The sequence below is a fragment of the Oncorhynchus tshawytscha genome, linkage group LG05 (assembly GCF_018296145.1).
Source record: "Oncorhynchus tshawytscha isolate Ot180627B linkage group LG05, Otsh_v2.0, whole genome shotgun sequence".
Taxonomy (NCBI): domain Eukaryota; kingdom Metazoa; phylum Chordata; class Actinopteri; order Salmoniformes; family Salmonidae; genus Oncorhynchus; species Oncorhynchus tshawytscha.
The window spans coordinates 49,893,842-50,025,053 of NC_056433.1; the positions used below are offsets into that span (position 1 = coordinate 49,893,842).

At 43.1% G+C, this 131,212-nt stretch overlaps 4 protein-coding genes, 1 long non-coding RNA gene and 1 pseudogene across 9 annotated transcripts; all 6 read left to right on the top strand.

Moving 5' to 3' along the window:
• Window positions 1-8,059: 8,059 nt before the first annotated feature.
• LOC112250756 lies at window positions 8,060-9,316 on the top strand. The gene is made up of 3 exons (XR_002953572.2): window positions 8,060-8,230; window positions 8,816-8,868; window positions 9,092-9,316. It is a non-coding gene; the product is annotated as an uncharacterized LOC112250756 (long non-coding RNA).
• A 94-nt stretch (window positions 9,317-9,410) lies between these two features.
• On the top strand, window positions 9,411-17,355 carry LOC112251548 (annotated as a pseudogene).
• An 8,896-nt stretch (window positions 17,356-26,251) lies between these two features.
• Window positions 26,252-48,096, top strand: LOC112250757 (KN motif and ankyrin repeat domain-containing protein 3). 2 transcript variants are annotated; one of them, XM_024421163.2, is made up of 12 exons: window positions 26,252-26,452; window positions 39,122-39,240; window positions 40,254-40,342; window positions 40,469-42,340; window positions 43,988-44,090; window positions 44,227-44,451; window positions 44,845-44,935; window positions 45,287-45,506; window positions 45,729-45,871; window positions 45,974-46,174; window positions 47,196-47,294; window positions 47,623-48,096. In XM_024421163.2, the coding sequence occupies exons 3-12, from the start codon at window positions 40,306-40,308 to the stop codon at window positions 47,680-47,682; spliced, it is 3,051 nt and encodes a 1,016-aa protein (XP_024276931.1). In that variant the 5' UTR covers window positions 26,252-26,452; window positions 39,122-39,240; window positions 40,254-40,305; the 3' UTR covers window positions 47,683-48,096. The 2 variants fall into 2 exon arrangements, with proteins under 2 accessions (XP_024276931.1, XP_024276932.1); XM_024421164.2 differs by lacking the exon at window positions 26,252-26,452 and adding an exon at window positions 36,452-36,600.
• A 487-nt stretch (window positions 48,097-48,583) lies between these two features.
• ndufa7 (NADH:ubiquinone oxidoreductase subunit A7) lies at window positions 48,584-52,198 on the top strand. The gene is made up of 4 exons (XM_024421165.2): window positions 48,584-48,739; window positions 48,986-49,035; window positions 49,227-49,361; window positions 51,976-52,198. Exons 1-4 carry the CDS (start codon window positions 48,689-48,691, stop codon window positions 52,064-52,066), a joined length of 327 nt encoding a protein of 108 aa, XP_024276933.1. The 5' UTR covers window positions 48,584-48,688; the 3' UTR covers window positions 52,067-52,198.
• A 9,609-nt stretch (window positions 52,199-61,807) lies between these two features.
• LOC112250759 (low-density lipoprotein receptor-related protein 8) lies at window positions 61,808-94,823 on the top strand. Of its 4 annotated transcripts, none has more exons than XM_024421167.2 (15): window positions 61,808-62,028; window positions 62,881-63,012; window positions 63,457-63,573; window positions 64,534-64,905; window positions 65,693-65,812; window positions 66,120-66,245; window positions 76,534-76,705; window positions 76,844-77,059; window positions 77,495-77,613; window positions 85,776-85,915; window positions 87,503-87,644; window positions 87,770-87,904; window positions 91,983-92,030; window positions 93,123-93,280; window positions 94,133-94,823. In XM_024421167.2, exons 1-15 carry the CDS (start codon window positions 61,968-61,970, stop codon window positions 94,166-94,168), a joined length of 2,094 nt encoding a protein of 697 aa, XP_024276935.1. In that variant the 5' UTR covers window positions 61,808-61,967; the 3' UTR covers window positions 94,169-94,823. The 4 variants fall into 4 exon arrangements, with proteins under 4 accessions (XP_024276935.1, XP_042177972.1, XP_024276934.1 ...); XM_042322038.1 differs by having other exon boundaries at window positions 87,770-87,898; window positions 91,962-92,030; XM_024421166.2 differs by having other exon boundaries at window positions 61,810-62,028; window positions 91,962-92,030.
• A 19,334-nt stretch (window positions 94,824-114,157) lies between these two features.
• b3gnt3.4 (UDP-GlcNAc:betaGal beta-1,3-N-acetylglucosaminyltransferase 3, tandem duplicate 4) lies at window positions 114,158-121,511 on the top strand. Its single transcript, XM_024421169.2, has 2 exons — window positions 114,158-114,253; window positions 118,947-121,511. Exon 2 carries the CDS (start codon window positions 118,957-118,959, stop codon window positions 120,115-120,117), a length of 1,161 nt encoding a protein of 386 aa, XP_024276937.1. The 5' UTR covers window positions 114,158-114,253; window positions 118,947-118,956; the 3' UTR covers window positions 120,118-121,511.
• Window positions 121,512-131,212: the final 9,701 nt, after the last annotated feature.

Sequence of the window (131,212 nt, forward strand, 5' to 3'; positions counted from 1 at the left end):
GGCCACTTGCCAGGTTGGGCAGAGATGCAGAGTTTTTATTTTTTATTTTTTTTTATAGGTAGGGCATACTGTTTTTAGGCAAAATAACTCAATCAAAACAGAAAGCCCAGGCCTATTGGGCCAAAATCAATTATGGCCTATTGTATAGACATTATAACAAAAATGAACGAAACGTTTAAGAGATAAGAGTTTTGGTTCATAAATACTTTGCTACAATGGCACACTTAGTTATCTACCCACCTCGTTCCTTTCTTTTAGCATGTAAGCATGTAAGTACAGCATCATGCTTTTGGGATACATGATTTTTCAGATTCCACAATTATTCTTTAGTTGTGGACATTACATCACCGCAGTCCCTCTCTTGGGCCTCATCTTTGTAAGTCACCTTGATTTAGCACCTGTGTGTTCTATCAGTTTCTTTATGAAAATATTTAGCGAAATCCATGACAGTAGCTAAAGCAAGTGGCTATAGCAGCACACAAGTAGACTACAAATCCATGCTCGGCCAGGCATGCCCTGAGCTAGTGAAGTGAGTGCTAATGAAGCGAAATTGGAGCGGTTGAGAAGGCCGACGCTCCAGTTTATCGAATCTCGCTCCACAATCCAGTCAATTTGGGCACGCTCCGCTCCGCTCACATACTCTGGTGGACAGGGATTTTTATAGAGAGAGCACCCCGAATTATCTTGGCTATGTGTGAAATAAAATTATAGTTGCGTTCTGCGACCCCCAGCACTTAATACTGTAGTGACCCGGACAGACGGCAGCTGTGTGTTATGTGTTATGCTGTTAGTTGGTTGTGTTGTACTTACCAGTACCCAGTTCTAGTGGGGTCTGACATGCCAATCAACCTGCTATCTGCCAATCACGGGAATGCCTGGAATGTTCTGATGCACCATCCTGGTGGTTGGTGGAGTGGCGTGGAGATGCAGATAGCCTTGGAGATGGCTTTGGAGAGGGAGCTCGTATGGGTTGGGGCTTCAGCTGGGGCTTCGGTGGGGGTGCAGGGAGACAGACTTTTCCCCAGCCCCTCTGTCACCTCCGGCTGTGTGTTATATTTCCCCAGCCCCTCTGTCACCTACGGCTGTGTGTTATATTCCCCCAGCTACCTCCATGACACATCCCTCCGTAAGCACCGGCCACAGCCCCGAGCCCAGCTAACCCAGATGGGAGAGGAGAGGACACTGTCTGCAGTGAGGGAGATATGGGGGAGGAACTGTGCTGGTCTTGACACCGAGCAGCAGGAAAGGTTGTGGCAGTTGCTGTTTGAATTCAGAGACAGCTTTGCGCTTAGTGAGGAAGAGGTGGGTCAGACTCATCTGGTGCAGCATGAGATCGACACAGGTGATGCTTCAAGATGGGTCCCCGCCATATCCCGCTGGTACGCCAGGAGGCAGCAGACAAGGCTGTGTTGGAGATGCAGCAGGCAGACTTAATCGAGCCATGAGACAGCCCCTGGGCGGCGCCAGTCGTCATGGTTCCTAAGAAGGGGGGCAAGCTGAGTTTCGCGGACTACAGGCGGCTGAATGAGATACTCATACCCCATACCACGTACCTTGATTTAGCACGTGTCTTCTATCAGTTTCTTTATGAAAATATTTAGCGAAATCCATGACAGTAGCTAAAGCAAGGGGCTATAGCAGCACACAAGTATACAACTGCAGCTGGTTGATGACGTGCTACAGAGGGCATGGAAGGAGTCTGCTACGAGAGAGGAGAGGTGGCAGGTAGTGGTCCCAAAAGCACTGCGGGAGGCTGTGCTCCAGAGTACTAATGGGAGGGTGGAGGGTGGACACTATGGGATCACAAAAACACTCAGCCACCTCCGTCAGGGCTTTTACTGGGGCAGTACAAGAGGGATGTGGAGTACTTTTGCTACAGCTGTGAACTGCCCAGCGGGAAAGGGCCCTCCAGGCCGCTCTCATGCTCAGCTCCAACAGTTCCCGGTTGGGGCTCCCATGGAGAGGGTGGAGGTGGATGTAGTTGGGCCGTTCCCCACCACAGACAGTTGAAACCGCTGGGTGCTCACGGCCATGGACTATTTCACAAAATGGCCGAGGCCTATGCTCTGCCTGACCAGGAGGCAGAGACCATCGTCGACGCCCTGACAGCGGGGATGTTCAGCAGGTTTGAAGCTGTGGAGTCCATCCACAGCGACCAAGGCAGAAAATTGGAGTCACTTGTGTTCACCACCATGTGTGAGAGGCTGGGTATGCACAAGACCCGCACTACTCCTCTCCATTCTCAAAGTGATGGCCTTGTGGAGCGCTTCAACAAAACGCTTGGACAGCAGCTGGCCATCGTCTCTGCCAAACACCAGCGTGACTGGGACAAGCACCCGCCTATGGTGCTCATGGCATGCCGCTCCGCTGTCCAAGACTCTACCTCCTGCATGCCTGCCCTCCTCATGCTGGGGAGACAGATCCGCACCCCTGCGGAGATAGCCCTCCCGTTCCCCCGGGACCGGAATATGCCCGGAGACTCCAGGACCGCCTGGAAACAGCCCACACCTGTGAGGCAGAAGAGGAACTATGACGTGCACACCCGGGGAAGGCACTTTGTGGCTGGGGAGCTGATCTGGATCTACAGCCCCCTGAGAAAGAAAGACAGATGCCCCAAGTTGGACAACCACTGGGTGGGGCCCTACAGCGTCCTGGAGAGGGTAGGGGAGGTTGTTTACCGGGTGCAAATTTCTCCCAGGGGAAGAAAGGTGACACTGCACTGGGACACGTTAGCCCCATACAGAGGGGCCTCTCTCCCCAAACCCCAGGGACCCCCACAATTCCCCTCTCTGGCAATGATAGTAAAGTGATTATGTGTAGCCTTGATAAAATAATTGATATGTTTAAAGATAATGATTAAATAATTATACACTGAAACGTAACCATTAGGGAGTATAGTTTATGTAGCATGTATAAGGAATAATTAAACATATTAAACATAAGTCCAATTAGGTTGGACTGGGAGAGAGAGAAATGTGTGTGTGCCTAAGAAAATACAGAATAACAATTAAACTGTGTTTGAACAGACCTGGCTAGGACTCTGAGAAACTTATGAGGACAGGGAGTACTTCTCAAGGTTCCCCTAATCTCGGAGGAATGGAACTGTCGGCTGGGTAGTGATACACAGTGGTGAGAACTATGGAGAAGGATAAAACTCACCTACTGTTTGTATGTATGTATGTATGTACAGTGGGGCAAACAAGTATTTAGTCAGCCACCAATTGTGCAAGTTCTCCCACTTAAAAAGATGAGAGAGGCCTGTAATTTTCATCATAGGTACACTTCAACTATGACAAATAAAATGAGAAAAAAAATCCAGAAAATTGTAGGATTTTTAATTAATTTATTTGCAAATTATGTTGGAAAATAAGTATTTTGTCAATAACAAAAGTTTATCTCAATACTTTGTTATATACCCTTTGTTGGCAATGACAGAGGTCAAATGTTTTCTGTAAGTCTTCACAAGGTTTTCACACACTGTTGCTGGTATTTTGGCCCATTCCTCCATGCAGATCTCCTCTAGAGCAGTGATGTTTTGGGGCTGTTGCTGGGCAACAGAGACTTTCAACTCCCTCCAAATATTTTCTATGGGGTTGAGATCTGGAGACTGGCTAGGCCACTCCAGGACCTTGAAATGCTTCTTACGAAGCCACTCCTTCGTTACCCGGGCGGTGTGTTTGGGATCATTGACATGCTGAAAGACCCAGCCACGTTTCATCTTCAATGCCCTTGCTGATGGAAGGAGGTTTTCACTCAAAATCTCACGAGGCATGGCCCCATTCATTCTTTCCTTTACACGGATCAGTCGTCCTGGTCACTTTGCAGAAAACAGCCCCAAAGCATGATGTTTCCACCCCCATGCTTCACAGTAGGTATGGTGTTCTTTGGATGCAACTCAGCATTCTTTGTCCTCCAAACACGACGAGTTGAGTTTTTACCAAAAAGTTCTATTTTGGTTTCATCTGACCATATGACATTCTCCCAATCTTCTTCTGGATCATCCAAATGCTCTCTAGCAAACGTTAGACGGGCCTGGACATGTACTGGCTTAAGCAGGGGGACACGTCTGGCACTGCAGCATTTGAGTCCCTGGCGGCGTAGTGTTACTGATGGTAGGCGTTGTTACTTTGGTCCCAGCTCTCTGCAGGTCATTCACTAGGTCCACCCGTGCGGTTCTGGGATTTTTGCTCACCGTTCTTGTGATCATTTTGACCCCACGGGCTGAGATCTTGCGTGGAGCCCCAGATCGAGGGAGATTATCAGTGGTTTTATATGTCTTCCATTTCCTAATAATTGCTCCCACAGTTGATTTCTTCAAACCAAGCTGTTTACCTATTGCAGATTCAGTCTTCCCAGCCTGGTGCAGGTCTACAATTTTGTTTCTGGTGTCCTTTGACAGCTCTTTGGTCTTGGCCATAGTGGAGTTTGGAGTGTGACTGTTTGAGGTTGTGGACAGGTGTCTTTTATACTGATAACAAGTTCAAACAGGTGCCATTAATACAGGTAACGAGTGGAGGACAGAGGAGCCTTTTAAAGAAGTTACAGGTCTGTGAGAGTCAGAAATCTTGCTTGTTTGTAGGTGACCAAATACTTATTTTCCACCATAATTTGCAAATAAATTAATTAAAAATCTTACAATGTGATTTCTGGATTTTTTTTCTCATTTTGTCTGTCATAGTTGAAGTGTACCTATGATTACAGGCCTCTCTCATCTTTTTAAGTGAGAGAACTTGCACAACTGGTGGCTGACTAAATACTTTTTTGCCCCACTGTATGTATGTATGTATGTATGTATGTATGTATGTATGTATGTATGTATGTATGTATGTATGTATGTATGTATGTAGGTATGTATGTATGTACCCCTTCAAACATTCAACCTCCAGCTGCGTACCCCCTCTAGCACCAGGGTCAGCGCACTCTCAAATGTTGTTTTTTGCCTTCTTTGTAAGCCTGCCACACACACACTATACGATACATTTATTAAACATAAGAATGAGTGTGAGTTGTCGTCACAACCCGGCTCGTGGGAAGTGACAAAGAGCTCTTATAGGATCAGGACACAAATAATACTATAATAATAATCAATAATTTAGCTCTTTATTTAGCCATCTTACATATAAAACTTGACTTGTTCGTCGAAAATTGTGAATAACTTACCACAGGTTAATGAGAAGGGTGTGCTTGAAAGATACACATGACTCTGTAATGTTGGGTTGTATTGGAGAGAGTCTGAGTCTTAAATCATTTCCCAAACAGTCTGTCTCTGTATTTAGTTTTCATGCTAGTGAGGGCCGAGAATCCACTCTCTCATAGGTACATGGTTGCAAAGGGCATCAGTGTCTTAACAGCGCGATTCGCCAAGGCAGGATAATCTGAGCTCAGCCCATTCCAGAAATCTGGCAGAGGATTCTGATTCAATTAAATTTTCACAGAACCGCTTATTGCAATTTCGATGAGGATCTCTTGTTCAGATATCGATAAGTGGACTGGAGGTAGGGCATGAAAGGGATAATGAATCCAATTGTTTGTGTCACCTGTTTCTGGAAAGTACCTGCGTAACTGCGCACCCAACTCACTCAGGTGCTTCGCTATATCACTTTTGACATTGTTCGTAAGCTTGAGTTCATTTGCACACAAAAAATCTAACAATGATGGAAAGACCTGTGTGTTGTGCTAATGCAGACAGAGAAGAGCTCCAACTTCTTAATCATCGCCTCAATTTTGTCCCTGTAATCCTAGATTCAGATCATTCAGGCGAGAAAAAACATCCCCCAGATAGGCCAGTCGTGTGAGTAACTCGTCATCATACAAGCGGTCAGACAAGTGAAAATGATGGTCAGTAAAGAAAACTTGAAGCTCGTCTCTCAATTTTAAAAAACGTGTCAATACTTTTCCCCTTGTTAACCAGCGCACTTCTGTATGTTGTAAAGCGTTACATAGTCGCTGCCCACATCGTTGCATAGTGCAGAAAATACACGAGAGTTGAGGGGCCTTGCTTTAACAAAGTTAACCATTTTCACTGTAGTGTCCAAAACGTCTTTCAAGCTGTCAGGCATTCCCTTGGCAGCAAGAGCCTCTCGGTGGATGTTGCAGTGCACTCAAGTGGCATCGGGAGGAACTGCTTGCACTCGCGTTACCACTCCACTATGTCTCCCTGTCATGGCTTTTGCGCTATCAGTACAGAAAGCAGTAATTGTTTTAAAACATCTCCTGACATGTCACTGATGTGTCGTGAAGCGGTGTTGTTTGATGAACGCATTGTCTGTATAGTTTTTTCCCCTTTTCCCAGACATTGTTCCAGCCATATCTGCGGCAGCAGGAAGAATGAAGTCCTCCACAATAGTATGGGGCTTGCCTGTCTTAGCCACTCGGTATCTCACCATATAAGACGCTTCTAGCCCCTTCTTATTAATGGTATCTTTTGCTTTTATACATGTCTTACTACTCGAAAGTCATATTAATTCTCGCTCAAAAAACTCCTGTGGCTTATTTTTCAAATTGGCACGTTTTGTTTCCAAATGTCTGCGCAAGAGTGAAAGTTTCATTGAGTTGTGAGATAGTTCTTTTGCACATATAACACACTGTGGCTGAGGACAGGCACTACTCCCAATATAAGAGAACCTTAAATCAATGTAGTTCTTATCATATTTGTGCCTCTTCGATGGCCCAACGTCCCTGTCTGTTGTTCGGTGCTTTCCTGGGTAAGGGGGCAATAGCTCTTCGGCTGCATCATATTCACAACTGTCAGTGTCCATGCTAGCTGGGCTAATAACAAATGTAGAATTACTGATGCTAGCATTGGATGTGCTAGTGGAAGCAGAGCAACTTGTGTCGTCGACAGGTGCAAGTGTAGTACTGCTGGTAGTAGCAGTACTACCCGTAAAGCTGGTATGTGTCTCTATGGACGCGGCCCTTACTTTTTCTTAATCATTTATCAATTTTCGAGCAAACGGAATGAGCAGCAGCTACGTTTGGCTACATATGGACTGTTAGTGGAATTCCCGCAAGAAAATAATGGTTAATGTGATTGGATGTTAATTATTTGACTAGGGTACCTGTATTTGACATTGTGTTGTTATTTCGCTGAAAACTAGATGGTTTAATTTGATTTTTGGCAGTGAAACAAGGCTACTGTCATGGCTGTTGAAGGAACTGGACCAATGTGCAACGTGGTGAGCGTACATTTTCTCTCTATTAACTCAAAATGACGCAGACAAAACTATAAACAAAACAATACAAACCGTGACGCTTCAGGCTATGTGCCATCAAACAACGTTAACTTCCCACAAACACAGGTGGGAAAAAGGGTGCCTAAGTATGGTTCCCAATCAGAGACAACGATAGACAGCTGTCCCTGATTGAGAACCATACCTGGCCAAAACATAGAAATAGAAAATCATAGAAGCACAAAACATAAAATGCCCACCCCAACTCGCGCCCTGACCAAACCAAAATAAAGACATAAAAAGGATCTCTAAGGTCAGGGCGTGACAGCTACTCAGGCGAGACAAAAAAACTCACCCAAATGTATAGCCCCATTGGAAAATATAAATGGACTGTTTGAAAATGTGAAGACATTTAAAAAAAAAGAGATATATATTTTTTTGTTTAAATGGGAATTACATTTTTATTTGGCGTACCCCCGACGGCATTGTGCGTACCTCCAGTTTGGGAATACCTGGTCTAGGCTATAGATTTTATTTTTGGTCTTCAATGTTTTTTTAAAACTTCTGTCATGGTAGGGTTCTTGCTTTTGTTTCACTTTAAAAGTTCATTCTTTGATATGCCTTGAGATTATGTACTTGGTTTATCAGGACTTTATCAAAGCAATCCAATGTCTCCATTTTAGGTGTTCGGAACTTGTACATTGTGAAAATTAAGAAGTGTACAGAGCACTTTGTGCATTGTTAAAGGAAAGAACTGTACAAAGTGAAGAAGTGTACTAAGTGCTCACCAACAAGTGTTTGTGCTAGAAAATACTGGTAGGCACTCTGCTAACAAACCGAACTGTAGCATTGTAAGTCTTAATCCCTGAAAGTCTGTGTGGTGTTTAGCAGGTGTCCTCCATGAAACCTGTAGAGATTAAGACCCAATGCTCAGGCACTCGCATGGAACCCAAGATCTCCTCCAGGGAACCCCCCCTTCTTGGCCTTTATCAACAACAGTCACCTGTGGGTGGTCAGCATTGAGACCGGGGAGGAGAGGAGACTCACCTACTGCCATAAAGGTTGGTGTAACAGTATTGCTTCCATCCCTCTCCCCGCCCCTACCTGTGATTGAACCAGGGACCTTCTGCACACATCAACAATTGCCTCCCGCGAAGCATCGTTACCTATTGCTCCACAAATGCGGACCAAGGAAAACAACTACATGAAGGTCTCAACGCGAGTGACGTCACCGATTGAAACGCTATTAGGGCGCACCCCGCTAACGGTACTAACACAAAAAACAATTTTGAGACGGATGCTAATTCACTTTCAGAGTTCTGTTATTTATCAATTTGATTGATTTCTGTTAAATGAAAGGTCTACAACTTATCTGAAAGGGTGCTCTTTTAGGTTAATACCGAGAATACACACAGGCCTGCATTTCATTTGCATTTCATTTTCATCAGATATCGCTGTGCGAATATACTAACAAGAGTGTTCTTTAAAAAGTATGATGTAGTGTTGATGACCAATATATATATATATATATTTTTTAATCAAGTTGATTCTTGTAAGGTCAAACAAAAGGGCAGCATCATTTTTTAACATAAAGTTGACAGCAGGGGGCAGTCTTCTGACAGTGCATACGTTTCTACCTTTCTTAGGGCTTAGTTTGACTGCTTCACGGGCTACTGATGGTCGCCAGCTGCTCCTGAAGGTGACTATCTTTATTTTTCTGGGATGCGTGTCCTTATTCTGCTTTGTTTCCCTCTACCAGAGATATATCTTTTGACTGAACAGGATCTTTATTATTGAAGACCAAGTCCACTAGGTTAGGCCATTCTACAATCCACTGTAACACAAAGCACGTTGGCTTTCGGGCACATATTTGCTGTTGAATAAAACGGCCAACTCAATAGGTTCGTCTCGTTCTCTTTCAGACCCAGGTGGGGGGGAGACCCTGCAGTTACTGTACGAGGAGGTGGATGAGTCAGAGGTAGAGATAATTCATGTTCTCTCCCCAGCCCTGCAGGAGCGCAAGGCGGACGTTTACAGATACCCCCGCACAGGTCCGCTGTCTCACCCCTATCCCAAATGGCCTTGTTTTTTGGTACTGATTCATAACTTTTTCTTGAACTGTATTAGTTACAATCTACATTTTCATGTGGGGGATATTGAGGCTAGGCAGAGTTGTACCTTGCGTCGTCCTGCTCTCAATTTTCCTTCTTAAGGAGTAAGAATGCTCAAATTACCCTCAAAATGGCAGAAATCCAAACCAAACATCTTGGCAGAGTAAACGCATCTTCATAAGTTGTCATGGTTTTGAACTGTGTTCGTATGTTTGTCTATTCATATTCTGTATGTCTACCTGTGTATTCTGTATGTCGCTTTCTGTTTATATATTTTTGGTCTATGTATTCTGTATGTCCCTCAATGCCTATCTGCCTGTGTATTTTCATGAGTCCTTGTTATTCACCAGATTGTGAGCACCCAGGACAAGGAGCTGGTCCTGCCGGTCACCACCCTGTTCCCCGGGGTCGAGTACATTGCCCGCGCCGGCTGGACAAGACGGCAAATAGTTAGTTCTAAAGACTGGAACAGACACAACTAACCAAACCTATCTATGCCATGGAACGGATTGTATCTGTAATGTAAAGGTGTAATTATTCCTATTTATAAACCATTGAGTAAATTGCTTGTAAAGATTAAAAAGGCGCCAAGCCTTGTGGTTTCATTTGCTAGATTTTTGTTTATTTATTGTAGCTTTATTTAAACATGTGAGTTATTAAGGAATGCATATTTACAATGATAGCCTGATCATGTGACTTAGGCCAGCACCACCTGGAGTTCCATTCCATCCCACACTCACCAGCAATCTGGACTAGTCCTCACACAATTGTGCTACCCGCAGGGCTGAAATGGCAAGTTACCCACTCCTGGTGGGCGACAGTTGTCTTGAGGTCTGTGCCAAGGCAAATGACACCGCAACCAGAAACCAACAGCCAATCAAGCTCCTCTCCTCTACATGTTTTATTCCATCATGTGTGGGTCGGTTATCTGTTGAACCGCACCCATTTCTTCTCTCCAGAAGGGTAGCCTATGTCACGGAGCATGATCAATAAGCTAAGTCGACTTACTTTGATTTTTTAGAAATGATTAAAAGTAGCTCTTTCAATTTCAAGACAATCTTTCTCTACGAATTAGGAAATATGGAATTGTTTTAGGATATTTAGAAACGTTAGCCAGCTAATTATTTGATACGGACTTGTAACATATCTCATTGCTCCTCTGTCCAGTGCATGGGCAGTGCTGCTGTACAGGAGTCAGCAGAGGCTCCAGCTGGTCCTGCTGCCCCCGGGCCTATTCATCCCTGTAACTCAGGACCAGGCCCAGAGGGAGGAGAGTGTGGAGGCTGTGCTTGAGGGGGCCCACCCCTTCATCATCTGTGAGGAGATCACTGACATCTGGATCAATGTGAGTTAAAGTAACTCCGGCTTTGGCTCCAAGGCCTAGATTCTGACTTGAGATCTGAGCATGGAACTCAGTATGTAAAATAAATCATCCTGACTGCTTCCAGTGCCCTGATTAGCACAAAGTTGTAGTTACTTGCCTGTATCGGAAATGGCTGTTACTTGTAGTTTTTTGTTGGTTAGTTTGTTGTCACATGAATGTTAAGTTACCTACCTCTCTTCCAGTTATACGTGCTGAAATGAAACGCTTTTGTTGTCTTGAACTTTGAAACCAACAAAGGCTCTTTCTTTAAGGGCTCATATTATGTTGGTTCTTTGTTTGTTTCAGGTCTATGACATCTTTTATCTTTTTGTTCAAACAAGCTATGAGGAGATCACCTTCCTCAGGGTGAATGAGTCCAAAACTGGCTTCTGCCATTTGTACAAGGTTACAACAGGGCTGTGACCAGTGGGCCAGAGACTACACTCAGACAACAGGCAGGAGAATACACTGTTAGATTTTCTTTCTGGATTCTATTTCTGGCTTAATGGTAAAGATGTGAATAAGGATGCACCTTCCAAAATCTTTTTTTGATAATGGGTAGGTCAACTCATTTAATCTACTCGTTGTTCCCTGCAGATGACTTTAAGTGCCCGATTTAAGGAGGCGGTTACGTTCACTTTTCTACCGGCTTTTAACCCTCACCACAAAAACATGAATGTATCAATGCACAAGATGTTAACATGAATAAGCACACACTTACCTCACAAATTGAGACATCGGAATGGCGCTGCAAATTCAATGTTGCTTCTTCATCGTTTTTGAACGAGCCACTCCAAGGGCAGCTACATATATAACATCAACAGTACCTGCTGTCGCTATTGTGCCCTAAGGGCAAACAAGATCAATAGTATCTGCCCTTACTATACAGACTTCCTAAGAACAACAACATAAATACTATCTGCCCCTTCTGCTCTAGTAACTACCCCAAGAGCAGTACCATGAACAGTGATATGCATTTGACATCATATTGATGTTGTTTTCTTCTCAGGGTGCCAAGGAGATTACATTCTACCAGAGACTTTTAATTTCTCAGGGAAGTCAAGGTTCCCGCTTTACGGCATGTTGCGTAAACCACACAACTTGGTATCTGGCAGAGAGCACCACACCATCCCATTTGTGTGTTGAGGGCCCCAGGTTTGTTCAATTAAAATGTTATTATCCTGTAATGTAGTCTGTTTGTGAGAGTTGGGATTTTATATATCTTATTTTATTATTGAACCTTTATTTAACTAGGCAAGCCAGTCAAGAACAAATTGTTATTTATTTAATGACGGCCTACCCCGGCCAAACCCTAACTCGGACGACGCTGGGACAATTGTGCGCTGCCCTAAGGGACTCCCAATCACTGCCGGTTGTGATACAGCCTGGAATCGAGTATAGAACAAGAAGGTCCGCACAACGTTAAAGCTCCCAGTTCACCGCTTTATTGACAACGTTTCCATCCGAAACGGATCTTCGTCGGGTCAAACACACTGAGTGTTCACATCCCAAAATATACACATTTCTGTCACACCCTGACCATAGTTTGCTTTGTATGTTTCTATGTTTTGGTTGGTCAGGGTGTGAGCTGAGTGGGCATTCTATGTTACATGTCTAGTTTGTCTAGTTCTATGTATGGCCTGATATGGTTCTCAATCAGAGGCAGGTGTTTGTCATTGTCTCTGATTGGGAACCATATTTAGGTAGCCTGTTTGGTGTTGGGTTTTGTGGGTGATTGTCCTTGTTTCTGTCGCTGTGATACTTTGCACCAGTATTAGGCTCTTTCGGTTTACGTTTTTGTAATTGATCGTGTTTACTTTGTCTCATTAAACATGGATCGCAATAGCCACACCGCATTTTGGTCTGACTCTCTTTCACCTAAGGAAAACCGTTACAATTTCACCTCACATGACCATTGCGGACATGACGCATGGTGGGTGCAACAAACGTTTGTGTATCTCTAATAATTAAATAACAATGCGAAATAATATGTATTTACAAAATGACCAATTGGGTAACATGGACAGCAAGACAAATCAAAGTAAATCAGGGCAGGGTCTGTAGTCGTGTCACCTCTAGCACTGAGATGCAGTGCCTTAGACTGCTGCGCCACTCGGCAACCCCAAAATGTATAAAAATAAAGATCATGTTAAAGGTTTTCTTATGTATGTTTTTAATGTTGAGCGGGTGTTTTTGTTTGTGCTCCAGGTGCAGTTAGTAAATAACTCGCACAAAGGAGTGAAGTACTTGAGGCTGAACACGCTAGCGTCACTAGGCTACTCCGTCGTTGTCATCGATGGAAGAGGGCTCAAGTTCGAGGCTCTGAAAAACAAAATGGTAGCACAGTTTAATATCTCTACTGACATCATTGTTGTAGGTATTGACAAAATATGTGATTTCTCTATTGCCAGTTTATCAATCTGTATTAGCAGGGTTGTGTTCAGGAAGGCACAATGTGGCAACATCAAAAAGGACGTTCTTATTGGACAAGCCCAGATAGTACGTTCCCATTTCACTGTATTTCAACAAAGTTTTCTCCTATTTCGTGCCCTCTGAACAAGACCCAGTCCATGCGAGTCTTAACATTCCTTTCACACTTTCTGTGGGTCTCAGGGCCAGGTGGAGGGGCTGCAGTACTTGGCCGACAAGTACAAGTTTGTTGACCTAAGTCGCGTGGCTATCCACGGCTGGTCCGACAGCGGCTTCCTCTCCCTCATGGGCCTTGTCTACAGGCCCAACATCTTCAAGGTGAGGTGAAAGTTCAAAGTCTCCACTGAAGAACTTTAGGGGACTATTCTTTGGACTAGGTCACAATTTCAGGCTGGCAGGCTGTGCAGTTCTATAACCTCGTACCATGAAAGGGTAGTAATGTGGCCCAGCCCTGGTAAAATCAACAAGCCCAAAATATTGACTCTAAAACTGAATTTAACACTACAAGGTCTTGACTGGTTGTAGCTATGATTACTCCTCACTCTTAACCAGTTAACATTGTAGACTCACAATCTCAAGTGATTTAAGCCTGCTTGACTTGAGCTGTCCTCCAGGTGGCCATAGAGGGCGCCCCTGTGACTGTGTGGATGGCTTACGACACGGGTTACACAGAGCGCTACATAGACCTGCCTGAGAACAACCAGCAGGGCTGCGAGACCGGCTCGGTCGACCCTGCCCATAGACAATCTGCCCAGCGAGTGAGTCATCACGTTTCATTACCATTGACTGTCGATCTCAGGGTGCTTAACAGGCAGTAAGTAAAAGCAGCAGTAAGCACTCTCCAAAGTGCAGCTGTGCAGCACTGTCCTGCAGCACTGTCCTGCAGCACTGTCCTGCAGCACTGTCCTGCAGCACTGTCCTGCAGCACTGTCCTGCAGCACTGTCCTGCAGCACTGTCCTGCAGCACTGTCCTGCAGCACTGTCCTGCAGCACTGTCCTGCAGCACTGTCCTGCAGCACTGTTCATCCCTTGTGTTGGTATAGTCCTGATGGGATAGACTTGCTTGGAATGCATTTCAATTAGCTTAGTCCTAGATTTGTTTGTGCTGTAGAGCCCACTCTTATGACAATAACCATAGGAGTTGGCTATACTTCATTAACAGATCAAGGATCAGGCTAATTTTCGATTCGAGTGGAAATACTTTTTCTTTAATATTTTGTTTTCCTACCCAGGCCTAACCGGTTACATATTTTACACGGATTCCTTGATGAGACGGTGTGGGAAAAGTGCACAAACTTCCTGGGTTCTTAACTGATCCGCTGGGAAGCCTTATCTGCTACAGGTAGGAGGGTATTGGGTTTAGTTGTTCACATGTACAAGCCCATGTACGATGGGACACAACACACATTATAGTGTTTATTTGCGTGTGAGGCTTGCCTTCAGGGTAGAAAATGAAGAGCGATTGATAAGAGAATTGAGTATGTGCGGTGGAACCGTTTCACAGGCTTTAGCTGAAATGTTGGCGAAAACAAACACACTATGAAGAAGAAACGAGTATGACTCATTTATTTTTCAAAATAATCTTTTCATAGCATATAAACAGGGCATAGGGCAGTGCAACAGCATAGAAACATCATCTTTGAAATGAGGAAGGTCGATGCATCCTTGCCGGGGCTTTCTCTTTCCTCCATATCTGATCCTTTGTCTCTATCTCTTCAGATCTACCCCGACGAGAGACACAGCATCCGCTGCCCAAAGTCTGGAGAGCACTATGAGATTATGCTGCTGCACTTCCTCCAGCAGTACCTCTGATGAGGGCTGCAGTTGAACGGAAAGAGCCCACCTCTCCTCCCCCCATTGCCCAATGTCACCATTCCCCTCCACATACACACACTTTGTGCCCCATCACCTACCGCCATTTGCATCCGTTTATTTATGAATAGTGTCAATGTAGCAACTCATGCTTCTTTAGCTTTGAAACCTTTCACTGGCACCCCGTCGGTACCCCGTTCACAAAAATGGATAGCTCCTACAGACAGTGAGTCACGTGGCCGTGGCTTGCTATTTAAAGTAGGCAGACGGGCATCGAGGCATTCAGTTACCGTTCGATTGAACATTAGAATGGGAAAAAACAGTGACCTAAGCGACATTGAGCGTGGTATGATGGTCAGTGCCAGGCACGCCATCTCAGAAACGGCCTCCCTCCTGGGCTTTCGCGCACGACCGTGTCTAGGGTTTACAGAGAATTGTGCGACAAACAGAAATGATCCAGTCAGCGGCGGTCCTGGGGCAAAAACATCTCGTTGATGAGAGGTTGAAGGAGAATGAGAGGTTGAAGAAAAATTGTGCAAGATAACAGGCGAGCCACAAACAGACAAATAACGGCTCAGTACATCAGTGGGACGCACGACTCGTCGATCCTTGTCACGGATGATCTATTGCAGCAGACGACACACCGGGTTCCACTCCTATCAGCTAAAAACAAGGAAAAAACGACTCCATTGGGAATGCGATCACCAACACTGGAGAATTGAGTGGAAAAGCATTGCCTGCTCCGATGAATCTCGGTTCTTGTTGCGTCAAGCTGATGGCAGACTTAGGATTTGGTGAAAGCATGATCGACCCATCCTACCTTGTGTCGATGATACAGGCTGGTGGCTGTGATGTACTGCTGTCCAATCTGAAGCAACTGTGTGATGCCATCGTGTCAGCACCCAATTTGTAGAATCCACACCCCGAAGAATTCAGGCTGTTCTGGATGCTAAGGAGAGTCCGACCCGGTACTAGATGGGTGTACCTAATAAACTGTCCGGTGAGTGTAGTTGTATATTATCAATTATTTCACTAGGGGGAGCTGTATGTTTGTTTATGATACTGTATTATGCCCTTCTCAGTGCAACCACAGAGTACAACTATATGAACCTGCAGCATCCAGACAAAATAAGTATTTTCTAAGGACTTTCTAAGGCCCAATTTCACCCAAACAATCAACCATTTCAAATACAACTCGCACTGATATTTTATTTAAGATATTTAGTTTGCGTTATACATTCAAAGCATATATTACTATTGAAGGTATAGATGACGATATGACATTCAGTAACTCACATTTTTACCACAGACTAAACAGTTGGACCCTTTCAAAGGGTGTAAGTGGTATAACACATCAGTCAGTTTGACTGAAAGAGTACCACTAAAACAGTGAAATATGACATTGATCCTTAGTGAAAGGGATGTTCCTGCAGGATCGCTACACAAAAGGCAAATGTTATTATGAATAATAAGATGTATGATAATTCTGCTAACAAATTGGCAAATTAAGTTCTGAATTTGACCTCACAACCTCAATATTGTTTGTACAATATTGTAAAAAAAAGTTGAATATTCTTATACTGAAGGTCTAATGAACCTTGATCCACCTATGACTTGACCACCAGGCAATTTGACAGCATCTTTGGTTGTGCAGTTGTATGATCTTAATTTGATCACTTTGTTTTTTGCAAAAAAAATAGTTTGTTTCAAAGACAAATAATCCAAACTAGATATATAAGGTAGTTACAACATTTCTAGCAGAGTAATAACAACTATTGTTACTGTTTTTCAATTGCAGGTCAGTGTGTGAAAGGTAAAGGTGATATCACGTGCCAGAAGTCTTTCATCATGCACAGCTGGAGTGCTGTACAACTAGTTAGGTCCGATGGCTAAACCCACAATAACAGGTTTTGATGTGTATTCGCATTTACCCTTGGCCATAATGGCCGTAGGATGGAGTAGATTAGGATTTTTGATTAATGTACAAAAACAGGGTGATCAAATTAAGATCGTACAACCGAAGATGCTGTCAAATTGCCTGCTGCCATTCACTGACATATTGGATTTTTAAGCATAATAGGCCATTGCCATGAGCAACTACATAAATCTATATTTCAATATGTTTCAATAACCTTGTCATTACATTATTTCAAGTAAAATGTTTAGTCAAAAGTGCCATTGATGGAACAGAACAGCATAAAACTATAGATCGGAACAAATAAACATCCTCTCACATTTTTTACATACTAGGCTCATCAAAACAAACCCATAAGTATCGAATGCGTGTCAAAAGCTGTCACCACTTGTTTTGAAAAATGCATCTTGCTCAAAATACCACAATTGTCTGAGCTTGAACTTTACCCTACTTCTCGCACTGCCACTGCTTGTACCACCAGTTTCCAGCTGTGCTAACATAATTGCAAAAGGGTTTGCTAATGATCAATTATCCTTTTAAAATGATCAACTTGGATTAGGCAACACCACGTACCATTGGAACACAGGAGTAATGGTTGCTGATAATGGGCCTCTGTACGCCTACAGTATGTAGATATTCCATTAAAGGTCAGCCGTTTCCAGCTACAATAGTCATTTGCAACATTAACAATGTCTACACTGTATTTCTGTTCAATTTTATGTTATTTTAATGGACAAAAAATGTTTTTAAAAAACAAAGACATTTCTAAGTGACCCCGAACTTTTGAACAGTAGTGTACATTAACATTGTTTGTTTTGGTTTTAAGGGATCATTCACTATCTTAAAAACAAAAAGTTGCACAAGTTGTTATGCAGCTGAAGAATAGAAGACTGTAGATATACCATTACTATATACACACCATTCCATGAAACATATGTTTACACTTAATTACTTCACGGAGTGTTGTGGGAGAATTGGGATTTCTGCTAGAACCATACAGCTGTTATTTTCAATGCAGGGGCTAAAAGTCTATTCGCCTCCATCATATTGACCCTTTACCCAGATTCCAAATGTATAGCATCTGTATTCTGCATGTTTTTTCGTTGCTTTCCATAGGCCTTATATCAACTGTATCGTGGATGATCTACTCGAGTCTTTTCAATGTAGAATCCATTTTGTGACCTGACCAAATGTCACAAAAATGTCATGAGCCATGAGATACATGGACTTCCACAAGTCAATGAACACCCCAAATAAAATGTAGATGTGATAGGAAATGCCTCATACCTCAATAATGGATTCAACTGGAATTGTCATACTTCTAAAAGATACACATTATGAGAGCAATGTCTGCTGGAACAAACGTTGTAATCATCTTGGCTATACACATGTTTTCAAATCTTGCTCAGTTAATCAAATAGATCATTTTCCCATGATGTTGAAACTGTTGGATTTCTGTGGAATGACATGCAAATACTTTCCTAGTTTCTGCTCTATTTCAGTCACTTTAACCCATTCACCAATTACCTCCAGTGCATTCAACTTTAGTTCACAGCAGCACAGTCCAGCCATCTATTTTCTAGGTAAAGTGAATTGATTTATGGTCCTTCCCCACTGCTCATTGTCTGGTTGGCCAAGCGATGTGCATGCAACTGTCATTTTACTTTTCATTAATCTTTTCCCCAATTATAATAAACATACAGTAAACATAAACCAACATGTAAAGTGTTGGTTGCATGTTTCGTGGGATGAAATAAAAGATCCCAGTAATGTTCCAAAGCTTATTTCTCAAAAATGTTGTGAACAACTTTGTTCACATCCCTGTCAGTGAGCATTTCTCCTTTGCCAAGAAAATCCATCCACTTGCTCATTTCTCTACCATAAGTCACCTCCAATGTCATTTTAGAGAATTTGGCAATACGTCCCACCAGCCTCACAAACTCAGACTACGTGTAACCATGCCAGCCCAGGACCTCCATATCCGTCTTCTTCACCTGCGGGATCGTCTGAGACCAGCCACCTGGACAGCTGATGAAACTGTGGGTTTGCACAATCGAAGAATCTCTGCACAAACTGTCAAAAACTGTTTTGGTGCCCTGGCTACCACACTGTGAATCGCTTGCAGCAAACCCGTGCACATTACATGCTCTTATCCAGAGCAATTAGCTTGCTCAGGGCACATCAACAGATTTTTCACTTAGTCGGCTCAGTGATTCAAACCAGCTACGTTTCAGTTACTGGCCCAACGCTCTTAACCGCTAGGCTACCTGCCAAACACAGGCACAGATACTGTGTGTGACGGTGTGAGAGCGAAGTCTTGCATCTCGCTCATCTCAATATCTGCTGCTCGTTGCAGTGTCATTTCACTGAGCCGAAATGAAAAAATATTTGTACAAATTTAAGGGGTCTATTTGTGATATTTATTTTTCTACTTTTCAATATCAAATAATACATTTACATTGACATCTAGCACAATGAAATGCATTTTAGAGCACATGATGAGGTTTCAAATGTCATCAAGATTAAGTTCTTGCCACATATAGATCAAGAGTTATGATGTCTTGCAATGCTCCTGAGGGCCAACGTAATTAATGTGCCAACTTTGATGAATTATTTCGCAAATATGCTTTTAGATACAGAGTATATTGTTGACATTTGTATCAACAATCCTTCCTCCAAAGGAACATTCTATGGATAATATTTTGTGACAACCCAAAAAATGACGGCCCTTTTTTGTTCTAGTTTTTGGAGGAATCACCCTATCCGCCATGGTCATTTCAACCCGGGGGTCACCCTCTGACCTGGAGAAAAAGCCAAAACACTCATACTGGCCTCGTTTTCTGGCATCCTCCACTCCATCACAGAGGTTGATGGGACTAAGATCTGGGAGATAAGTATTGTGTAAGTATTTTTGCACTGGAAACATTTAGTATTTCACTCAGAACATAGATATCCTGTGCATATGTAAGAATATAGAGTTATGGACTTCTAATATCTATCGCTCATAATGTAACTTTCAAGCGCAACTAAATGAAATTGCTTGACAGAAGGAACCCTGGAAATAAAAAACCTTAGAACACTAGTCAGAGTGGCCTTTGACACCTAACCTACATGAATTTGATTACTCAACTGACAGACATACAATAACGAACTGTGAATAACCATGGAAGGGACATTTTAAAATGAGATGAGGGAAACTGTAGATGGTGTAGTAGCCATTCTCTGACGGCTCCTCATGCTCTGCCAGTGGTTGTTGATGTTACATTGTGTCAGTGTCATGTTGCCATTTAATTTTTGATGGTACTGGGTGTATAGACTGTCGGTGTTGGGCCAAGGAAGTGCGGTAACAGTCCAATGGGTAACAGTTACCCACTGGACCCATAACAAGGAAGGGACACACTAACCTAGAATTGGAACAATAAAAACATCTCTCCCTCCTCTTCCTCCTCAGGATGTTGACACAACAGGACATCCCCGGGGGATTTTGATCAGCTTATTTTGTTATATCAATATGAATCAAAATTTGTTTGACCCAGCCCCACTTCCTGTCCTTTTTAGTACGGCTAATGAACCATCGCTGATTAACTTTACAGGTCACTCGGTCACTTCTCACATGCAGAAAACAATGCTGTCTTTCAACTGAAAAAAACAAAACTATTAGGACACTTTGAAAGATTCAGTGCACTGGTCAGCATACACAGCTAGAGGAAAATCTATATGGCTCAACATAATGACTCAACAATAATGTTCAACATACTTAATAGCAACAGTGAGGATGGGCATTTAACCTATCTCCCTTAAGTGTCACTCGCTCTATTTATCCCCAATAAATCACAGAGAAAGAGTACTGTGTGCTCACCCTAGTATCCCCTTTCTCCCACTTTTAGCCCTGGCCTCGGCCTTGCGTGCCTTTTGGCAAACTCCAAGCGGGCAAGCATATTTTGGCCCCTTCAGATTATTTCCGCTGTACAAACCCTAATAGATAATAGCGGTCATGTTTAAGATCGACAAATCACTTTGCATCCTAAAATAACTATTATTTGTCGATCAGTGAATGTCTCTCTTACTTAAAAGACACATTCTGCTGATTCATCAAAGCAAAGCTGGTTTCAATCAATGTGCATGACAGACCACGGAAGCCATTACAAAACTTTGCTCAGCTATGTGTGACAGTTATGGTCAGCTTTATGTGTGGTTAGACAAGGAGAGTTCCCTCCTTCATGTGCTTGTAAAATTGAACATTTTCTTCAGTGACCAGATTTATCTTAACTCTACCCTTGTAAGAGGTTTTACTGGTCAGTCAGTAGTGCCGTTGTCAAATCTAACTGAGAAATGCAGCAACTGTAATGAAATAGGGCCCTCCACTGTTTGGCAATATGGTTGCAGCTAGGTCAACAGGGGATATTGTGTTGACATGATGAGTGAAGGAATTGAAGTTTACCCTCCTCCCACTGTGCAAAACTTAGACTTCATTCTTTATAGATTATAGTTTAGCGTACATTTCTTTGAACAAATACTGGCAGACTGCAATTTTATCCGAAAATTCCCCGTTCTCAATTAGTTTTTAAAAGACTAACAGCTGTCTGGAAAACATAACATCTGTCGTTCTTGTTTGTGAAACTGCTATTCAGCAGAATGGAACAGCTACAAGCTCAAGAAGGATGCTCATAAAAAAGCTGTTGTTTCCCATGTCCCGCTGGCTGCTGCTGTAAACAAAAATAAAACAATCACATACACACACCACAGTAAGCAAAATTATGTCAAAGAAACGTCTTTTAGACGTATTTTCCAGACGTTGACATCACGTGCATTCAGGTGCTGAATGAAAGGTTAGAAGATATATTTTTTGAACGTTGAAAAGACGTGTTATACGGATGTCAAAAAATACATATTTTACGGACGTTGAAAATATGATACAGCATTATTCTAAAATGGATTAAATAAAACATTTTCCTCATCAATCTACACACAATACCCCATAATGACAAAGTGAAAGCAGGTTCTTAGAAATGTTTGCAAATGTATATATAAAAAAAAAAAAAACAGAAGTACCTGATTTACAGAAGTATTCAGACCCTTTGCTATGAGACTTGAAATTGTGCTCAGGTGCATCCTGTTTCCATTGATCATCCTTGAGATGTTTCTACAACTTGATTGGAGTCCACCTGCGGTAAATTCAATTAATTGGATATGATTTGGAAAGGCACCCACCTGTCTATATAAGGTCTCACAGTTGACAGTGCATGTCAGAGCAAAAACCAAGCCATGCGGTTGAAGGAATTGTCAGTAGAGCTCCCAGAAAGGATTGTGTCGAGGCACAGATCTGGGGAAGGGTACCAAAACATTTCTGCAGCATAGAAGGTTCTCAAGAACACAGTGACCTCCATCATTCTTAAATGAAGAAGTTTGGAACCACCAAGACTCTTCCTAGAGCTGGGCACCTGGCCAAAGTGATCAATTGGGGGAGAAGGGCCTTGGGGAGGGAGCTGATCAAAAACCAGATGGTCACTCTGACAGAGCTCCAGAATTCCTCTGTGGAGATGGGAGAACCTTCCAGAAGGACAACCATCTCTGCAGCACTCCACCAATCAGGCCTTTATGGTAGAGTGGCCAGACGGAAGCCACACTAAAAGACACATGACAGCCTCCTTGGAGTTTGCCAAAAGGCACCTAAAGGACTCTCAGATCATGAGACACAAGATTCTCTGGTCTGATGAAACCAAGATTGAACTCTTTGGCCTGAATGCCAAGCGTCACATCTGGAGAAAACCTGGCATCATGGTTTGAAGCATGATGGTGGCAGCATCATGCTGTGGGGATGTTTTTCAGCGGCAGGGACTGGGAGACGAGTCAGGATTGAGGGAAAGATGAACAGAGCAAAGTACAGAGAAATCCTTGATGAAAACTTGCTCCAGAGCGCTCAGGACCTCAGACTGGGCCGAAGGTTCGCCTTTCAACAGGACAATGACTCTAAGCACACAGCCAAGACAACGCAGGAGTGGCTTTGGGACAAGTCTCTGAATGTCCTTGAGTGGCACAGCCAGAGCCGGGACTTGAACTCGATCAAACATCTCTGGAGAGACCTGAAAATATCTGTGCAGATACGCTCTCCATCCAACTTGACAGAGCTTGAGAGGATCTGCAGAGAAGATTAGGAGAAACTCCCCAAATATAGGTGAGCCAAACTTGTAGCATCATACCCAAGAAGACTTGAGGCTGTAATCACTGCCAAAGGTGTTTCAACAAAATACTGAGTAAAGGGTCTGAATACTTAAGTAAGCGAGATATTTTCATTTTTGATATGTAATACATTAGCAAACATTTCTAAAGAACTTATTTGCTTTGTCAGTATGGGATATTGTGTGTAGATAAACAATTTCATACATTTTGGAATGAAGCTGTAATGTAACAAAGAAAACGAAAAGTCAAGGTGTCTGAAAACTTTTCGAATGCACTGTACACTCTCAATTAAGTTAGCATCATATTACAATAATGCCTTCTCATGCCTCTTAATAGGAAAGAGGAGCCGGCAGAAGATTGCAACATAATATGTGTTATTGCTCCCATCTATCACATCCACTTATGTTAGCTTTTTCAAAAGCTTTAAAACTGGCAGCGATGATGTTCAAAGTCGTCCAACATACAGTATAAACCAACAGACCACTTCAACTCAACTAAAATGTTAGTTAAGTAAGTAAGAATTGTTATTTTCTTGCTATGACTGTAATTCAGACAGTTCCTTCAGAAAGTATTTACACCCCTTGACTTCTTCCACAGTTTGTTGTGTTACAAAGCGGGATTACATGGATTTAATTGTCATTTTGTGTCAATGATCTACACACAATACTCTGTAATGTGAAAGTGGATGAATTGTCTTTTTTTAAATAAACACTAATATATCTTGATAAGATAAGTATTCAACCCCCTGAGTCAATACATGTTAGAATCATATTTGGCAGTGATTACAGCTGTCAGTCTTTCTGGGGCAGTCTCTAAGAGCTTTCCAAATGCAGATTTTCCAACATTATTATTTTAAACATTCTTCAAGCTCTGTCAAATTGGTTGTTGATCATTGCTAGACAACCATTTTCAGGTCTTAACATAGATTTTCAAGCAGATTTAAGTCAGCCACTCAGGTGCATTTACTGTCTTCTTGATAAGCAACTCCTGTGTAGATCTGGACTTGTGTTTTAGGTTACTGTCCTGCTGAAAGGTGATTTCATCTCCCAGTGTCTGGTGGAATGCAGACTGAACCAGATTTTCCTCTAGGATTCTGCATGTGCTTAGCTCTATTACATTTATTTTTTTATCCTGAAAAACTAGCCAGTCCTTAATGATTACAAGCATATTCATAACATAATGCAGCCACCACTATGCTTAAAAGTATGTGGAGTGGTACTCAGTAATGTGTTGTATTGGATTTGCCCAAACATAACAATTTTTTTGCAGTATTACTTTAGTGCCATGTTGCCAACAAGATGCATGTTTTGGAATATTTTTATTCTGTACAGGCTTCATTCTTTTCACTCTGTCAATTAGGTTTCCTTCCTCTCCGGCAACTGAGTTATGAAGGACGCATGTATCTTTGTAGTGACTGGGTGTATTGATACACCATCCAAAGTGTAATTAATAACTTCAACATGCTCAAAGGGATATTCAATGTCTGCTTTTAAAATGTTTACCCATCTACCAATAGATGCCATTTTTCATTTTCAATAATTTGTAAACACTTAAACATTTTCCACTTTGACGTTATATGGTATTGTAGGCCTGTGTCCCCCCAAAAATATGATGTAATCCATTTTAAATTCCGGCTGTAACACAGCAAAATATGTAAATATGGATGTGAATATTTTCTGAAGTCACTGCATTTAGTTGTTTATCTACCTTAGTTGAATGCACTGACTGTATGTCACTCTGCATAAGAGTGTCTGCTGAATGACCAAAATTGAAATGTAAAAATAAACCATTGCAAAGCATGATGGGTATTATTCTGATGACCTCCACCCCTAAACAAGTACAAATTTGGTAGGTGCAGACCAGATCCAAATCTGTACAAATCATATATCTCTAGGCTATGTTTCACAAGTTTGAATATCACAGTACAGTATAGCACAGTTTAGAACAGTACAACACAGTAGGACACAGAAGAGTTCAGTACAGTACAATACAGTAAAATACAGCACATATGGTTGGATATAGTAGTTTTATTCAGTAGAGTACATCACAGTACAGTAAGGTATAGTACAGCAGAGTTTAATTCAGTAGAGTAGAGTACATTAGAGTAAAGTAGGGTACAATACAGTACACTATACTTTACTTTTCTTTACTGTACTCTGTTCTCTACTGTATTGTACTGCACTGTACTATACTCTACTTGTATTTACTGTAATGTACTGTACTCTGTTGTGCTCTACTGTAGTGTACTGTGCTGCACTGTGCTGTCCAAACTTGGAAAACATAGTTTAGTATGAATGTATTGTGTGAATGGTGGTTTCTACAGTGTTATTTTGTATTTCTGTACTGATGTTAATGTCGGTCTGTATTGATGTTTTTGTTCTGTGCTTACACACCAAGATACATTTATAGTAAAGTTTTTTGCAGGGCAGTAGAGTTTCCCGATTCGGATTCAATGTCCTATTTCAGTCACCATGAAATGACTTGTAATAGAGCAGATATCCTTTGAACGCTTTGAGGTTAACGCTATTGAATCACATGGAATAAAAACATCATGCAAAAGTAATTCAGAGCAACAAAACCTTACTGTTCAGTGATTTATTCTTTATTATGGAGGCATGATTGTTCTAAATACCATATAGCTATTGAACAGAACATATAAGACATCAGGACATCCTTTTCATGGAAAATCAAGGCAATATCCTTTCCTATGCAGGCTGTCCAATTTGTTCTGATATACACTAAATTGGTATTTGACCAGATAAGTGTATATTATTCATACTTTTTTACATACCATTATCACAAGCTAACTTAATACCTAAACATTCCACTATGCATCAAATAGCTTGAAGGGAAATGATGAATACCTCTTTTTTCAAATAAATAAAGTATATTTTACACTTCATAGACTAACGTTACATTTAGTAATTCAAGTGGTAGTGAAACTTTCAAAAATGTTTATGAAAAATGTATAAAGAAGATCTGTTGTCAAAACAATAATAGTTTATGTTCTTATTTTTCTAAATAATAACATATGTTTCTACATTGACATCTGACAATAGACTAGGCCAACGTGAATTTTTTTTTCTTCTCAATTCTGACTCTAAATAAGTATTTTTAGATGTGTTTATAATATATGCAGATATGCAAGTGTATTTCTATTTTGTGTTAAGAAACATAATCAAAAGGGCTTTATATTATGACTATGGACATGAGACGGTATAAGTAGGAAGTCTGCCACTAGTCACTTCCAACCCGTTCTGTCTCCTACTACTTTTATTGGTCACACATTGGTCACACATCCCCTAGCACCGATTGGATGATTCCCCTGTCTATCATTGATTCAGCCCTTTTGAAGAGTGAGAAAACGTAAGGGTGGCATGTTTTCCTGTCTTCCTAAGTTTATTAACTTATCCCGGGAATGCCATCAGAAGTTAGATTGAACGTTGAAAGAAAGCCATAGAACGTCTGAAAGGTAAGAAACTCATTTCCTTGATACATATTACTTACATGCACGACTTATTACTCGAATAATAGTCTATCAAGGAGATCAACATTTGCGTAAAGCAAATGGTAGCCTACAGGTAATGTTGCCGCTGTATCAACCGTATTGAACCATGCCTTGATTGATTTCGATCTCGTCTATTACATAGTAACATATTGTGTACAACTTTGATTTAGTGTTTTGAAACTATTCCGCAGAAAATATACTTTTGGGTGTTCCCAACCCATACGAACTCATCATATCCCTGCGACAAGTGTTTCTGTAACCAACTGTATTCTGAAAAAGCTGTAGCCGAACTATATGACACGCAAAGACCCAAACGGCGTTCCATATCTGTCAGAGTTAAAACATCAACTACATACTGTTGTATTTATGTACGTCATAACGTTGTGCATTTATTTTGCTCACTGTTCAGAGACCGCACATGGACAGACATAATTTATATAATATTTGCGCATAAAGACTGTAGCCTATCATAATGTCTGCCAATAGCCCCATTTGAACAAAACTGGGCTAGTCCAACAACAGCTGTTTTGAATTGAACTAAAATTAATTATACATCGTTTTCAGAGTTAGTTTAGTCCTTAGATGAGAAGAATTGACACACCCCATGCAAGATGACTGTTCAATTAGATATTCCTTTGAGATTTATAGGCTACTGAATGCATAGCATGGATTTATGAAGGTGCTATGTGGATATCTGTTGATTAGTGACATTGGATTTAGACAAGAAGAACACTTGAGATTCTAATCCACTCAGGATAACAAAATCCTTATTTTCCCAAGAAAAAAATATTTGGAGTGTTAGCGAAACATAGTCATCATCAAACAATAGGACATGACATCATATGAAAATACCCCATTGTCAGTGGAATACTCCTTAACCCTGTTCATATCACCCCATTAAGAAGTCTGTGGTACTGTCAGCAGCTTTTCTTCACTCTATGGAGGACAAGGAAGTAGTGTTCTGCCTCAATAACACACATAATCATATTATGGTATGGGGATGACTAAAGCCCTATTTATACTTGGTGCTAACATGTGGTTGCCACCATCCGATTAAGATGATCCAATCGGATCAAGAGTTTCATGACTAAACTTGGCATTAAAATGTGTCTTTAACTGTGTTGGCATTGTGACCAGATGTTGTGGTCCCTCTGTATGCAAACTATTTGACAGATTTTGTTTCAAAATAATATATGAATTGAATTGATTTATTTGAAGACTATTGGTTAATGGTGCCACCTGTCAATGACTTTAGAGGGCAGGATACTGATGCTTTAAATGGTGTGACCGCCCAACTCCGTCTACACTTGTGAGATATCCAGACCAGTGTCGGTCAGTGCCATTTACGATGGCACTGACAATTGTTTTTCATGAGCGTGGCCTTATTTCTATTACAGCTTATTGGATGACTGTCATTCATATTCCATTCACCCAGTTCAATGTAACAGCGATAGGTTTAAGCTACTACATGATACTCAATTTTCCCTATACCCATCATGAGGTTGCTACAACCTAGCCTATGAATGAAAGTGTACAATGTAGGTGCGGGTCGAGAGACACATTTGAGGTGACACATGGACAGACCGTGACATTCAATACCTCCTTGCACACTCTTGCCTGCATCTAGCTGATTAGTATGTAATCATTAGTCCAACAGTTGTAAAGGAGAGTTTCTATTGGACAAATTCAAGTATGTTTATCCCCGTTTTGTTCCTTTTGCTTACATTTTAATAAACGTTTTTTAACAGAACTGGGCGTAATTAATCCCCCCCCCATCACGCATAAATACACAGCCATGTTGTATTCCTTTTGTGCACTCTCCTCCTCCCTTCGCTTGTGGACTTCAATGTACAACACATCAGCTGTATGTGACCAGTTTAAAAAAAACTACACACAGCCTACATCGTTACTTTAGATAATATGCTGACAACGTCATAGTCAGCATAGCTAACAGAACTAACACGTTAGTGAACCCGCTACAATCATACAGTAATGTTACAGTGTACAGTAAGTAGGCAGTTACACTGGTGCGCCCGGTGGCAATACATTTGTAAAACCAAAAGTTTACCTTGACTTGGAAGAGTTCCAGTGTTGTGTTGGATTGTCATAGCCAGCTAGCTAACATGGCATCCCTCTGTTTGAGCAGGGTGTTTAAGTAGGCTAAACTAGCTAGCTGCATTTGCTAAGTAAGTGAAACTGAAAAGAAAATGACATTCTCTCTCTACATATATTTCTCTTTCTTCTCCTTCATTTTGGAAGAGATTAATTTGTTCAAAACTGTTCAACTATTGTCTTTCTCTCTCTTTGAGTCAACTACTCACCACATTTTATGCACTGCAATGCTAGCTAGCTGTAGTTTATGCTTTCAGTACTAGATTAATTCTCTGATCCTTTGATTGGGTGGACAACATGTCAGTTCATGCTACCAGAGCTTTGATAGGTTGGAGGAAGTCCCCCGGAAGTTGTCATAATTGCTGTGTAAGTCTATGGAAGATTGAGAGAACCATGAGCCTCCTAGATTTTGTATTGAAGTCAATGTCCCCAGAGGAGGACGGACGCTAGCTCTCCTCCGGCTACACCATGGTGCTACCCTACAGAGTGCTGTTGAGGCTACTGTCGACCTGCTTTGCAAAGTAGTCTGTTTAATCAATTATTTGGTGACGTGATTATATTTAGTACAGTTTTATCTAAAAAGGATAACTTTTAAAATGTTTTACCATTTAAAAAAAAGAAAGAAATTCACTGAGGAGGATGGTCCTCCCCTTCCTCTGAGGACTAGACTCCGCTGATCCAGACACAATACGTGCCTGACAACCTCCGTAGGCAGTCAGGAAGATCTGCTCACAATCAGAAAATGATGTGTCTTTTGATCATCTACACATCATCTACACCCCCTAAAGTGGGCACAATCGGGATGGGGACAACATCTACGCATGTTAGCACCAGGGATTAACAGGGTTTATATGACTACAGCTTTGTGGAATTGGCTTGTTGTGATAACAATTGATTCTCATATGGTGGATTGAGTTGTGCTCTAGACATGGCTGGTCCAGACTGTAATTCATCCACTTGATTGCTAACCATCCCCAAGTTGTCTGTCATGTGATTCTATGCTTTAAGCTGGCTTATTGCCAGTCGGATTCCCCAGTCCATTCTATCTCACTTGACAGCCACGGAATCATTGTTTTGCAACGTCCATAGGAGTTCATCTTGAGTTCACAGGTTGAGAACTATCACTATGCAGGCTGGTCTCATAGACTAGACTCAACATAGTAAATTAAAATCTGGGCCACTCAAATTAGTATGATATGTTACACTTTTGGTATGGTTACATAAGACAATGTCTAGCAACCCAAAGCTTGTGTTTTCGAATCTAATGAACAACTTCAGCATTTTAGTCAATTAGCAACTTTTCAACTACTTAGCATCTTAGCTAACAGTTGCCTTAACCCTTTAACCTATCTAACGTTAGCCACCTAGCTAACGTTAGCATTAGCCATGTAGTTAAGTTTAGCAAAAACAAATTGGAATCTGTATCATATATATTGTAAATTTGTAATATTGTACGAATTGCAATTCGTAGCATACAAATGGGAATTCGTAAAATATCATAAGACATGGATGATGGACGTCCACACATTAATACATACCAATCGGAGGGCCTGTTGTCCGGACCTCTGGCAGTCTCTATGGGGGTGCCACAGGGTTCAATTCTCGGGCTGACTCTTTTCTCTGTATATATTAATGATGTTGCTCTTGCTGCGGGTGATTCTTTGATCCACCTCTACGCAGACGACACCATTCTGTGTATATATCTGGCCCCTCTTTGGACATTGTGTTAACAAATCTCCAAACGAGCTTCAACGCCATACAACACTCCTTCCGTGGCCTCTAACGGCTCTTAAATGCTAGTGAAACGAAATGCATGCTCTTCAACCGATCGCTGCCCGCACCCGCATGCCCGACTAGCATCCCTACTCTGGACGGTTCTGACTTAGACTATGTGGACAACTATAAATACCTAGGTGTCTGGTTAGACTGTAAACTCTCCTTCCAGACTCACATTAAGCATCTCCAATCCAAAATTAAATCTAGAATCGGCTTCCTATTTCACAACAAAGCCTCCTTCACTCATGCTGCCAAAATTGCCCTTTTTAAAACTGACTATCCTACCGATCCTTGACTTCGGCAATGTCATTTACAAATTAGCCTCCAACACTCTACTCAGACTGCATCCAGTTTGCTATCACAGTGCTATCTGTTTTTGTTACCAAAACCCCATATGCTACCCACCACTGCAACTGGTATGCTCTCGTTGGCTGGTCCTCGCTACATATTCCTCGCCAAACCCACTGGCTCCAGGTCATCTATACTTCTTTGTAGTTATAGCTCTGCCTTATCTCAGCTCACTAGTCACCATAGCAACACTCACCCGGGGCACGCGTTCCAGAAGGTATATTTCACTGGTGATCCCCAAAGCCAACACCTGCTTTGGCCGCCTTTCCTTCTAGTTCTCTTCTGCCAATGACTGGAACGAATTGCAAAAATCACTGAAGTTGGAGACCTATATCTCCCTCACTAACTTTAAGAGTCAACTGTCAGCAGCTTACCGTTCGCTGTACCCAGCCCATCTGTAATTAGCCCATCCAACTACCTACCTCATCCCCATATGTTTTTGTTTTTCTGCTCTTTTGCACACCAGTATTTCTACTTGCACATCCTCATCTGCACATATCACACCAGTGTAAATTGCTAAATTGTAATTACTTTGCCACTATTGGCCTATTTATTTCCTTACCTCCTTACTTCATTTGCACACACTGTTTACAGATTTTCCTATTGTGTTGACTGTACTTTTGTTTAACCTATGTATAACTCTGTGTTGTATGTGTTGCACTGCTTTGCTTTATCTTGGCCAGGTCGCAGTTGTAAATGAGAATTTGTTCTCAACTGGCCTACCTGGTTAAATAAAGGTAAAAAGTAAAAATACCAAACGTTACCTATCATACTAATTTGAGTCTCCCAGATTTTTATTTACTCTGTTAGGGCAACCTGCAGTCGTTGGTAGACCTAACAATCAGGCTTTCTTAAAAATAAAAAAAACGCTTTGGTGGAATTTTCACGTGTGTATGTGGTACATTTTCACAACCCCTATTACAAAACTCAAAACAGATCATCAAAAAGTCAAAACTATAAGCACATTTTCAATTGACTAAGTACAGCACACAAAATCATAGCCACTTTTTCACCAACCTTAAAACAAAAATCCCCCCCAAACCACTAATTCTTATCATTTACAGTGTTAAATAACATGAATATGTGGGAACAATATTTTTTGTGAACAAATGTTGAATTTTGTCATTATAAAAAGGTTGGTAACTACATGTGAAAAATCGTGTTGGAAATCTGTTGCAGCTCAAGTCTGCTACAAAACCCACAATGCAATGCTTTCTCTATGGGTTGGCTGGCTAGCTAGCAAACATAGCTACACACAATAATACCAAAGTCAATATCAGGATATGAAGTAGCTAGTTTGCTGTAAAATTGCCTAAATCAATTTAGGAGTCTAATCTCACCATGTTCAACCTGCAGATCTTGTGCCGCATAGAGTGGAGTTTGCTATAGAACCCCTCAGTGGACGTGTCATAATACCCATAAAACCTAGTGGTCAAACAAGGAAATGGTTCCAGTCGTTTTTTTTTACCATACATTCTTCCCATAGGGGATTTTAGAAACACTTAAAATAAGGTCTGTGTTTCGTGTAGGCTTACCCTGGCATGACGTTTTGATAACCATGTAAATCTCTCTCGGACATTATTAAAAAATGTATTGAACTTATTAGAAAATGAATTACATTTGCCCACTTTAATCATGAACAAAATACATCAGTGATTCATATTTTCCTGCAACTTTCTAAAACGGCACAGGAATGCCTCAAATCAAATGTTATTTGTCACATGCGCCGACGGTGTAGACCTTATAGTGAAAAGATTACTTACAAGCCCTTAACCAACAATGCAGTTTTAAGATAGGTGTTAAGAAAGTATTTACTAAATAAACTGAAGAAAAAATATTATAATAATTAAAGAGCAACATTAAAATAACAGCAACAAGGCTATATACAGGTACCAGTACCGAGTCAATGTGCAGGGGTGTATGTCTCGTCTACACGTTGTGTAGCCGTTAACGATAATGCTAATGATAACCGTCTGCTGGTAGATGGAAAGGTTTTCCCCAAATCCCTTGATTTGAATTGACAATTTTAAGATGCATAAAGAAACCACAACCAGGCAACCAATATGTGTTTCAAAATTGCACAAGATTATATTGACTTTTTGTCTAAGACCATTAATGTCCTCTATTGGTAGGCAAGTGGCTGCAGTGCAAAACAAGTGACATGGGCACTCTGTGTCATACATACAATGTCCACATATTTAGATGTATACAAACAAAAAGCTAAATATACATATCTAACTAATTACTCCACTAGCGCAGAGTAGCTTTACACTTGGCCAGGAGGCTATCTCAACATTAACCAAGCCTTGCAGAAGTGTTTGAACTTAAAAACAATTTCTGCCAGTCTTAAGTTCAAACACTTCTGCCAGTCTTATCTCAGCTGGGAGTTTGCTCCACTCTACCACTGCCATATCTGAAAATGTGTTCTGGCCAGTACCGACATAGCACAAAATCTTGTGGCGTAGGAATGAGAGAGCTCTTTAGATACTGAGGGGACTGTACCATACATGTTTTTCTGGCCCAATCCCAGCTTCAGCTGAATGACTCTTTTTATCAACTGATAGCCACTGTATTTCACAGAGTTGAAAGGCCAACAGGGCTAAGATTCAGAATGACCCTTGACATTTTATTCTGAGCTGTCTGTAGCTTGTTCTTGATGAAGTTAGGGGAGCTACTGTATGAGGTAGCGCATGCATGGTCAGTGAGTCTGCACTAACCCTGCTGCAAGTGTTTTCAAGGTCCCTTTATCTAGAAATGTGGCTTTTCTGAACAGAAATGTCACTTCCTGGTTGACCTTGGCAATTACTTTCTGCCCCATGCTCTCCCCTGTCAGAAAACAGTCCAGTTCACAGCCAAAGTATCATAACACAGTTCTTGGTTGTAACTACTGTCACCAACCGTGGCTCTAAAGCCTGGTGATCTACAGTTGAAGTCGGAAGTTTACATATACCTTAGCCAAATACATTTAAACTCAGTTTTTCACTATTCCTGACATTTAATCTTAGTAAAAATTCCCTGTCTTAGGTCAGTTAGGATCACCACTTTATTTTAAGAATGTGAAATGTCAGCATAATAGTGATTTATTTCCGCTTTTATTTCTTTCATCATATTCCCAGTGGGTCAGAAGTTTACATACTAATTGAGTGTATTTGGTAGCATTGCCTTTAAATCGTTTAACTTGTGTCAAATCTTTCAGGTAGCCTTCCACAAGCTTCCCACAATAAGTTAAAGTTTGGCCCATTCCTCCTTACAGAGCTGGTGTAACTGAGTCAAGTTTGTAGGCCTCCTTGCTCGCACATGCTTTTTCACATTTTCACATGCTCTGACCCACTGGAATTGTGATACAGTGAAATAATGTCTCTAAACAATTGTTGGAAAAATTACTTGTCATGCACAAAGTAGATGTCCTAACAGATTTACCAAAACTATATATTTTTTTTAACAAGAAATTGTGGAGTGGTTGAAAAACTAGTTTTAATGGCTCCAACCTAAGTGTATGTAAACCTCCGACTTCAACTGTAAATGGCTAATTTCTCTTAAAAAGTTCTAGCATTTCTCAAGTCAGCAATTAGTGTTAAGTGTGTAACCTAACAGTAGAGGCCTTCAACCATAAGTAGCATGCACCCCTACTTAGAAAATGGAAATTGCCACTTTCAATATCCAGCCATTCTTTCTGATTGGAGTCGGTTTTTTCATTTGCACCTCCTACAGAAAGAATTTGATTGTAAGTTAAATTTAAAGTTTGAAGAAACATGCAGGCTAACATTTGTACACTTCCTTCAGTTGCATTTGGCCAACTTGGAGATTGACACAGCATCTCAAAAAGGACTTGTCCTGGAGAGAAGATTTGATTGATACGAGTAGGAACATACTGCTTAATGGGCTTTCGTTACACAGGAACTCTATTCAATTGAATCCATCTTGGATATAAGATTGAGTTCCTACTACACTTTCTACAGAGAAATGCTGAATGAAAAATGTGCTAAAAATACCCAATTCTCTAACAAGGTCTGAGGGAGAGAGGCTATTTACTAATTGAATCCAGTGCCTTGAGATGGTGTTTATTCCCCCTCAAAGTATAATCAGCTGCTTCTCACAGGAAGACACAATTTAGCCAAGGCCACTTTTGGAGACACTTAATGCATGTCATTATGCTGTTGTCGCTGAAGTCCTTAGCTTCATTCATTTACGTTTATCACAGTGAAAGGCTTCCGGGGCCTTTGCACTCCACCTAAGGAAAAAGACAAGGAGAAATACTGTTCTCACTAAAGCCATTTACTTGTATTCAATGTGACCGACTGCTATAGGCATCAGACCTGGAACATACTGCTATGGTGACCAATGGAAAAGTTGTATAATTGGGGAAAAAATAGATTCATAAGAACTGTTTCTGTGTGAGACAGTTGCATCATTTATTGGACCATTCCAAGTCCATTCCAAGTCTTGTTGACAATATAACAGTTTGAAAATATACAGTTTGAAAAAGTAAAATAGTTCATGTCAGACTGGGTTTTGTATTTGGCCTCCCAAACACCAACCAAAGCCACAGACTTCCCCAATGCCTGATTGAATTCACTTTTGACATTTTGAACCCAGTAGGGAGTGAGGGGGAAGGGGACTGGGATGTTGAACAAGGAGACCTCAGAAAACAGCATCACCACTGACATGGCATAATGCCTCATTGTGGGGCTTGAATGTGACTGTTTGGATGAGAATCAAGGGGTGTTATGGGATGCATGTGATGTTTGAGACCAAAGTTGATAGTTAAAAGATAGGGTTCTAGTCTAGATGCATATTCAAGATTGATAGATTTAATATCTAATGTTAGAGCTGAAGCATAACTTGGGATTGCATTGTGTTTATGTGCATCTCGAAATCCCCTCATTGACATCAATGCATGACTTACGAGACAGAGTTATGGGTAAGCGTGCAGCCCAAAGTGCCTAGGGAAACATCTGCATATTTCCAGGTATTTGGGGGTTATTTCCTTAAACTTCCCATGCTCTTGCCTTCATGCTGTTTACACATGTTATATATCCCTGGCTCTAATCGCATGTTGTCCAAGTGTTGCATGATGTGTCATGTGATAGGATGCTTGTACTCCAGGAAAAGGACAGGACCTGTAGTGGATGTGTGTTTTGCGTTTCTGTGTGTTGGTCTTTTGTTATTGTGTCGCAACGAGGTAGATGACGTTGTGTGTTTGTTCAGCTCCTCTTTTTACTTGTTTTTTTTTACCTGACTTTTTCCTCTGGCCTCACAGGAAGCAGCTTTTTGGCCTTAGCGATGGGCTTCCTGGCAGGAGCAGAGCGGCCCTGAGTTCCTGCTGCGAGACAATAGGTCTCCCCGGGGCCGGGGGCTGTTCTCAGACCTGATTCTCTTCAGGAAACAGCAGATTTATCCCAGCAGCTGAACTGAGCCATACAGAGACAGGGAGTGGGGGAGTGTGGCCCTACCCTATGAGTGTCTCTTTTCTGAATGGGACTTTTCTTATGTTAAGTAGTGTGATGATAAAGATGAGCCTGTGGTTGTGGTGGGGTGGGCTGGAAGGATGAAAGAATTAGTCTTGGCCCTGCCCAAGAAGTCCCAATCTGGGTTAATATGTGTGGGCTGAACTGGAGTGACTATCATGTATCTGTTGAGTTAGATGCCTTGCTTTTTCTATTGTCAGCTGGACTTGTTGTAGACCCTCCCCTTCCTTTTGAGGGGAAAAGGGAGGTGGTGGCAGGGATGAGGTTACTTTTCCAAATCATGGCTCATGCGATGTAGCCAGCAGCCCTCGACCAGAACATTTCCTGTTGAAAAGCAGTGCTGAAAAAGTCGACTTCAGTGTTAGATTTATGGTGAATGCTGGGGAAACGGCTGCCTCATTGATGACGGTAATAGTAGAGAATCATTATTTAAAAAATGTTAGACAAATATTTACAGAAATCCTCAACACCTATTTGAAATATGTGCAGTTAATTGCATTTCTTAGCTTAAAGTAACTAGGCCTCAATTTGTAGAGTAATCCAGTGTGTCTGTTAACAGTGGGACAGGTTTACAAACTGAAGACCTAGGCCTGCTATTAGTTGTTCCTCACAATGAAATCGGGGAGGGGACTGTGGATGTGTCGCCCTCTGTACGTTCATCACACGTGATATCTCAGACAGCACTGGCACGATTTTGATTAAACTTGGGTGGATGATGTGTCTTACCAGAGAGATCCGGCATTTACAAAATGACACTGATGGGCCCAATGCGGGAGCTATAGTAATTAACAGAAATGTGTTAGTCACACGCAATATCTCATTTGTCCCAAGGGGTGGGGGGGATGGGACATGTTTACTGTTGCCTTGTTTTGACTTACAGCCATAGGCATTAGTTAAGGTCGTTTATGGGATCATAGTCTACAAGATCGCTACCACAACAGAACGGTGTGTATGTAACAGGCAATTTGTGTGTGTGTGTGTGTGTGCTCACTCCTGCTGGTGTGTGTGTGTGACATGGCTGTGGCTCACTACTGGTGAGGATGAGGGGCGCAGCAGAATGTGGTTTCTCCTTCTGAGTGTGTGGGTTGCCCTGTAATTTGTTGCCTGTCATCAGGACCTGGAAAAAACATATTGAACTGGCCTATTTATGCTGAGTGGGAGCTGGAGGCACTAAGTGAGGAGTAGTGAGGGTGGGATGGGGACTACGTGTTTATGTTACACTCCTCTGATCTGAGGAGCTGGCATCTGGAGCAAATCTGAGGCACTTGGAATTTGGCACGTCCAGTGGGATACTGTATTTCAAGAAGCCCAAACACAGACAGATTCTTTCTGCAACCTAGAACTGAAACCTTGTCCACAAGAAGTTATACAACAGCTATTTTGAGTAAATATTCCAAAACAAATCAATGTTTTCCAGTTTACTCAGTATAACTAATGGACTCTAGATAACCACTTGTTGATTTTATTGTTCTTAACTGGTGGCTGTGCAGCTGTAGTTTCCGCATGTTTTCAGCTAACCTGCGCAGCACCTTGACTAATTAGACAATGTTGTGTTCACTCCATTGTGCTAGGGCAAGCGTTCTGCAAACAGCTGGTTTGTATTTTCTTAGCAAGTTGTGGCTAAGTCGTATTAGCCGCTAATCGCTAGTTATCTGGCTAATAAATGTACAGAGTCAGAGCAAACGTAGCTAGCTATACAGCCTAATACCATTGATGGTGTAGGCCTAAATGAGCATGTTTGTGCAACAGTATCCTCTAAATCAAAGAGGAATAGGTGAAGCTTGAATAACATTTAATGTAGCCAATGATTATAGGGTCCCTAAGGAAACACGGACCAACACTTTGGTTCCAACCCTATCACAATAACTTCTCCCTGGCATTTTCATTTGTTGTCATGTCAAAAAACACTGCATTCAAAGTGCCCACTACTATCTTATAACTGTAGAATTAGGAATTTATGAAAATGTAGAAAATTATTTTTGTTTGAAGTTTAATTGAACAGTATAAAAAAAAAATCAGAATGGAGAGAGACCCATGAAATCACTTAGGATGTATGTGATGCCACCCTAGGGTCACGCACTACTCATAAAGCAAATGTAGAACTTTTATTATTAAAAAACATAAAATACTGTCATAAATTTAAAAAATACCGTGATTTGATTTTTTTGGGCCATAGCGCCCAGCTATGGCAAGGCCTAGGAGTATTTCCATACCAGTACTTGAAATCCTGTCCCTAGTCAAGTTATAAGCTATAACTAGAGCCCAGAGTTGTACCTAGTCAGGAAAATCTCTGCTCTATAGCCCTAGAACCCTGTGTAGGAGGGACAGGGTCTTTCCTCTGGCTGGGGGAACGAAGCAGCGACAGCAGGCATGTCCGGCTGGCTGAAGCTAACCAGAGTCCACTTGATGTCTCACGCTAATGACCAGTGTCTGTGGATGCCATTCTCTTGTGATAAGCTTGCTTTGGTGAGGCGGAGGGCTGGATGGACTATCCGCTGCAATCATTTTAATTTGACACCTTGCTTTGTGAAATATTAACGTAGGCTACGCTGAGCTTTGCTGTCACAGTATCAACAGCTTCTCTTTGAATGGCAATGAGAGATGTCAGAAAATCCTTGTTTTTGGAGATGTAATTACATAGGATAAATAAAAAAACAACTACCTTGTAGCCCTCCTCAAGTATCTGAACATGTCCCAGCCTGGTCCATGCTAGCAGGATGTGAGAGGGAATTGTGTGGTGGAATGTGCTTAAGGCTATATGGAAACAGATGTGTGGGGTGCTCTGACCCTTTGTCGATCTCTCTTTCTTAGTCGAGCCGTGTATGGAAATGTGTCCCACAACTGTGAACTCTGTACATGTGTGTGTGCCTCTGCATGCATGTGTGTTTCTGCTCTGACCCTGATGTCTATCCATCACTCTCCCTGTCAGTGGAGCTAAGGAGCGGTGACCCAGAACTGGATTGACAGCCAGGAAGACCAACCCAAAGTGAACCCCCTGGCCCAGTGTCAAGACACCTTTATGATTGTTCCACAGACTGTATGACTGAGGTAATTTAACTTCAATACAACTCATTTGTCGATCAGAAATACTACACTAGCAACACTCCAACAGTTTTGAAACATGATGACAGCTGACATAATGGAAGTTTATTACTAAGTAAACCTGTTTGAACAACGTGTTAATTTAACCGTTGGCAAATTCTGTGATTGAGAGCAATAGTTTGGGTTTCTGATCCTAATGTAATATCTGGCTTGTCTGTATTGGCTTCTGTTCATCGTTGTTGTTGCTTTTGTTCTTGGGCCACTTAACTTCGCTTTTATCTGGGCTTTCAGACATAATGCTTGGAGGTATAGGTGATGTCATGGTTAATCCCCTTCTTGACTTCAACACCTCCGACCAAGAAAAAAACTAACCATAGGATTAACCCCTTGTTACCTACAGTGCCTCTTTCTTTCTAATGGGACATTGGGGAGTGGGTTTCCCAGAGAGTTCGTAGCTAAAGCGCAACGTAATTTCTCTCCACAACCCAGCTGCACAGCCACGAGAGAGTACCAATTATAACATCGATGTTTGTTTGTCTTGTATGTGTGAATTAGCATCATTCGTAAAAATGAACCACTTTGCTCTTCTACTAGAGGTGTGATTCTGGGCTGGTGTGAGAATTAACATACTATTTTAGCGTGAAGGCTTTGAAAAACCCACCCCAGACCAATGTGGGAAATTGCCCTTCAACAAGGGGTGTATTCAAAAACATTGCTAAATAGAGTCTATAGAGGTCTTCAGGTGTCCTTACAGTAAGTGTTTTATGGGTAGTTTATAAAAAGGTTTTGTCTTGAATGAGAAAGATTTGCTACAGCTAATTTCGCTATCAAGCGAAGAGTGTCAAACTATGACATCCTGAATAATGTAATTTTAGACTACAAGCCTCCTTACTTAACCAAATGTCATGCTCTCTTCACCTCTGGGTAACACATGAGAAATTCATACATGTGTACACTAGCCTCAGTAAAGCACCTACAGTGCACAGGTATCCGAGTCAGTGTTTCCCTTCTCTTATCAGGTTGTGCGTAGACTCTCTGGGGGCTTCTGCTGAAAGGTCTCAGTCCACAACCATGACTCAGTCTGTGCAGGTCAACCCCAAGTTGCCTGGTAAGCATTTCAGTTCCAGCTGGTATTTATCAAGTCAATATGTGGTAACAATGGATAATGTCTGGGACTTGAAAAACTTAACCAGATTTGATAACTGTTGTTGTAATGTTTTCCTGTGGACTGCAGATCTGGGCGCACCGTTTCTATTCTCCAGTCAGGAAGAGGCGGATCAACAGGGCTCTTATTCGGTCCAAACTCCGTATGGCTTCCAGCTGGACCTGGACTTCCTCAAGTATGTGGAGGAGATAGAAAGCGGCCACCACGTCCGCCGGGCACCCGTCAACTCTCGCAGGTCATCCCGTGGGGTCAAAGTCTCCCAGCGGAGCCCGAATGTGGGGGGAAGAGCCAGCGGCTGGACCTCAACAGAGTCCCTCTCCTCACCCGCCAGCGAAGATGGTCGTGCGCCCCCTCCTCCACCCCCACGGAATCGCATCGGCTCCTCTCCCAGTGAGGGGCAACCCCTGTCCCCACTATCTGTCCTTAGCCTCCCCCTCTCTGCTGGCGCCAAAGTGCCACCACCACCTCCGCTACGTAACCCCAGGGTAGAGAGGACCCTCCTGGAGACCAGCCTGCGACTGCAGCAGGAGCAGAGCCACCAGCACCAAAATGGCACCTGTTTCCAGCTCTCTGACCCACCAAAGCAAAGCCCCAGGGCTGTGACTACTCATGTTACCCCAGCTAGTGCAGCAGCCACAGTAGATGACCAGCCCTTGCATCTCTTCTCTGCCGCCCCCAGCCCATCTCAGAGTAGTCTGACCAGACCCAGTCCCCACTCCTCCGGTAGGAGCACTCCGGCCTCTAGCACTGGAATGGCTACTCTGCCTCCCAGCCAGTTGCAGACTGTGAGAGAGCAGATGGCCACTGCCCTGAGGCAACTGAAGGAGATGGAGGAGAGAGTGAAGGGCGTCCCAGTGCTGGAGAGGGAGGTGGCCAAGCTACGGGCTGAGAAAGACATGCTCCTACTGGCACTGCAGGAGAAGAAAACCTTGGCGGCCCAACAACAGGCTGCAACAGTAGTGAGCAGTACTACCACCACAACGGTGGACACAGGCACACAGAGTCAGGAACGTCCTCCTTTTTCCCCCAAGAGTCCCAGAAGTCCCAAGAGTCCAAGCAAAATAGGGGACCTCAGAAAGCTGACTGAGAAGTTTGAAGGCAAGTCTGGGAAAGATGGAGCACGTTCTGAGAAGGTTGTGGAGAAGAGGTCTGTGGCCGTCGGGGATGACATGTTGCTGGACGCTGGGGTCTTCTACTACAGCCAAGGTGCCAAGGATGCCTCAGAGGGCACGCCTCAGGTGGACGTCTGCGAGAAAGGTGTGGCCACGGAGGCACCGGCCTTCCGTGAGGAGTGGGTGCAGGCTGGGGTGGAGACAGAAGAGGCCTCGGTTTGGGTGATGGAATCCCAGCTGGGGCTGAGCAGTGAGGTCCAGAGGGAGATTGACACCCTACAGGACACCATCAAGTTCCAGCAGGAGTCCATCTTGGCTCTGGAGGGGCGAGTCTGCCAGGCTGACGAGGACCTGGCGGTGCTCAAAGCCCAGGAGGATGAGAGGAAATCCAAAACAACGTCCGAGAAGGCGGTCCTTGCCAAACCAGACTCAGCCCATGCCCAAGTGGGGACCGAAGCCTCTACAACATCCACGCCAGCTTCACAGCATGTCGCAGTCTCCTGTTGTCCTGAGGTGGTTGACGCTTGTGTAGGTGAGGATTTGAGAGCCATACATTACGACCAGAGCACTCAGACGGACTCTGTGGAGAGCCCTGCAGAAGAAGAACCAACCCCAGTAGCACTGGTCAGCACTGGGAGTCAATGGGAGAATCTGTACGAGGATGAGACTATAGAGCAGAAAGCTCCAGTCACTGCGCTGAAGAAGAGACAGATGACCATTGCAGAGTACAAGGTCACTCCTGAGGAGACGGTCAGTTTAGACGAAGGGAAGGGAGGGAAAGAGGAGGAAACGGCGCCCAGGATACACACTACTCCAACAATGGTGGAAAGTGAGTGCCAAGTGTATTTATTCTTATACAATAGTTCATATAGAAGATAAATGATTCCTCTACACTAATAAAGCAGGTGTAAATGTAATATACAGGGCCTTTGGAAAGTTTTTAGACCCCTTTTTCCACATTTTGTTACTTTACAGCCTTATTCTAAAATGTATTAAATTAATAAAAATCCTCAGCAAGCTACACACAATACCCCATAATGACAAAGTGAAAAAAGGTTTTTTGAAATGTTACATAAGTATTAAGACCCTTTTCTATAAGACACGAAATTGAGCTCCGGTGCATCCTTTTCCATTGATCATCCTTGAGATGTTTCTACAACTTTAGTCCACCTATGGCAAATGCAATTTGATTGGACATGATTTGGAAAGGCACACACCTGTCTATATGAGGTCTCACAGTTGACAGTGCATGTCAGAGCAAAAACCAAGCCATGAGGTCGAAGGAATTTTCCGTAGAGCTCCGAGACAAGGTTGTGTCGAGGCAGAGATCTGGGCAAGGGGACCAACACATTTCTGCAGCATTGAAGGTCCCCAAGAACACAGTGGCCTCCATCATTCTTAAATGGAAGAAGTTTTGAACCACCGAAACTCTTCCTAGAGCTGGTCATCTGGCCAAAGTGATTAATTGGGGGAGAAGGGCCTTGGTCAGTGAGGTGATCAAGAACCAGATGGTCACTCTGACAGAGCTCTAGAGTTCTTCTGTGGAGATGGGAGAACCTTCCAGAAGGGCAACCATCTCTGCAGCACTCCACCAATCAGGCCTTTATGGTAGAGTGGCAAGATGGAGTTTGCCAAAAGGCACCTAAAGACTCTCAGACCATGAGAAAGCAGATTGTCTGGTCTGATGAAACCAAGATTGAACTCTGGCCTGAATGCCAAGCGTCATGTCTGGAGGAAACCTGGTACCATCCCTACGGTGAAGCATGGGGGTGGCAGCATCATGCTGTGGGGATGTTTTTCTGCGGCAGGGACTGGGAGACTAGTCAGGATCGAGGGAAAGATGAACAGAAGTACAGAGAGATCCTTGATGAAAACTTGCTCCAGAGCGCTCAGGACCTCAGACTGGGGTGACGGTTCACATTCCAACAGGACAGCAATCCTGAGCACACAGCGAAGACGATGCAGCAGTGACTTCGGGACAAGTCTCTGAATATCCTTGAGTGTCCCAGCCAGAGCCCGGACTTGAACCCGATCAAACATTTCTGGAGAGACCTGAAAATAGCTGTGCAGCAAAGCTCCCCATCCAACCTGACAGAGCTTGAGAGGATCTGCAGAGAAGAATGGGAGAAACTCCCCAAATAGATGTGCCAAGCTTGTAGCGTTATACCCAAGAAGACTCGAGGCTGTAAATGCTGCCAAGGGTACTGACTAAAGGGTCTGAATATTTATGTAAATGTGTCATTTCTGTTTTAAATTTGTAATAAATTAGCAAAAAAACTGTTTTTGCTTTGTCATTATGGGGTATTACGTGTAGATTGATGAGGAAAAATGATAATTTCATAGATTTTTTTAGAATAAGGCTGTAACCTAACAAAATGTGGATAAAGTCAAGGGGCCTGAATACTTTCCAAAGGCACTGTAGAATTCAATGAAGTAGCAGATTAGTTGGGTCACTCACCGAGTATTGTGGCCACAGGTATGCTGAAGTCCATCATGAAGAAGAAGGATGGGAGTAGTTACGGTGAAGCACGTAGCAGCGGCAAGAAGAGCTTGCAGTTTGTTGGCATTCTCAATGGGGGGTAAGTGGTGCCTTGTCATCAATGAATGAGCAAAAATCTGCACATATTACCATCACACTGATAATACACAGGGCATATTAGAAGAGAAGGATGACCAATGTTAAAGGTAACTAACTAGACATGTACTTCTGTTCAGGTATGAGTCGACATCTAGTGAGGAGGAGGAAGAGGGGAGTTCCTCGGGTGGCAGTGAAGTGGATGATTGCTCGGACAGTAGTGATGGCGAAGATGGAGAGGCAGCTCTGGAGGAGACCTCCGATGAAGAGAGGAACATTAATATGGATGACACCGATAGTGATGATATGGCCTTAGAAGCAGGGACTGAAGCCACTGAGGACAGTCCAGATGCAGTGAAAGAGAAGTATGCTTGATTACAACTACAGCTCATAGAACTGTCATTGTTGGCAGATAACAATTTTAAAGGGATAGTCAACACAATTTTCAGAATTTGTTGAAAGTTTGCTTCCCTTGAAAGAAGTCTGTTGGTAGTAAAATTTGAATCTTCTATTTTGGTTTGTAGCCTTTAGGTGCCCTGAATTCAATTACCGCAGCCAAAGTTATTTCGCAACATTATCATCTGTGAAGCTATGCATGTGTATATTATTGACATGGAATTATAGCCAGGATGTTTGCACCAAAAAATGGTTGAATACGTTATATAGGAGTCTCATCTTACGTTGCACAAGTGTTCGATCCCAGTCGGTCACTACCATAGATTTCGTCCATGTCTAATTGCAGTAATCCCTTGTCCTAGATTTGAGCTGAGTGCAAAAATGCATGAGGCTTCTCTCATTCTGAAGAACCACCTGAATGATGATGTCAAAACACTGAAGAGTAAAGAAGTGGTATGTTTCAGCATGCCTCTTTAATTCCTCTGTTTTATTATATCCTGGAAATCTTGCATTTCCTTTTCAAAATTAGCTCATACCTGATTTTTGTAAACAAATACCCTGTTAGTTTTTTTTTTTCAATCCACACATAATCTCTCAAGTGTATTTTGAAGTTCCATGACTTGAAGAAGAGGTTGCACGGACATGGTCTCCTTAGTCCAATTCATGCCACACTAAATACGATTATAAACATTTAATACATCACCAAGACTTCTGTTCCAAGTGTTTATAATCATATTAGTATGATAACCTTGTATGTAGCTGTATTCCATCAGTGATCCTATCCCACATCCTCCCTCCATGTAGCTCTCCAGCATTCATACTGTGCAGCTGGAATGGTTCCGCATCTCTAGTGCAAAGATGGCCCAGCCGCCCCGTGTCTCAGACTACCTGATGGCCTTCACTGAGGTCTCCTCTGCCCTGCTGGCCCACGTCATCAACATGACCGATGGCAATGGTAACACGGCCTTGCACTACAGCGTCTCCCACTCCAATTTCACAGTGGTGGGGCTACTACTGGACACAGGTTAGTTGGAGTGAGGAGTGTTCACTTATCTCTGGGAAGTTCTGTTAGGGTCGGGGCTTATGACCTTAGTGAAGAGATCCTGATAATCATAATGAATCATCAGAAGTTTGGTATTCATGGTTTAACTACAGGCATAAAATCACATTAGTTATACCATGTATTTATCGTCAGGAAGTTTCCATGCCCCGGGGTTTCACCATGGGGTGGGTGTGCTCTGTGCAGGCATGTGTTGTGTGGATAAGCAGAACAAGGCAGGCTACACTGCTATCATGCTGGCGGCCCTCTCATCTGTGAAAGAGGAGGATGACATGGTGGTGGTCAGGAAGCTCTTCAGTCAGGGCAACGTCAATGCCAAGGCCAGCCAGGCAAGTCCTTCTCTAATCACTTAAATCCAGTCTATCCCCCTCAGTCAGTGTTGCTTGTGTGTGCTTGCTAACACCATGCTAACTGTGCTATATTGTGTTTAGGCTGGCCAGACAGCGCTGATGTTAGCCGTTAGCCATGGACGGCAGGAGATGGTGCGGGCGCTATTGGACTGCGGGGCTGAAGTGAACGTGAAGGATGACGAGGGCTCCACGGCACTCATGTGCGCCAGCGAGCACGGCCGCGCCGAGATTGTCTCGCTGCTCCTGGATCAGCCGGGCTGTGACATCTCCATCGTGGACAATGTGAGTTCCTTGGCTGTCTGTTTACCCTGTACACTCTGTGTCTTTACACGCTTACCTGGCTTCCTCTTTCTGTCCACTTCATCTTCTACCTCTTTTCCATTTCACGCTGAATTGAAAGAACTAGGCAGGTCAAAGCAAGTACTCGGATAGGCTTTTGCCATATTGTTTTATATGTCCTGTCTTAACATCAGTGCTGCAGATGAAGGAGAGGAGAGCAGGGGAGGAAGCCACTAGATTATTGCGACGCAGCCAAGAAGTGAATACAAAAACATATTACATTTATTTTATAAATCCTTGTTTGTTTCTTTTTTAAATGAATGCTAATTTTTAAATTAGCAATAAGACAGAATCTTTTTATAATCTGTACACCAGTGTTTTTCTACAGTATGACTTTACAGTGGATTTTTCTCAGACTAGTTTGAACCTCCAGTCCAGACTGATATTTCTAAGAGAGCACATCTGGGGCAAAATGAGTTAGGCATGCAGCACATGGATTGAGTTTCAGTACGATACAGCTAGACTGAGAGGGGCTGGGAAAGTATTTAGGTACATGTTTTTTTCAACCTTGTGACAATTGGATACAGCTAATTCTTCAGGATTGTGAGGCAGACAGAGATGTGGGTTAACCCTTTGCTGGTTTGAAGACCTAGACCAGGGGTGGGCAACCTTAAGGGCCACTGTGGGTGCAGGGTTTTATTTCAGCCAACCCGGAACACAACTGATTAATCTACCCGATTTAATCCAATCAAAATTTTGATAAACTACGATTAGTTGGTGTGTTGCTTGGCTGCCTGGAAGAAAAGCCTGTACCCACACCGGCCCTTGCAGTGTAAGATAGCCCACGCCTCACCTTGACTGTATACAGTAAAGACACAGTTCTATATTGCATGAATGGCATATAGCTTCTTATTCTTTCTAAACTGTGTGATGAGGCTGTGAATGGGCAGGAATCTTATCGGTGTCCCACCTCAAAGGGTTTATCGCAAAGCCTGCTGTCCCTTTTGTCTTCCTACCTCTCTAGGACGGCAGTAATGCGCTTTCCATCGCCCTGGAGGCCTCTCACAATGACACAGCTGTGCTACTCTACGCCCACATGAACTACACCAAAGCCCAGGCAGCTGTGAGTTCCCCAGACGCTGGTCTTGAGGCCGAGAGACCTGCCTGGTTTTTATATGACAAACAGCCAGTTTGGCCTTGAATCCAGTATAGGTCACATTCACAACATATCCGTATCATGTGCAATTTCAAGTGTGTAATATTAGCGCCTCGGCTATACTCCAATGTTGGGGTGTGGTATGTTGGCCTAGTTGAAAGATCTTGTCTTGGCATGTGTAGCAGTAGTGACCCCTAGAGCATATTCTTTACAGCTATGTATTTTTTACTGTATATTGTAGTTTTTGCCCTGTTTTACTACTATCACTCTGAAAACATTGGTATATTTCTTTCAGGGGACAAACAAGTCTCGAAGCCCCACTAGTCCTCAAAAGACATGGCCTGCTGCGGAGTGATTTACCACCAAGATAGAAAAACAAACATTACTGGACATAAGCGTTGAAAAAGCTCCACTGGAATATTGCAGCTGTCTACATAAATATATGTATTTATATCATGGCATACGTTATTCATTTGTATTGTTAATATAAGATTGTTATTTTTCCGTAAATGTCATTATTATATACGATACTAATCTGCATTTGCAACATTTCTAATTCAAGGTCTGCAGCATTTAGTTTTCTATGATACAGTAAAGCAGACCTCACATTTATTTGCACTCATTTACTGTGTTGAGTTTTAGTTCCCCTCCCTCTTTAACTACCTTCTCAATCTTCATGCCAATGTCATTCAAGTCTGCACTAACTGTCTATGCCTTGTATATTCATGTATTGATTTTCATGTAAAAAAATAAACATATATTTACATAACATTTGACACTGCACTAAGCAGATATAGCAGAAGAGGTCCAGATGACTTAAATGTTTTTTTTTTTTTTTTTTTTTTTAAAGGTTCATGTTATGATGCGTAGCATATTCTAATGTCAAACATGATCAAGCTATAATGGTGAGCTTTTGTTTGAATAGTATTTCAAGCAATAACCATCCTGTCAGACATTATCAAGCCAACTTTTAATACAAATTAATGTAATAAGATGACATTGTTAAATAGAGATAAATACATAAATACAATATGTATGTAACTTGTTAGCAGTACAGCTCTATAGTAGCACATTCTGAAACTCTTTTCATGCCACACAGCTACGACCGGAAGTTACTTTTTCTTAGCAGGTTAGGAGACCGGTTAAGAAAAGGCTTATTGTTAGCGGAAATGCTCCCCTAGCCTGCTACGAAAATCACTTCCGGTAATATCTGTATCTAAGTGGCATGAAAAGAGTGTGTCCCGATTTCACAAACCGGTACTTGATGTATCACTCCAGAACGGTAGGTGTCAGTAATCTAACAACATGGACTGCCTGTCGTGAAAAGGAAAATAAGAAGTATTTTGCCCTTGACAACAACAATGGCGACTGCTACAAGAATTATCCAAAGGCTCAGAAATATTTTATCCGGGGTAAGCCATATATCTCTTCACATTGTGTATTTGGTGCAAGTTGTTATTAATGTAACGTTAGCTAACTTATTTCTAGGTCCCCAGCGTTACACGTTTGAAGAGTTTATTAAAGCCTGTCTAACTTGCTGAGGACGTTATCTAGCTTGTTAGCTACTTTAGTTGGCTAACGAACATTGCATGTTGGCAATATAAGACTCTTTGAAAAGCAAGTTGTTACTTTTAATTTACCTGATCAAATGTACACAGCATGATCTGCAAGCAAAGCTCCAGTTGCGCTATGGTGAGATTGCGAAGAGGTAAGTGGCAAGTCATGCAGGTCTTGAATGTTTGCTAACTAAGAATCCATTTAGGCAGGAAGTTTTCTGCAGGTTTTGCATGACAAGTACGGATGGTGTTTGCACTGTACTGTTTGTACTCATTTATATATAAAGGAATAGGCCTACACTTTGTAAATGCCACACAATCTTCGTTTCAATCTTTTGTGCAGGACCCAACCACCCCCCAAACTTCCAGTTGGTCCCAGTCACAAGTTTGCCTTCAATTACTATAATGGCAGAGATGGGCGTAGAGAGTCTGCACCAGCCACCGTCGTGATGTCCAGTCAAAAAGCCCTCGCTGCTGGGTGAGTGGGACATAAAGTCTGACAGAGTCTATGGCTTAAAGGCTGAGTGGGACAAAGGCTATGGCAGTACCTTAAATTTTGGGATTCCATCCTCCTCTGGCTAGTCGGGTGGAGGTTGAGAGTGTATATGACTGCTTTACTGTTTGTCCTCAGGTGACTGCCCTTGCCCTTAGTCTGCCTCCTGTCCCTCCTATTGCCATAGGTACACCTTCCTGAAAACAATGGCACAATACTTTGAAACCTCTGCCAGTTCATGTTCTTAGACACACTCCAGTCTCCTTTTCATTTGATTTACTTAACAAAAGGCACATCTCAATAGGTGGTCCAGGTATGACATGGGACAAGGGGCCTTTCCTCTATTGTTCCCACAAGCAAGTGGGGAGGCAGATGAGAGTAAACCCATCAGACCAACTCCTTGAAACTTCAAGAGTTGGCCATTCTAGTTGTGTCAACAAAATAAATAAAACTTTTCAACATTTTTTTACACTAAAATTATTAGTAATGCCGGGCATACACAATACGATTTTGCCACGAATTCGCCAAGTTTTTGCTGTCACAGACACATTTTTGGGGTGAAATCCTATGAACTTGGGCCATGATCAGTACATCGGGACTCATGTAGTTTGAGCGGGTGAAGGACGCACTGATGGCTGTTCTGTTCTCCAGACCCCAGTTGCATGTCTTGATAATTTTGTGAAATTTTGGTTGTGCATCTTGTAGTATGACCAGTGCTACGACGCGTTTGGGCAAGGACTACTGCCAATAGTCATTGAGCACTCAGCATGTGAGACCAAAACAATATTGGCGAAGAGGAAAGCAACAACAACAAGCACCATGTGGACCGAGGTGATGGTAGACACATTGGTGGAGAGAATGCAGTTGCCTTTTCAATATTAAAAGTTTTATATTACCTCCAATTCCCTTTGTCGAATAGAAAGTTCATATTGTCCACATCTGCCCAACCATTTGCGGGTCCATATTCTGCCCCTCTGTCTCTTTTTTGATGTTTTTGCACATAAATAATGTACACACTAATTAAGCAGCTCGCTGTTTGATTGTCAGCATTTTTTTCCTACGACAACAAGAGAAACGCAGGGCAGGATCAACTAGGGAATCATCAACCTGGGGTTGAGGATGGATGGAATGAAAGATTTGGGACAAGGAAATCTGGAAATGTGAGCTAGTCCAAGTTGTTAAAGGCATAATCCACCCCCAGGAATAGAAATCGTCAAGTTGGTGAAAGCCTATGTTCCATCTGTGGGTAAAATAGAAGTTAAGTCATGGTGACCTTTTTTTAAGTGGTCCGTCTGAAATCAGGTAATCGTGTAGGAAGGCATCATAGCTATAGTGTGTTATACCCCATCACATTTCATAACGCTTTTAAACCAATGACTTGCACTCCAAATCATCAAATCAGCCAATAGATGGTATGGGCATACATCCGTCTATATTTTCGTGACAAAGTAAATATTTTTGTCCAAATGTTCTAAAAGTACAGTCAGATCCTTCAAACGCCTCTCGTCTCCTTGCTAGCAGACTCTCAGGCCAATTGCCATAGCAACCACACTGACTCAAACTATTGAGCTAGAAATGCGATCTCTGCCAACTTCAACTTGGTGTAACTCCTAAATTGATAGTGCAGTTTGTTTTGAGTTATTTTACACATAGCTACCTACTTCACATGCTGATATTGACTTTGGTTTTAGTTTTTGTAGAGCCCTGCACAGGCATGATTTTTTTTTGCCCAAGCCCTACCCATGCTGATTGCTTCTGCCAAATTTAAGGCTTGGTCCTACCAGAAATCAGAAATAACATTTAGTATATCCATTAGCTACTCCTGTCTGTCGCGTGCTCTGCGTAGCCATAGCACCGGCTCTGCTTGGGCTGCTCTGCTCAATGAAGACATATGAGAAAGCAGTTACTTTTCGTAACTCAAGGAACATTATTATTGTCCGTGAAATATATTTTGCAAGGTTGAAGCTCCAAGTGTCTGCAGGCAGCCAGGTGTTCTAGATAGCTACCTTGCGAACCAGCTTGTCTGTCTGTAGGGAGAGCTTTGCATTGTGGGTTTTGTCGTCGATTTGAGCTAAAATATTTCCATAATTTTCACATGTTGCTTCCTACATGATTATTATAACGAAATGCACAAAAACACAACAATATTATATTACAATATTATAACGAAATGCACACAAACACAACATATTATTCTCACATATTTGCATTATATAACTGTAAATCATAAGAATTTCTGGTTTTGAGTGGATTATCGCTTTAGATTTTAGAAGTTTTTAGATTTTTGGTGTAGTGTATGCCCAGTAGAGGTCTGCAATGGACTGATTTTATTCATCCGGCCATTCGCACCCGCAGCTTTTCATACCGCACCCGCCCACACCCGCTACCTTTCTGCCCGACTTCCACCCTCTACCGCAAGAACTGGTCCCGTAATCGCAGTCCCGTAATGTTATTTTAGAAGTATGTGGCTCAGCGCTTTAAAATGTTTTAAACTGGTTTGGCGTGTATTTGTTTTGTGAGGGCTGCAATATATTTATTTTACCATCTTCTAAATAATGTACCAACATAGTCATTAACTTATGCTTTCATTTTCTTACAGCCAAGCTCTTGAGATGCCAGCAAAGCGTCCTGTCACACCTGGTAATGTTCCCAGGGAGCTCACACTGTCTACAGACCAGCCATACCTCTGAACAACATCAACTAATCATTTTTCTCCTGACTTACTTTAGGCCTGACATTAGAGCACAATGTTGCTCTCCCTATTGTTCAAAACCTGTAAAATAGTGTGTCGGTGTTAATAAATAAATAATGTAATGTTTGAAGAAATGTTTTATTACCAATTATTCATAGAATTAGCATATTTTGTTTGCCAGTCAATCATAGTTTTGGGTACCTGATTAATATCCCCAAAGTAGTTCATCAACCAAGCCCCACTGCTTCTTGACACAATGCCCACTTAACCTGGAAGCCAGCCGCACCAATGTGTCGGAGGAAACAATGTGCACCTGGCGACCATGTCACTGTGACGGCCCACCACAAGAGTCGCTAGCGCGTGATGAGACCAGGACATCCCTGCCTGCCAAACCCTCCCCTAACCCGGATGACGCTGGGCCAATTGTGCGCCGCCCCATGGGCCTCCTGGTCGCAGCCAGCTGTGACAGCCTGGACTCAAACCCAGAATCTCGAGTCGCACAGCTAGCACTGCGATGCAGTGCCTTAGACCACTGCACCACTTGGAAGCCCATCACAAAGTGCTTCTATAGAAACCCAGCCCAAAACCCCAAAAAGAAAGCAATGCAAATGTAGAATGCAATGCTTAATTTTCATATTTAGTTTCCTCATTACTCCTCGTGTTTTCGATGTCAAACACGGTGGGCGGGGTTTTGATAACGTGAGGCAGAAGAGGTTGCCTGATCTTGCTAGCTACGCTCAGACAGAAATACCGGTACTGTTCATTGCATCCACATTAATGTAAAAGTGTTTAGAAAACATTATATTCTTATTTACAATAAAATGACGTGTACATAGTGTCCCCCCCTTTTTGTACAAAGTGCTGTAATTTCTAAATGGTTCACCTGATATGAATGAAAGTACTGCACTTTAACATCAATCATTGTTTGATTTCAAATCCAAACTTTTGGAGTATATGCTTCTGTCACAATAATTGCGGTGGGCACTGTATATATTTTTTGACACAGTGACTGTGAGAGAAAGGACCAGTTTAGCCATTAGTCTTTGAGTTAGTGGGACAGTATTTACAAAAACTGATTGTCATATATGCAGTGGTAGTTAAGTGTTTGGCCAGTAACCGAAAGGGCGTTAGATTGCTCAGGGATTCGAACCATGTGAAAAATCCTCCTGTGCCCAAACTGCTCCTTTAAGTCACTCTAGATAAGAGCATCTGCTGAAATGTAAAAGTAACTAAGTGAAAATACTTAAGTACTAAAGTAGTTTTTTGGGGTATCTGTACTTTACTAAACTCAGCAAAAAAAAAGAAACATCCCTTTTTCAGGACCCGGTCTTTCAAAGATAATTGGTAAAAATCCAAATAACTTCACAGCTCTTCATTGTAAAGGGTTTTAACATTGTTTCCCATGCTTGTTCAATGACCCATAAACAATTAATGAACCTGTGGGAAGGTCGTTAAGACAATAAGTATACAGACGGTAGGCAATTAAGGTCACATTTATGAAAACTTAGGACACTAAAGAGGACTTTCTACTGACTCTGGAAAAACACCAAAAGAAAGATGCCCAGGGTCCCTGCTCATCTGTGTGAATGTGCCTTAGGCATGCTACAAGGAGGCATGAGAACTGCAGATGTGGCCAGGGCAATAAATTGCAATGTCCGTACAGTGAGACGCCTAAGACAGCGCTATAGGGAGACAGGACAGACAGCTGATCGTCCTTGCAGTGGCAGACCACGTGTAACAACACCTGCACAGGATCGGTATATCCGAACATCACACCTGTGGGACAAGTACAGGATGCGAACAACAACCGCCCGAGTTACACGAGTCGCAGTTTTGTCTCACATGGGGGTGATGGTCGGATTTGCGTTTATCGTCGAAGGAATGAACGTTACACAGAGGCCTGTACTCTGGAGCGGGATCGATTTGGAGGTGGAGGTTCTGTCATGGTCTGGGGAGGTGTGTCCCAGAATCATCGGACTGAGCTTGTTGTCATTGCAGGCAATCTTAACGCTTTGCGTTACAGGGAAGACCTCCTCCCTCATGTGGTACCCTTCCTGCAGGCTCATCCTGACATGACCCTCCAGCATGGCAATACCACCAACCATACTGCTCGTTCTGTGCGTGATTTCCTGCAGGACAGGAATGTCAGTGTTCTGCCATGGCCAGCAAAGAGCCCAGATCTCAATCCCATTGAGCACACCTGTGACCTGTTGGATCGGAGGGTGAGGGCTAGGGCCATTCCCCCCCAGAAATGTCCAGGAACTTACAGGTGCCTTGGTGGAAGAGTGGGGTAACATCTCACAGCAAGAACTGGCAAATCTGGTGCAGTCCATGAGGAGGAGATGCACTGCAGTACTTAATGCAGCTGGTGGTCACATCAGACACTGACTGTTACTTTTGACTTTGACCCCCCCCCTTTGTTCAGGGACACATTATTCCATTTCTGTTAGTCACGTCTGTGGAACTTGCTCAGTTTGTCTCAGTTGTTGAATCTTATGTTCATACAAATATTTACACATGTTAAGTTTGCTGAAAATAAACGCAGTTGACAGTGAGAGGACATTTCTTTTTTTTGACCACTTTTACTCAACTACATTCCTAAACAAAATATGTACGTTTTACTCCCATACATTTTCCCTGACACCCAAAAGTACTCGTTACATTTCAAATGCGAAGCAGGACCGCAATATGGTCTAATTCACACACCTAACAATATAATTGTATTTTCATCACTACTGTCTTTGATCTGACGGACGTTACTTTTTGAGCCGAGTTCGCCATGGGCTTTGAACGGGGCACCCGGCTCACACCTGGGAGGCAGCCCAGTTATCAAAACAATCACTTTTCACTCACTGTAATCGCCACCCACCCGAGCCAGCTTAATCGAATCCCCTCATTGTAATATCGCTGTAACCCTCAGCGACAGGAATAGGCGTATAGCTGGTTGAGAGAGCACTTGAGGACTGCATCCCATTTCTCCACCCTTCTCTTATGGTGTGCACTTGCAAACTCCTCCATCATGGAAGTATGCACGTGCACACGTCAGGAGAAGGGAGGAGAATCGGGACACCGCTCGGCAACATGACAGTAACTCTGCAAGTCCAACTCATTTGAGTACTGCCTATGACAGGGATCAACTAGATTCAGCCGCGGTCAGCGGGCCGGAACATACACTGAGCAAAAATATAAAAGCAACATGCAACAGTTTCAGCAATTTTTTTTTTATCAGTCAATTTAAATAAATTAATTGGGCCCTAATCTATGGATTTCACATGACTACAAAGGGGCGCAGCCATGGGTGGGCCTGAGAAGGCACAGACCCACCCACTGGAGAGCCAGGCCCAGCCAATCAGAATGAGGATTTCCCCACAAAAGGGCTTTATTACAGACAAATACTCCTCAGTTTCATCAGCTGTCTAGGAGGCTGGTCACAGATGATCCCGCAGGTGAAGAAGCCGGATGTGGAGGTCCTGGGCTGGCGTGGTTACACTTGGTCTGCGGTTGTGAGGTTGGTTGAACGTACTGCCAAATTATCAAAAATGACGTTTCTTGATATGCCACACCTGTCTGGTGGATGGATTATCTTGGCAAAGTAGAAATGCTCACTAACAGGGATGTAAACACATTTGTGTACAACATTTGACAGAAATAAGCTTTTTGTGCATATGGAACATTTCTGGGAACTTTTATTTAATCTCATGAAACATGGGACCAACAGTTTACATGTTACGTTTATATTTTTGTTAATTATAAAAACTAAATTATTCTACCTACTGTACTGGAGTGTGAGGCCAGTCATGGCCTAACTACAATACATTCTCCATTACTCCTGTTCCTCTAAGAAAGTGAAATAGAGCCCTAGACACCACTTCCCTCCATTTACCTCCCCCACTACACCACCCAAACCCCAACCCCGTCCAGCCTCTCTAACCCTTTCACACAATCTCTCCCTATCTACGCCATACAGTTCACAATATATCAACACATGCTCCACCGTTTCCTCCATTAAATATTCATCACACAGACCTGTTTCATGTCTCCCGGTCATCCACAATGTGGCATCCAACCACCTTCTGCTTGATTGTCCACCCGTACGCCTTCTGCTTACCCCCTCCTCGCTCCCAGCCTCCCCCAGTTGCCGTGACCACAGGAGGTCCTTCTGAACTCCCTTTTATCCTTGCCCAGTGCGCTAATGCAAGTTTGTCCCGCCTTGTCCTCAGTGGCAGTTCCACACTATCCACCTGCAATGCCTCAACAGGTGTCATCTTGAAGGCACCCACACACAATCTCAGGGCCCTTGACTGTATCCACCTCAGGCACTGTAGTGCAGTTTTGGCTGCCGATCCATTTATAAAGCACCCATAATCCAAAAATGACCTGATCAATGCCTGGTACATACAGCATACAACGTTTGTCTATCTGACCCCCAATCATATCCTGCCACTGCCCTCATGAGGGTCAGCACCTCCCTACACTTAATTTCAATATACTCAACATGTCTCTTCCACATAAGCCTCTCATCAAACCACATACCTTTTTTTGTTCTTGAATGACTTAAATAAATAAAAATAATATTTAAAGTCATGAACTCACTAAATATTTAAACTCACTACCTATATCCTGGCAGTATTGGAAGCCTAACATCTTTAACCTTCCTCCTAGAAAACACCATGAAGCAGGACTTGGCCCCAGACATCCTAAACCCCCATGTTAGAGACCAATCTTCCACAACTCCCACAGCTTCTTGAATCTTCCTCATCGCATATTTCACATTCCCACCTCTCTTCCATACAGCCTCATCATCGTCATACAAGGCCACACCCACTCCCTGTCCCACCTCCTTAAATACTGTATATCATCAGGGTGAACAATACGGGACTAACCACACTTCCCTGAGGAGTAGCATTGTCCACTTCAAACTGCTTTGATAATTCTGATCTAACAAGAAGTACATGATCCAGATATACAGACATCCCACAATGCACTCAACTTGATCAACAAACCTTCCCTCCATGTGGTATAGTAAGCTTTATCAATGTCAAAATACACAACACTCATCACATATTTGATTGTCAGGGCCCAGTACCTCCCCAGATTTCATTATGGGAATTAAAACCACCACACAATATTACCTTCTTTACCCCTACACGTGCTATCAAGATTTGCAGGGGTTATAGAAATGAACTAAAACAATGTTACCTCTGTTCCTACATATTTCTATTCCCACACATTCCAATTCCTGTATCTCCAATACTCTGTACCCCATTCCATCTTTAACGAACATAGCACAATACCCACCCCGAACCCTCCATTCTATATCACCGTACCGAACTGAAACCTGGAATCAGCTCCAGTTGAGGTTTGAGCCATGACTCTTAGACACACACAACATCTGGCACTACATCCATGTCATATACAAACTTCTTAAATTCCTGCCTGATAGCTATTAAGCTTCTAGTGTTCCATTGAAGGGCGGCAGAAAAACCCCATACTAAATATGATGTTCTAATACTTCATTGAATAATCCCTACTGTTGACTGACCAATCACCAACGAAGGGGCATAGACTTCTGTTCCGAATTTCGGCTTGCCTCACAAAAACAAATGTGTGCCCGACCAGCCGGAAAACCCCTCACCGAAGTCTTAAACGAAAAAAAAATATGTCGTAATATACAATGTATGCACAAACTCTGTCAAACTGTTTAGGCTGGGAAGTATGCGGACCCTTTAGACAGAGAAAATATGCCCAACGCGGCGGGAATATCTGTCTCCCCCCAGAAGGTGACGTTTTTTTGTTGTTATTTTGCGCACCAAGCATGGCGTTTTTGTATGGAGGTCAATGAGAGTGTCGAATTTGGTCAACAAAATAATAAATTACTTATTTACTATTTGAGGTTTATTTGATTTAATAGAAGTTTCGTAATGCTTAAGTTGTTACGAGTGTACTGATATAATTAGGACACATGACATTCCGGCAACTTTGAGAAAACAGTTTTTGTATCGGAGTTGTCCCGAAATGTCTGCATATTCACGCCATTAGGCTAGTAGCATAGCATCTCTCTCCATTGAATACAGCTGTTGACGTCAACAACCGTCATCGAATATTCAAAATGGATTACAATAACAATAGAACACCACATGCACTGGGGTAGAGAATAATCAACAGTGTTGCTGTGGACACTGGATAATCTAACACACACACACACACACACACACACCTGTTTGACCTTGCTGTGATACTGTAGGCCTATTTGTTACTTTCTGAGTCAATTCAGGTAGCATCCAATGTCCTGTGTTTGTGTTAACCATGGCAGCCAGCATTGTAGATCATCAGTGTCTGTGGATCCTTTCCCCTTAAATGCATTTTTAATGTCAGCCATGCCCAACTTTTCAAAGAAACACCATTTATTTAAATGTCAGTTGTCCAACTGAACGTATTCAACTGAAATGTGTCTTCCGCATTTAACACAACCCCGCTGAACCAGGGGTGTAATAACGAATGTGTGTTACCATGCTTGTTACAAGTTAGTGTCAGCATCACAACACATGATATTTCAGCCTGCACAAACCACGTAATAGGTGTTAGCCAATTGAAAACCGACCACCTCATTGACACATCTGCAATAAATATCTGGAGTCTGATGCCCAGGCCCAATGGCACAAACAGTTCACATAAAAAAATACTTTAAATTGTTCAATCATTTAACAATGCATTTGACAATGGGTCAATTACTTTAACCATCAATGAAACATGTTTCTACACATTAATAAGCAATTATAGTCAAAATTGTGAGAGTCATTTGTGCTTGTGAAATTGTAAGCCTTATTAAGCTTGGTTGAATAATGGTTGATAAATGCACTTAAAATGGTCATAAAACAAACTATTCCATCATGTAACCTTGCAAGGGTTTCACTGTTGAGGAAGATTCTCACTTTTGGATGGGATGCTTTGGTGCAATTATTTATTTATCCAAGGAATTAAGGCATCATGTCAAGATCTCCCCATCTACACAATACGCTTGAAATAACGATGATGTGCAAAATCCATAAAAGATTGCCTTGAAAGAAACAAAGTGTTGTAGGTCAAAGACGTCAGCATAGGATAGAGAAAGTACGATTTATATACAATTGTTTTTCTTTTTTGGAATCATGAATTCTGCTGGACGATTTAGCATAGGTAGTTAACTAGCCTAGTGTTGGTTAGCTAGCTAACTGTAGCTAGCTAGCAAACGTTAACTGGTGTTTTTGTTGGGTCTACCAACTAGGCTAGCTACCTAGCTAGTGAACATCTACATAATAGGCTTTCCATGCAATATGAGTTTTTGGGGAATAGTTAGCACGCTAGCTAGCTACCTAAAGCTGGCAAATGATGAGCTAGCCTATAGGGAGGAGGTCAGAGACCTGGTCGTGTGGTGCCAGGACAGCAACCTCTTGCTCAACGTGATCAAGACAAAATAGATGATTGTGGGCTACAAGGAAAGGAGGACCGAGCATGCCTCCATTCTCATCGTGCTACGGGTGGGTGCTGCTATGGTGACCAGTGAGCTGAGATAAGGTGGGGCTTTACCTAGCAAAGACTTATAGATGACCTGTAGCCAGTGGGTTTGGCGACGAATATGAAGCGAGGGCCAGTCAACGAGAGCATACAGATCGCAGTGGTGGGTAGTATATGGGACTTTGGTGATAAAACGGATGGCACTGTGATAGACTGCATCCAATTTTTTGAGTAGAGTGTTGGAGGCTATTTTGTAAATGACATCGCCGAAGTCAAGGATTGGTAGGATAGTCAGTTTTACGAGGGTATGTTTGGCAGCGTGAGTGAAGGATGCTTTGTTGTGAAATAGGAAGCCTTCTACATTTAATTTTGGATTGGTCCAAACACACTAAGACAGTCGTGAAGAGGGCACGACAAAACATATTCCCCCTCGGGAGACTGAAAAGATTTGGCATGGGTTCTCAGATCCTCAAAAGGTTCTACAGCTGCCCCATCGAGAGCATCTGACTGGTTACATCACTGCCTGGTATGGCAACTGCTCGGCCTCCGACCGCAAGGCACAACAGAGGGTAGTGTGTATGGCCCAGTACATCACTGGGGCCAAGCTTCCTGCCATCCAGGAGCTCTGTACCAGGCGGTGTCAGAGGAAGACCCTAAAAACTGTCAAAGACTCCAGCCACCCTAGTCATAGAGTGTTCTCTCTGCTACCGCACGGCAAGTGGTACGGAGCACCAAGTCGAACTCCAAAAGGCTTCTTAACAGCTTCTACCCCCAAGCCATAAGACTCCTGAACAGCTAATCAAAGGGCTACCCAGACCCCTATTTTACGCTGCTGCTACTCTCTGTTTACGCTGCTGCTACTCTCTCGGATGACACCCATATGGTAAACCCCAGTCAGGGAGGTAAATTTAGTGGAAACTTGCCCATTTGTTACACCTCTAATAAGACTGCAATTACCACCAGTTACATGTTATTACACTGTAACTGAGTTATTACATCTAACTACTTGTTAGTTAATTACACTGTAATAAGGACCCCTTTAAATTAAATGTTACCGAAAATCCTAACAAATCAGGTAAAGAGCACCATGTGATGCAGAAACATATGTGGGAACTCCTTCAAGAGTGTTGGAAAAGCATTCCAGGTGAAGCTGGCTGAGAGAATGCCAAGAGTGTGCAAAGCTGTCATCAAAGCAAAGGGTGGCTACTTTGAAGAATATAAAATATATTTTGATTTGTTTAACGCTTTTTTTGGTTACGACATGATTCCAAGTGTTATTTCATAGTTTTGATGTCTTCACTATTATTATACAATGTAGAAAATGGTAAAAATAAAGAAAAACCCTTGAATGAGGAGGTGTGTCCAAACTTTTGACTGGTACTGTATATACATATATTTTTGTTGTTGCTTAACAGGTGGGGCTCAAAACAGGAACGACAGGTCTGTTTTGTCAACTAAATCAATGTATTCCAAACACGGGTTGCAACCATGATCTCAATGATTTAGGTAGCCTAGTAAATTATTCACCCTTCTGGTATGTTCTATTGCGAACTACATGGGACTCGTTGTTAACCTACTGACAATTATTATTATTATTTTTTTTTACTTATTAGGTCGAAATTAATTGCAATACAATTGCAATACAAAGCCTGAAATATATTAGCATAACTAGCCTACAAAGAACCACGGTGGACCCAAGGTAAATTGAGAGGCTTTTTCTTCATAATAAAACGTGTCCCACCCAGTGCAACATGCCCACCTCTGCTCACTGGGGCGTGGTTTACGGAGCGCTCTCTGAAATAAACGCTCGTAACGCCGTATTCCAACAGATTGAGTGATCTGCACATAACCTGCACTATCCCGACTCACTAGATCCGCATTTAAAGTGGCAAATGCGCAATTAAAGGGGAATAACACTCAAGTCAAAATGTGTTTGTTTTCTTCCACACCTAAACATGTTTTTCCTCTGATATGATTTACGCATTGACATGGACTCAGAACCTCAAATTTCGTTGTTTCTCTATTAACAACTATTTTAAAACCAGGGTAAATGAAACTGAGAACATAACGTGGGAAAACATAAAAAATAATTTGGGGAGAAAATTCACAGATTTATGTCAAGGACAGTTTCATAAACTGCGTTATTCTCCCTGAAGCAGGTCCTTGCTCCTTCACTGACCATTATATCTTGGCTGGCTACATTCGGCAATGCATGGCAGTGGCAAGCTATTTACGTTACTGCATGCGACTCAACACCAAGAAAGGGTTTCAGCTTCACAGACGTGTTCAGTTCAGATTTCGAACACATCGCAACACAACCGTTTTTAACGCTGCTCGTCTTATTATCTCCCGCAACATTACGTCATTCGCATGCGCCTCTGCCTGCAGACAACGAAGGACAGAGCATGGGATATCTTAGTAGAATACTTCTTCTTACTCAGTTGCTAACCTTACATCATATTTGGGGTAAGATAAACGTGCCAGTTACATATTTGCACGTGTTTCATTGGTATTTGTTATTTTGGATTTGCGGCGCGTGTAACGTTTCCTCGGCTTGTGTAAAGAGATGCACAATATTTCCATCGCCTGATTCGCAGCTGTTTTATGACGTGTAGCCCACATTTCTTACATATCTGCACTTGATAGCGCATGTTATGAAAATACTTGCTGTAAAATGTTTATTGAGTTGCTACTGCACCTTTGGGACTACCCCAAATCGAAGTAATTAATTCAAAGTTTCTGTAGACACTTTTCACATCTCTCTTGCTGTAAGAGTGGGTATAGCCAAAGCTCTCGAAAAACCCTGCATAGAGAAGGTTTTCAGCAGTTAGCTTCGCCCAAGGCTGGCTCCGTGTGAACTACAATTAAGAAACTCTTAAGGATCGGCCCCTTTTTTAAATGTACATTTTCGTCTAAAATGACATACCCAAATATAACTGCCTGTAGCTCAGGCCCTGAAGCAAGGATAATATGCATTTTCTTTGTACCATTTGAAAGGAAACACTCTGACGTTTGTGGAAATGTGAAAGCAATGTAGGAGAATATAACACATTAGATCTGGTAAAAGATAATAGAAAGACAAAACCAACCGCTTTTTTGTACCATCTTTGAAATGCAAGAGAAAGTCCATAATGCATTATTCCAGCCAACATGCAATTTAGATATTGGCCACTAGATGACAGCAGTGTATGTGCAATGTTTTAGTCTGATCCAATGAACCATTGTATTTCTGTTCAAAATGTTGTAAATGTAGTTATCGTCTATGAATGGGCTTGGGTAGTTTATAAGAAAATTCCAAATTCATCTCTCCATTTGTAGGCATTATAGGGAACACCCTGCCGACCTGTGAACAGTCCCAGTTCAAGTGCAGAAATGGGAAGTGCATTCCCGGCCTCTGGGTGTGTGACAGAGACAGAGACTGTGAGGATGGCAGTGATGAACTCCGCTGCAGTGAGTGACAGTGGAGGGGTTTTCCCTGGTCAAAGTCCAGTGGATCATAGAGAGGCTGAATTCCCCAGTACAGAGGGATGTACCTGTACTAACTTGAGAGTATCTAGTAGCAGGGATGTCAGAGTCCAAAGTCTTGGATTTTGCTGATTTTCATACTTGGCCATATCAGTTGTGAAATTGGATCTGTTTGACCATACTGTAGTATGTACATCTGTGTTATCATTGTGTACTCTGGGTTGTGTTCACTAGACACCAAATATAAGAAAAGTATCAAACGGGGAGCGACTGCTTGAACATGTCCTATAAGAAATGCTGTTTTTGCTACAGTGCACTATGAATATGATCCAGATCACATGTACGTAAAATGTATTGATATAATGGATTAATTGCATATAACAATTTTGTCATTTGTGAAAAGAGAATTTCATTTTGGCTGTGTTTCAGGGGAGCAGACCTGCCCAGGGTTTCTGTGTAAAGATGGAGGCTGCGTTGCCCAGAGTGTTCTCTGTGACAACACTCCGGACTGCCGTGACGGCTCTGACGAGTTAGAAGACACCTGTGGTAAGAGCTATGGGAAAGATGATACCTGCCATGTGGGTTGGGCTCAAGTAACACATGGAACAAATTGCTCTGAACGTCAGTGTGTGAAGTGCAAATTTCTTTATCCATCCGATTTCCTAACAGCCTCTATCATAATCCTAAACACAATGGGCCACATTCACTAAGCCTTTGCACAAATGCAAACTTTGCTTAAAGCAGCAATCAGCAGTTGAAGAAATAACAAATTTAACTCCCCACCCGTTTCTGTAAAAAGTTGAGGGATAGAGCTGGAGAAATGTAACCACTTTCAACTTCTATGGATGCAAGGATTGACCATCCAGGATTTAAAATATATCGTTTTAACCATGTTTTGAGGCTATATAGGGTTTGTTTACATCTACTTTGTTTACAAACATTGGAGTGAATCTAGCTTATATTTTGGTGTACGACAGTTGAACAAAGCTCAGGAGGCATTTAAGTTATATTCTTCAATAACCAATGGGTACATTTCTTTAATTCAGTAGTCCAACAATGGATGAAGCAACTGCAGATTGCCCCTTTACATTCCAGAGGGATTAAAGCATAACAGTAACCAGCAAATCCAGGTTTACAGAATAAAAAGACCTAAACAGCAATAAGTAAAGCTGAGCTGTGTTTGTACACCAATGACCGAATGTGTAAGGGCAGTGTGCAATATGTATGTGGTCGTACGAGACGTGTAGAATATGTATGACTCAGGTAACGTACAATGTATGCATTATGTTATTGACTGTGTAATGTACAGTCTTTTTTTTCTTAGACAATTTCCCCCTTTAGGACATTTTTAAGGTTCATTCTATCCTAGTTTACTATAATAATAATAATAATAATAATAATAATAATAATAGGTGCAAACTTTGCATTTAAAAGCTTAGGAATTATACCCCTTTATTGAAGGTACATGACCACTAATTCCTCTCTATGGGCTCTCATCTTTCCCAGGTTTGCGCCACTGTAAGAAGGATGAGTTTGCCTGCAGCAGTAGCCGATGTGTATCCCTCCGCTTCCGTTGTGATGGCACTGACGACTGTGGCGACGGCAGTGACGAGGCCTCCTGTCAGAACTGTACAGCCGACTTCTTCCTCTGTGAGAGGACAGGGAGCTGCGTTGCCAGGGCCAAGCTGTGCGACGGTCGGCCCGATTGCCCTGACGGGCAGGACGAGGGCTCTGGCACTTGTCCCTCCGGCCAGCACCCTGCCCCTCACACCTGCTCAATCTCTGAGTTCAGTTGTGGGGACGGCCAGTGTATGCCTCACTCCTGGAGATGTGACCACTCGCCTGACTGTGCTGACGCGAGGGATGAGGATGACTGTGGTGAGAGAGAACGTTTGTCACTTTTTCACATTACATGTAGATCTTTAGGCAGAAAATGGAAGAGTATGGACTGAAACGCAGACCACTTGGACTTGTCTAATTTGAACACAACCATGCACGGCTGTTCTCATCTTTATAGACGAGCAGAGGGCAAAATAGCTTAACCTCTCAAGTTGTAGCCTACTTTAGGGCCCTATAAACTCTGTGATGCGGACAGAATCACAGAATCCAAACAGAATTCAACTATATTGAAAAATGTATTGGCCCTAAGAATGTAATGCTATTGATATTCTATAACTAAGTCTAGCACTCGACTGAAAAGCACTTTCAATTTTCTACTGAACATGCTTTTTAGTCCAGGAGTAGGCTTAATGTTGCTCCAAGAAACTGGCAAAATATTCTGGAATTTTATATAATATATTTTGGATCTGTGCACTAAAACTAGCTTTGTTTCGTATCCTGTAATTGATTCCCTGATAGCCTATATAGTGTCACATTGTTTGGATAGGTAATGTCCCTTATCACAATGATATCTTTGTGTCTATGCCTTCTGTTTTGTTTGGCATGGTACACCATGTTTGGCTAAAATATTGACATTTTAAAGGCACACAGTATTGGTTGACTTATTTGAATGATGCAGGCACATTACGTAAGAAATGACAATGGGCAAATGTTCTCCAACTTGTTTCCGACTATGCTACAGAATGATTATGCAATGTTCCATTGAACTGTCTTGGTCCTGTATTCACTCTTCCCTGTCACTGACCCTGTATCTCTCTCTGTGTAGATCAGGATGAGTGTCTGGTGAACAATGGTGGCTGTTCTCACCTGTGTGTGGACCAGCCGATGGGCTTCCTCTGTGACTGCCCTGCTGGTATGAGGCTGGTGCATGACTCCCAGTGTGAGGGTGAGTGGCCTCTTTTGAGAGACATTGATAGGGCCAAGATTTTTATGGACCGTGTCATGCGAGTCCAACAGTCGGTCCCAGGTCATGGGGTCAGGAAAACTAATAGCCCAAGTCTTTGGTCACACCAGCACACTACAATGAATCTGTGGTAATTGGTTGATTTGATGACTCAAATTACATTTCTGGTAGATTCCAATTAAGAGTATGTGACAGAACACCAATGAAACGCAATGAGAGTGAAAAGTGAATGTTTTCCAGTCAGAAATATCCCCTTGAAATAATGAAGAAATACCCCTTTTTTCCTCAGAAATTGACATGTGTCTCGACTCTGACGTCTGCAATCAGCTATGTGTACATGTCAACGGGACTTTCTCCTGCGACTGCCATGAGGGCTACCTGATGAGCCCAAGGACAGGGGAGTGTAAGGCTAAAGGTGAGGGCAAAATACAACAAGTTACTGATAGCATATGTTTGCTCACAACGTTTGGAATTTTGTTCACACTGATATGATAAGTTCTGAGATAGTTGAAACGTCAAATGCTTAGGGCAGATAACATTTTTGACAAAATGGCACTGTTTTTGTTGTAAAATGTATTGTAAGAATATGAATAACAGAGTACACACACACACACAATGGTATGCTTTTTTTTCACCAGGATTTAGGTACATTAAATGTTCAAATATTTTCCTGTCACAATGTAAGCCAGCGCAATTCTTTATCAACCCACCCGCCCAAGGTGGGGGAATTTGCACCACTTGACAGCTGGCTTTACCTGACAGGATTTTCTATGAATGTCAATGATTTACTACAAGTATCTCAACACAAACCTGACCTTCTAAATGTGTGCGGGATAGAGGCTTGAACAAGTTTTTTTTTGAGCGAACAGCATTTTATTTTTGTGATCATCAGAGTAATTAATTAATGATAGAGCTTTCTGTTGCTCTAATCTAGTGAATAGGGAGAATAATTACATATTTACAGCCAGTATTCGAATCCAAATGTATTCATGGGAAGGTTGCACCTCCGTCACTCGGCCGCATCACGCCATTGTTATGAACGTTCTAAAGACATCTCAGCCATAGTGACTCCCGAAAGTCGTGCCCAGTCATAACGGGGGCTGCTGATTGCTCTGTGTAAATTACACTATATTGTCTTGGTAATCTGATGATGTTGCTAAAGTAGGCAGATCATTTGTAGGAAGCAACTTTGTCATCATCATTATGATGTTGTCAAATTTACTTTAGACAGATAACAATGTCGCCATCCCTACTGCCCGACGTGTGGAATTTGCACCACTTGACAGTTTCTATACAGGATTTTATATGAATGTCAATGACTTACAAGTATCTCAACACATACCTGACCTGCTGAATGTGTTCGGGACAGAGGGCTTGAGCAAACAGCTTTTTTGTTGTTGTGATCATCAGAGTAATTAATGATGGATCTTTTCATTGCTCTAGTGCAGTGGTTCCCAAACTTTTATAGTCCCGTACCCCTTCAAACATTCAACCTCCAGCTGCGTACCCCCTCTAGCACCAGGGTCAGTGCACTCTCAAATGTTGTTTTTTTGCCATCATTATAAGCCTGCCACACACAGACTATACGCTACATGTATTAAACATAAGAATGAGTGTGAGTTTTTGTCACAACCCGGCTCGTGGAAAGTAACAAAGAGCTCTTATAGGACAAGGGCACAAATAATAATAATCTATAATTGTCCTCTTTATTTAGTTATTTTACATATAAAACATTATTTGGTCATCGAAAATAAATTGTGAATAACTCACCAGAGGTTAATGAAAGGATGCACATAACTCTGCAACGTCGGGTTGTATTGGAGAGAGTCTGTCTTAAATAATTTTCCACACACAGTCTGTGCCTGTATTTAGTTTTCATGCTAGTGAGGGCAGAGAATCCACTCGCACATAGGTACGTGGTTTCAAAGGGCAATAGTGTCTTAACAGCACGATTTGCCAAGGCAGGATACTTTGAGCGCAGCCCAATCCAGAAATTTGTCAGTGGCTTCTGATTAAATAAAATTTTCACTGAACGTCTTGTTGCAATTCCAATGAGGCTCTCTTGTTCAGATATCGGTAAGTGGACTGGAGGCAGGGCAGGAAAGGGATAATGAATCCAGTTGTTTGTGTCATTTGTTTCGGGAAAGTACCTGTGTAATTGCGCACCCAACTCACTCAGGCGCTTCACTATATCACAAGTTCATTTGCACACAAAAAATCATACAATGATGGAAAAACCTGTGTGTTGTCCTTGTTAATGCAGACAGAGAAGAGTTCCAACTTCTTAATCCTAGCCTAAATTTTGTACTGTAAATTGAATATAGTTGCAGAGAGTCCCTGTAATCCTAGATTCAGATCATTCAGGCGAGGAAAATATCACCCAGATAGGCCAGTCGTGTGAGAAACTCGTCATCATGCAAGCGGTCAGACAAGTGAAAATGATGGTCATTAAAGAACTTTAAGCTCGTCTCTCAATTTAAAAAGTCTCAATACTTTGCTCCTTGATAACCAGCACACTTCTGTATGTTTTAAAAGCGTTACATGGTCGCTGCCCATATCATTACAGAGTGCAGAAACACACGAGAGTTCAGGGGCCTTGCTTTAACAAAGTTAAACATTTTCACTGTAGTGTCCAAAACGTCTTTCAAGCTGTCAGGCTTTCCCTTGGCAGCAAGAGTTTCTTGCACGCGCGTTACTACTCCACTCTCTCCCTGTCATGGCTTTTGCACCATCAGTACAGATACCAACAGCAGCTACGTTTGTCCACATACGGACCGTTAGTGGAATTCAAATCAAATCAAACTTTATTCGTCACATGCGCCGAATACAACAAGTGTAGACTTTACCTTGAAATGCTTACATACAAGCCCTTAACCAACAGTGCAGTTCAAGAATAAGAAAATATTTACCAAGTAGACTAAAATAAAAAGTAGTAATAAAAAGTAACACAATAAGAATAACGAGGCTATATACTGGGGGCACTGGTACTGAGTCAGTGTGCGGGGGTACAGGCTAGTTGAGGTAATCTGTACATGTAGGTGGGGGTGAAGTGACAAACAGCGAGTAGCAGCAGTGTACAAAAGGGAGGGGGGGTCAATGTAAATGATCCGGTGGCGATTTTTATTAATTGTTTAGCAGTCTTATAGCTTGGGGGTAGAAGCTGTCGAGAAGCATTTTTGTCCTAGACTTGGCGTTCCGGCACCACTTGCCGTGCGGTAGCAGAGAAAACAGTCTATAACCTTGGTGACTGGAGTCTCTGAAAATGTTATGGGCTTTCCTCTGACACTGCCTATTATATAGGTCCTGGATGGCAGGAAGCTTGGCCCCAGTGATGTACTGGGCCGTTCGCACTACCCTCTGTAGCGCATTACGGTCAGATGCCGAGCAGTTGCCTTACCAGATGGTGATGCAACCGGTCAGGATGCTTTCGATTGTGCAGCTGTTGAACCTTTTGAGGATCTGGGGACCCATTCCAAATCTTTTCAGTCTCCTGAGAGGAAAAGGTTTTGTCGTGCCCTCTTCACGACTGTCTTGGTATGTTTGGACCATGATAGTTCGTTGGTGATGTGGACACCAAGGAACTTGAAACTCTCGACCTGCTCCACTACAGCCCAGTCGATGTTAATGGGGGCTTGTTCGGCCTGCCTTTTCCCATCGTTCACGATCGGCTCCTTTGTCTTGCTCACATTGTGGGAGAGGTTGTTGTCCTGACACCACACTGCCAGTTCTGACCTCCTCCCTATGGGCTGTTTCATCCTTGTCGGCCTACCACTGTTGTGTTGTCAGCAAACTTAATGATGGTGTTGGAGTCGTGTTTGGCCACGCAGTCGTGGGTGAACAGGGAATACAGGAAGGGACTAAGTACACACCTCTGAGGGGTTCCAGTGTTAAGGATCAGCGTGGCAGACATATTTTTGCCTACTCTTACCACCTGGGGGCAGCCCGTCAGGAAGTCCAGAATCCTGTTGCAGAGGGAAGTGTTTAGTCCCAGAGTCCTTAGCTTGGTGATGAGCTTTGTGGGCACTATGGTGTTGAATGCTCAGCTGTAGTCAATGAACAGCATTCTGTTCATTCTTACATAGGTGTTCCTTTTGTCCAGGTGGGAAAGGGCAGTATGGAGTGCGAATTGAGATTGGATCTGTTGGGGCGTTATGCGAATTGGAGTGGGTCTAGGGTGTCCTGTAGGATGCTGTTGATGTGAGCCATGACCAGCCTTTCAAAGCACTTCTTGGCTACCAACGTGAGTGCCACGGGGCGGTAATCATTTCGGCAGGTTACCTTCACTTCCCTGGGCACAGGGACTATGGTGGTCTGCTTGAAACATGTAGGTATTACAGACTAGGTCAGGGAGAGGTTGAAAATGTCAGTGAAGACACTTGACAGTTGGTCCGTGCATGCTTTGAGTACACGTCCTGGTAATCCGTCTGGCCCAGTGGTTTTGTGAATGTTGGCCTGTTTAATAACCTCTTGATTCTAGCCATCCCGGATCCGGGATTGTGAATACAGCCTCAAGCTCATTACCATAACGCAACGTTAACTATTCATGAAAATAGCAAATTAAATGAAATAAATATGCTAGCTCTCAAGCTTAGAGTTTTGTTAACACTGTCATCTCAGATTTTCAAAATATGCTTTTCAACCATAGCAAAACAAGCATTTGTGTAACAGTATTGATAGCTAGCGTAGCATTTAGCGTTAGCATTGAGCAGGCAACATTTTCACAAAAACAAGAAAAGCATTCAAATAAAATCATTTACCTTTGAAGAACTTCGGATGTTTTCAATGAGGAGACTCTCAGTTAGATAGCAAATGTTCAGTTGTCCAAAAAGATTCTTTGTGTAGGAGAAATCGCTCCGTTTTGTACATCACGTTTGGCTACCAAAAAACCCCGAAAATTCAGTCATCAAAACGCCAAACTTTTTTCCAAATTAACTCCATAATATCGACTGAAACATGGTAAACGTTGTTTAGAATCAATCCTCAAGGTGTTTTTCACATATCTCTTCGATGATATATCGTTCGTGGAAGTCTCCTCTCTCCCCTCAATCACATGGATCAATGCGTGCAGCTTGGAGATTACGCACCAATTTAGACAAAGGACACCGGGCGGACCCCTGGTAAATGTAGTCTCCTATGGCCAATCTTCCATGATATGCCTACAAATACGTCACAATGCTGCAGACAACTTGGGGAAACGACAGAAAGGGCAGGCTCATTCCTGGCGCACTCACAGCCATATAAGGAAACAATGGAAAACAGAGCCTCAAAAATTCTGCTCATTTCCTGTTTGAAGTTTCATCTTGGTTTCGCCTGTAGCATGAGTTCTGTGGCACTCACAGATAATATCTTTGTAGTTTTGGAAACGTTAGGTGTTTTCTTTCCAAAGCTGTCAATTATATGCATAGTCGAGTGCATCTTTTCGTGACAAAATATTGCGCTTAAAACGGGCACGTTTTTTTATCCATAAATTAAAAGAGCGCCCCCTATATCCAAGAAGTTAAAGGTTTTGTTCACATCGGCTACCGAGAGCATTATCACACAGTCATCCAGAACAGCTGTTGCTCTCGTGCATGCTTCAGTGTTGCTTGACTCGAAGCAAGCATAAAAGGCATTTAGCTCGTCTGGTAGGCTCGCATCACTGGGCAGCTCGCTAGTTTTCAAGCCCTGCCACATCCGTTGAGCGTCAGAGCCGGTGTAGTAGGATTCAATCTTAATCCTGTATTGACACTTTGCTTGTTTGATGTTTCGGGGATAGCGGGAATTATGTTCAGATTTGCCAAATGGAGGGTGGGGGAGAGCTTTGTATGCACCTCTGTGTGTGGTGTAAAGGTGGTCTAGGATTTTTTTTTTGTGTAAAACTGATTTAAGTTTGCCTGCATTAATGTTCCCGGCCACTAGGAGCGCCGCTTCTTGGTGAGCATTTTCTTCTTTGCATATGGCCTTGTAGAGTTGGTTAAGAACGGTCTTAGTGCCAGCTTTGTTTTGTGGTGGTAAATAGACGGCTACGAATAATAGAGATGAGAACTCTCTTGGTAGATAGTGTGGTCTACAGCTTATCATAAGGTACACTACCTCAGGCGAGCAATACCTCGAGACTTCTTTAAAATTAGACATCGCGCACCAGCTGTTATTGACAAAAAGACACACACCCCCACCCCTCAGCTTACCAGAGGTAGAGTCTCTGTTCCCCCCGGTGCATGGAAAGTCCCGCTAGCTCTATATTGTCTGTATTGTCGTTCAGCCACGTCTCGGTGAAACATAAGATGTTACAGTTTTTAATGTCCTGTTGCAAGGATAATCTTATTGGTAGGTCATCAATTTTATTTTCCAATGATTGCACGTTAGCAAGAAGATGGAAGGCAGTGGGAGTTTACTCTCTCGCCTCCGGATTCTCAGAAGGATGCCCGATCTGAGGCCCCTTTTCCGGCGTCTTTTTTTCACGCAAAAAGCGTGGATCTGGGCCTGTTCCAGTGAAAGCAGGATATCCTTCTCGTCGGACTCGTTAAAGGAAAAATCTTCTTCCAGTCCGTGGTGAGTAATCGCTTTTCTGATGTCCAGAAATGATTTTCGGTCATAAGAGACGGTAGCAGCAACATTATATACGCAATAAATAAAAAAATAAGTTACACAAAATGCAAAAAAAAATTATAAAATAGCACAACTGGTTGGGAGAATGTAAAACGTCAGCCATGTTCTTCGGCACCATCTTCCCACGAGAGAGTAACGGTTAATGTGATTGGATGTTAATTATTTGACTAGGCTACCTGTATTTGACATTTTGTTGTTATTTCGCTGAACACTAGATTATTTTATTTTATTTTTGGCAGGGAAATGAGGCCTCGTTGGAAAATATAAATGGCCTGTTTGAAAATGTGAAGGAAAAAAAACTGTAAAAAATGTTTTATATATATAAAAAAATGTGAATCACATTTTTATATGGCGTACCCCCGGTGGCATTGCGCATACCCCTGGGGGTTAATTACATCAGCCAGTATTAAAAACCAAATGTATTGTTGTTTTCCAACACCAGACCATGCAAGTCTGTTCAGAACAACCCAGGCTATGATGCCATATCATCTTATAACTACATCAAACAGTGATCATAAACGTTAGAACTGTACACTGAAAATATCAAACATTAGGAACACCTTCCTAATATTGAGTTGCACCCCCCGCCGTCGTTGAAATTTCCTGTATTACCAAATCTTGCTAGAGCTGAGATGAGCTCCATCACAACCCTGTGACTCTCAGATCAATTCCGTGTCTATAAATGAATTCTCTGAGAGTGCTTACATATTGGCAACTGAGATCCTTTATAGCAAAGACACACATAGCCAGACAGCATTGGCTATAAATTATCATTCAGTTTGGTCTCCTAAACTAAGTTCTTACCTCGCTCTTGGTACCACTTCGGACCAAAAACATTACCTCATCCAATGGCATATATCAAATACACCCCCTCCTGGACAAGATCACAGAGAGACAGTGAGCCTCCTAGGCCATATACTAAATCAAGATAAGGGCAACCTCAGAGGGGACATGAAAATAGTTAGACACATTCCCATAAGAAGACAAGCCTAACCTCTCCCCAATGGGAAAAGTAGGGAGTGACTGGCACACAGACATTGTGGAGCCAAGAGATAATTGGTTCCCCCTCAATCATCCCTTCACATGGTTTAAAAGATACTTTTACATATGAAAATTAATAAAACATCTTATTTATAAATGTTACCTAAAGGTTTCTGATTCTGCCACGACACCCCCCCCCCTTTGCCCTCAGAACAGCCTCAATTCATCGGAGCATGGACTCTACAAGGTGTCAAGCGTTCCACAGGGATACTGGTTCATTTTGACTCCAGTGCGTCCCACAGTTGTGTCAGGTTGGATGGATGAGCTCTGATGTCATGTACAGTGCATCATGTTACTGTACAACCACTGAGTTCCAATTTAGGTGTTTATCAGTGCTGCCATATCTGCCATTTTCAACCTGTTTACTAGTGTGAACATTTAAACGGGCGGCATGGTAGCGTAGTGGTTAGAGCGTTGGACTAGTAACCGGAAGGTTACTAGTCCAACAGGCTTCAGTGACCCACTTGGCTTCAGCTATGGCCTCCTCTTTGCCAGGCCTCTCACAATGGGCAGACAGGGGTCCTGGGATGGACAGCTCAAACAGCTTCCCCACATACGGTGTTGGGTCAAGGGTGACCTCGTTGAAGAGGAGATCCAGGAGCCTGTCTATGTAGACTGTAATTCTTTTGAAAAGGGTCATGTTTGTTAAATGAGTTTGGGTTTGTTGATGTAGTGATCTACTCTTTCTACAATGTGTTTTCTAGTGTTTTTGAAGTACTCAATTTGAAATATGCAATATTTGGTTGTGCACTTTTTGTGAAATTTTTTAAATGTTTGTATTAGGACTTTTTGTGTGCCTGAAATGCTCAATTGATTTGAAATGAATAATATGTTGATGTCTGTCTTCACATGCTTCACAACATATCCCTCCTTTGCCTTGGGAAAGCTGATTTTGTGTCACCGCATTCCTGCGGAGTGATTGCCTTGGAAGCTGTGTAGACAGAGTAGATATTTCATTTTCTAAAATGTCTACCATTACAGCTTGATGATAGTGGAAAGGAGTTGGAAAGTGAAATTATAATACCGCTACCCCAGGGGTAAATTACAAATATTATACACACTAGGGTTGAATATTGCCCTTTGGTAAACTCTAAGCAGGCTGTCATGTGCATTTTACTGAGGAGTGGCTACCGTCTGGCCACTCTACCATAAAGGCCAGATTGGTGGAGTGTTGCAGAGACCGTTGTCCTTCTGGAAGGTTCTCCCATCTCTACAGAGGAACTCTGGAGCTCTGTCAGTGACCATCTGGTTCTTCGTCACCTCCCTGACCAAGGCCCTTCTCACCCGATTGCTCACTTTGGCCGGGCGGCCAAGTCTAGGAAGAGTCTTGGTGGTTCCAAACTTTTTCCATTTAAGAATGATGGAGGCCATTGTGTTCTTGGGGACCTTCAATGCTGTATAATCTTTTTTGTACCCTTCCCCCAGATCTGTGCCTCGACACAATCCTGTCTCGAAGCTCTACGGACAATTCCTTCGACCTCATTGTTTAGTTTTTGCTTTGCTGTCACTGCTCTCATTCTACATAAAATAGTGTTAAATTAACACAATGTTAAATTCACACAATGGCATCCAGTAACAACAGTGTTCTTTTTCTACACAGATGAAAAGGGGTTAGTTGCCAGTATTGTTCTACCACATTCTGCTTGAGCTGTCTTATGGTTTGCCAATAGTGTGCAACTGCAGCCTGTAATTCGGGGACTTCCTACATGTGGGTACGTCCCCGTCCTGTGAAGTCATCTTTGCTAGCTACTGGTAGATAGTGTCCTTCGCTCCCGCCTGCCGAACAACTGCCCTCACCATTGTTAACAGCACTGCGGGAAATCCGTGCCCGACAGGCAGGGGCGAAGCACACTGTATACAGGTCGATCATGCTACTACAGCAGGCGGAAGGCTGGAGCAACACTGTGTGCTAACTAGTTGGTTGCCTTGCTTGTTAGCGACACCGTGTGCTAGCTTGCTAGTTAGCTAACTAGCACACGGTGTCGCCTCTCCTCCCACCTGCTGTATACCGGAATGGTTTATCGCTCCTGAGTGGCGCACCGGTCTAAGGCACTACAGCTCAGTGCTTGAGGCATCACTACAGACACGGCCTGAATTCAAACAAGGGTATCACATCTGGCCACGATTGGGAGTCCCATAGGGCGGCGCACAATTGGCCCAACATCGTCCAGGTTTGGCCGGTCTAGGCTGTCATTTTAAAATAATTTGTTCTTAACTGACTTGCCTAGTTAAATAATGCTGAAATAAAATAAAATCAGCAGTTGGCATCCAACATTATGGTGCATTACTGCCATATACTGTATTGGAGCACCCCTGCCTCCTGCCTATGGACTGGAGTCATAGCTTTAAAATGTACCAACAGAACTATAAAGGGGGGTTCCTGCAGATGCCAGAATACCCACATGCAGGAACACCACAAATTGCGGGCTGCAGTTGCACCTTTCTTCGGTTTGTAAACAAAGCCATATGATACGCACGTGATGACTGTTTTAAGGCGTTACTTATTTAAATGAGTTAAGATTCTATGATGCTACGATTGGTGTATAACATTTCCAGCTTTACCTGACGTTGCATAAAGCTAGAAATAATGCCTGCCTCCTGAATCCAAACATTTGACTAGGGCGAGGGGACCAGTAACTTTATGATCAACTTTGTCAATGTACCAGCTACAGTCATTTTTCATACTTGGGTCACTGTTCGATACCTTTTTAAACAGAAGCAAACGAAACAGGGAGGGACCTATCTGAATTTGTCCAATATAAATATTGTTGCAAAACATTCGGTTTGGGCTAATGATTACATCCCTCTTTCTCTTTGCTAATGATGCCAGTGTGCGTTCAGTCTTCAGTCTGTTGCATGTAGAGTAACCTAACCTTAGGCCCTGCATTACTGAAGGTGTGACATTGGAAATTCAAATTGATTAAGCTAATAAACAAAAGTGATATTGGAAAGGGCAGGATACATTTTTTCATTTGATGTGCATATCTGTCTACTATTGCCCTTTCTGTCATTGTGCTTGTTGATGTATTTTTGTTAGTCCTGAGTGTCTGGGACTGATTTGAGTATACTCGCAGGAGACGTGGCTCAGCTGGTGTTGAGCAGTTCTGAGGGGGTGCGCCGGGTCAACACTGCCGGTATGGAGTACAGGGAGATGGCTGCTCACTTACTGGGACCAGGGCCAATGGCTGCCCTGACTGCAAACCGCACTGTCTACTGGGCAAGGCCAGGACAAGGCTCCATCTACAGGTACACATCTCAGAGTTAAACACTTTCTGAATCTGGCCCTTGTTAATATCAATATGAATGTTGACCACAGTTCTTTTGCTCTGAAATGGTACTAGATGTTAGTTCCCATACATTTGATCTGTCCTGCGTGCCCTTTAGGATCTCCATGGATGGGAAGCCCCTGGAGCCTGTCCTGCTGTTGAAAGGCCATGGTGCTGTCCTGGGTCTGGCTGTGGACTGGATCCATGAGCTTCTCTACTGGACCAACGCTGATACTCACTCCATCGATGTGGCCCGTCTGGACGTCTCTGCACAACGCCTCCTGATTGGAGGGCTGGCCATGCCCACTGGAGTGGCTGTGGAACCCTTGTTGGGGTAGGCTGGATTGGAAGTTCTCAATATTAGTCGTGGAGACCTATTGTATGCACCCAGGTCATTGTGCTTAAATAAAAAATATTTTAAAAACTCAACTACATAATCAAATTCTAAATATTAGATATATATATTTGTTTTTACTATGAAGAAATATGTTTTTTTAAGATGTATTCTCAATTTCAATAAGGGTTTTCGATCTCAAACATGGCCTCCTATTAAAAAAATTATAATAAAAATGAAATCAGTTCACTGTACCCAAAATGTAAATTAGTAGGCCTTTGAGCGCAAATTACAGTCTCCAGCTTGCACAGAGTTTCATAGGGTTTAGATCAACACTAATTTAGATGGTTCAAAGTCTGTCTTGAATGCCCCCAGGAGAGATGTGGATGTCAAAGCCGGATCCAATGTAGTCATGGAGAGCTCCTGTTTCCCCAGGTTCTTGTTCTGGGCAGAAGGTGGCAGCTCCCCCAGGATCGAGCGTGCTGGCCTGGATGGAGAAGGCAGGCTGCCACTAATCACCTCAGCCATATGGAACCCAGTCGCCATCTCTCTGGGTATGTTTGGCTGTTCTTCTATACATGTGTATTACACCAAACTGGTTTTATATTTCTTGGAATGTAAGTGTTTTTAATTTTTTTATTTTACCTTTATTTAACCAGGTAGGCTAGTTGAGAACAGGTTCTCATTTACAACTGTGACCTGGCCAAAATAAAGCATAGCAGTGTGAACAGACAACAACACAGAGTTACACATTGAGTAAACAATAAACAAGTCAATAACACAGTAGAAAAAAAGGGGAAAAAAGAGTCTATATACATTGTGTGCAAAAGGCATGAGGTAGGCGAATAATTACAATTTAGCAGATTAACACTGGAATGATAAATGATCAGATGGTCATGTGCAGGTAGAGATACTGGTGTGCAAAAGAGCATAAAAGTAAATAAAATAAAAACAGTATGGGGATGAGGTAGGTAGATTGGGTGGGCTATTTACAGATGGACTATGTACAGCTGCAGCGATCGGTTAGCTGCTCAGATAGCAGATGTTTAAAGTTGGTGAGGGAGATAAGTCTCCAACTTCAGTGATTTTTGCAATTCGTTCCAGTCACAGGCAGCAGAGAACTGGAAGGAAAGGCTGCCAAATGAGGTGTTTGCTTTAGGGATGATCAGTGAGATACACCTGCTGGAGCGCGTGCTACGGGTGGGTGTTGCCATCGTGACCTGTGAACTGAGATAAGGCAGAGCTTTACCTAGCATGGACTTGTAGATGACCTGGAGCCAGTGGGTCTGGCGCCGAATATGTAGCGAGGGTCAGCTGACTAGAGCATACAGGTCGCAGTGGTGGGTGGTATAAGGTGTTTTAGTAACACAACGGATGGCACTGTGATAAACTGCATCAAGTTTGCTGAGTAGAGTATTGGAAGCTATTTTGTAGATAACATCGCCGAAGTCGAGGATCGGTAGGATAGTCAGTTTTACTAGGGTAAGTTTGGCGGCGTGAGTGAAGGATGCTTTGTTGCGAAATAGAAAGCCGACTCTAGATTTGATTTTAGATTGGAGATGTTTGATATGAGTCTGGAAGGAGAGTTTACAGTCTAGCCAGACACCTAGGTACTTATAGATGTCCACATATTCTAGGTCGGAACCATCCAGGGTGGTGATGCTAGTCGGGCATGCGGGTGCAGGCAGTGAATGGTTGAAAAGCATGCATTTGGTTTTACTAGCGTTTAAGAGCAGTTGGAGGCCACGGAAGGAGTGTTGTATGGCATTGAAGCTCGTTTGGAGGTTAGATAGAACAGTGTCCAAGGAAGGGCCAGAAGTATACAGAATGGTGTTGTCTGCATAGAGGTGGATCAGGGAATCGCCCGCAGCAAGAGCAACATCATTGATATATATAGAGAAAAGAGTCGGCCCGAGAATTGAACCCTGTGGCACCCCCATAGAGACTGCCAGAGGACCGGACAACATGCCCTCTGATTTGACACACTGAACTCTGTCTGCAAAGTAGTTGGTGAACCAGGCAAGGCAGTCATTAGAAAAACCGAGGCTATTGAGTCTGCCGATAAGAACATGGTGATTGACAGTCGAAAGCCTTGGCCAGGTCGATGAAGATGGCTGCACAGTACGGTTATGATATCGTTTAGTACCTTGAGCGTGGCTGAGGGGCACCCGTGACCAGCTCGGAAACCAGATTGCACAGCGGAGAAGGTACGGTGGGATTCGAGATGGTCAGTGATCTGTTTGTTGACTTGGCTTTCGAAGACCTTAGATAGGCAGGGCAGGATGGATATAGATCTGTAACAGTTTGAGTCCAGGGTGTCTCCCCCTTTGAAGAGGGGTGATGACCGCGGAACTTTCCAATCCTTGGGGATCTCAGACGATATGAAAGAGAGGTTTAACAGGCTGGTAATGGGGGTTGCGACAATGGCGACGGATAGTTTCAGAAATAGAGGGTCCAGATTGTCAAGCCCAGCTGATTTGTATGGGTCCAGGTTTTGCAGCTCTTTCAGAACATCTGCTATCGGATTTGGGTAAAGGAGAAGCTGGGGAGGCTTGGGCGAGTAGCTGCGGGGGGGGTGGGTCTCAGTACAGTGGGCAGCTGGGAGGAGGTGCTCTTGTTCTCCATGGACTTTACAGTGTCCCAGAACTTTTTGGAGTTAGAGCTACAGGATGCAAATTTCTGCTTGAAAAAGCTGGCCTTTGCTTTCCTGACTGACTCCGTGTATTGGTTCCTGACTTCCCTGAACAGTTTCATATCGCGGGGACTATTCGATGCTATTGCAGTCCACCACAGGATGTTTTTGTGCTGGTCGAGGGCAGTCAGGTCTGGAGTGAACCAAGGGCTATATCTGTTCTTAGTTCTGCATTTTTTGAAGGAGCATGCTTATCTAAGATGGTGAGGAAGTTACTTTTTTTTTTGATCCCGTCAGTTGAGGCAATATCCTTCCAGGATACCCGGGCCAGGTCGATTAGAAAGGCCTGCTCGCAGAAGTGTTTTAGGGAGCGTTTGACAGTAATGAGGGGTGGTCGTTTGACCGCGGACCCGTAGCTGATACAGGCAATGAGGCAGTGATCGCTGAGATCCTGATTGAAGACAGCGGAGGTGTATTTGGAGGGCCAGTTGGTCAGGATAACGTCTATGAGGGTGCCCATGTTTACAGATTTAGGGTTGTACCTGGTGGGTTCCTTGATGATTTGGGTGAGATTGAGGGCATCTAGCTTAGATTGTAGGACTACCGGGGTGTTAAGCATATCCCAGTTTAGGTCACCTAACAGAACAAACTCTGAAGCTAGATGGGGGGCGATCAATTCACAGATGGTGTCCAGGGCACAGCTGGGAGCTGAGGGGGGTTGGTGGCAGGCGGCAACAGTGAGAGACTTATTTCTGGAAAGATTCATTTTTAAAATTAGAAGTTTGAACTGTTTGGGTATGGACCTGGAAAGTATGACATTACTTTACAGGCTATCTCTGCAGTTGACTGCAACTCTTCCCTCTTTGGCAGTTCTATCGTGACGGAAAATATTATAGTTGGGTATGGAAATCTCTGAATTTTTGGTGGCCTTCCTAAGCCAGGATTCAGACACAGCAAGGACATCAGGGTTGGCAGAGTGTGCTAAAGCAGTGAGTAAAACAAACTTAGGGAGGAGGCTTCTGATGTTGACATGCATGAAACCAAGGCTTTTTTGATCACAGAAGTCAACAAATGAGGGTGCCTGGGGACATGCAGCTGTGTGCTAGCTGTGAGCTAACTGCAAGCTACCTAGCTGCAGCTAGCTGCGAGCTAGCTGCGAGCTAGCTGTGAAGATCAGAAGTAGTGGTCCAGGGTATTACGGCAGGAATCCGGCGTTGTTGTGTAGAGACAGTCCGATACTGGTAGACTAGCGAGTATTATCCAGGCTAAAAACAGGGCTGGTATCTGTGCAGAAGGTAAAAGCCGCAAGCAGTGGCTAACAATGACTAAATAGCTTGTAGCTAATTAGCTGGTTAGCTTCTGGAGGTTCTTGAATGTGTTCTAAAATTAAAAATAATAGCGATTCCGCATCACATTGGGTGAGGCAGGTTACCGGAAGGTATAATCGAATTAAAAATCTAAAAGAGATTGAAAATAAAATTGAAATATATATTACGAAAAATACAAAAGTACACGAGAGGAAAAAACACAATCTTCACTGCTACGCCATCTTTGGCTTACTAGTTGGCCAAATGTAGTTTTCATTTCGGATTTACAACAACTCTAGGTTATTTTCATAACCCAGGTTATCTGTAATTATGAGTGAGATATCTCAGAGTGGGATTCATCAGTATCTATCAAAGTTTGAAGAACCAAACACACATCTGTCGGAGACAGACAAGTCCAGTGGTGAATGAGGTGAGCTCCTCCCCTCATAAGGAGCCACTCCCCTGCCCTCTGGTCATTCTCGAGCATGCCTCTTATTCCTTAGGGACGGAAATCCATTAGGGACGGAAAAAGACAATACAAACTCAAAATTTAATTGATGTTCGACAACTGACTCGCGACGCAGGTGGCAAAGGACTATAGACTATCACAGACTACAAATGCAAATCCAGCATTATATTTGCATATCACTGGGACTGTGCTCCCACTCACCCAGGACATTACCTGAAGCGGTACCTGAGGAAGGCCGCAGCATCTTCAAGGGCCCCACACACCCCAGCCACGAGTTGTTCTCTCCCTTACCGTCGGTTAGACGTATAGGAGCATGAGGTCTGATACCAACATGTTCAGAGACCGTTTCTATCTACAATCCATCAGACTGTTGAACACTTGAACTGGACTGACCACCTGCACTGATTCACCACACCTTAACACACATGCACTCACGCACACACCCACCCAGATATACATACACACACACACCGCAGGTGTCTGACTGACATGTCGTGATACCACCGCCTGACAAACATCTGCGTGACGCCTGTGTCTTAAAAAATAGCATTGAGCTACAGTATAATGTTCATCTGCAGGCTATTATAATACGGTCAGCCTCTCAATTACGGGAGGGTCTACTCATACAATTTTGATTTTCTTTACATTAGGTTCAAAAGAAGCGTGTCTTCCTCTTACATGGTACTGCTGGCAACTGTAGCCTATATTCAGTGCTTGACTTGGGCAGGAGCTTACCAGAGCTGAGTACCGACACCTTAAATGTTATGCTGCTTGAGTTCCTGCACCTCTTATAGAATATTAGCTGAAATGTTTTTTTGGAGCTCCTGCACCTAAATATAAACAGTACCGGCACCTATTCCAGTCCAAGTCTAACACTGCCTATATTCTACATTTTGTTTCGTTTTTTTGGCGCTGTTGTGTTTGATGTAAACACCATGGCAATTATGCACGCCAATAGTAATTATATGCCACATGCATCAATCCACTACAGGCCTATCTAACAATGCATGATCATCTAGCCCAGGGTTTTCCAAACTCAGTCCTGGGGACCCCAAGGGGTGCACGTTTTGGTTGCTGCACTAGCACTACACAGCTGATTCAAATAATCAAAACTTGATTTCCTCATTCCTCATGAAGCTGGTTGAGAGAATATGCCAAGAGTGTGCAAAGCTGTCATCAAGGCAAAGGGTGGCAACTTTGAAGAATCTAAAATATATTTTGATTTGTTTAACACTTTTTTGGTTACTACATGATTGCAAAATAGTACAAATAAATAAAAACCATTGAATGAGTAGATGTGTCCAAACTTTTGACTGGTAGGGTATATATTCCGGATTCTGATCTGGACATCTGAATTTTCTTAATTTTTTAAAACTTTCTGGATTATGTGCGTATTGTTTTGTATTGCTAGGTATTATTACTGCACTGTTGGAGCTAGAAACACCAGCATTTTACTTCACCTGCGATAATATCTGCAAATATGTGTACGTGACTAATAAACTTTGATTTGATTTGAATTAGTCTATGATCAACCCCTGATAACTGGGACGTGAAAAACACAAGGCAGGAGCAGAAATATGTTATTTATTCCCGCATTTACACGCATGTCAAAGTTCACGCGTTAAAAAACGCATCTGAACGTCAACATACGTGTGAACGAACATGTCGTTTGACATGTGAACTCGTAAGAAAACAACTTTTTGCCATTGACAGTCCATGTTAATTTAAGACTGTTCCATAGGCACTCAGTTACGCGTTAGGTGACTCGGTGAGAGTCTACATATCAGTAGCTTCGTTAAGCTCAATTTAGTCCCCTAATCACTAGGGCTGTGAATTTCCAGGGACCTCACGATATGATATTATTATGATACTTAAGTGCCGATATGTTGTGTATTGTGATTCTCACAATTCTATATGGATTGCGATTCTATACTGTTATTTTATTGCGATTCCATTGTCCAAACATATTTCTCACTATATGTCTGCTACAGAGGGACAAGAGAGCCATGAGAAAACGAGTTTGATCAGACTTGGAACTAAGTGCTGAAAAAAAATTGGCTTCCTATTTAAAAAGAAGATGGAAAATAAGCTATTAACACTTCCTCTTTGCCTATGTAGAACCATTCTTTATCAGACAGCATATAACTTCTGTTAGTTATAATTCTATGCCAAATGTATGCATTATTTGGTCATTATTGATAAAAATTCTTCAACACCTCCCCTTGTAGGGAGGTGCCAATGACAGAGTTGGTCGCACTTGCACAAAGCTCTCGTTCTATTCAAGTATATGTGCAACGCGTGTACTGGACAAAGACGGTGGATATGCTCTTCCTCCGTAGACGTGAAGGGCGCTGGGTGGAAAGCCACAAGCTTCAAGACGAGACAATTGTAATTGTCGCTGACCTTAGGCATGAAGGCGGAGGGGAAACCTTGGAAAAACCTGGGGCAAACTGTAGGCTCGAATGGTGAATTGACTGTGCGTGGAGCTCAGGCGACCAGTAAAGCTTCTTTAAGGAGAGATCCTTCATCTCCACGCTTTCCAGGGGCTCGAAAGGCTGCTGTGAAATAGCCTCAAGCACAATAGACAGATCCCAAGACGGGGCTAAAGGCTTGGAAACTTTACGTAAGCGACACACTCCCTTCATGAAACAACACAAGGAGTTTTTCCCCACTGTGTTATTGTCGAAGCCTATATGACGGAGCTAGATAGCGGCTAGATAGACCTTAACAGTGGAGAAATCCTTTCCTCTGTCCAAAAAGGTCCAGCAAAAACCATAAAACCTTGAATACAGAGCATTGGTAAGGAATTATCTGTTTTTTGTCATACCACTTGTTTCCATACAGTGAGCATGTAGAAGGGGCCCTGGCACTCTGGATAGTCTCTGACTCTGAGAGGCAGGCCTGTTGGATCCAGATTTAACCTCTCACGAGCTGGGCCCTGGTGTCAGGGTGAGGGTGGAAAATCTCTTGGTTCGTTTGGGTCAGAAGATCTCTGCGTAACAGCAATTGCCAAAGCTTGCCGTAAAGCAAGGGTGTGATCTCCGCAAACCAGGGCTTCCATGGCCATCGAGGGGCTACCAAGATGTAGGGATGAGCCGTGTGTAGTGAGAGTAGGTGTGTTCTTCACAGAATAACGCTGTGTAAGCGCAGAGAGCAAGGGCCACCCTTGGGCTTGATGTATGCTATCACAGTCGTATTGTCCGTCTGGGCAATTCAGGAGGGTCAGTCACCACCTTCCTTGTTCACACCACCCTTAGGGGAGTGCCATAAACGCAGATCAAGGGGTTCTTCCAGTGACGCAGAGCCGAGAGACATGTTGAGGTCACCCTTATCTTTCGATTGAGGTGAGGTCGTATACAAAGTCTTTGGGCAGACACCCAACGTTGGAGGTCACTCATTCTCAGTAGGTTAAGGGATACTACTGAACCCAGCACTCAGAGACCGGCTTGAATAAGCTAAGTAGCCAATAGGCAGAGGGTAGTGGTTTCTTGCATCAAACAACACAACAACATTTTCAATGTCAAGCCCTGCATGTTTTCTTTTCAAAAGTCTCATGGAATGTAGGCCTACATTTAACACCACACATTGGCTACTACTGTAGACTGAATGATAGAACAGCTATTTCCATGTTAAAATGTTATGGAATGCATTTTCTCCATTGTTTTTGATGGTAAGCCACTCTGGTAGGTCTACATTAGGATCAAATAGCTACAGTAGCGAAAGTTTAAAACTGTAACTCAAAGCGGGTACAGCCTCAGTTTTGCACAGAATTTTCACAACATTCAAGTTTGCACTCTGAAGACCAGAAATGTTCTCAGTCCTGAAATTTTTTTGAGGGAGCATTGCTCGTGGGCTAGGAGCTTAGCTAGGTAGCACAATGCTAGCCAGTGGAAGCTAGCCAAGTCTCAGTAGCTAGCCGTGTGACACTAGCCATAACAGAAGACAAAGGGTAGAAAAAGTGTGAAAAACTTTCCTTTCAGTATATTACCCGAAACACAGGAGGAGAGCTCTATATCCTGCTCTCGGCCGCGTAACCTAAGTGGCAAACCTGTGAACCCTTAAGCAGGAAACAGGAATCACGTCTTGCTGTGGAGACCTTGTGTCCTTAAAATGAGGGTAGAGGCTTGACCTTTCTGTCTTCCGAGAGACGTCTGATTGGTTCTTTGAGCTTCTAGAGATTCTGGTGAATCCCGCTGTGAGATATCGAAACAAGTAATTGAACTGTTTTTGATTTACAAAACACTAATGTAATTGATAAGATAGTACCACTAAAAAGTCAGAGTTGAATAGCGTGTGTTTTTCCTACAGACATGCCTCGACAACTCCTGTACTGGGTTGACTCAGGGATGCGCACCATCTCGAGGGTCGGGTTCGACGGGCAGCATCGCAAGACCGTGGTGGAGTCCAATGGATACCTGGACAGGCCCTTCGGATTGGCAGTGTTTGAGGTATGGACATCCAAATGACACTAAGGTCTTATTCTGTAGACCTTCCCCTGTTTCCTTTCCTTTAGTCTTTGAAAACTCATGATCACAGATTTGGAAAGACTGAAGTGGGGGGAAATAGTACAAATGTGGCTTACACCACAAGGGCATACTACAATAGAGCATGTTTCTGGTTTAGAATCCAGCCCTGTAAAGTTAGAAACACAAAAGTTTGATAGAAGCATACACTCTGCTGCGCCCTGTTCCCTCACTTCTCTCTTCTCTCTATGTATAGAAGCATACACTCTGCTGCGCCCTGTTCCCTCACTTCTCTCTTCTATGTATAGAAGCATACACTCTGCTGCGCCCTGTTCCCTCACTTCTCTCTTCTCTCTATGTATAGAAGCATACACTCTGCTGCGCCCTGTTCCCTCACTTCTCTCTTCTCTCTATGTATAGAAGCATACACTCTGCTGCGCCCTGTTCCCTCACTTCTCTCTTCTCTCTATGTATAGAAGCATACACTCTGCTGCGCCCTGTTCCCTCACTTCTCTCTTCTATGTATAGAAGCATACACTCTGCTGCGCCCTGTTCCCTCACTTCTCTCTTCTCTCTATGTATAGAAGCATACACTCTGCTGCGCCCTGTTCCCTCACTTCTCTCTTCTCTCTATGTGTTTACTACAGCTAACAGGACACGTGTATATTGCTGAGAAGCACAGTGGGCAGCCTCTTTAGTCATTCTGCCCAATATCGGCTCGGCTTGGTGCCCAAAGTACAATGTTTGGGATGCAAATCCTAGTGTAATTTAATCATTGTGACTGATTGCATTGTTGAGTGTGTGCCAGACCTATTGTCTGGAACAGGTTCACTAAGCTTCACCCAGTATATGCTCCCAGGTGGCACAGTGGTATAAGGTGCTGCATTTAAAAAAATGTTTTTTTTAACCTTTATTTAACTAGGCAAGTCAGTTAAGAACAAATTCTTATTTACAAAGACGGCCTAGGAACAGTGGGTTAACTGCCTGTTCAGGGGCAGAACGACAGATTTGTACCTTGTCAGCTCGGGGGTTTGAACTTGCAACCTTCCGGTTACTTCCAACGCTCTAACCACTAGGCTACCCTGCCGCCCCAGTGTTAGAGGCATCACTACATTCCCTGGTTCAAATCCAGGCTGTATCACATCTGACCATGATTGAGAGTCCCATAGGGCGCCGCACAATTGGCCCAGCGTTGTCCGAGTTTGGACAGGGTAGGCCGTCATTGTAAATAAGAATTGGTGACTGACTTGCCTAGTTAAATAAAGGTTAAATAACCTATATGCAAAAACACATTTTTTAAATATACAATGGTTGGTATTCAAATCCTAGTTTGTGTCATTGAACTAATATTGCATTGTTGATTCTATTCTCTGGAACAAGTTCACCAAGTCTTCACAGAAGTGGGGGGAAATGGTACACCTTACATACTCGCCATTATTATAAAATGGCATCCAGGGCAGACAGTTTCTGGTTTGGATTCCAGCCCTCATTAATTATTCCATTGTTTCATACACTCTAAAGTGTGGTATTCTGGATGTCGCCATATGTTCACTAATCTCTCACGTCTCTCAGGGACATGTATACTGGAGTGAACAGGACACCCACTCCATATGTAGTGCTGACAAGCACAATGGCAGCCTCTTTAGAGTCATCCTGCCCAATATCGCTTCCCCAGGCGGCTTGGTTCTCATTCACCCGGTTCTTCAACCAAAAGGTATGCATCTGTCAGCCCATCGAGTAAACGTTGATAACTGCTCAAGACACAAAGGTTTGGATTCAACCTTAGTTTGTGTCAATTAGTCTGTTATCTGACTGATGTTATCTTACTGATGTTCCCAGGCCCTGCTGTGTGTGGAAATAACGGCGGAGTTTGTCTATATGAGTGTGTGCCAGACCTTTTCTCTGGAACAAGCTCTCCCAGCTTCACCTGCATTCCTCCAAAAGGGAGTAGCGGTGATGATGATGATGATGATGGTGAGTATGTGAAAGTGGAATGAATTGTGGTTATTACACAGTAGGGATTCATATTTTCTGGAAAATCTCAAAATATTTATTCCCGGGAAAATTGCAAGCCCTTCCCAGGCATCCCGAGATTCCCTTTCAAACTACCAGTGAAAAAAATCTGACATAATTATACCACTGTAAGTTGAGAATATACACAGGAATCTAAGTGTTTTTTTGTTGCAAAGTCACCACGCTATTTCATTGATGTAGCCTAGTTTTAAGGGCTCCTGAGTGGCGCAGCGGTCTAAGGCACTGCATCTTAGTGGTTGAGGCATCACTACAGACACCCTGGTTTGATTCCAGGCTGTATCACAACCGGCCGTGATTGGGAGTCCCACAGAGCAGCGCACAATTGGCCCAGCGTCGCCCGGGTTTGGCCGGTGTAGGCCGTCATTGTAAATAAGAATTTGTTCTTAACTGACTTGCCTAGGCCTATGGAGCACTGTTCAGCCGACTGGGAAAATATTATCAGTTGAATTACAGCCTGGAAATGAAATTGTATTTAGCCTACTATTGACTGATGTCAGCCAGCGGGAGGGCCCTTTGCTCTTCCATTGCACCTGGCTATCAGTCGAATTTGGGAAGGTTGTGGCTGATTTTTACTTTATGATAACCCAGTTATTGTGGTGATTTTGCCAGAGGGTACATACTGTATCCGATGCTGCGCTAAACAAACCGATAAGCAAATATGGGCTATAGCACCATGAGATTCAGCACCGTGGATAGTGCCGTTGTTGATCAATTCTCTGTGAGTCAAACATTTTGGCCTAGGGATCTGTGGAATAACTTTAAAGTGTGTAATACAACACAATGTCATATTATCCATCTACAATTTATGTTGTTAACCCTGGGAAAAATGGGCCTGAGAGGCTCACAGGGATATTGGTATCCACAGTACTTCACTAATTATACATTTTTTGACTCCAATACTTCTTTTATTCCTCAAAAATATATATATCACAGGAGGTTGGAAGCACTTCGTGGTAATGGCTGGAGCGGAATGGTGCATTCGGAAGGTATTCAGACCCCTTGAATGTTTCCACATTTTGTTACGTTACAGCCTTATTCTAAAATGGATTAAATGTTTTTTTCCCCCTCATCACACACAATAACCCATAATGACAAAGCAAAAACAGGTTTTTAGAAATGTTTGCAAATGTATATATTTTTTTTGCAAATGTATAAAAAATTCTAAACATAATATCGCATTTACAGAAGTATTCAGACCCTTTACTCAGTACTTTGTTGAAGCACCCTTGGCAGCGATTACATCCTTGATTCTTCTTGGGTACAATGCTACAAGCTTTGCACACCTGTATTTGGGGAGTTTCTCCCATTCTTCTCTGCAGATCCTCTCAAGCTCTGTCAGGTTGGATGGGGAGTGTCGCTGCTCAGCTATTTTCAGGTCTCTCCAGAGATGTTTGATCGGGTTCAAATCCGGCCTCTAGCTGGGTCCTCAGACATTTAAAGACTTGTCCAGAAGCCACGCCTGCCTTCTCTTGGCTGTGTGCTTAGGGTTGTTGTCCTGTTGGAAGGTGAGCCTTCACCCCAGTCTGAGTTCTTGAGTACTCTGGAGCTGGTTTTCATCAAGGATCTCTCTGCACTTTGCTCTGTCAGCTTTTCCTTCGATCCTGACTAATCTCCCAGTGAAAAACATCCTCACAGCATGATGCTGCCACCACCATGCTTCACCATAGGGATGGTGCCAGGTTTCCTCCAGACGTGACAATCTTGGTTTCATCAGACCAGAGAATCTTGTTTCTCATGGTCTTGAGTCTTTAGGTGCCTTTTGGCAAACTCAAAGCAGGGCTTCCATCTGGCCACTCTACCATGAAGGCCTTATTGGTGGAGTGCTGCTGAGATGGTTGTCCTTCTGGAAGGTTCATCTTCTCCCTTGATTGCTCAGTTTTGCCGGGCGGCCAGCTCTAGGAAGAATCTTGGTGGTTCCAAACTTCTTCCATTTAAGAATGATGGAGGCCACTTTGTTCTTGGGGAATGTTCTTGCTGCAGAAATGTTTTGGTATCCTTCCCCCAGATCTGTGCCTCAACACAATCCTGTGTCAGAGCTCTAGGGAAAATTCCTTCGACCTCATGGTTTGTTTTTTTTCCTCAACTCTGGGACCTTATATAGACAGGTGTGTGTGCCTTTTCTAAATAATGTCCAATCTATTGAATTTACTACAGGTAGACTCCAATCAAGTTGTAGAAACATCTCAAGGAATATAAATTGAAACAGGATGCACCTGAACTCAATTTCGTGTCTCATAGCAAATGGTTTGAATACTTATGTAAATAAGGTATCTGTTTTCCTAAAAACCTGTTTTCGCTTTGTCATTGTGGGGTATTGTGTGTAGATTGAGAAATGTTTTATTTAATCCGTTTTAGAAATAGGCCGTAACGTAACAAAATGGAAAAAATCAAGGGGTCTGAATACTTTCCAAATGCACTGTATATTATTTCAAATGCACTGTAATTTAAGCTTTAAAAGTGCAAAGATTTCTCTCTGCCTCATGGCAAAATGTGTATAATTGCAGGATATTGGCTTTAAAGCTGCAGCAACAAAAACATTTCTTTGCCCCATGACGAAACGAATTGCAGGAAATTAGCTTGCATACTGCAAAGTCTTTTCTTTGATGGCAATAGATGGGCCTTTAAAATGTTATTTCCCAGGGCCCATGACTTGGTTTGTCCGGCCATGCACTGCCGAAGTCATAGTAAAACTCCTTTATATGCTATTTTTTTGTTGTTATCCCCTGATGAATTTGCTATCACAAAAAGGGTCCTCGGCTCCAAAAAGTTTGAGAACCCTTGCGCTCGAACACCACAAGCACAGAGACTCACAGTCGTGTGATTCACAAAATTGTAATGATGACAAATACTTTACTCAGTTGGTCACTCCCATAGAATTCTATGGTCAGACCACCTAAGGCCAACTGAGTGTTTGTTATCCCAAGCGTATGTATGCGCTTTGTGCAATAGCCAGGGGACGAGGTTAAAAGATAGTCAACAATGCAAGTTATACGCCATGAAAGTGACGTTTTCTAATGGGAACTTGACTTTGTGTTTAGTAGCATAAATAGGTGGGCTGGTATTGTTGTAATCGCTGGTCTAATGTGAAAGTGAAGTCAGATAGTTGAAATTTTTGCATAGAAATGGTATATTATTGTTCCCTAGATACTGTCTTTTTTGGGAGGAATTAGGAAGGAGATTCATCAGGAGATCTTAAGCTCCCGGTTTACTGGTGTTAAATCCCTATTAAAAAATAGGGGTAGGGTTGTAGAGAATCAAAGGACCATGAATATAATAAGAAACCTTAGGTGCTGGCTTAAGGCCGGTAGCAATCACTACAGAATGTCCGGTCAGAACAAGGAGGAGGCGCATGTCCAGGTTAAGGGAAGTTTAATGGAAGAAGATGCACACATCCCACACACCCACATCTGACCACTGATGGTTCAGATAACTGACATTAACTATGTGGTCGTTTAGATGCACGCAAAATTAAACATCAGACATACAGGGATTCAGTCCACAGTAGAAAAAGTTCAGCAGGAGGGAAAACTGTGGAAGTGCTCATCAGGATGGGGAAAGACCACACAGCATGCTGGGGTCATAGAATAACTGCAACTAACGTCCCGGGAATCAAGGCCACTGATAGGCTGAACGAGATGTGGTGGTAAGTATTTGGCGTAACCTTGACCAGTAAGACACTAACAAAAGTGTGGGTCCTCTGAATGGGAGACTAAGCTGTCCGAAAGAGTAGAAAATAAGGGGGGGAAAATGCAAAGTAGCTTTTTAGCACAACTGGTGCGGCCAGTTGTTGCGTGTACAACTTCCTGTATTACGATTGGCTCTCGTACGCAAGGTTAGCAACAATAGCAAAATCATTAACAATACAAAAGATATTCTCATCCTTGAAAACTGATGTCCCATAACCTTTTGAAAATTGCAGTTGGTGAAACATTTTCCATTTGTTATTCTTTGTGATTACTTGATTGCGGAATTGTTATTTTCCTTTTTTTGGATCCAGTCGTTTCTCACACTCTTCCAGGCCCAGCGCTGTCTGATACAACCTCTGCTGGACTCCTTTCGCTCATAGGTAGGTTTTGTGGTATATTTAGCAATGAATCCATTACATTTAGATCCCTTACGGTTTGTTTATATCATGCCATCTATGGAACTGTACTGGAGAGATGATATTGCTCAGGTGTAAAGAAAGATTCAAATGATGACCATTTTATGTAAATATGGGTATAAGTGTCAGTACTTATGGTTTATAGAAATAGCAGCTTATGGTTTATATGCAAAACAAACGGTAACACTTTATTTTAAGGTACACATAATAGCCACTAATTTGTAGTTTATACGTGTCTATATAAGTAGCCATTAAGGCCTTTATTATGTCTTATTAGTCCTATAAGGTGTGCACCTTTCTGTCCAATGTGGTCCTTTCTGGACAATATTTCTGCAAGTAAGAATAAGGTAACATTTTAGTATAGGGAACACATCTTAAAGCACTATGCCATAGTTAGTTCCACATTGAGACAGCATACTAAGAGTCTGTTTTTTGTTTAACTTGCTCTTAAAGGTCCAGGGCAGCCATTTTTTTTATCTCAATTTCAAATTATTTCTGGGTAACAATGAAGTACCTTATTGTGATTGATTTAAGTTAAAATGGTCAAAAAGGGGCCTCCTGAGGGGCGCAGCGGTCTAAAGCAATGCATGGCAGTGCTTGAGGCGTCACTACAGACCTGGGTTCGATCGCAGCCGGCCGCGACCGAGAGACCCACGAGGATGCTCACAACTAGCCTATCCCACCAAAACAGGCAAAAATTTCAGGCCATCTTTTCAAACAGCTCTTACACTAAAAGGGAATTATCATAAATTCACAATTTGACAGTATTATTCCAAACTCCATGTGGAGATGTATGTAAAACACAGGCAAATCACGTTTTTGACTGCACTGGGCCTTTAAATACTGTGTCTTTTATTATGACTAACAATTAGGTTATTAAGGATTGGCCTTTTAACACGACTTTGAATAAGAATACACTTAATTACGCCTAATATGTGGCTAATAAGACATAGATATGACTTATTACCTTACTTATACACATGCTTAGAAACTATAAAGTATGTGTACCTTTTTAAAGTAAAATGCAAAACTAACCAGTTTATATTTTCTACCCAGTTGTCCTGATTGTGCTATTGGCGGGGGTGGTGTTGTGGTGGTGGAGGGAGGAGTGCAGGCCCTCCAGGACACTCGACCTCCAAGACTTCTCCCTGAAGGAGTCCCAGGACCCCCTCATCCAGGCACCAGCCAGAGGCATGGAGGTTTGTCCTGTCAAGGTAAGCCCTGCCAATGAAGAAGACGGGTCCGTGGGATTCCTAGGTAAAACAGATAATAGATCTCAATAAGAATGAAAGACAAATGAATTCCTTTATAAAGTTGGATTTCCTTTAATAAGCAAAGGATGAATTCCTTTAATGTAATTAAGTGTGTTTACATGGAAACAAATAATTTGATATTAACTGATTATGCCGGTTATGGCATTAGTCATGTAAACACTTTCATCTTAATCGGTGTAAGCATACAGCGATTAAAACACCTGGTTTTCTGAGCAATCTTTCTAATTATTAGGACATGTAAAAGCCTTAATCAGAGTTATAGCGGTGTATTTGATCTGCACATGTGCAAGCACGAGCAGCGTGAGCTTCCTCCTTTTGCGCGAGTGAGTTCAGAAAAACTGAAAGTATGCATCTTAGAGTTTTCACATACAAACGTTATATGTCCAAACTAAGAATCAAATATGCCTCACAAGAATAACATGGTCTGTGTGGTGGAACGTTTATTTTGATTGGCCATTTTCTGCATTTATCAAAGTCCCATCAGGTAGCCTGATTTCAGACGTGTCCATGTAAACAGGATTATTAGGGAAATCGTTCTTCTTGCAAAGCATGTAAACGTTTAAATCAAACTATTATATGAATCGGATTATTCACAATAATTGACTCCAATGACCCTGGTGTCTTATACCGTGCTTCACCTGACAGACTGCCCTCACCTGACACACTGCCCTCTGTTAAAATTCTTAAGTGGCACAAATTTCACTGTAAGGTTGTATTCGGCGCACATGACAAATAAACGTTGATTTGGTGAATGTGATCACTATGCTTATTAAACTGTCATCTTCTCCTCAGGACACTTTGCTTAAGCTGGACTTGGACCATTACTAAGTGTCTTAAGTCACATGTAAGAGTCACCGGTGTCCAGCAGTGCTCCCACCCCTCCCAGTGCCAGCAATCCCTGCAGTCTCATCAGGTTATCTGGCCAAAGGGAGTGAGAAGAAGAGAGGAGGCATCTTACAGCACTTCCCCTTGATGACCAGTGGTCCTCCCAGGGCCTCATTCAACCTCAATGTTGATTTCATTTGAGTTGTGGCTCATTTAAAGCCTGGATCAAGTCCACCTCGGTTTCAGTGAAGGCTAAAAATGTACTTAAACAATTGACTTGAAAATTACTTGAGCAACTTGAACAAGATTTTCTGTGAGGATTTTTCTAGGTCATTGCCTTTTTTTCTAACTTGACTGGAGTTTAATTGGAATTGACCCCGGCCTTGGGGGTCCTGGGAGCATATCAGTGATTAGCTACAGATGTCCAGCCTATGAGATACTGTACCTCTCATGCATACACTTGAATTGTGACAAGATCTGAATGTTTTTTTGCAATCGGTTGGCTAGTCTATATGTTCAAACTAATCCCCATATTTCGTCAGGGCATGGACTCTACAAGGTGTCAAAAGCATTTCACGGTGATGCTGGCCCATGTTGACACCAATGCTTCCCACAGTTGTTGCAAGTTGGCTGGATATCATTTGGGTGATGGACAATTCTTGATACACACTGGAAACTGTTGTGTGAAAAACCCAGCAGCGTTGCAGTTCTTGACACTCAAATCGGCGCGCCTTGCACCTACTACCATACCCCGTTCAAAGGGACTTAAATATTTTGTCTTGCCCTTTCATCCTCTGAATGGCACACATACACAATCCATGTCTCAAGACTTGAAAATGATTCTGGAACCTGTCTCCTCTCATTCATCTACACGGATTGAAGTAGATTTAACAAGTGACATCAATAAGGGATCAGTCTATGGCATAGAAAGAGCAGGTGCTCCCAATGTTTTGCACACTCAGTGTATATGTTTATATGCAGTGCATTCAGAAAGTATTCAGACCCTTTGACTTTCTCCACATTTTGTTACGTTACAGCCTTATTCTAAAATTGATTAAATTGTTTTTTTTTTACATCAATCTACACACAATACCACATAATGACAAAGCAAAAACAGGTTTTTAGATATTTTTGCAAATGTGTATATATTAAAAATCTGAAATCACATTTATATAAGTATTCAGACTGTTTACTCAGTAATATCTCAAGGATGTTCAATGGAAACAGGATGCACTTGAGCTCGAGTCTCATAGCAAAGGGTCTGAATACTTATGTAAATAAGGTACTTCAGTTTTATTATTTTGTAATACATTTGCAAAAACTTTTTAAACCTGGGGTATTGTGTGTAGATTGATGTGGAATTTTTTTTCTTTAATCAATTTTAGAATAAGGCTGTAACTTAACAAAATGTGGGAAAAGTCAAGGGGTCTGAATACTTTCTGAATGCACTGTACATTGATTCACACACACGATTAATCACTCTCCATTTGTTACAGTATTATGCAAAACTATGAACCAGGCTAACAATTTGTGGAGTGTAGAATGTCTTGTCATTGATTCATCACATAATATCAGTATATTTCAAGAGACATGGGTTTTACGTTCTGCTCCTAGTTACATGCACTCTCTACTCTTATCTGGTGTTCTGGAATCAACTGTAGTTGAGATGTGTTTTACTGTAACGTGGTCTAAGGTGGCTCTGTTGTTGAAGTACAGCACTCACTCAATGCTGTAATCGAGTCATTCACACTGATCTGCCTGGTTTAGATCAGTTGCTATGTCTTCCTTGACAATGTTATGCCTTTTTGTTTGATTATTGTAAATTATTTGCTGTCCTTTCAAATAGTTTATTATTAGGCTTTTTGTTATTTGAGGTGTCAAGCAAAACATGTCATTGCCACAATAAAAAGCACAGTATGTCTGAAATCTATTTTGCTGATTTAAATTCTATAAATATAGTTTTAAATCCGTGGAACCTTAAAACTACGGAAGAGTATTAGGTCCAAGTGAAGAGAAAAAAATAATAAAACGGTGATGGTGGTAATTAGAATTGTTTTAATGTACGCATAGTACCTTCTCTTGAAACACTTAGAGTAAATTCTGAATGGATTGTTGAGAATAAAGACTAAATTACATTTCGTGAATAAAGTGGCAATATTTCGATAAAGCTGCACACGCTCGATCGCGCGCGCACACACACGGTATCCCCAAAGCAATACCATTCTAATGGCTATAGTGGGTGGGTTGGTTTAAGCCCCATCTGATACAGCAATTCTACGGTCCATTATTATGACTTAACAGCTCCAGCCACTACTAGTAGCCTCTAAGGTGAGCAAGTGGTAGCTTAAGTTAGCGGTGTAGTTGGGTAATATAGTTTTGGGATAACTCTTGCTTCCTTCATTCCTCCCATCCTTGAAGACATGACCGATAGTGAAATGAGATTTTACGCTACCAACCATGTCAGATCAGTGGTTATTTCTTTATTATTTCCTATGATCATTGATCTTATAGGCCTATATTTAGATCAATTATTATTTTACCAAAAAAAAGGGAGAATCCATCCATGAATATATTCACACAGTGCTTTTTAAGACGAGCTGCTTTGCACATGCAGGAGGGGTCCTTGCTTTGCCTCTCCTAACATAGACACGTTTGCATAAAATACCTGTTTCATTCCGCCCGCAGCCGTTGTTGGATAGGCCTATACTTTCACTTGCCCACTGTAATGTACTATTAGCCTACAGGTTAGGGTACTCGATCTAGTGGTCCACTATAGGTTTATAATGGCCTTCAAAATATCAGTGTTGCAGCGAATTTGGAGAGCAGCTGGACATGGGACACATACTGTACACACGCATAGCCCCCGGTCTCCAGGATCCCAAGATAATTTGTTTCATTGGACGCTCAAGTAGGCTACTAGCCTATAGTCGTTAGAAGGATCGTTGCCATGAGGGGAAAATGCTACTCTTAATAATGCACCATGGCTTCCTGAGTGGGGCAGCGGTCTAAGGCACTGCATCGCAGTGCTAGAAGCGTCACTACAGACCCGGGTTCGATCCCAGGCTGTGTCGCATTCGGCCGTAACCGGGAGACCCATGAGGCGGGCGCACAATTGGCCCAGCGTCGTTAGGGGAGGGTTTGGCCGGGATGTCCTTATCCCATCGCGCTCTAACGCCTCCTTGTGGCGGGCCGGGCGCATACACGCTGAACGGAGGACATTGGTGCGGCTGGCTTCCGGGTGAAGTAGGCAGTGTATCAAGAAGCAGTTCCGGCTTGGTAGGGTCGTGCTTCGGAGAGAGCCTCTCCGTACTGGAGTTGCAGCGATGGGACAAGACTGTAACTACCAATTGGGGAGAAAAAGGAGTAAATAAAGCACCATGGATAAACTCGTTAATAGTTGCCATTATGCACACATTCTTTGTTCCCCCTATTCTGAACTTCCCTTATGTCACACTTTCACTTACATGTAGATTTTTCAGCATTGATATTTCTATTAAGACCTATTTTAAATATTGATGAATAGATTAAATTAATAGATTTTTAAAAATACACTTTTCCTTTTTGCTAAATTAATTAATTTACTGATAGAATACACTGGGCAGTTATGACAGCTGGCCCAGTAGCAAGGTATGTTGTCACACAATATGGGGCAAGTTGTCACAATGTTATCTGTGCTGTTAGTAAAAACAGTTGAAGCCTTATGCATCACTTGATACTATTTGAAGGAAGAATGTTCTCAATAAATGCTAACTACATGATTGCAAGTATATCTTATTTCACTGCTTATTGGAGATAATTGCACTTTATTGTGGTAAATCCTTATAAATGAGCTGAACACAAATTACAATGTCAATGTGTCTTATGCTTAAGGTGCCACGCAGATGTGCAAGATCAGGAACAAACCACCTACAAAGCTGGGCACAGTGTGCAGTTTGACTAGTGATATTGATATTCCCTAGGGCTGCTACTGTCGTGGACGACTCAGAGTTAAAGTAAATGAAGCAATTTTTATTAACGCGCGTAGAGGTTCAAACTCAATACAAGCCTGATGATACTCAAAAAGGGAGGTTCCCTTTCAGTCCTTTTATACTGCTACACAAACAAGTCATAGAAACATGGTTGGTTCCCTGTATGTGACTGATTTATACCACACAAGGCTTATTACCTTAACTGAGATATTGTATCACTCCTAGTTCCCAGAGCAATGTTCTGGGCGTACTGCCAAATGACTTATAAGTCATAGTGTGGTTGAATTCTTTGTGCAGTCAACGGACAAGAAAATGTCCATCAAACTACTCATATTCCCTAGGGTTGTTCAGCATTCAAAATGCCTTGTAGATCAGTGAAAAATATAAACGCAACATGCAACATTTTAGAGGATTTTACTGAGTTACAGTTCATATAAGGAAATCAGTCAATTGAAAGAAATTCGTTAGGCCCTAATCTATGGATTTCACATGACTGGGTATATTTTTGTATTTTAAATGTATCCATTATTTTACCAGGTAAGTTGACTGAGAACACGTTCTCATTTACAGCAACGACCTGGGGAATAGTTACAGGGGAGAGGAGGGGGATGAATGAGCCAAATATAGATATGCATCTGTTGGTAGGGCTAAGCTTAGCAGTTTAGTAGGGCTAATATAAGCGGACTAGTTGTCTAGAAACCTTGCATGCTGATGTGTAATAATACATTCTTAAAGTATTTGCTTGTAAATTGACAGAAAATGTCATTGAAACCAGTAGTTAAGAGTGCAAACGATTTGGTTTCATTTGAAGTTATACATTTAAAGTGATTTCTGTTGGCGTTTACATTATAGGGAATATGCTGGCTTGCCAGGTGCTCCATATGATGTCAAACCCTGCAAAAAAACATGTTTTTCCAGGCATGACTTTTGACATTTTTCAAGGAACATAAATGGAACCTGGAAGGAAACCGGTTAATAATGTTATTTTACGTTCCAGGCATTGTTTCTAGTCCCACAACAAAATGTAACAAAGTACCTATACAAAGCCCTCACTCTGTCACTCAGAAACATATTCCAGTCTGACTGTAAGCTTAAAATATTTGCTTGTACGTGTCTAGGGCAAGCATTATTTAGAAGATGTCTGTCATAAGATGCCCAGGGCACAAAGTCTCCTCCTCAAACCTCTCTAGCTCTCTCTCCAGCCGTAAAAGTGCAGTCACATCTTGCGCCATAGGCTGCACTTGTCTGTCCAACACGCATGTAAACTACTAGCATGCCTGCTCTATCCTCACTGATTGGTGAAGTAATTTAATGAGCTAAATGTAAAACAAGTTTGATTTCACAGGTTAAAAAGGGAACAGAAAGGAATGATTTTAACCCGTCGTTTTTTGGGGTTCGAACTTTATTTTTCTGATCGTAACAGTGGAACGACACAAACGAAAATAGTGGTTCTGTTCGTAACAAAACGGTTGGAAAATATTTTTGGTTGTAACCCCTGGTTTTAATAAATAAAGAATGTAATAAAAGTGAGGTGTAACTTTGTATCAGGACTTTTGATGTGTTCACCTATACTAATGCAAATCCATATGTTACATGTGGTAACGTTTATGTTACCTACCCATTAAGTAGGTTGCTGATAACGCAAAATCAGGTCCAGTAGAGTGGTTTAAGGTGGTAGGGATTACTGAATGATTCAGTTACTGAATGATTGTCAGTGGCACCAATGACTCTTAACTGTCTATGGCTGCATTCTGCGCCTCTCTTGCCACAAACTGAAACTCAACTACAGTGTTCCCAGTTAAAATTGAATTTGAAGAGGTTTATTATACGACTGTACCATTTCCATAATTCAAGTCTGAATAAAAAAAATCTCTGCCATTGACTGAGGAAGATGAAAGTTAACTGGTTCAGGATGTGGAAAGTTGTCACGAGAAGAGACAACAATGCAGTGAGTGAGAGATATGGGATCTGACTGTGGCCCTGCTCAGACACAACTCCTAGCCCCTACACAAGGGACTGGAATCTGACTGTGGCCCTGTTCAGACACAAACCCTTGTCCCTATACTAGGCACTGGCCGTGTCCGAAATCTGGCTTGCTTACTACTTACTTCAACGGCATACTGTGTACTAATTGTACCTCGTTGACGGGAGGGAGTCACCTTCGGTAATATTCGTGACACTCCAGAGTTCCCTGTTTTGAATGCACCACCAGTTACGGTTTCATATGAACCGATAAGGATCCTTTGTAGCCCCACCCAGTGACTTTTCATGTTGTTGTTTTGGCTAATGCTAGCTAAGTAGCTAGCATTTGGAATAACATATTTGGATTAAACTTAAGTGTACCTTTAGGCCTACACATGTATCAATTGAAGAGTCACCTGAAGCTCGAGTGGAATGGGAGATGCAGTACAGGAATGCAGTGCTGAGGCAGACCGTTTGTAATGAGGACGACTGGTTACTACTCAACTGTGTGTAGTGATGTTGCTGAGGAATCACCCAAGTGGGTGCCATACATTGTGAAGGAGAAGCCCAAGCCATGGCTCCATGACTCTGGCTGGTTCCCAGAGTAGCTCTCTACAAGATCATCACCAGACTCCATCTTCATCAACCATATCCCTGGCCACCTTCCTCTGATCAAGCCATGAACTGTCCCTCTCTATCTTTGGGGGATGAATGCCCTCAGACTTGGCCTCTATTGGTTGACCTAGCCAACTATAGCTATGATTTATTGCTTGTTTGAACCCTAACCCTATCCTTAATTTAGTTCAGTAGAGCAAAAAGCTCTGACAGAGGCTGACACGTAGGCCAAAACCTCCATAAAAAAGTTATACTACGAAGAGCAGTATGGAGGTTTATTTTTTCTTTCAACTTATGTTGTTACCATGCTACAAGATAGCTCAGATGTGCGATTACATTTTTTGAAATGTTGAAAGTAACACACATGTACCGGTATCAAATAAAAATGTTTATTACAAAAATGTAACACTTTTTAAATGAGAACACAAATCCACTTTCGATTTTAAAAAAGGACTTCACCAAAAACAGAAGAAATGTAATAACTATAAATAAAATACATACAAAATACTTTCTTAATCATGGCCTCTTGTCACGCTCTCCCTAGGAGAGGTGGGTGTGGAGTCAGGTGCAGGAGTGAGCGAATTGCAAGAAAGGGTGTTTTATTTACAAGTCCAAAGAACAGGAATAGGACCAAAACAGTAGGCACAAAACAACAGGAACGTAGTCCCGATAAAACACCTGTTCAACAGAACAAACCAAAACACAACCCAAACAAATGACAGCTACACAAACAATCCCGCACAAAACCAAGAGGGTAGGGCGAGATTAAATACCCCACTAATAACCTAAACTATACACAGGTGAACAACAAGACAGACAAAACCAAACAAAAAAGAAAAAGGGATCGGTGGCAGCTAGTAGACCGCAGAGCGCCGAGCGAACAGGGAGAGGAGCCACCTTCGGTGGAAGTCGTGACAATACCCCCCCCCCGCCCTTGTTGCGCGGCTCCCGCAGTGCGCCGACGCCGGCCTCGAGGACGACCCGGAGGGCGAGGCGCAGGGCGATCTGGATGGAGGCGGTGGAACTCACTCAGCAGAGATGGGTCCAAGATGTCCCCCACCGGCTCCCAGCACCTCTCCTCCGGACCATACCCCTCCCAATCCACGAGGTACTGCAGGCCGCTCACCCGACGCCTAGAGTCCAGGATGGAACGTACAGTGTACGCCGGGCCCCCCTCGATGTGCGGAGGGACCTCCCGCACCTCAACGTCCTGCAGTGGACCAGCTACCACCGGCCTGAGGAGAGACACATGAAACGAGAGGTTAATAAGATAATAAGGGGGAGCTGTAACCTACAACACACCTCGTTTATTCTCCTCAGGACTTTAAATTAACCCAGCTTCCGGCAGGGCAGGCGGAGGTGCAGGTTTCGGGTCGAGAGCCAGACCTGGTCCCCCGGTGCGAACGCGGGGGCCTCATTGCGGTGGCGGTCAGTGCTCTCCTTCTGCCTCCCACTGGCCCGTTTCAGGGATTCCTGGACGGCTCTCCAGGTCTCTTGAGCGCTGCACCCATTCCTCCACCGCAGGAGCCTCGGTCTGGCTCTGATGCCACGGTACCAGGACCGGCTGATAGCCCAACACGCGCTGAAACGTCGACAGGTCCGTGGGGGAGTGGCGGAGTGAATTTGGAGCCACCACACCCTGTCCGTGCGGGTCCCGGAGAATTACGAGGTACTCATAATGGCCAGATGTGGTACTAAACGCAGTCTTCCACTCATCCCCCTCCTGGATTCGCACCAAGTTATACGCGCTCCTGAGATCCAGTTTTGTGAAGAAGCGTGCTCCGTGAAATGACTCCACCGCCGTGGCGATGAGAGGTAGCAGGTAACTGAACCCCACTGTGATGGAATTTAGACCTCTATAGTAAATGCACAGATGCAGACCTCCCTCCTTCTTCTTCACAAAAAAGAAACTCGAGGAGGCGGGTGACGTGGAGGGCCGAATGTACCCCTGTCCCAGAGATTCGGTGACACATGTCTCCATAGCCACCATCTCCTCCTGCGACAGGGGATACACGTGACTCCTGGGAAGTGAGGCGTTCACCTGGAGGTTTATTGCACAATCCCCTCGTGATGAGGTGGTAATTGTCTCGCCCTATTTTTACAGAAAGCGACAGCCAAATCGCCATATTCGGGGGGAATGCGCACAGTGGAGACTTGGTCTGGATTCTCCACCATCGTAGCACTGATGGAAACTCCCACACACCTACCTGAGCACTCCTGACCACCACTTAAGAGCCCCCTGTTTCCTCAAAATTTTGGGATTGTGATAAGCCAACCAGGGAATCCCCAGCACCACTGGAAACGCAGGAGAATCAATGAGGAAGAGACTAATCCGCTCCTCATGACCCCCCTGCGTCACCATGTCCAGTGGAACCGTGGCCTCCCTGACCAGCCCTGACCCTAACGGTCGACTATCTAGGGCGTGCACGGGGAAGGGTTGGTCCATCTGAACCAAGGGAACCCGTAACTTAAGCGCGAACCCACGGTCCATAAAACTCCCCGCTGCCCCTGAATCTACTAGCACCTTATGCTGGGAATGAGGGGAAAACTCAGGAAAGGAATCAACACAAACATATGACCAACAGGGAGCTCTGGGTGAGCCTGGTGCAGACTCACCTGAGGTGTCCGTGCAGTGCTCTGCCTGCCCTCTCGACTCCCAGACGAGCTCCCCCAGCACCGGTCAGAAGTGTGGTCTCCGACCACAACTGGTGCAGGAGGAGGCTCCTCCTCCGGTCGCCCTAGCTGCATCCCCCCCTAACTCCATGGGTGTCGGAGCGGGGGGTCTGGGAGGTGGAACGAACAGAACCCTATCTGGACGACCGTGAGCAGCCAGCAAGTTGTCCAGCCTGATGGACATGTCGATCAGTTGGTCCAGAGTGAGGGTGGTGTCTCGACAAGCTAGCTCCCTGCGGACGTCCTCTCGCAGGCTACACCTATAGTGGTCCATCAGGGCCCTGTCATTCCACTCCGCGCTGGCGGCCAGGGTCCGGAACTCCATCGCAAAGTCCTGTGCGCTCCTCATCTCCTGCCTTAGATGAAACAGCCGTTCACCCGCTGCTCTGCCCTCCGGTGGGTGATCGAACACAGCCAGGAAGCAGCGGGTGAACTCTGGGTAATGGTCCCTCACTGAATCTGGACCCTCCCAGACCGCGTTGGCCCACTCCAGGGCTTTTCTGAAAGGCAGGAGACGAGAACGTTGACACTCTCCTCTCCCTGAACCCAATAGAAAATCTTTGGAGGGAGCTGAAAGTCCGTATTGCCCAGCGACAGCCCCGAAACCTGAAGGATCTGGAGAAGGTGTGTATGGAGGAGTGGGCCAAAATCCCTGCTGCAGTGTGTGCAAACCTGGTCAACATCTACAGGAAACGTTTGATCTCTAATTGCAAACAAAGGTTTCTGTACTAAATATTAAGTTCTGCTTTTCTGATGTATCAAATACTTAAGTCATGCAATAAAATGCAAATTAATTACTTAAAAATCATACAATGTGATTTTCTGGATTTTTGTTTTAGATTCTGTCTCTCACAGTTGAAGTGTACCCATGATAAAATTACAGACCTCTACATGCTTTGTAAGTAGGAAAACCTGTAAAATCGGCAGTGTATCAAATACTTGTTCTCCCCAGTGTATGTGTTTTTTCCTGTCTAGGGTTTTTGTGTGTTCATGGTGTTGTTTCTAGTCTAGGTGTTTTTATGTCTATGGTTGCCTAGATTGGTTCTCAATCAGAGGCAGCTGTTTATCGTTGTCTCTGATTGGGGACCATATTTAGGTAGCCATATTCCAGCCCAGTACCACCAGTGCCAACACCATGCACCAGGCTTCCCGTGCACCTCCAGAGTCCAGTACACCCTGTTCCTCTTCCCCGCACTCCCCTGAGGTGCGTGTCCCCAGCCCGGTACCAACAGTTCCGGGACCACGCACCAGGCCTCCTGTGCGCCTCCAGAGCGTCCGGTGACAGTACCTTGTCAAGAGTGTCTGGCAAAAGTACCCAGTCCAGAGCGTCCGGCGACAGTTCACAGACCGGAGCGTCCGGCGACAGTTCACAGACCGGAGCGTCCGGCGACAGTTCACAGACCGGAGCGTCCGGCGACAGTTCACAGACCGGAGCGTCCGGCGATAGTTCACAGACCGGAGCGTCCGGTGACAGTTCACAGACCGGAGCGTCCGGCGACAGTTCACAGACCGGAGCGCCCGGCGACAGTTCACAGACCGGAACCTCCCACGACGGGCCACAGACCGGAACCTCCCACGACGGGCCACAGTCCGGAACCTCCCCTCGACGGGCCATAGTCCGGAACCTCCCACGACGGGCCACAGTCCGGAACCTCCCACGATGGGCCACCAGAGACGGTCCCCAGCCCGGGGTCTCCAGCGAAGGTCTCCACCTGCCCGGGGTCCCCATCGAGGGTCCCCAGCCCTCAATGTAAAGTAGGGGGGCGGCGTCCAGAACCTAAGCCGCCACCAAGGTTAGATGCCCACCCAGACCCTCCCATATATGTTTAGTATTCTTTGTTTTCTTTATTATTTTGGTTAGGTCAGGGTGTGACGAGGGTGATATATGTGTTTTGTCCTGTCTAGGGTTTTTGTATGTTTATGGTGGTGTGTCTAGTTCTAGGGGTTTTTATGTCTATGGTTGCCTAGATTGGTTCTCAATCAGAGGCAGCTGTTCATCGTTGTCTCTGATTGGGGACCATACTGAGGTAGCCATATTCCTTGGCTATTTCGTGGGTTATTGTCTATGTGTAGTTGCATGTCAGCATTCGTCTTTATAGCTTCACGTTCGTTTTGTTATTTTGTTAGTTTGTTTAAGTGTTCTTCGTTTTAATAAAAGAAGAATGTATTCATCTCACGCTGCGCCTTGGTCTCCTTGTTACAACGACCGTGACACCCATATACCACCCACCACTGCGACCCGTATGCTCTCGTCGGCTTGGCCTCTACATATTCATCACCAGACCCACTGGCTCCAGGTCATCTATAAGTCTTTGCTAGGTAAAACTCTGCCTTATCTCAGCTCACTGGTCACCATAACAACACCCACCCGTAGCACGCGCTCCAACAGGTGTATTTCACTGGTCATCCCCAAAGCCAACATTTTCTTTGGCCACCTTTCCTTCCAGTTCTCTGCTGCCAATGACTGGAATGAATTGCAAAAATCGCTCAAGTTGGAGACTAACTTTAAGCATCAGCTATCTGAGCAGCTTACTGATCACTGCAGCTGTACATAGCCCATCTGTAAATAGCCCATCCAACTACCTACCTCATCCCCATATAGTTTTTATTTACTTTTTTCTCTTTTGCACACCAGCATTTCTACTTGCACATCATCATCTGCACATCTATCACTTCAGTGTTAATTTGCTAAATTGTAATTACTTTGCTACTATTGGCCTATTTATTGCTTTACCTCCCTACTCCATTTGCACACACTGTATATAGATTTTTCTATTGTGTTATTGACTGTACTTTTGTTTATTCCATGTGTAACTCTGTATTGTTGTTTTGTTGTTGCACTGCTTTGCTTTATCTTGGTCAGGTCGCAGTTGTAAATGAGAACTTGTTCTCAATTGGCCTACCTGGTTAAATAAAGGACAAATTAAAAAATAATTATTAGTTTAAGTGTTATCTGACAAAACTATGTGGAGATATGGGATCAGAGTACGGGATCTATTTCACATCGAGGCTTGGTGGTTATCGAGGGGGAGTGTTGGAAAAAAATGTGAATTGAGAGAGGAACTGTTGGCATTCACAATGGATGTAAAAAACAGACTGCTGACTGTGTGTAATGATTAATAAGGTTTCCTTTCATTATGTGTTGTCGAATTCATACAAGTATTTACTGCCATTCTAAAAGGTGTGGCAATACATCCATTGTGAATGCCAACAGTTCCTCTCTCAATTCAATTTGTTTTCCAACATGCCTTCAGACTTACCTTTTTTGTATTATTTTCCTTGAAATAACAACTAGTGTGTATCGTGTGCGCTTCCCCCATTTGGAAAGTTGGTCTGCCTGCTCTTCAGTCCGAGAGAGACATTCAGAGAGGTGCTCAGATAATTAGAATGGTGGAGCAGAGCTTGATCAGGACTGCTGTAGTAACGGCAGTAAAGGAGCAAGAGAATGCTATTGATCAAAACAACAGGTCAGAGTGATGGAGATGATAATCACTCCGATGATGATGAATACCACACTCAGCCGAGCGTCATGCTTGATTTAGTCAAACAGATGTGTCAAAAGACTGGAGACGGTATTGTTTCAAGTCTATCAGCAAATGTTAGTCCATCCAAGGTAGCCGCCAACACTGTCCCAGTGTGCATGCCTCCCACTTTCAGACGTGATAGCACAGATACATGTACTGTGTAGGAGTGGCAGGAAATTATGAAGACTTACTTGGTAAAGAAAGGTTTCAAAATGCCAAAGCAAGGTAATGAAATCATAGATAGAATAATGGGGAGGGCCAAGGACATAGTCAAGGTAGGAATCTGCAGCAACCCTTGTAAACATCAGCAGAGAACCTGAGGTTATTTTCGGTATTTTGAAACAGCACTTTGGTGAGGCCATCTCCCCCGACAAGACCTTGGTAGCTTAGACTACTGGGTGTGCATTAACCGAGTAGCAGATCTAGCTCATGAATGTCTACAAAGCCAGGGCAGACAGATGGATGACGTGGGTTTTGCGGTCACCCCAAACATGAACTGTACACAGCATTCGGATGCAAGCCTAGGAAGAAATGGACAGTGGATGAAGTCCAGGAATTGATAGACAGCCATCAAAGTGGCAGGTGGAAACAAAACATATTGACATTACAGGAAACCAGAAGAGCGCTCAGTGCCCCGTTCCTATCTCAGTGGTTCAAGGAGTTCAGAGTGGCAATGATCAGGTGACAATGACAAAACTCGCAAAACACTGCTAGAACAGTTTCTCAAAAACCAAAACTCTGCTCCCCCTGCCACAACAGGGTCTCGCAGAACTGCACTCCTGTCTCCCTTCCCACATGCCATATATGTAAAGATGTGGCTCACTCCACTGTATTAATGACCGCCTGTGCTTCAAATGTCACAATCTTGGCCGCCAAACTGTAGACTGCCCAGAAAAGCAGGAAGTTTGAAGAGAGGCGCCAGTCGATCAGCGGCCACAAAATCAAGGTCCAGCTTTAAACGAATAGTTCTGCACCTCGAGGGGGAAGGTGCAGATAAAAACAAGAGTCCTGAAACAGAACCGTCTTCATACAAAGAGAAACACCAAGGCGACACAAATGTGATTTATCAACGTACTCGGAGACTAGTAAGAATTGTTTGTTCTATGCACCAGTGACCATGCAGGGCTCAGTAGAACTAAAAGGACTCATCGATAGTGGTTCAAATGCCCGTGTGCTAAGTGAATCTGCCGATCATACATTGCTTCAAAGACGTCTGAACTGAAAGCCAAAAAATGTCCACTCCTGTGGTACCTCATTGGATGTGGAGAACAACAGGTTGATCTCAAATGTGAATATGAGCTCCATATCGAATTAATGAACTGTATGAAAGCTGGTGCCAGTCTTAGTTGTGCCAGGACAATCTGACGACGTGATCATTGCAACAGATGTAATGAAACGTGTCCTCCATCAACTGAAAAGTACAGAGGGATATTGGGAACAATATCACAACCAGAAATGGCCTTTCTGATGAATCAGATACACTTCTAAGCATACTGGCAAATGTTGCCCGTTGGCAAGAAAAGGTTGTGAAAGTTGCCACTGTCGTTCTCAACCTGTGTCTGGTGTAGGATGAACATGGGGTAGGCTGAAGAGAAAAGGGCCCTTTCCATTGGCAGTACTGTAATTGTAGAGCCCACAACGTCTTGAGCAGCACAGAGGAGTGTGTAAGTGGGTTGTACCGTATGCCTGCTTGTGGGGGTGACAAATGGATCTCCATGAAGGCGGTTAATGCAAAACTGGCATAAGTATACCCCTGTATAAGATTGGAAGATCTGGAGTTAAACAGCTGCTGTGGTCAATGTGATGATTAACAAGATGTCACGGAAGGTTATTTGAACCACACCTGAACAGGAAGAAAAACGCATATATGCGGATGTGTTGAAAGAAATGGTTCTGTTTTCTTTTTTTTATTACGGTGTCTGATTTCATCATTTTTAAATGCAACATACCAGTTGGTCTGTACAGGCGATGTGTTTACTGTTTTACGCTCTCAGACAGTTCCTCCATTTGGTGTTTCAATAATTTCATCTCACTGTCTTCCATTGGTTCTGATAAGGAAAGGACCAAATTGACAGCATTTGTCACATTCTGACCTTAGTTCCTTTGTTATGTCTTTGTTTTAGTATGGTCAGGGCGTGAGTTGGGGTGGGTAGTCTGTTCTTTTTTCTATGTTGTGTTTGTGTTTGGCCTGGTATGGTTCTCAATCAGAGGCAGGTGTCGTTCGTTGTCTCTGATTGAGAATCATACTTAGGTAGCCTTTTCACACCTGTGTTTTGCGGGTGATTATTTTCTGTTTTAGTGTTTTACGCACCTTACAGGACTGTTTCGGTTTTCGTTTATTTTCACTGTTGTTATTTTGTATTTTCAGTGTTCAGTATAATAAATCATCATGGACACACACCGCTGCGCATTGGTCCGACATTTCATACTCCTCGTCAGAGAAGGACGAAGAATTACGTTACAGAATTAGAGGTGAAGTCCTCACATTTGGCAAATCTACAGAGATTCTACAGAACTAGGCTTAATCTGTCACGCCTTGGTTTTAGTATTTTGTGTTTTCTTTAATTATTTGTTCAGGCCAGGGTGTGACATGGGTTTATTGTGTTGTCGTATTGGGGTTTTGTAGGCATTGGGATTGTGGCTGATTAGGGGTGTGTCTAGCATAGGCTTGGCTGCCTGAGGCGGTTCTCAATCAGAGTCAGGTGATTCTCGTTGTCTCTGATTGGGAACCATATTTAGGTAGCCTGGGTTTCACTGTGTATTTTGTGGGTGATTGTTCCTGTCTCTGTGTAGTGTTCACCAGATAGGCTGTAATTAGGTTTTCACGTTTGTTGTTTTTGTATTTATTTAGTTATTTCATGTATCGCTATTTTTTCATTAAAGAACATGAGTAACCACCACGCTGCATTTTGGTCCGACTCTCCTTCAACAGACGAACGCCGTTACATAATCATCATGCACGTTCCATTTGATCCCATATAAGGTCTGTCAGTAATGCCGAGCGATGAAAGTAGTAAATTGTCATACATCTGGAGAGCAACACCATTTAACATTGTATGGAGTTGTAAAAAAACACAACTACTTACCCACTCCTGGACATCAGTGACTCACTGCTGTACCGGGCCATCATTCACAGACATTAGGTTCTTCAGAACTTCAAGACTCTCCTTTTCATCCAGAAGTTTTTGCTTGGTCTATGAGGACAAACAAATTAAGAAAAAGAATCTGAGAAAATGTGGCATGATGTGTCATCTTGTTAGCAGACAGTATCTTAAAAATGACCATTAAACTCATTGCAAAGCTAACAAAACATTAATGTCCCTAATTAGAAAGCAGTAGTCCCCAGGACATTTACAGTATTAGGCAAGACTTCCTTCTCGTCTTGTGCACCAGTGACATGGAATAGTCTACAATCCATGCTTCATCTAGATATGTCAGTGCCACTGAATGAATTTAAAATATTGATGGGAGACTCTGTTACAGAGGAGTGTAAATGTTTTTTTTTAGGCTGGATCATATTGTATTGTTGTATGTTTTAATTCTGTAATGTATTGATTGTTGTTGCCTTCTTGGCTAGGTCTCACTTGAAAAAGAGACTCTGGGTCTCAATGAGCTTTTCCTGGTTAAATAAAGGTTAAACATTTTGATGCAAATTCACGACTGCTTGCTTAAACTATCTTTCAAGGTTACCTCACGGAATAATTTGCTCAGGGTAGCACTCATATGGGTGAAACGCCAACTGCGCTGGTCCAGTGCTCTGTTGAAGAAGTCACATTTACAGAGACGAGTGCAGTTTTCATTTAAAGCAGAACGCAAACCAGTCATTAATTGGTCATGAAATCTAGACTACGTAGCTGACACAAGTGCTAGGACAGGTTTTTTTTTCAACTTTAAAATGTATCCTTTAACCTCACTGACAGCCACATACAAAAAGCTACACCCAGGCAAACCAGTTCCATGTATTGCGACAGCTATTTGCACCAAATACAGTATATCTTCAAGATGAAGGCGTTTGCCTGTTCAACTTCCTCCCCAAGTGTACAGGCTGCACTCTCCTGGTTGGTCCCTCCCCATTTGATATATGTATTGGGTGAGAATGAACGTGATCTTCTTACGAAGAAACAATGTACTTATGACACTGATTACAATGTACTTATGACACAATAATTCACTACTAACTAGTGGGATTGAAAAGACTTGTATAATACCTCACACTCCACGAGCTTTGGCATGAACCACAGAGAGGAAGGGCTTTATCTCTAGCAAGTTCTCCAGCTCACGGCAGGCTCTGCAGTCCTTTAGTAAATATAGTTACACACCAAATTGTTGTAAAAGAAGGTGGCCGTGTTGCCCACTTCCCTCTACAGCTACAGGGTGTACACATGTATTTCCCTCTTGAACGTGTTGGGAGAGAAGTCCGCAAGTTTTGAGCTCGAATACCTGGAAGCCTCAATCGCTTCCGCAAATTCGGCTACACCACAGACACCATTTCCAGGGACGTTGGAACACACACACACACACACACACACACACACACACACACACACACACACACACACACACACACACACACACACACACACACACACACACACACACACACACACACACACACACACACACACACACACACACACACCTACACCTAGACATGACTCTGCATGATCCATGTCTTCAACACTGTTATAAGCCATCAGTGTTTTATCCCTTGCTAAGCTGGCTGTTGGAGCTGAGAAAACAATACACAGAGATATTAAAGGTATGACATGCTAGAGCAGGGGTGTTCATTATTTTGGCCTTGGTGGGCCAAATAAATACATTCGGGAGCAAGTGAAAGCAAGTCATGTTGTGGGCCACATCTGGCACATGGGGCCCACTGAGGCCAGTCCTTTGTATTGAATAATGTAATTCTTGAAAAATCTATTGCCAACATTACACCTATTAATCTCTTACCGGTAGAAGATGATGCATGGAACGTTTGTGTGACTACTGTGCCTCTGCTGTCCATCTCTCTCCAAGGGACCCTGGAAACAGTTGCTTTTTTTGTTTTCTGTTTCTTTCTTCTTTGAAAAAAGTTTCATTCATACATTTGGATTGTCATTTGCTGTTGCTTATGCGGCAGCTACTCTTCAAAGGGTGACACACAAAAAAGGGCCCTTACATACTTTCTTTGTTAACTGATTAATTAAAGTATTTCACAATAAAGGAAAATAAAGGTTTCTCAAAAGGGGACAAAGTCTACACATCAAACTGCATTTTTTTCTTTTAATCACATTACCGGTTCTGGGCTTGCCCTTGTCTCAGAAGCTCTTCCAGTTGATCCTCGTAGTCTTCCTCTAAAGACGAAGCCATACTATGTGGCTGTTGTGATAGAGGTAGACAGGCAAGTAGACAGACATATTGACAGATAAGTATGGCAAACACAGACAAAACACGCAGGCACACAAACTTGCAACTAAGGGTGACAGACAGGCAGGCAGACAGACGGAGAGAGACAGAGAGGGAGAACATCTTGTAAAAGAGCCTTTGAGTTGGGTGTAGAAAACCAGTGAGATACGGAGAGAGAGTAAGAGAAGATAGAGTGGGAAAAAGGAGAGAGAGAGAGAGAGAGAGAGTAAGAGAAGATAGAGAGTGGGTAAGAGGCGAGAGAGAGAGAGAGAGAGAGCGTGGGTAAGAGTATAGAGAGAGTAAGAGAAGAGAGAGAGTGGGTAAGAGGAGAGAGAGGGAGAGTGGGTAAGAGGAGAGAGAGAGTAAGAGAAGCTAGAGAGAGAGAGTGGGTAAGAGGAGAGAGAGAGTAAGAGAAGCGAGAGTGTGAGTAAGAGGAGAGAGAGCGAGAGAAAGAAGGAATAGTTCTTAAAAGAGCCTTTGTTTTTTCATCTTGACATGACCCTCCAGCATGACAATGCCACCAGCCATACTGCTTGTTCTGTGCATGATATACTGCAGGACAGGAATGTCAGTGTTCTGCCATGGTCAGCGAAGAGCCCGGATCTCAATCCCATTGAGCACATCTGCGACCTGTTGGATCGGAGGGTGAGGGCTAGGGACATTCCCCCCAGAAATGTCCGGGAACTTGCAGGTGCCTTGGTGGAAGAGTGGGGTAACATCTCACAGCAGAAACTGGCAAATATGGTGCAGTCCATGAGGAAGAGATACACTGCAGTACTCAATGCATTTAGTGGCCACACCAGATACTGACTGTTACTTTTGATTTTGACCCCCCCCCCTTTGTTCAGGGACACATTATTCCATTTTTGTTAGTCACATGTCTGTGGAACACTAAGTGCCTACCGTCTGTAAGGTGTTAGTGTCTTAACGACCGTTCCACATTGTTTATGGTTCATTGAACAAGCATGGGAAACAGTGTTTAAACCCTTTACAGTGAAGATCTGTGAAGTTATTTGGATTTTTACAAATTATCTTTGAAAGACAGGGTCCTGAAAAAGCGATGTTTCTTTTTTTGCTGAGTTTAGGACCGCTATTCCATTGGTAGCCTATGTAATGTAACCTAAGGTAAGGTAATTTATCATACCAAACAGGTCAACGCATACTGGTACAAATGTGCAATCAAGACGTAGGATACTACATGTCCCACAATTCGTACTATATTGTATGACCACTATTAAATTGGAAGCCTAATGTACTGTAGCCTAACATAACGTGACATATCATACTAAATGGTGTGTCTCGGATTTCCGAAAATAATAATACTAAATGCTCTGAGACCAGGTTGCAACCAATCAATGAGTCTATACAGTACAGTGGCGGCTGACGAGTGGAAGACGGCTCTTAATAATGGGTGGAACAGAGCAAATGGAATGGCATCAAACACTTGGAAACCATGTGTTTGGTTGATGTATTTGCTACCATTCCACTATTCCACTCCAGCCATTACCACGAGCCCAACCTCCCCAATTAAGGTGCCACCAACCTCTTGTGATACAGTATAATTAGTTTAAAAGTTTAAAAAAGAAAAAGATGTACCAATGCATATTGCCCCTTTAATGAATACATTCCATTTATCTTAGCCTGTGATTCGTGGAAGGGTTGAGGTGACGCAAGGCGCATATTCAGGAACATTAAATGTAATAGGTAAGTGTTCAGAAGGATACAACGTTTTGGAACGCTATATAAAACAAGCATGCATCACTGACATGCAGAATAAGTAATCACATCGGCTCTGTTTGTGGTATCTGTTTGTGGTATTTCTATCTGCAACGTTCTAGAATGTGTTCGTACTGAACGGTGCCCCTGGTGAATAACGCCCAGCGCTAAGAGGTAAGTGTATTTATAATTTTCAGAGTGAGCCAAGTCAACACCAGACGTTCTGTCGGAAGGGGGAAAAGGTAAGAAACAAGTGCATTGTAAATATGCAGATATGCTTTTCTATGGCAATGAATTAGTTGTATAAGTTCACCATACTACAAATACATATAGGCTACTATGTTGGTTTGTTTGTTGGCATAACTTATACGAATATAATCACTAAAAGGTAATGACAGATAAATTTTATTGATACGAACAAACAAATAAACTGCTTTTGGACGTTCCAATACAATTAGAATAAAGTCGTGCAGATCCGTAGGATAAGCTACCCAGAGAGAAGTTTAGGAACTATAGGCATGAGCCTCTCAATTGTAGGCTAAGCCTTACAGTGAAATACCTACTAGTATAGAGGATATTTGCTTAATTACTGTGACAGAGGCACATGTGGTTATTATAAGAAATTGTTAGCCTATAAATTCACAGTTGGATTTTTAAAAAGTTTTTAAACGGGCAGACGGTTTCAGATTGCTCACGATTGACTGGGGGACACCACTTTCCTCTTATTGTCAATGAATTAAAGAAATTCACCTACACTACAACACTGTCACAATCACATTGGTTAGTAGTTTAATATTGTATTTCTAATTTTAATTATACAAGCACTTGAACAGTGTGTGTGTGGGCATAGGGCTGTCAACAGGGGTGGACTGGGACCAGAAATCAGCTCTGGCATTTCTAACACACCGGCCCATATCTTTCCTTGAGGCCCCCATTATTAACCAGAAAAAAGTCGTAGCTGTATTGAAGTGGCATGTTTTTAGGGAATCTCGGTTGTTTTGACAGTGCCTAAGGTTGAACTGCGTTAGAGCTGTCAAATCCACAAGCGGCTCCTGGCATTAGGTCTATACCTAAAGCGGACATTGCCATTGGCTGCATGCTGCCAAATGAAGAGAAATCCCATTCAACCTTCTTTACAAGTTTGAACACTTGAATGTGAGATATAATGTAATCTACACCTTGATTAGGCTGATAGAAATCCAAATGCTTTAGTTGAATGATTTTCAATTTGACCGTTATTATTTATAGCCTCCACTTTCTCTTTCTAAACTTCTAATGTGAGTGGTATGGGTGTGGCTTTTTGTGGCCATGATAAAGAGCAACTGCTCATCGATTTGACAGCTCCAACGCAGTTAGGTTACACACACACCTCCGACACCACCAAAACATCAGCTGTGCGAGTGTCGGCTATTGCCGGTTAACAATAGGAAAAGGCAATATTTCCTCACTTGGTAACGGCCCTGGGGACTTTATGTAGCAACCACCTAGTAGACCGCATCTAGTAACTGCTAGTGGTGAAGGAGAGCAGGCTACCAAGGTAGAGGGGGAGTTTAGGTTATCCAGAAAGGCTTTGTAGATGAACCATAGAGAATGAAAGGGGCCTCTAATGGCAAAAAGGCCATTTTAGCATGAGCAGTGCCATTGAGGGCTTCAAACCATGCTTCCGCCATTTTAAAGTAGTCAATTTAGTCAACTGGGTGGGGATTCTTATAGGTTGTAGCCTCAATGGTGCTACCCATGCTGTCACAGACACTATAATAGCACAGACATAAAGATGAGTCCTAATATTGATCTATATTGGATGAACCACCATTTGATACAAGGCGCAAAGGTGGGTGAGAATTTATTTAAAAAACGCGGAGATGCATGATAAACAGTCTCTTTAACACAGAAGAGGCTGCATGCAGATCCAATAAGTCGCCACAATCAATTACAGAAAGAAAAGTGTCTTGAAAAAGCTGCTCTCTAGCCTCAAACTGGAAGAAAGCCTTGATACGCAAGTAAACACCCAACTATAAGCACATTTCTGAAATTGTGGTATGGCATTAACCTTTACTTAACAATGCTATCTATTTTTCTTGTTGGTTTTTTTCTCTCAGTTGTTTGAGAAATTGCTCATCCACTTTGCAAAACATGTCTTGATGAACGTCCAGAACTGTCGGCTTGTTCCACTTATTTTCACCAGACATGACAACATTGGATCAGTTGCCACCCTATTGCCTTGCATTTCCATTACTGCAGTCCTATGATGCAATTGAGAAAATTGAATGCATATGCCAAGAACTACCTAATACTGATTTTACACTTGATCTCATTTGAGTTGGTATTTCATTATTGTCACACCCCTGCCTAACCCCTGAAGGACGTCATTGTCCAAAGGTTGAAAGGATTTGAATCAATAGTACTCTTCTACATCATAGAGATAGTTGATTATTGATTTATATTCCCCCCCACCCCCCCAAAAAAAAATTGTAGACGTACAGTGCCTTGCGAAAGTATTCGGCCCCCTTGAACTTTGCGACCTTTTGCCACATTTCAGGCTTCAAACGTAAAGATATAAAACTGTATTTTTTTGTGAAGAATCAACAACAAGTGGGACACAATCATGAAGTGGAACGACATTTATTGGATATTTCCAACTTTTTTAACAAATCAAAAACTGAAAAATTGGGCGTGCAAAATTATTCAGCCCCCTTAAGTTAATACTTTGTAGCGCCACCTTTTGCTGCGATTACAGCTGTAAGTCGCTTGGGGTATGTCTCTATCAGTTTTGCACATTGAGAGACTGACATTTTCCCCCATTCCTCCTTGCAAAACAGCTCGAGCTCAGTGAGGTTGGATGGAGAGCATTTGTGAACAGCAGTTTTCAGTTTTTCCACAGATTCTCGATTGGATTCAGGTCTGGACTTTGACTTGGCCATTCTAACACCTGGATATGTTTATTTTTGAACCATTCCATTGTAGATTTTGCTTTATGTTTTGGATCATTGTCTTGTTGGAAGACAAATCTCCGTCCCAGTCTCAGGTCTTTTGCAGACTCCATCAGGTTTTCTTCCAGAATGGTCCTGTATTTGGCTCCATCCATCTTCCCATCAATTTTAACCATCTTCCCTGTCCCTGCTGAAGAAAAGCAGGCCCAAACCATGATGCTGCCACCACCATGTTTGACAGTGGGGATGGTGTGTTCAGGGTGATGAGCTGTGTTGCTTTTACGCCAAACATAACGTTTTGCATTGTTGCCAAAAAGTTCAATTTTGGTTTCATCTGACCAGAGCACCTTCTTCCACATGTTTGGTGTGTCTCCCAGGTGGCTTGTGGCAAACTTTAAACGACACTTTTTATGGATATCTTTAAGAAATGGCTTTCTTCTTGCCACTCTTCCATAAAGGCCAGATTTGTGCAATATACGACTGATTGTTGTCCTATGGACAGAGTCTCCCACCTCAGCTGTAGATCTCTGCAGTTCATCCAGAGTGATCATGGGCCTCTTGGCTGCATCTCTGATCAGTCTTCTCCTTGTATGAGCTGAAAGTTTAGAGGGACGGCCAGGTCTTGGTAGATTTGATACTCCTTCCATTTCAATATTATCGCTTGCACAGTGCTCCTTGGGATGTTTAAAGCTTGGGAAATCTTTTTGTATCCAAATCCGGCTTTAAACTTCTTCACAACAGTATCTCGGACCTGCCTGGTGTGTTCCTTGTTCTTCATGATGCTCTCTGCGCTTTTAACGGACCTCTGAGACTATCACAGTGCAGGTGCATTTATACGGAGACTTGATTACACACAGGTGGATTGTATTTATCATCATTAGTCATTTAGGTCAACATTGGATCATTCAGAGATCCTCACTGAACTTCTGGAGAGAGTTTGCTGCACTGAAAGTAAAGGGTCTGAATAATTTTGCACGCCCAATTTTTCAGTTTTTGATTTGTTAAAAAAGTTTGAAATATCCAATAAATGTCGTTCCACTTCATGATTGTGTCCCACTTGTTGTTGATTCTTCACAAAAAAATACAGTTTTATATCTTTATGTTTGAAGCCTGAAATGTGGCAAAAGGTCGCAAAGTTCAAAGGGGCCGAATACTTTCGCAAGGCACTGTATATACCTGTCACTATGCATCACTTTTATTTATTATACTTTAAAGGGGAAATGAATGTTTTGTTTAGCCGTTGATTCTCTCTTTCTTTACACGGCCTGTCTGCTGTGTTTGACCTTTTTATCTGAACACACTAGTGTAAACCACAGTGCCTCAGGAACACCCCACCACCCACTAAGCTCAGATAGGAAACTGTGGTTCACTGCACAATAACAGTTAGACAGGGCATTCTTTGTCTTTAGGCATTCTCTGTTTGTTCTTTGTAAATGTTTTCTTGAAAATTTTCTCTTTTTAAATTCATAATCAGAGGATGAACACCTGTGTCTTTCTGTGAATCTAAGGCTGACTGCATGTTTATAGAATATAATTTTTTATGCATTCGTGTGACAATTTCTTTATTTCAAATTGAATACTATTTTCCTCAGTAATGACTGTCTCAGTCATCTTATGTTTGTCATACTGTAGGAAGCATGTTCTTTAAACATTTTCTGCAGACATATTTTGGGCATAGAACTGCAACAAAGTTTTTTCACTTTACTAGTGAAATAGTCATTGAAATTATTAAACGTCAATGAACGATGGAGATTAATTGGGTTTTCTTCCCATGATATTGTTTGTGGTACTCCAAAGCATTTTTCCAATGTCATTTAACTTGGTTTCATAATATAATTTCTTATTTTTGTTAAATTCAGTCACCAAATTTCTCAATTTATAGTATGTCAACCAATCAGAGCTTAAGACTGTGTCATCTAAAATAGTTGTTCTTTGTACAGGGACAAGAAACACAGATGTATTTGTGGCCCATTTTAAAAGCAAGTCTTGTTTTTTCTCATTACAGAGCAACAAGGATGAGAAGGTCTTCTCGTTTACTTGAGGTGACAGCTTTACTTGTAATAGGCATTCTGTGCCTGGCCATCATTTTTTTTAAAGAGGACATTCCCCCTGATGAACCCTCTAACCATGTCCAGATAAACAGAATGGAATTAACCTACAAAAACAGACCTCAGAAACCAACCAGTGAGAGCGCAGGTGTTTTCACCTGGGGCCATTGTCAACGGAATGAGTCTGCCGCCAATGTGTCAGGATTTTCCTCTCTGCCTGGTCACATCCAAAACTTCCTCTTCTATCGTCATTGCCGCCACTTCCCAATGCTGCTGGACGTACCTGATAAATGTGGAGGCCCTCACAAGTCTGCTGACGTCTTCCTTCTGCTGGTCATAAAAAGCTCACCTGTGAATTACGACCGCCGTGAGGTACTACGGAAAACCTGGGCCAAGGAGAGACTGCAAAACAAGGTGTGGATCCGCAGGATTTTTCTCTCTGGAACCACAGGCACAGGCTTTGAAAAGCGCACGCTAAACAAGCTTTTACGACTGGAGAATCGTGAGCATAATGATATCTTGCAGTGGGACTTCAACGACTCCTTCTTCAACCTCACCCTGAAGCAAATCGTGTTCCTAGAGTGGATGGACAAGAACTGCCGACAGGCCAGATTTCTCTTCAATGGTGACGATGATATCTTCGCCAACACAGATAACATGGTGGACTTCCTTCAGAGCCAGAAAAACAAAGATGGTGACAAGCACCTTTTTGCGGGCTATCTAATCCGCTATGTCGGACCCATTAGAGAGTCAGGGAGCAAATACTATGTCCCAGTCCAGGTTCAAGAGTCAGACTCGTATCCCCCTTATTGTGGTGGAGGGGGCTTCCTGCTCTCTGGATACACAGCTATGGTCATTTACAAAATGTCCCATACCATTCCCATTTTGCCAATTGACGACGTCTACATGGGAATGTGTCTGGAAAAGGCTGGTCTTAGGCCAGAGTCCCATTTTGGTGTCAGGACCGCTGGACTGCAAGTCCCCTCCCAAAAAGTGGACGCTTACGACCCTTGTTATTACAGGGAAATAATTCTAGTACACAGATTTCTACCCCATCAGATATATATTATGTGGCATGGAATACATGAACCTAACTTGAAATGTGGGAATTTGCAAGGTTCACTTTAACCCTTGAAATCAGTCGCCTGCTCAGGTTTCTTTTTCCAATCTTTTTTTGCCAAGCAATTACTGAGGTGTGCTCTCTCAAAGCAGGTGTTATTCCTGCAGATGTTTGAACAATGCCAGATCTATTGGCATATGGCAGGTTACTGTGAAATTTGGCAGCTGGCACTGTTATTCATGTAAATGATTGACAACACATTGATTTATAATTCCCCCCCCCAAAAAATGAATAGACGTGTATACCTGCCACTATGCATCACTTTTATTTATTATACTTTAAAAGGGCAATGAATGTCCATTTTGTTTAGCCATTGATTCTCTCTTTCTTTACACTCCTTGTCTGCTGTGTTTGACCTTTTTATCTGAACACTAGTGTAAACCACTGTGCCTCAGGAACACCCCACCACCAGCTAAGCTCAGAAAGGAAACTGTTGTGGTTCACTGCAAAATAACAGTTAGACAGGGCATTCTTTGTCTTTAGGCATTCTCTGTTTGTTCTTTGTAAATGTTTTCTTGAAAATGTTCTCTTTTTAAATTCATAATCAGAGGATGAACACCTGTGTGTCTTTCTGTGAATCTAATGCCGACTGCATGTTTATATAATATACTTTTTTTATGCATTTTTATAACAATTGTGAACAGATCCGTTTGTCCGTCGCACCCTAACACAGGTTGGAGACATAAAATGAACAGACCAGAGGCAGTGGATGTGGGTTCCTTTTCTTTTGTATCATTTACTAAACGGGTCTTCTTTCGGCCGACAAAATAACTCCAGTACAGGGGACATCCAACGCTGAAACACCAGCGTAACAAAAACATGAACTAAGCTGTTGACCTAAAGGCTGTGGCCAAAAAGGGAAAGCAAAACAATAAACAGCTACTCCTGTCTTAGACTATCGTCTATACGAAACAGTTACAGGAGGAACGCTTCTCTCTACCTAAAACCTGCCTAGGTTAACAGAGAGACAAGGTGCCCAGTCACAGATGCTTTCTCTGAGGTAGGAAAAACCGACACCCTCACAGGTCCCCGTCTCTACTCCCAATCCTCCCCCAGCTCCTCTCCTGGCACACCGATATAGGAGGAAGACACAAAGCAATTAGTGAGCCCAGCTGTGTACTAATTGGCTTCACACTGAGTACCTGTCCCCTGAGGAGGGTGCTGTCATTTAGTCTTCATCTGGCTGGTCGCTGAACTCTCACACAGTGTTGTTGCAAATTGCGTGTGTGATTTATTTGTCTTTAATCACACACACAAACACACACTTTTAATTGTCATTTCACTTTTAATTGTCATTTGTGTGGTATTACAAAATATTTGTCTAATGTCTCCAGTCATGTAAAACTATGTACAATTGTATGGAATAATTTTATATAAAGGTCTATTCTTTCCCAGAACCGCATATAATAGATGCATGCAATGCTTTATTATAAAGGGGATTTTTGGGGGGGGTTCCAGGTTTCCACTTCATTACTATCGCAATCTGACCGTGTCAGAATCAGATCAGTGATTAAAAGAAGGAAGGCATAGTAGCACAATCATTCCATCTCATCATTGATGCTGTTTTGAAAGGACGATAATTATTCAATGCCAGTGAGTTACAACTGAACATGTATCTAACTTTAATATTTAGCCTTTTTTCATTTTCTAATTGGTTTATTTGAATGGATTAGGGACATATAGAACTTAACATTAGAAACAGGTATTCAAATCATAGTTTAAGCAATTTTTCAACGCTACTTATGATTCAATTAGCTGATTTTCCATGACCACACGCACTTTTGGGCTGGTGTGGGGGCTTCCAGGGAAAAAATGATCCGTTGTGTTAGAAATGCCAGGGCAGTCCGCCCCTGGGTCGGGAAGATCAGATCCCAATGCTATTTTAATAATCTACACTTGTCCAAAAAATTAGAACATGGACAAGATCAGGACAAAGGATGCATGTTAGCACCAGGTATACATTTTAGTATTTGTATTTATTATGGATCCCCATTAGTTGCTGCCTTGGCAGCAGGCCCATACTCCATTGCCACATATCTACAACGCAAAATCCATGTGTACGTGTGTGTATAGTGCGTATGTTATCATGTGTGTATGCATGTGTCTGTGCCTATGTTTGTTACTTCACAGTCCCCGCTGTTCCATAAGGTGTATTTTTACCTGCTTTTTAAATCTGATTCTACTGCTTGCATCAGTTAGCCGGTGTGGAATAGAGTTCCATGTAGTCATGGCTCTATGTAGTACTGTGTGCCTTCCATAGTCTGTTCTGGACTTGGACTGTGAAGAGACCTCTGGTGGCATGTCTTGTGGGGTATGCATGGGTGTCCGAGCTGTGTGCTAGTTTTTTAAACAGTCAGCTTGGTACCTTCCGCTTGTCAACTCCTCTTACAAAAACATGTAATGAGGAAGTCAATCTCTCTTCCACTTTGACCCATGAGAGACGTACATGCATGTCATTAATGTTAGCTCTGTGTTCTTTTAATGGCCAGCCGTGCTGCCCTGTTCTGAGCCAACTGCAATTTTCCCAAGTCCCTCTTTGTGGCACCTGACCACACGACTGAACAGTAGTCTATGTGCGACAAAACCAGGGCCTGTAGGACCTGCCTTGTTGATAGTACTGTTAAGAAGGTAGAGCAGTGCTTTATTATGGACAGACTTCTCCCCATCATAGCTACTGTTGGGTCAATATGTTTTGACCATGACAGCTTACAATCCAGGGTTACTCCAAGCAGTTTAGTCACCTCAACTTGCTCAATGACCACATTATTCATCATGATATGTAGTTGAGGTTTAGGGTTTAGTAGATGATTTGTCTCAAATACAATGCTTTTAGTTTTGGAAATATTAAGGACTAACTTACTCCTTGCTACCCATTCTGAAACTAACTGCAGCTCTTTGTTAAGTGTTGCAGTCATTTCAGTCGCTGTAGGAACTGACGTGTATAGTGTTGAGTCATCTGCATACATACACACCCTGGCCTTACTCAAAGCCAGTAGCATGTCGTTAAGTAAAGATTGAAAAAAGCAAGGGGCCTAAACAACTACCCTTGGGAATTCCTGCTTCTACCTGGATGATGTTTGAGAGGCTTCCATTAAAGAACACCCTCTGTGTTCTGGTAGACAAGTAACTCTTTATCCACATTATAGCAGGGGGTGTAAAGCCATAACACATACATTTTTCCAGCAGCAGACTATGATCGATAATGTCAAAAGCTGCACTGAAGTCTAACAAGACAGCCCCCACAATAATGTTATCAGTTCCTCTCAGCCAATCATTAGTCATTTGTGTAAGTGCCGGGCTTGTTGAGTGTCCTTCCATATAAGCGTGCTGAAAGTCTGTTGTCAATTTGTTTACTGTGAAATAGGACTGTATCTGGTCAAACACAATTTTTTCTAGAAGTTTAGTAAGGGTTGGTAACAGGCTGATTGGTCAGGCTATTTCAGCCAGTAAGGGGGGCTTTACTATTCTTGGGTGGTGGAATGACTTTAGCTTCCCTACAGGCCTGAGGGCACACACTTTCTAGTTGGCTTAAATTGAAGATGTGGCAAATGGGAGTGGCAATATCGTCCGCTATTATCCTCAGTAATTTTCCATCCAGATTGTCAGACCCTTCTTCCACAAAAGCACAATTCTTGTCTCTCATAATTTGGTCAGATATACTTGGATGTGTAGTGTCTGTTTGTGGCTGGCATGTCATCCCTAAGTTTGTTTATCTTGCCAATGAAAAAGTAATTAAAGTAGTTCAAATCAAATCAAATCAAATCAAATCAAATTTTATTTGTCACATACACATGGTTAGCAGATGTTAATGCGAGTGTAGCGAAATGCTTGTGCTTCTAGTTCCGACAATGCAGTAATAACGAGCAAGTAATCTAACTAACAATTCCAAAAAAAAAACTACTGTCTTATACACAGTGTAAGGGGATAAAGAATATGTACATAAGGATATATGAATGAGTGATGGTACAGAGCAGCATAGGCAAGATACAGTAGATGATATCGAGTACAGTATATACATATGAGATAAGTATGTAAACCAAGTGGCATAGTTAAAGTGGCTAGTGATACATGTATTACATAAGGATGCAGTCGATGATATAGAGTACAGTATCAACGTATGCATATGAGATGAACAATGTAGGGTAAGTAACATTATATAAGGTAGCATTGTTTAAAGTGGCTAGTGATATATTTACATAATTTCCCATCAATTCCCATGATTAAAGTGGCTGGAGTAGAGTCAGTGTCATTGACAGTGTGTTGGCAGTAGCCACTCAATGTTAGTGGTGGCTGTTTAACAGTCTGATGGCCTTGAGATAGAAGCTGTTTTTCAGTCTCTCGGTCCCAGCTTTGATGCACCTGTACTGACCTCGCCTTCTGGATGACAGCGGGGTGAACAGGCAGTGGCTCGGGTGGTTGATGTCCTTGATGATCTTTATGGCCTTCCTGTAGCATCGGGTGGTGTAGGTGTCCTGGAGGGCAGGTAGTTTGCCCCGGTGATGCGTTGTGCAGACCTCACTACCCTCTGGAGAGCCTTACGGTTGAGGGCGGTGCAGTTGCCATACCAGGCGGTGATACAGCCCGCCAGGATGCTCTCGATTGTGCATCTGTAGAAGTTTGTGAGTGCTTTTGGTGACAAGCCGAATTTCTTCAGCCTCCTGAGGTTGAAGAGGCGCTGCTGCGCCTTCCTCACGATGCTGTCTGTGTGAGTGGACCAATTCAGTTTGTCTGTGATGTGTATGCCGAGGAACTTAAAACTTGCTACCCTCTCCACTACTGTTCCATCGATGTGGATGGGGGTGTTCCCTCTGCTGTTTCCTGAAGTCCACAATCATCTCCTTAGTTTTGTTGACGTTGAGTGTGAGGTTATTTTCCTGACACCACACTCCGAGGGCCCTCACCTCCTCCCTGTAGGCCGTCTCGTCGTTGTTGGTAATCAAGCCTACCACTGTTGTGTCGTCCGCAAACTTGATGATTGAGTTGGAGGCGTGCATGGCCACGCAGTCGTGGGTGAACAGGGAGTACAGGAGGGGGCTCAGAACGCACCCTTGTGGGGCCCCAGTGTTGAGGATCAGCGGGGAGGAGATGTTGTTGCCTACCCTCACCACCTGGGGGCGGCCCGTCAGGAAGTCCAGTACCCAGTTGCACAGGGCGGGGTCGAGACCCAGGGTCTCGAGCTTGATGACGAGCTTGGAGGGTACTATGGTGTTGAATGCCGAGCTGTAGTCGATGAACAGCATTCTCACATAGGTATTCCTCTTGTCCAGATGGGTTAGGGCAGTGTGCAGTGTGGTTGAGATTGCATCGTCTGTGGACCTATTTGGGCGGTAAGCAAATTGGAGTGGGTCAAGGGTGTCAGGTAGGGTGGAGGTGATATGGTCCTTGACTAGTCTCTCAAAGCACTTCATGATGACGGATGTGAGTGCTACGGGGCGGTAGTCGTTTAGCTCAGTTACCTTAGCTTTCTTGGGAACAGGAACAATGGTGGCCCTCTTGAAGCATGTGGGAACAGCAGACTGGTATAGGGATTGGTTGAATATGTCCGTAAACACACCGGCCAGCTGGTCTGCGCATGCTCTGAGGGCGCGGCTGGGGATGCCGTCTGGGCCTGCAGCCTTGCGAGGTAATTGGTAATTGGTAATATCAGTGGATTTTGTGATAAATGAGCCATCTGATTCAATGGATGATTTAGCCGATGTAACGGTTTTCATATAGTGGTGATGAAGGAGAGTCGGACCAAACTGCAGCGTGTCGATTGCGATCCATGTTTAATATAACAAAGAAACACGAACTTACAAAAAACAATAAACGAAACCGAAACAGCCTATCTGGTGCAAACTAACAAAGAGTACACATAGGACACTAAGGACAATCACCCACGACAAACTCAAAGAATATGGCTGCCTAAATATGGTTCCCAATCAGAGACAACGATAAGCACCTGCCTCTGATTGAGAACCACTCCAGACAGCCATAGACCTTGCTAGACAACCCACTAAGCTACAATCCCAATACCACCACCAAAACCCCAAGACAAACACACCACAATTACAAAAACCCCATGCCACACCCTGGCCTGACCAAATACATAAAGATAAACACAAAATACTTTGACCAGGGCGTGACAGAACCCCCCCCCCCTAAGGTGCGGACTCCCGAACGCACCTCAAAACAATAGGGAGGGTCCGGGTGGGCGTCTGTCCATGGTGGCGGCTCCGGCGCGGGACGTGGACCCCACTCCTTTAATGTCTTAGTCCCCTCTCCCTTTGTCCCTGGATAGTCCACCCTCGCCGCCGACCATGGCCTAGTAGTCCTCACCCAGAACCCCACTGGACTGAGGAGCAGATCGGGACTGAAGGACAGCTCGGGACCGAGGCAGCTCGGGACCGAGGCAGCTCGGGACTGAGGGGAAGCTCGGGACTGAGGGGAAGCTCGGGACTGAGGGGAAGCTCGGGACTGAGGGGAAGCTCAGGAGTGAGAGGAAGCTCAGGAGTGAGAGGAAGCTCAGGAGTGAGAGGAAGCTCAGGAGTGAGAGGAAGCTCAGGAGTGAGAGGAAGCTCAGGAGTGAGAGGAAGCTCAGGCAGGTAGATAGATCTACCAGCTCCTGGCTGGCTGGTGGTTTCAGCAGATCCTGGCTGACTGGCAGATCTGGAAGAGTCTGGCTGACTGGCAGATCTGGAAGAGTCTGGCTGACTGGCAGATCTGGCGGCGCTGGGCAGACTGGCGGCGCTGGGCAGACTGGCGGCGCTGGGCAGACTAGCGGCGCTGGGCAGACTAGCGGCGCTGGGCAGACTGGCGGCGCTGGGCAGACTGGCGGTGCTGGGCAGACTGGCGGTGCTGGGCAGACTGACGACGCTGGGCAGACTGACGACGCTGGGCAGACTGGCGACGCTGGGCAGACTGGCGGTGCTGGGCAGACTGGCGGTGCTGGGCCGACTGGCGATGCTGGGCAGACTGGGGGCACTGGCGGCGCTGGGCAGACTGGCGGCACTAGCTGCTCCATATAGGCTGACAGCTCTGGCGGCTTCTTACAGACTGACCGCTCTGGCGGCTCCGTGCTGACTGGCAGCTCCTTGCAGACTGGCAGCTCCGTGCAGACTGACAGCTCCGTGCAGACTGACAGCTCCTTGCAGACTGGCAGCTCCTTGCAGACTGGCAGCTCCTTGCAGACTGGCAGCTCCATGCAGACTGGCAGCTCCATGCAGACTGACAGCTCTGGCTGCTCCATGCGGACTGACAGCTCTGGCTGCTCCATGCGGACTGACAGCTCTGGCTGCTCCATGCGGACTGACTGCTTCATGCAGACTGGCAGCTCGGGCTGCTTCATGTAGACTGACCGCTCTGGCGGCTCCGTGCTGACTGGCAGCTCCTTGCAGACTGGCAGCTCCTTACAGACTGACAGCTCCATGCAGACTGACAGCTCCGTGCAGACTGGCAGCTCCATGCAGACTGGCAGCTCCATGCAGACTGGCAGCTCCATGCAGACTGGCTGCTCTATGCAGACTGACATCTCTGGCTGCTTCATGCAGACTGACAGCTCTGGCTGCTCCATGTAGACTGGCTGCTTCATGCAGACTGACAGCTCTGGCTGCTCCATGCGGACTGACAGCTCTGGCTGCTCCATGTAGACTGACTGCTTCATGCAGACTGGCAGCTCTGGCTGCTTCATGTAGACTGACAGCTCTGGCTGCTCCATGCAGACTGACAGCTCTGACTGCTCCATGCAGACTGACAGCTCTGGCTGCTTCATGCAGACTGGCAGCTCTGGCTGCGCTGAACAGGCGGGAGACTCCTGCAGCGCTGTGTCGGAGGAAGGCTCTGGCTGCGCTGAACAGGCGGGAGACTCCGGCAGCGCTGGAGATGAGGAAAGCTCTAACAGCGCTAGATAGGCGGGAGACTCCGGCAGTGCAGGAGAGGAGAAAGGCTCCGACAGCGCTGGAGAGGCGAGGCGCACTGTAGGCCTGATGCGTGGTGCTGGTACTGGTGGTACTGGACCGAGGACACGCACAGGAAGCCTGGTGCGGGGAGCTGCTACCGGAGGGCTGGGGTGTGGAGGTGGTACTGGATAGACCGGACCGTGCAGGCGCACTGGAGCTCTTGAGCACCGAGCCTGCCCAACCTTACCTGGCTCGATGCCCACTCTAGCCCGGCCGATACGAGGAGCTGGAATATACCGAACCGGGCTGTGCACCCGCACTGGAGACACCGTGCGCTCCACAGCATAACACTGTGCCTGCCCGGTCTCTCCAGCCCCCCAGTAAGCACAGGGAGTTTGCGCAGGTCTCCTACCTGGCATAGCCATACTCCCTGTGAGCCCCCCCCCCCAAGAAATTTTTGGGGCTGACTCTCGGGCTTCCATCCGCTCTGCCGTGCTAGCTCCTCATAATGCCGCCTCTCTGCTTTTGCTGCCTCCAGCTCGGCTTTGGGGCGACAATAATCTCCAGGCTCATTCCAGGTTCCTTTACCGTCCAATTCCTCCTCCCATGTCCATTTCTCCAGGTGGTGCAACCTCTCCCACTGTAGCTGCTGCTGCTCCTGCTGCTGCTGCCTCTGTTGCCTCTTCTCCTGTTGCTCCTTTGGGCGGCTACACTCCCCTGGTTTAGCCCAGGGTCCTCTCCCGTCGAAGATCTCCTCCCATGACCAGAAATCCTTGTTGAGCATCTCCTTTTTCGGCTGCTCCTGCCTGTTGACACGCCGCTTGGTCCGTTGGTGGTGGGTGATTCTGTAACGGTTTTCATATAGTGGTGATGAAGGAGAGTCGGACCAAACTGCAGCGTGTCGATTGCGATCCATGTTTAATATAACAAAGAAACACGAACTTACAAAAAACAATAACCGAAACCGAAACAGCCTATCTGGTGCAAACTAACAAAGAGTACACATAGGACACTAAGGACAATCACCCACGACAAACTCAAAGAATATGGCTGCCTAAATATGGTTCCCAATCAGAGACAACGATAAGCACCTGCCTCTGATTGAGAACCACTCCAGACAGCCATAGACCTTGCTAGACAACCCACTAAGCTACAATCCCAATACCACCACCAAAACCCCAAGACAAACACACCACAATTACAAAAACCCCATGCCACACCCTGGCCTGACCAAATACATAAAGATAAACACAAAATACTTTGACCAGGGCGTGACAGCCGAGTTGGCTTTTTTCCCCAAAATGTAATTTTAGGTGCTCCAAAGCTTTTTAGTATCATTCTTTTATATAATTGATCTTTGTTTCATAATTTAGTTTATTGTTATTTAGCTTAGTCACATGATTTCTTCATTTTCAGTACATTAGCCAATCAGTTGGGCTGCCAGACTTATTTGCTATACCTTTTGCTTCATCCCTCTCAACCATACCATTTTTGAATTCCTCATCAATCCAAGGGGATTTAACAGTTCTTACAGTCATTTTCTTAATGGGTGCTTGCTTATTAGTAACTGGAATAAGCAATTTCATAAATGTGTCAAGTGCAGCGTCTGGTTGCTCCTAAGTACACACCACAGACCAACAAACATTCTTTACATCACCAACATATGAATCACTACAAAACGTATTGGATTGACCTCTTATACACTATATTAGGCCCAGCCTTTGGGACTTTGGTTTTCCTATATACAGGGGGTACTGGTACAGAGTCAATGTGCGGGGGCACTGGTGTCGAGGTAATTGAGGTATGGCCATTTTTGTAGGGGTTGTTACATTTTTCGTAAGGGAAGTCTTTTTAAACCTCAATTTTGTTATTTTCTTTTCTTATTTCCTGCATTGCAGGAAAGTTCTCCTGCAACAGGGTTCTTAAATTAAGATCCTACATTTGTACTTTGTCTGTTATGCAGTTGGAATTGAATAACACGTTTTATTCAATTTACTTGATATACGGTGCATTCGGAAAGTATTCAGACCCCTTCTCTTTTTCAACATTTTGTTACATTACAGGCTTATTCTAAAATGGATTAAATAACATTTTCCTCATCAATCTACATAAAATACCCCATAATGACAAAGCGAAAACAGGTTTTTAGATAATAAAAAAAATCATACAAATATATTAAAAATAAAAACAGAAATACCTTATTTACATAAGTATTCAGAGAAGGTCTACTGTCGACAATTAAAGGCAATGTTCACGTGTTTTAATAAAACCACAATCACACTGAGCCAGTTGCACAAAGTAAAACTAAGTAATTTCACAATAAGCTTTGATAATGTGTTGCTTTACTACTAGGATATTGATCCAAATATATATATTTTTAAAATTCTATAGCCTATTCCCAGGATGTTTTATGAAGAAATTCTAGCATGTCCTTTTGAATATTGGTTAATATAACTTGTTTCTTGGTTTAATACCAGATCATGTCGTCATTGGCTAGATGAAATTGACGTTTTCTTTAAGGATGAATGAAGTCAGCATGCACTGTAGGTGACGTCATAAGTGTCTGCTTCCATCCGAAGCTGCAATGTTGACATATTCAAGGAAGAAGCATTTTCCAGTATAAGGAGTACCCAGCCCTTCAAGTCATTCCTGATGAGTCATAGGTTTCTGCTGCTGCCAATGTTTTCCCTAGCACTCCCCTTACATGATTTACCACCCTGTAAAGAAGTGGGTATTTTTACAGTTTGTAAATGTATTTTTTATTGTTTTTAATAACTTGCCCAGGGACTGCGGTTGAAAATTAGCCGGCTGGCTAAAACCCGGCACTTTTACAGAAACGTTGTTTAATGTGCACTGTCCCCCCCAAAAAAAAAAAAAACTCAAGTGAGATGTGTGGCTTATGCACACATCCTGGTTTGGTGACATTGAAAAGTTACTACACAAGGTAATAATGTGTTGTAATCGCCTCATAAGTACACTGTCAAGTATTACATAGCCCTGAAGATCTTTAACCCTAACCCTAACAGCTATTCAAAATGTACAGACAGTGTAACTGTGCACCTCTCTAATACCTAAATAAAACATCCAAAAAAACAAGTAATGTAAAATATACTGTGTCCGTCAAATATATATAGTATGTATAAGCTGGAAGGAGAAGCCTAAGTGTTACTTTCCATTAGTTTACTCCAATTAGGGGAGGGGTTGCCAAGAGTGTGCACAGCTGTCA

Excerpts from the sequence above, each read along its gene's own strand:
- LOC112250757 (XM_024421163.2), top strand. The coding sequence starts at position 40,306 with ATGACTCAGTCTGTGCAGGTCAACCCCAAGTTGCCTG. Across the intron at positions 44,936-45,286 it reads CACTGAAGAGTAAAGAAGTG|CTCTCCAGCATTCATACTGT; the intron begins GTATGTTTCAGC and ends CCCTCCATGTAG. Across the intron at positions 45,872-45,973 it reads TCAATGCCAAGGCCAGCCAG|GCTGGCCAGACAGCGCTGAT; the intron begins GCAAGTCCTTCT and ends TATTGTGTTTAG.
- ndufa7 (XM_024421165.2), top strand. The coding sequence starts at position 48,689 with ATGGCGACTGCTACAAGAATTATCCAAAGGCTCAGAAATATTTTATCC. Across the intron at positions 48,740-48,985 it reads TCAGAAATATTTTATCCGGG|CATGATCTGCAAGCAAAGCT; the intron begins GTAAGCCATATA and ends AAATGTACACAG. Across the intron at positions 49,036-49,226 it reads TATGGTGAGATTGCGAAGAG|GACCCAACCACCCCCCAAAC; the intron begins GTAAGTGGCAAG and ends TCTTTTGTGCAG.
- LOC112250759 (XM_024421166.2), top strand. The coding sequence starts at position 61,968 with ATGGGATATCTTAGTAGAATACTTCTTCTTACTCAGTTGCTAACCTTA. Across the intron at positions 85,916-87,502 it reads TCGGATTGGCAGTGTTTGAG|GGACATGTATACTGGAGTGA; the intron begins GTATGGACATCC and ends CACGTCTCTCAG. Across the intron at positions 92,031-93,122 it reads TGGACTCCTTTCGCTCATAG|TTGTCCTGATTGTGCTATTG; the intron begins GTAGGTTTTGTG and ends TTTTCTACCCAG.
- b3gnt3.4 (XM_024421169.2), top strand. The coding sequence starts at position 118,957 with ATGAGAAGGTCTTCTCGTTTACTTGAGGTGACAGCTTTACTTGTAATA.